The sequence below is a fragment of the Watersipora subatra genome, chromosome 2 (genome assembly GCF_963576615.1).
Source record: "Watersipora subatra chromosome 2, tzWatSuba1.1, whole genome shotgun sequence".
NCBI classification, from domain to species: Eukaryota; Metazoa; Bryozoa; class Gymnolaemata; order Cheilostomatida; family Watersiporidae; genus Watersipora; species Watersipora subatra.
This window is the reverse complement of record NC_088709.1, coordinates 33,020,903-33,165,081: the sequence shown is the minus strand read 5'-3', so window position 1 is coordinate 33,165,081 and position 144,179 is coordinate 33,020,903. Positions and strand designations below refer to the sequence as shown.

General features: G+C 36.1%; 6 protein-coding genes across 10 annotated transcripts; 1 reads left to right on the top strand and 5 right to left on the bottom strand.

Annotated features, from left to right (window-relative positions):
* Positions 1–34,000: 34,000 nt before the first annotated feature.
* LOC137387827 (isoamyl acetate-hydrolyzing esterase 1 homolog) lies at positions 34,001–54,287 on the bottom strand. The gene is made up of 7 exons (XM_068074339.1): positions 54,145–54,287; positions 52,458–52,513; positions 49,259–49,341; positions 44,788–44,921; positions 40,911–40,998; positions 34,539–34,663; positions 34,001–34,405 (listed from the first exon to the last, which is right to left on the bottom strand). The coding sequence occupies exons 1-7, from the start codon at positions 54,202–54,204 to the stop codon at positions 34,235–34,237; spliced, it is 717 nt and encodes a 238-aa protein (XP_067930440.1). The 5' UTR covers positions 54,205–54,287; the 3' UTR covers positions 34,001–34,234.
* Positions 54,288–65,048: 10,761 nt separating this feature from the next.
* On the top strand, positions 65,049–78,068 carry LOC137387338 (E3 ubiquitin-protein ligase RNF25-like). The gene is made up of 9 exons (XM_068073723.1): positions 65,049–65,151; positions 66,919–67,028; positions 68,549–68,620; positions 69,618–69,723; positions 69,967–70,034; positions 70,384–70,453; positions 71,224–71,439; positions 73,686–73,904; positions 76,709–78,068. Exons 2-9 carry the CDS (start codon positions 67,006–67,008, stop codon positions 78,056–78,058), a joined length of 2,124 nt encoding a protein of 707 aa, XP_067929824.1. The 5' UTR covers positions 65,049–65,151; positions 66,919–67,005; the 3' UTR covers positions 78,059–78,068.
* Positions 78,069–78,112: 44 nt separating this feature from the next.
* LOC137387339 (glycosaminoglycan xylosylkinase-like) lies at positions 78,113–96,160 on the bottom strand. Of its 4 annotated transcripts, none has more exons than XM_068073728.1 (3): positions 96,102–96,160; positions 82,376–82,516; positions 78,113–79,586 (listed from the first exon to the last, which is right to left on the bottom strand). In XM_068073728.1, exons 2-3 carry the CDS (start codon positions 82,476–82,478, stop codon positions 78,421–78,423), a joined length of 1,269 nt encoding a protein of 422 aa, XP_067929829.1. In that variant the 5' UTR covers positions 82,479–82,516; positions 96,102–96,160; the 3' UTR covers positions 78,113–78,420. The 4 variants fall into 4 exon arrangements, with proteins under 4 accessions (XP_067929829.1, XP_067929825.1, XP_067929828.1 ...); XM_068073724.1 differs by lacking the exon at positions 96,102–96,160 and adding an exon at positions 86,391–86,496; XM_068073727.1 differs by lacking the exon at positions 96,102–96,160 and adding an exon at positions 86,446–86,478.
* LOC137388143 (uncharacterized) lies at positions 93,268–93,831 on the bottom strand. Its single transcript, XM_068074647.1, has one exon. The coding sequence runs from the start codon at positions 93,829–93,831 to the stop codon at positions 93,268–93,270; it is 564 nt and encodes a 187-aa protein (XP_067930748.1).
* Positions 96,161–97,726: 1,566 nt separating the features above from the next.
* Positions 97,727–103,517, bottom strand: LOC137387340 (uncharacterized). Of its 2 annotated transcripts, XM_068073730.1 has the most exons (7): positions 103,454–103,517; positions 102,311–102,484; positions 101,517–101,663; positions 100,658–100,822; positions 99,756–99,815; positions 99,315–99,478; positions 97,727–98,505 (listed from the first exon to the last, which is right to left on the bottom strand). In XM_068073730.1, exons 3-6 carry the CDS (start codon positions 101,592–101,594, stop codon positions 99,359–99,361), a joined length of 423 nt encoding a protein of 140 aa, XP_067929831.1. In that variant the 5' UTR covers positions 101,595–101,663; positions 102,311–102,484; positions 103,454–103,517; the 3' UTR covers positions 97,727–98,505; positions 99,315–99,358. The 2 variants fall into 2 exon arrangements, with proteins under 2 accessions (XP_067929831.1, XP_067929830.1); XM_068073729.1 differs by having other exon boundaries at positions 102,311–103,512.
* Positions 103,518–122,475: 18,958 nt separating this feature from the next.
* On the bottom strand, positions 122,476–124,458 carry LOC137388142 (uncharacterized). The gene has a single exon (XM_068074646.1). The coding sequence runs from the start codon at positions 124,456–124,458 to the stop codon at positions 122,476–122,478; it is 1,983 nt and encodes a 660-aa protein (XP_067930747.1).
* Between the last annotated feature and the right edge of the window lie 19,721 nt (positions 124,459–144,179).

Sequence of the window (144,179 nt, the reverse complement as noted above, 5' to 3'; positions counted from 1 at the left end):
GTATCATCGGTTTCTTGTCGGAGGTCCAGTCTCATGAAGAAATATGGTGAAGATGTTGCATCTCGGTAGGATTCCTGAAAATATGTAACTTGTCCAGGAAAAACTTGTTTTCCTAAAAATGTGATTGATGTAGAATCCCTGGGGTTTTTTCCTATAAAAAAATAGTGACTATTCAACGAAATTGTTCTAAGTTTACCAAAGAATAAGTTTTGTGTAATAGTAAAAATACTAATATTTAGATGGTGACTTTCTCGAGTATACAAATTGTTAGCCATCTTGATATTTGATGATAATTCCTCCATTAGATCATCAATGATCATCCATCTATTTTCTCCATCTTTGGGAAAAGTACTCGGATCTTTCAATCCTTCATGAAATTCCACTCCTTTCATATCCTCAAAAGCTTCCTGCCATATTCCATAGCAATATATAATTTCGATTGGAGAAGGGGTAGATATTAATTGAGATTGTTCAATCAACCGTTTAACGAGTTGAGTTTTTCCTGATCCTGTTGGTCCTGTTATCATAGATGTGAAAGGAGAATGTAACCTCACATCAATTGATTGTAGTCCGTCTTTCTCCATGTTTTGATAATTACTAACATTGAAGTTTTCATTTCAACTAATTATAATGATGAGGAGATGTTTCAAAAATCACACTTTCATTATTCATAAGATTTTGAAAAAATACTTCTACATAGTTCACAGTAGCATTCATCTTTTCTCCTGTAATCCGAATAAAAAAATATTCAATCAAAGATAAAGCTACAGTTATTGCAAGTAATATTAAAACCACTCCAAAAAATTGAAGCAAACTTTGTCGAAGCGGTTTTGATGTAGATTTAGTGATGTTATCAAAATGTTTATGTAATAATACAGCCTCTTCAACTAATCCATCTGTATTATCTTTTTCTTCTTCACAAGATTTGTAAACTTTAGAATTATCCTTATGAATAGTTTCCATAATTTTATATATTTTTATATTCCTTCTAGTTGAACTTCTCAATGATATATAATGTTCATATATAAAACTCTTAACTTATAAATAGTGAATGGACAGTTAATCGATTCCACGAATAGACACGCCCGAACTCGTCCAACATCAGCGTTTTCTTCATTATTCGGATTATATAATCTTAAGGCTATTGGTACAAATGGGATATTAGTTATATTTTCCTTAAGATTTTCAGATGATGGAAGAGTTGTGATTCCACTTGCTAGAATGATGGTAGCGAGTGTAGTTGTGGTGGTAGTAGGAATTGTACTAGCGAGTGTAGTTGTGGTGGTGGTAGGAATTCTGGATGTGTGTGTAGTTCTGATGGTGGACCGAGTAGTGGAAGTATTAATTGGAGCTGTAAATCTACCATTATTTTCTTCGAATTGTGGATGATGACAAACAAACTTAATAGGCAATGCTCTCAATCCACAAAACCTTGAACGAGCTGAGTTGCCTACACAATATCTCGCTAACCGTGAAGATGGATTAGCCCATTGAACAAGTCGTTCAGTAATTCCCAACCTTTGAATAATTTCATAACTAGCTATACCATAAGTACAATCCGAGGGGTTATGTTCTAATTGAATTATATTTCGTAAAAATTCACCGTTAACCGAAAAAAATCAAAAACTAATAAATAGTATTGGAGAAATTTGAATTATATCATCTAGTTTTCTATAAAGACTCTTCATGTCTTCTCAAAAGAAATTTTTCATAATGAATAAATCATTCGACTTTCCCCTTTCTTATTACTCATCTTTACAGAGTTTTATAACGAAGGGAGACTTAACCGATTCCACGAATAGACACGCCCGAACTCGTCCAACATCAGCGTTCATTCAACCGAAACGACATAACATCGTTCACCCCACCGGTCGCCAACCCAACCCCAACCATTCGACGATCGATCGCTCAACTCGTCGACACCCAAACCCCAAACCCGTCGCATCGAAACCCGAAACCATCGCCCTCTTCACGTCATCCTTCCCACAATTCTTCTCGACCAGCACCGCATCCTTCCCACAATTCCTCTCAAACTTCATAACCTTAGCTCCCAACACTCACACACCTACCCCCCCAAACTTTCCATCAGACAACACCTTCTCCGAGGTTCTCGGGCTAAAATGTACCCAAAATCCAACTTTAAGTGCAAATGTGTGTAGATCTGCTCTCTACATACTACTCTCGGTTGTGGAGCCAACTCAGTAGCCAATCCCTGGCCAACTAGAAGTTCTAGCAAAGACCATGTCATTGGCTAAGTTGGAGCTCAACTCGGCTCGACATGGGTTGCTTTCGTGTCCCCTTTTCTCTTGCTGTCGGCCTTGACCCCAAAGATCGGCTACCACCTATCAAGTTTCTATGATATGAGAACTTGCATCGACCTCTTTGATTTTTTCAAAGACAACAGAAGTGTCCTAATGGATCTAACTTAATCAAACAAAGCTTTTAAGAAAAACCTTTCCGTTACTAAATTTGCATCCAATACAAACACACCTTTAGTTAAATGAAAAACAAAACTATAAAAACAAAATTGTAGGACAAAGTACATCAGATACAAACTACAAGGCGTCTAATGACTAGCTTTATAGCTAGTCATTGGAAAGTCAGATATGGCTTGCCGGCAAAGTAAATGTAGATACTTATAAAATATAAATGTGCTATTTGAAGTGGTTTGTTTCTGGGCAATAAACAAAGAAAATTACAACACAATGCAATCTCTTACAGCACCACTGTCTGCTGGGCTGGAGAGTTTCAACAAAAGGACGGCAATGGAAATGTTTGAATTATTTTTAGATATTACATAAAAACATAGTAACAAGTATTTTTCCTGTACTATATACAGCATATTCTTACATTGACAATAAAATAACTCTTGGTTAAATATTAACGTACACAAAACTGGGGTAGATTTTATCAACAATTATGTATAATTTGCTACCATTTGAAATGGTTTTTGGTGTTTAATGTAATCTAACTGCCAAGATTTTTCAAGGTTACAATCGACAAACTAGATTAAAACAATCAGTTGTAAACTAGCTGCCAAAAAGGCATCACTACTGATGTGTGGCTGAATTTCTCTCTCTTGTTATTAACATTGACTATTACGTTCAAGTTGCAGCGTTACTCACTATATTCTGTCGGTCTCATTGCTGAAGTGCAACTATAACCATTATCATTGCACGTCCGCTTAAATCTGAAGATTTCAAAAACGGATTTCAATCGAACTATTTATTCCAAAACTGGCCCGTTCTACAAAAACAAAGATTTACATTCGATTAAAGCTTGATGTTTACCTTTATTTCAAAATTATTCTTGTTTGCATTACTCTAATGGTATAATGGCACATTTTTGCCTTTGATGTACAACTTGCTATTCGGTGTAAACTATATCTCAGCATTGAGCCATTATAAAACTCAGAACAAAAACACTACTGTGTAAGTCACAAAGTACAAATTTCTTTATTACAAACCACTGGCGATCATGTAAAATCTGTAAATTGCTAAAACTTGTGAGACTGGTGTGTGTCTTTATTACTACTAGAACCTTGGTTGTCTCGTCTGTGGTAAGAAATCATCAGGTGTGCCGATAAAGCACTGATAATATTGATGTGGGTGCCAGCGGGTGTCAGCGGGTGTCAGCAAGTGTCAGTGGGTGTCAGCGAGTGTCAGCAGGTGTCAGCGGGTGTCAGCATGTGTCAGCGGGTGTCAGCATGTGCCATCGGGTGTCAGCGGGTGTCAGCAGGTGTCGGTAGGTGTCAGCATGTTGGTCTACACAAATAAATGTAACGAGTTCAAGTCTTTTTCTAAAGCAAAGTTTTATCCCATCCGTTAAGTCTGGCTTCAGACAGAACGACAGACTGTCAAGGTGTTTACTATATCGAAACTAGGTGAATGCCTTACATTGCACGAGTAATAAAACAATTCTTTAATGAATTTGAGTAATTTAAATTAGTAAAGCTAGTATCTTACTATAATAATAGCCGTGTCCTACATCTTAAGCCAGATGACTGATGACTGATTGTGATTTTAGGTTATGCAAAATGATCCAAAACTCAATCATGAACTTGAAGTAATATTTTTGCAAGTGATACATAAGTGCATGTATGTGCCTAGTTACTTCATAGTATGACACGGTTAGCGATTGTAGTGGGTAAGCTTGACCTAGAGGTTGCAAGTTCAAATATAGCGCAAAGCGGAAATTTTGTTCCTTAAATTTCATCGTTTTATCTGGACAGATGAATGACATAAGACAGACAAACAAACACTGAGATTTATATATCTAAATTAATTTTTATTGTTTTGTTATTTTCAGATTGCCCAGATTGCTTAGAAATGTGTTCCACTGAGACATTAAGAGTTGACTACACTGGACAAGAAATCCGGATTGTTAGCCCTGGCTATCCCAACAGTTCATATATATATACTACCCATGATCATTGTAATGTAGTTATAAATTCACCATACCCAGACATACCCTCAGTTGTGCATCTCAAACATGAGAGTACTCTTCTCACTGGTATGAGTTGTGACAGGTACTATGGAATAGCTAACCAAAATGGTAGAGTGATAGCAAACAGGTACGAAGAAATACAGACGAGGGGCAGGCAGTGCAAGAGAGATGGAACTTTGCTACTCATAGAAGAATCAGCAAATATCTCGGTTTACTTGCTATATGATAGTGAGACGCAACCAGTCTTTACCGCCACATTGGCAAGTAGGCATTGCATTTACGTTTTTACTCTTAACTGACATAATTTGTTTAGGAACTATTTGCGAAAAATCTAGACTTTTGAGGTAGATTGGTCTTAACTTAGAACAGGTTAGCCAATTGGTGAAAAAAAGTAGTTAACTTAATGGTAATTCATAATTGTAGTATGGTTTTTTGGCGGATTACAAACTTGCAACTGCGATATAGTTTTTGCTGCTTCTGGGCATGCTTTCGCAATGCTGCCTACAAGTATGATTCTGCATTGCAATGCCAGACTTGATAAAAACCTAAATTAATTCTTTTACAAGAAGGCATAGGGAGTTTTAAACTAACTTATTTTTAAAAAGTGAAACATTAGAGCAGTCTAGGTTTTGATTATTATTGAGCCAGTTTAATTTACTTTTATGTGTAGAATGTTTTTAAGTGCTAGTGCACTCGGCAGTCCTGCGCACCGTGACAGACCATTATGAGTAATCAGTATGTGCTGATAGGTGTTTGGTGAGGTAACTTCCTGTGCAAGGTAATCAGTGTGCTGTATGTACACTGAAGGTCTGAGGTCACTCCCTGTGCAAGGTAATTAGTGTGCTGAATGTACACTGAAGGTCTGAAGTCACTTCCTGTGCAAGGTAATTAGTGCGCTGTATGTACACTGAAAGTCTGAGGTCACTTCTTGTGCAAGACAATTAGTGTGCTGTATGTAACCCTAAATGTCTGAGGTCACTTCCTGTGCAAGGTAATTAGTGTGCTGAATGTACAATGAAGGTCTGAGGTCACTTCCTGTGCAAAGTAATTAGTATGCTGTATGTACACTGAAAGTCTGAGTTCACTTCTTGTGCAAGATAATTAGTGTGCTGTATGTAACCCTAAATGTCTGAGGTTACTTCCTGTGCAAGGTAATTAGCGTGCTGAATGTACACTGAAGGTCTGAGGTCACTTCCTGTGCAAGGTAATTAGTGCGCTGTATGTACACTGAAAGTCTGAGGTCACTTCCTGCGCAAGGTAATTAGTGGGCTGTATGTACACTGAAGGTCTGAGGTCACTTCCTGTGCAAGGTAGTTAGTATGCTGTATGTACACTGAAGGTCTAAGTTCACTTCCTGTGCAAGGTAATTAGTGTGCTGTATGCATACTGAAGGTCTGAGGTCACTTCTTGCGCAAGGTAATTAGTGCGCTGTATGTACGCTGAAGGTCTGAAGTCACTTCCTGTGCAAGGTAATTATTGTGTTGTATGTAGCCCTAAAGGTCTGAGGTCACTTCCTGAGCAAGGTAGTTAGTATGCTGTATGTACACTGAAGGTCTGAGTTCACTTCCTGTGCAAGGTAATTAGTGTGCTATATGCACACTGAAGGTCTGAGGTCACTTCCTGTGCAGGGTAACCTTTTCCGAACTCTTAGCAGGTCTTCAGACGAATGAGTGGACATTGCTCCAACTGAAGAAACCCAATTATTCTAGTACACCCAGTCTCATAGATAGATGGTGCACTGTAGATAGATGGTGCATTATAGCTAGATGGCGCACTATAGCTAGATGGTGCACTATAAATAGATATATGGTGCACTATAGATATATGGTGCATTATAGCTAGATGGCACACTATAGCTAGATGGTGCACTATAGATAGATGGTGCACTATAGATAGATGGTGCACTATAGATAGATGATGCACTATAGATAGATGGTGCACTATAGATAGATGGTGCACTATAGATAGATAGTGCACTATAGATAGATGGTACACTATAGATAGATGGTACACTATAGATAGATGGTGCACTATAGATAGATGGTGCACTATAGATAGATGGTGCACTATAATAGATAGATGGTGCACTATAGATAGATGGTGCACTATAGATAGATGGTGCACTATAGATAGATAGTGCACTATAGATAGATGGTGCACTATAGATAGATGGTGCACTATAGATAGATAGTGCACTATAGATAGATGGTGCACTATAGATAGATGGTGCACTATAGATAGATAGTGCACTATAGATACATGTAGATGGTACACTATAGATAGATGGTGTGCTATAGATAGAAGGCTAAGCCGTTCTTACCAGTTCATTGCTCTCACCATATACTGTACACCCTTTTTACGATTGCACACGCTAAATCATTAACCGATACAGTGGGCCAACAGATTATGATGTTATAAGATTTTTTTGCCATGCCCTTTAAACCACGATGCTTTTTGTCTCGCCATATTAGAGTGAATTTACTTTCTGTCACCCGGTATCAACAAAGATTTCCCATGAATTTTGCTGTTGGTGATCTGATTACGATGAAATAACGAAAATGTCAACATGCTCTTTGCCGAAGTCGGTCTCACAACGCCTAAAGAGGTATACATTGCTAGCTATTTCAGTTTATAGTCAATTCGAAAACTAATATAAATGATGAAATTTTAGCTAAAAGTTAAAGTTTGGTTTAGTAAAATACATTCTAAAACATCCTTCAAGTATATGTTTAGTAAGATAAATTCATTCAAGTTAGATTCAGGTAAAAACTCCCTTCGAAACAAACTGCATGTAATATATTGTAACATTATATTTTCTTGCAGGTCATAACTACTAAATGCACTAAATTTATTGTAGGTAACTATAGCTACTAAAGTTAACATATTGTTTTGCTATTAATTTTTAATATGTACATTATGTATATAAAATTTTGATGATTTTTAACAGGAGATGTTTGTTTGCATTAGATAACTACTATGGGTTTTTTATACCACTCTATATATGTATCTATACAATATTTTTGCCTTATGATGCCAACAATAAAACCAATTAAAATAATGTAATAAAACCAAAGAATTATTTGTTGTAATCGTAGCAAAACAAACTATATTTAGCCTACTTGCTAATTACTTCACATTTACTATTAAACACATTTACAGATTTTTTTTATTTATTTCAATTGTTTCAGAAATCACTCAAGTGTCGTATAAATTATTATTGTGTCTCAAAATGGTATTTATGACATTAAATGGTGCATTCTGATAAACAGATATTTCATAAACTACAGTTAAAAATGTTTTCTTTTTATATCAAAATATTTTTTTCAATCCTGTTCTTAAGTCATTTAATTATAGTTCATCTACTTCTTAGAAAATTGTTAAAACTAGATATTTTGCAACTTCCTCAATGTTGTTATAGGTGCCATAAAGGTGTCTGTAACATATACCTCCTATATACCTCCGATAACGTAAACTTCCCATAAAGTAAATAATTATTTAAAGTTTTTGCCTACTTCTAGGTGAAAAATTCCATATAGCATTAAGTTTTAAATGTAGACTTGCAACAAAATTCACATGACAGTTATTTGGTATCAAAGGATTCACCATGTCGTACTCTGCTGTTTTGTATGTGCAAAATATGGAGAAATGTTATTACAAGGTCTTAAAAGCTCAAAAATAAACAGTTAATCGCCGCCGTCATGAAACCATCGTAGATTAGAATCTACGGATCTACCAGAAAGCCTGTATCAAATATAGATGCTCATTATGTTATAGTTGTGTTTCGGCTTGATCTAATCATCTAGTCGTAATGTGATCATGTGACCCATACTTCCCGCCAGATGGTGCGAACAATTTCTGCAGGATTTTTCGACTGTCACAGGTGACCAACAGGCTCATAATGTTTATTAAAGGATGATATGCACTCCTTTGAGTTGAGGTTATAAGATTAAATGAATTTTTACGGTAGGTTTTGAGATATCAGTGCTCAAAGTGACAGCATTACAATGATGATGAAATAGGCGCGTAATGACAATAGACATGATTTTATTGAATGCTTGAAGTATATTTGTGAAAATCTTTTGACAAGTGAGGTTGCATAAAAGTGTAAACAGAAGCCATCATGTTCAACTACGTCCCATTTGAGCCATTTTGGAGAGGCCTCCCAACCTACGATGTTTTTGGGATGGCTGCGATTAACTGTTCCTTTTTGAGCTTTTAAGAGCTATTAATCACATTTCCACATATTTTGCACCTACAACACAGCATAGTAAGACACGATGAATCTTTTGATACCAAATAAGTGTAATTTGAATTTTTTTGCGAGTAAATCTTCAAGTCAGGGCGAGTTCTGAAATTTGATTTGAATAACAAGAACATCATAGTTAGCCTTGAAAATGGTTTTGTCTTTTGATGCACTTTGGACCAACTTATATGGGTATTATAAATAGCGTTATCTCTATTATATAATTATACAAGTTCCATGACAGTCTAGTTCGCGGTGGTAGGGTGGTCAGATATATTGAAAAACACAGAGGATAAGCAGCGGCGCAATTGTTCAGAAATACTAAAAAGTGATTGATTCTTGTCAGTGTAACAGCGTCAATCTACTATTCTGAAGGTCACGAGTTAGAGTACGCTCAAAAGCTATATGTTATCTTTACCATTTAAAATCATATATATGGTATCCATCTACATGATTGTAGATGTATAAAATATTTGTTATTAGTTTTTATTTGCAGAATAGACCTTGATGTTTAAAACAATAAAAAATCGTTGCAAATGGATTTATAGTTTTTAGGAACGAATTATTTACGTTGTAGGAGCGTTTACCGTATATCTACGTTGTTGAAGCGTCTACCGTATATTTACGTTGTTGAAGCGTTTACCGTATATCTACGTTGTTGAAGCGTTTACCGTATATCTACGTTGTTGAAGCGTCTACCGTATATCTACGTTGTTGAAGCGTTTACCGTATATCTACGTTGTTGAAGCGTCTACCGTATATCTACGTTGTTGAAGCGTCTGCATATTTTAGCAGTTTTACTTAAAATTTAGTTTTGTGTAGCTGCTAATTTTTGCTATAAAACTTTCTTGCTTTTTCTGATTAATTTTTTTAATAAACAGTTTATATCAGATAAATATTCATGTAGTATATTGTTACTAATAACTCTATGATTCATATAGTATATTGTTACTAATAACTCTATGTTATGCCAGCCATTGAAGTAAAAGCCTGTAACTGCTGTTTTTACCAGTATATCCCCTGATTATAATGGAACACCTAAATGCGTCGAACACCTATTCACACTCAGCAGCCTATGTAATCAGTCATGGAACATTCCAAGCTCTGGTTAATCGTTACAATCCAGGCCTCACCAATGAGTTCTTGCTCAACATTTTTCTTGAAGACCCAGTCTTAGAACTAGAGTTTATTTACTTCCAAACTGGACAGAGACAAACTTGTGGAAGCGACACAGCAGGAGATGTGCTTAGAATCTTTCAGAAGGTCAGCAGTATGTGGAATCAAATTTATATTTGCAGCGATATTTCACTAAAACCACCCACAGAAAATATCCAACTAGATGAGACGGCGAGGCAGCTTCGGTTCAGTTTCGAGACAAACAGCGATGGCTTTAAAGGATTCGGCTTCATACTTAAATATTCAAGTATGTGACTTATTTCTGTTGCAATTGACGTTTCTTAGATGTCTGTTAATTTCGATCATAGATATAGTAAACCCTAGATATGCGAATAATAAAAAAAAGTGAGGCCTATAATTAGCATGACGCAACGTCATGGTGATGTGCAAAGCAATCAGCTGATCTATTAACTCCTATTGACTTAGCACTAAAAACTGCTCAATTTTTCCATAGTTTGTGCATCTGAGACTGCATATTTTATTGAAAATATGTAAAACTTATATGCAGTAATACTTCAACTTACAAGTGCCCTAACGTACGAGAAACTTGAGGTACGAGCCAGCTTTTAAGCAAGTTTTAGCACTAAAATACAAGCCATGTTTGAGATACGAGCACATGAGACAGTTGCCAAGTATGTCGGAGGTGTTTTATGAGAACAGCATCACTCTGTATTTTCAACTGCTCAGATTATACTTTTGTATCATGTTTTTTGTGCGCGATTTTCAGTGCAGAATTATGTGAATTAAAAGTACCGTGCGTAGACCGAAAGTTTGCCGGTAAAAGGATAGATAATGCAAAAAAAAAGCGAATGATAACAATTGATATTAAATGGAAAATTATTGAAAAATATGCAAAAGATGTATGCGTGATTGAGCTTGCTCAACAATATGACAGAAATACATCCACAATTACCAAACACAAGGATTATATTCAAGGCATTTAGTCTGCAAAAAGACTAACCATAGTTTCTAAACGATGCAGCGATCTTCACGACCACTGATGGAGAGACTGCTCAGGTTTTGGATAAAAGACAAACAATTGGCCGGTGACTGCGTAACTGAAACGATGCTACGTAAAATGGCCGGTGCTATCTATCAAGACTATAAAAAATAGACATTCGGACAAGTTGCCTAGCAGTCGTGCATTAACCCTTGGTGACAACACCTGTGTTCGTCCTGATCGCAACACGTTGAAAGGGCGACAAAGGCAAACGTCCTTAGATAGGTTTCTCTTAAAACGGCCGGCTGGTGGTGAGAGCGAAACAAAAGAAAAATTAGCAAACCAGCGAGAAACTTAAAACTATGAACGCCGAAGAAACTTTAATAACGTTGAGTTAAAGATTAAAGTTTGCTTTTAGGTTTCCTTTTAAGTTTGTCTTTTACGACTTGGATAAAATCTAAATTTATCAAAGTCAACTGTTGTAATGAAGGATAACTTATCTCTCCCTCTCTGGCAAATGCTAGCGTTAGCCGCTATTTTATGTATTTAATTTTACATTTTAATTAATCACATTTCCTTGCATTATTTTTATTTGTTGTTTTTTGAAAGCATGTGGTAAGTTAGGACAATAACCAACATGTTCTTTCTGTTACAATATATTGTTTTGAGTGTTTTATATGCATTTCAGAGTATGAAAACCTATCAATATGTATTTAATTGTTCTATATATAAATAAATTGCACCAACATGCGAGTAAATTGACATACGAGCTCAGTCTCTGAACGCATTAAGCTCGTAAGTCGAAGTATGACTGTAATGACTTTGGATGAGAAAGGCAAGAATCTTACACACATGGTAATGAATAATACCAATGATTTAGAAGCTTATATATTATTGATAATACAAAGAGTGACCAAATAGAAATTAAACTAATAACAAACTAATGAATCAAATGAGGTTTAGAAGCAGTTACGCTGGACCACTGTATTAAACACCCATTAGACATGACTGAAAATAACTAGACGAGATAGTTTTTGTCTAAGGTTGGTTGAACTAGATTCCTGCTTTGAAGCGGCATAGTGTTTTCTGATTTTAGTATAGCGATTTACTATAGTTTTGAGTAGACTGTTGGCATGCACTGTACATGTAAAACCTTGATGGAGGTTATGTAATAAGACATATATGTTACTGTCTGTGATGTTACTTGTTTAAAAGCTCTCTGTGTGATACCACAGCTCTCCATGTGTGAACGTAGGCACTTTTCTGCAGCAATTCATATTCGGCCTATCAATCTGGTCACCAATCCTCCTCTGTTTTTAACTGAGATTAGGGTTATGTCATCACTATTTCTACTTCCCACTACTTCGACATCGGTCAAGAACTTGATACACTCATCACATTTGAGTTAGAAAAAAATCCTCATCACCGAACTCCTCATCTTCACCTTCCTCAGCTTTTGTCTCTTCTTTCTTTTTCTTTCTAGCCAGAGAATGTAGCAAGAGTTGGCCAGTTTTTTCAGCCCTGCTCACATCCAGATCAATACAGTTAACATTGGGACATGGTGTGATATCTGCTTTTATGAACAGTGCTCGAAGTGCAGATCTAAAGCACTGCACATCCGGATTATTGTTATAGCCACCCTTAGATCGTATTGTGGAAAACAGAATCTCAATGTGATCCTGGTTGATCTTAAAGGTTAGGAAGTAGCTGATGTAAGGGTAGTTGCTGAAAAAATATTGAGCAATGTCATGTACAGATTTGGCTGCTGACTCAAAACCAATGACGAAATGATGATGATTTTCCTATTATTTTCCACTAGCAGCTTTCAGCTTAGTGTCTTTAATCGGCATAGATAGCTTATGATATTGTTGAGAACTTCTTGTTTTGAGTTGAAGTTCTGTTTTGTTATGGGCAATTCAGGATATACCTGGGGTGTTGTGGTCTCTTCTGATGACATTTCACTAAGAATTTGGTCTTATTGTTATGTTTATGACTTAAAAACTAGCATGTCAAGCGTGCTTCCACTACTAATCTTATTGCTCAATTGAAGGCTTTGATGCTGTGATGCACATCACTACGACGTAACGTCGTGAAAACAACAGCCAATTATAGGCCTCACTTTTGCTCCATTGTATTGATAGCTATTCGCCAATCTAGGGTTTACTATATCTATGATTTCGATATTCCTCCATTTAGTTTATTTTTAAAATTTAATTTAGTTTAATTTGGTGTAATTATTTTCCTGGTCTTTTTGTGTACCGAGTATAACGATGACAAAAACAACTTTAAGCACCCCAGCTGTTACAACCCACTTGACAAATCCAAAGTATAACATAACAGGTTGCTAATGAATTATTCTTTAATTTTAACTTATTATTTGAGTTGAATACAATATAAGTACGATATAAATCATGATATGAGAGCAAATACCCAAAGGCTTTGGGTACTAAGCATCGTGATTGAGTTAAGTAAGTGATTGTCATTAGTTAGCTTACTAAAAATTTCTATTGGCAAGCTGCCAGGCTAATAGCCGGCAACTCTCATTATCTCTCATAGTTTAAAAGCTGATTTTTATTTCCCGGACAACGTCGGGTAGCACAGCTAGTATATTTAGATAATTACAATAGATCATTCTTTGACCAAATCAGCAACTGTGTTAAAAGCAATTGGAAGTTGCCATTGGCAAGCAAATTGCTTATAACAATTGTATTATCTCACAGGTCATAACATGGTTAGATAGTTAGTTTGTGAACAGCACAAAACATTGCAAGTTGTAAACTGTCAAAAATAATTATACTCAAAAATTATCACCTTGTAGTATATCCCAAACAAATTCTGTTCTACTGCCTACTATGAATGGTAACAGAACAGGAAATCCCTCTGGCCAATATGACTGTATTATTAGGTGGTACATGTATATCTATGCAAATGTATCTCTATGGGTATAACTCTATGTATATAACTCTATGGGTACAACTTTATGGGTATAACTTTATAGATATATCAACCATATTCTATGGCTAATCATAATATTATGGCTAACTAGAAATTCCACTGTCATACAGCCCACGACCAAAGTAATATTGGAAAAAAAGAAAGGGTACTGATGGTTGAGAAATGCATTATTAGCAGTTAAATGGCACTGCAGTGCAATAGGATAACTGCAATTGTAGCTGTAATGTACTGGGTTTGGGTGTTTTTATATACAACAAACAGCAATAATGAAAGGAAAAAGATTATATTTATATCTCTCTCCCTGCAATAGGAGAAATGCAATATTGACCAATATTAGAAGTAAAATGCACTGATACTATTAGAATAATTAATATTATTATTATAATAGTACAGTAATAATAGAAAACCAATGCACAATTTTGTTTACATTTCAAAACGTCATAGCTAACAATATCAAGAAGAATATCCAAACTTATAATTGAATATCGTAATCTCATAAGAATCGTTAGAAAAAAATATCATCGTCATTTCCTTTACTTACACTGTGTTGGACATCAGTTAGAACACCAAAGTACTCAAATGTGTCTAAAATGTCAGATACTTTGAAATCAGCAAAAATGAAACAATTTCAGTACTCCTACGTTAATTACAGGAACCTTCGGCAATTTGACAATGCTATAGACTGGTGAAATGTGCACGTTATTATTTCGTGAAATGCGCACGACTTAATCATTCTATTATCTGTCTCTCGGCGTTTCAATTTCCGGTCTTAACTTTGATAAAAGTGAGGCTTAGCAAGTTTTAATAACGATTTTCCTCCAAATTAATCTGTCTATTCGTGTATAATCCGATCAGATGGGTAAGTTTTAAGATAATGCCGACGGTTTACAAAGACTTGGTAACATACTTAAATAGGTTTGTATGTGTTTTGTATCGTTATCATATTTTAACGACTTTACAAAATGATTGTTAAATTTGTTGATGAAATTTTGATACAAGGGTTTATCTCATTGTTAATGAACAATTTTTGGGAGTTGTGTGCACATGCATTTATCATAAATCTCCCAACCAATCGCTTCGCTCTTGTTTGATCATGGGATAACCATTGGTGGTATCCCATGACCAAACAGCTTATTCACTGACCAAAAATAAATGTCTAACAGACTAATTGTACAACATATATGCTGGCTTACGAACAATGTGCAAAAGCCTTGTTTCACAAAATTTTATATTATGCTAATAAAAATATTTTAGGAAATTTTTTTTAGATCAACTACTATTGTAATAATAATATTATTATTGATAATAATATATATTAATATTGAATTATAATAGATATTATAATTGATTTGTCTTTTTACTCGGGCATACAACTGTTGCCATTTGTATAAAGCAGTAACTGCTTTTGAATGTACTAATAGCAAAGTTTTTCTATAAATTTTAATATTTCATGCCATTGTCATGTTCAAAAATTTGTTAGCTTTTGTTAGAATAGAAAAAATTTCAAAAAATATTTTGTGATGCCAACCATCAATTAAGTTAAGACTTTTACAGATATATTATTGCAAAAAAAGTTAAATTGGAAGAAAGGCAAAACACTATATTTTTAAGTTGTGGAACTAGTTTGGCTATTTGAAAAAAAACACAATTTTAGATGAAGAGCATAAGTAAAAAACAAAAAACTGAAGAACATAATATGCTTTCTTGTTTATTAATTTATTATATGTTTGTATATTAAAATACATAGAATATACATAAAGTATTGCATAATACAATATTCTATTATTATCAATATTATAATTTTTTATTTAATTTTTGTTTATCTAAAAACAGCCATAAGCAAGATATTTCAATCACAAATATATTTATGATTGAAATATCTTTCTAATGGCTCTTTTTTAGATAAACAAAGATTAAATAAAAAATCTTCGTTTGTCATCGTATAGACTGCTTTGTTTGCTTTTAAATAAATGTCATAGCTCAGCACGGGTAACATAACCAGAAATCTAGCAATGCTCGCCTTGTGCCTTATTTTGTGATAGTATAGTGGTGCTTGTATTACAATAAATAAGTTTTAAATGTAATTGGTAATTATACTGAGATAATTAATTGAGGAGTTTTGTTTTCATTACTAGTGAGCACGGCTTCAAGAGAACCTCCGACTACTACTTCAGGAGTACCTAAGACTACACAAACAAGTTCAGAATGGTTTACTATGTGCTTCATATTCCTAACTACAATTTGAAGAGCTACATTTTGAAGATTGTATTTTTGAAAAAACTGATTGCTAGAAAAAGTAGCAAAAACTTGAGATTTCTATGAAAACATGACAAAATACAATATATGAAGATTATTCTTTTTGAGTCTCTTCCATACCTTTTCTCTGGAAAAAATTTATTTTGATGAAATTCAAAATAGCTCTCAATCAATTTAAAAGCTATTTAAAAACTGATTATAGTCTGGCAAATGCCATGTACCAGCATACAATCTCAGCATGTGTTGGAATTTGAGCTATTTACAGCAAAAATACCCTGAAGTTATATTTTATTGCTTCTTTGAAACATTTCCTATGCAAATACTTAATATGCTTTATATACTTTCCAACTGTTATTGATACTAATACTCTGGTAGTCCTGTGCACTGTGGATACTAGTACTCTGGTAGTCATGTGCACTGTGAATACTAGTACTCTGGTTGTCCCATGCACTGTGGATACTAGTACTCTGGCAGTGAACTGCACTGTGGATACTAGTACTCTGGTAGTCATGTTTACTGTGGATACTAGCACTCCGGTAGTCCTGTACACTGTGGATACTAGTACTTTGGTAATCCTGTGCACTGTGGATACTAGTACTCTGGTAGTTCTGTTCACTGTGGATACTAGTACTCTGGTAGTGTTGCGCACTGTGAGTACTAGTACTCTGGTAGTCCTGTACACTGTGGATACTAGTACTTTGGTAATCCTGTGCACTGTGGATACTAGTACTCTGGTAGTTCTGTTCACTGTGGATACTAGTACTCTGGTAGTGTTGCGCACTGTGAGTACTAGTACTCTGGTAGTCCTGTGCACTGTGAATACTAGTACTCTGGTAGTCATGTGCTCCGCGGATACTAGTATTCTGGTAGTCCCATGCACTGTGGATACTAGTACTCTGGTAGTCCTGTGCACTGTGAATACTAGTATTCTGGTGGTCCTGTGCACTGTTAATACTAGTACTCTGGTAGTCCTGTGCACTGTGAACACTAGTACCCTGGTAGTCATGTGCACTGTGAATACTAGTACTCTGGTAGTCCTGTGCACTGTGAATACTAGTACTCTGGTAGTCCTGTGCACTGTGAATACTAGTACTCTGGTAGTCATGTGCTCCGCGGATACTAGTATTCTGGTAGTCCCATGCACTGTGGATACTAGTACTCTGGTAGTCCTGTGCACTGTGAATACTAGTATTCTGGTGGTCCTGTGCACTGTTAATACTAGTACTCTGGTAGTCCTGTGCACTGTGAACACTAGTACCCTGGTAGTCCCATGCACTGTGGATACTAGTATTCTGGTAGTCCTGTGCACTGTTAATACTAGTACTCGGGTAGTCCTGTGCACTGTGAACACTAGTACCCTGGTAGTCATGTGCACTGTGAATACTAGTACTCTGGTAGTCCTGTGCACTGTGAATACTAGTACTCTGGTAGTCCTGTGTCGTGTGGATACTAGTACTCTGGTAGTCCTGTGCACCATGAGAGATCAAAATGCATAATCAATATGTGCAGACAAGGTGGTCTATTAGCACAGTTGGTAGTGCGTTTGGCTGCAAAACTGGATATGCAAATTCCGTTCCTGTAAATGCCTCTCTTTAATTTTGTGTTTGTTTGCTTTGTACAAACAAATAAAAGGACACGACAGGTAATTTAGTAAAAGTATAGTAAAGATTGGTACCCTTACATTCTGATTCACCGTGAAAATTTGTCATGGCCAATAAGTATCTGCCCTATTATACTGCACCGAAGCGAAACAATTGATTGGAGCAGATGGTAGCGCCACTGGTTGCTGAGCAGAATTCTTGAGTGTTATTCCAGTGTCATGCAGCTTTACTCTCAACATACAACTGTGGCTTCAATTATTCTTAATATAGTAAACGTTATTTGCTTTTGCTTGGGTCCAGTTTTGCAATCAATAACAACTAGCTGATATTCTCATTGGAGATCTGAGTGACAGTATTTCAGCAAATCACTTTGTTTACTGGAATATGCGCCTAACCTCTGCAGATAACAGTTAGCATGGCTACCTTACCGAGAGAAACATTGTCTGTGCTTGTTATGAGGGAAAATTTTTTTGATATACATGTAGTAGTTGCTAGTAGCCATAAAAATCTTGACATTTTATTTTGATTTAATAGAATTAATAAGCATATTTTTGTAGTTTGGGGTTGTATAAATTTATCTGCTAAATTAATTACAAATGAAATAAAAATTCAAATTCAGAGGTATTTCTAGGCACTTATAGTAAAAAACTTCAAGATTTGGTAAAGGCAGACTCAGATGCAATTCCTGATACTGTTGCTGAGAGGATTTCCTGTAGAATTACTGGTGCCTCTTAGCATATGGAAGGGGCACCAGTATGCTATAAATATGTGTTGTTTTTATTAAACACCTCCGAAAGTCTAATAATAACAACACATACTTTTAAAACTTCTCTAATTGGATTTCAAATTGGTTTGGATTTGTTCAACAAATTGCCTGTACTTTAAAATATAAGGAACAGATTTCATGTTCTAAATAAGAAACATGTATGTTTACAATAATTGTATAATCATTGGTGCCATCATAGATCTGTCGCAGATCTGTCACAGAGCTTTTGAGTAAAGGAACCAAACTTTTAAGTTACTGTCAAAAATTGGTGTTAAACAAGTTATCTCAAGCAAATTTCAGTTGAGGATGAACTGGCACAAAACTGGTAGATTTTATCAAAAATTATAGGTATTTTTTATCAATTGCAAATGTGTTGATGTTTGAGTTGATCTGACAGTCAAGATGTTTCGAGGTTAAAATCAACCAAACTTGAGCGAGGTTAAAATGCTCAGATCAAGCAAAAGTGTGATTATGTCTATAGTTCTAAAGAGACCAACAGAATGCAACTTGAAAGCAATAGCCAATATCAACTGACGATGTCATACTTGCAGTTCTTTTTGGTCTGAGCCTTCTAATAATGGTTAAGTTTCATCGATTTTAATCTTGAAATATCATAGCAATCAGATCCCTTTAAAATTAAAAAACAATCGCAAATGATAGAACATGCCAATATTTCTGATAAAATCTACAAAACATGTTATGCAAGTTCATCTTTTACACCTTCATGTACAATTTACTTAACAAATAATGCAAGCTTTTATGGTGGCACTCAGGAAGGAGATAGGTTTTGAGTTATCAGAACATTGGCCATACTAAAGTCTACTGGTTAGATAGTGGAATGTTAGGTACTTAATTGACTAATCTCTAGCAATATTAGATTGTCTGAATTGCCTGTTCTCTTTAGAGTTCTTGTTTGGGCAGAGTCACCTTTACATTTACACTTCCGTGCATATTGCAATCTTACATGTTTTCAGCACAGAAATGTTCACAAGCATTTTAAAAACCTCAAAAAACTTCAGAATCTCCATCACCTTTAGTCAAACAAGAAATCTCTGATGAAACCAAAACTCGCAATTCAGTTTAAATAAATGCTACAAAGATATTAAAACGATGGCATCTACTGATTTGATTCTTCTTGATAAATGTACTTGTGTATAATATAATCGACTTGCTGTAACTCCGCCCTTGACCGGAAGGAGATGGAAAAGTGAGATTAAAAAGCGAGATCTTTCATTCTCTTTCTTACAGCTTGTATAGCTCGATGAGTACAGACATATATATTGTCTCCTGATAGTAACGACTTGTAAAGAAGCCACTAAACTAAAAGTTCATTAGTTCACAGTGTCAGCCATGGTAACATTATAGTTTATTTGACTTGCCATCTTTTGCAAGCTCAGCGCTCTATCTCATAACTATCCTAACTATCTCACAAATGCATTGTGAGATGTAACTTATAGCATACAGCATATAACTTGTTTGTGAGGCTATTTAAATGCAATATATACTTCAGTAGCAACTAAAATTGAGGTAAAAATAACTGGAAAGAGTTTTAAAAAATATTTTTAATTTGCTCAAATCATTGTTCCAATAAACTTCGTGAAAATAACATCAGTTAGGTCTTTGCTACATTGTTATCCACTAGTACCCTATCAGATTAGTGTGTCATGAGAGATCATCAGGTGCACAGATATTCTACAGTGCTAGTTGGAGCTGGTTTATGCAGTTTTTATTGCGTAATTATAATGTGCTGATAGTGGCTGGTTCAAATCGTATGCAATGCCCTTGACCTTCAACAATGGCTCTCTGACAGACAGACAGGTGAATTGATACTATTCTTATTATAGTGAAGACCAGTATATTGGCAGTTCAGTGTGCTGTGTGAGATCTTGAGGGATGCTAATGAAGCACAAAGAATAAGTATGTTTACAAAAATTCTAAAATATTTAGTGCCGCCGGAGTGTGTCAGTCTACCAAGCTGAATGTAACAAGTTCAACTCCAGTGCCACGTAATCCTTTTTCCAACGAACACCCTTGACTTTGGACAGACACGGCTTTTATTACATGTATAGTAATAATTGCTACCACAGACTCATATGAAACTTGCTTATGACAGTTTGGAGGTGTTTCACCTTTTTATGTACTGTTCAACAAGACCAGCTAAATTTTATTTTATTGGTTGTGAATTAGTGGGGTTTCAACTGTTGTCCTTGTCAAATGGATATTTTACTCTCAGCTAGTCTTTTGTTAAATAAATGCACATGATATTGAATAGTATAAACATGTTTGAAGTGTAAACAGACTTGATGTGAACTAAAAAATTTTAACCACTATGTTAACTTGTTTTGGCTGCTAAAAACTTATTCTATTAAATTAGTTTTGCTTATATAGTACTCTGAAGGCCATCAAAAATGTTATCTTTAAACATTTTGTCAAAAAATTGAGTTCAATTTTTTCTTTAGTTATAGATTTCTAGATGAGTAATACTTTTGCGTAAATTGAATTAGTATAATAATTCCTTATTGTCTTTAGGATCTAAGATATGAATTAAATAGACCAAGCATTTTATTTAATAGTAGAATTGAAACTAGAAAAAATTTAATTAAAATACTGAATCTCACAAATTGCACCTGTCTAATAGTAGGTTAAATGTTACCATTACTATTACACTGATAGTCCCATGTGCCATGAGTGGTTAACGTATGTAATAAGTATGCGAATAAGTTTTCTGCAATGTGGTAAGGTGGCTGAGTGACACAGTGGTTAGCGTGTTGGTCTGTCAAAATAAATATCGGAGTTTAATTCCAGTGTGCTTTAAGGCTCTTCCTAACATTCTTAGCGTGGCTTTGGACAGGCGGACAGACAAACAGACAGACTGGTGGACAGACAAACTTGGCTATTCTTATAGTAAATAAATATATAAAAATCAAAAAATAATTTGTATATATATGGAGGTGAAAAAGATACAAAAATTAAATAGATATTTGAACGATTTAATGCACTGTGTTATCATGATGATGTTGTCAAAGAAAGAAAAATTATTTAGTTGAAGGTGTGGAAAGGTGGTCTTGAATGAAAAAGAATCCTTGATTGAAAAATAGATGCCAGTGTTCCACTAGGATTTCCTATTAATCCAATATTATTTTTAATGTGCATATATCTATATGTATATATTTATATATACATTGTATATATTATACATATTATATACCACTATTGTGATATATATTATATATATATTACATATCTTTATATATATTTCTCAAAGTTTGTCGTCTGTCATCTGTCCTTTAGTATGTTCAGCTATAGATATTAAAGTCTTGGAACTAACACTCCCCGTTTTGATGAATTTGAAATCATGGAGTTGCAACCGCAAGTTTTTTTTATTTACGCGCTCTACCACTGAGCTAGACAAGGCATATTGATAAAAGACATTATTATATACCATATAGCATATCCACACGTTAAATGATGCATTATTTTGAAAATCTATTAATTCTATTAACTCTATGAAACACGTTGCTTTACCGCATTTTGTGAACTTCTAATTCCTGCTTGTCAAAAGGGTCAATTGCTAAATTGCGGTGAAGGTCAATACTTTGCCCGTGGACAATTATCTCGAGTAAGAATAGCCTCTACATTCTCTCACTGTTTGATCATTTCGTTATTTTTTCTAAAAGAAAAATTTTTTCTTCTTCAGAATATCAACAATAATTTCTCTCGAAGTTAAAATTTGGCGATTGTAGTGCTGATTATATATGTTATTAAGAGATATGATACTCGGGAATAATGTTAATTACTCTTATATAATGTTACTAAGGGATATATAGTCATTGCTTGTCAAGGCGAGTTCATTGGTATCCGTTATGGTAAAAATAAATTTGCAAACAGATAAATGATAAATTTTAGTTAAAAGTTAGAAGTTTACTAAAACTACTTTCAAGTATGTGTTTAGTCAACAAAATTTCTGCAAGTTAGATTCACCGTTTATAGGAAACAATTTTTTTTTATATATACATGTATATACATATATATATGAAAAAATTGTTTCCTCACCCCGGACACCCCGTATGGGCGGTAAATTCTGCTCTAACTCGGGTCTCCTACCAGAGATCTGGGAGTTTGAGCACTCGCCTCAAGATCTTAGCTGTTCCCAATAGCGCACTTTTCTGCAACTCACCTGAGTTGATTGTTGTTGGTATTTGGGCAAGCCACATTTTATGCACCGGTGTTATTGCGCCCAGTGCCCCAATGACTACTGGGATTACAGTTGTTCTTACATTCCAGCATTTTTCAATTTCTTCTCCAAGAGGGAGATAATTCTCTACCTTTTCTTTTTCTTTGCTGGCTATATTGTAGTCATTGGGTACTGCTATATCTATTATAGTAGCCCTCTTGTTTTCCTTGTCTACCACCACTATATCTGGTTGGTTTGCTAGGACATGCTTATCAGTTTTGATGTAGAAGTCCCAGAGGATCTTAGCGCGGTCATTTTCATTGACCTTACCAGGAGCTTCCCACCAGTGTTGTGGTTTATTAAGGCCATACTCATCCTATAGACCTCTATACACAACACTTGCGACATGATTATGCTGCTCAGTGTATGCGTTCCCTGCTAGCTGCTTGCATCCACTGATGATGTGTTGGATGGTCTCAGGTGCATCTTTGCACAGTCTGCATCTAGGATCGTCTCTAGTGTGATAGATTTTCGTTTGGAGTTGCCTTGTTGGAAACACTTGCTCCTGGGCTGCCATGATTAGCAACTCTGTATTGGCCGTTAGGTTTCCTTTGTTCAGCCACATATATTTCTGGTGAAGATCGCCAACCTTAGATATTTGTTGGTGGTAAACACCATGAAGAGGTTTCGTGTGCCAGTCAATTTCTTCATCATCAGGGCGTAGGTCCGTTGTGAGAGCAGCCGATTAAAATTCAGCTAGCAACTTAATCTGAGATGGCCATGGAGGCTGCATATGCTTTGATGCTTTGCTCCTCTTTCACTGTCTGCTGTACACTTTTGAGTCCCCTACCGCCATCTTTCCTATCAAGATACAATCTCGTAGTATCAGATTTTGGGTGGAGTGCTCCATGCATGGTCAGCAGTTTACGAGTTGCTATATCTGTTTCTTTGATGGCTTCCTCAGTCCACTTTATGATGCCTGCTGGATATCTTATTACTGGCAGTGCGTAGGTATCTATTGCCATGACTTGGTTATTGGCATTGAGCTGGCTCCGTAAGACCTGCCGAAGGCGTTTCTTGTATTCGGTAATGGCTTTGTGACGTACCTCGGCTTCATAGTTGATGTTGCTTTGCATAATCCCCAAGAACTTGTACCCTTCTTCTATATCTTTGATGGTACCATTTGGCATTCTTAGGCCATCTGTGAGCATAGAATGGCCTTTCTTAAGAATTAGCCTTCCACATTTCTCAATACCGAAGGTCATTCGGATGTCCTTGATGTATACACCTGAGTGAGGTGTATTAGCGAATCAATGTCCCTTTCTTTGTTAGCGTACAGCTTGATGTCATCCATGTAGAAGAGGTGGTTTGTCTTGGTGCCACTCTTAAACTGGTACCCATATTGAGTCTCCTCCAGCATTTTGCTTAGAGGGTTTAGGCATATACAGAAGAGCAGCGGTGATAAGGAGTCACCTTGATAGATGCCTCACTTAATTTGTACACTTGCCAGCTTTTTGCCATTAGCCTCCAGTTCCGTCTTCCATTTGGTCATTGACATCTTGATGAATGCCACAAGAGCAGGGTGAACATTGTACATACTGAGGCACTCAAGTATCCAACTATGGGGAATTGAGTCATATGCCTTTTTGTAGTCAATCCAAGCCATGGCAAGATTGGTTTGCCTTCTCCTGCTGTCTTGACAGACTGTCCGATCCACCAGTAACTGATGTTTAGCTCCTCGGGTGTTGCGCCCAATTCCTTTCTGAGCACTGGTCATATATTGACTCATGTGCTCTTCCAGTTTGTCTGCAACTATTCCTGTGTGAGGGGGTGCTGTCCTCACACTTATGGGTTCGGCGTGAAACAAGACGTTCACTCTAAGCATTAAGCGAGATATTATATTTGAGTCAGATACAGTGTGTACATAGCAATCACTTGTAAAATAACTCCTGATATAAAGCTAAAAACCGTTCTTATATACAAAAACTGTGACAGCATGATTGACATCAAAGTAAAAACATTGCCAAACACAACTTGGTATATGTGGCGCACAACATTAGACAAAATATACATTGTATGTTTTAGACACTGATGGCACGACAAAGGTTCACCGCAGAATATATCATTAGGTATGATGAAATGTATCAAGAATAAATCTTGAAGGCAGAGACAGGATGAGATATTTGGCTTTAGACATTGTTCATAGTAATTAGGGTCAGCAATGACTGTCAGTATAAATAAAACAGTAAACATTGCATAGTTTGTGTAAATGAGTGTAGTTCTTGGAATGTTACAGCGATGTTATTATAATAAGATAACGCATGTCGTATAAGGCTGACATATTCAGGTCAACTCTGGCGGTCTTCTTTGCTGAGATATAATATCTTACACCTGAGAGCAGTTTCCAAGTGGTGGGCAAGCACATTATTGGTCGATAGTTTTTGGGAATCGGCCCCTGCTTTGGATCTTTTATCAGAAGTACAGTTCATCCTTTGGTCAGCCATTCTGGATGGTCACCTTGTTCTATTAGGCATTCCATCTGCTTAGCCATTCTAGTGTGAAGTGATGTCAATTTCTTTAACCAGAAGGCTTGAATCATGTCATGGCCAGGTGCTGCCCAGTTCTTCATACGCTGCACTCTGCACTTGATGTCCTCTTTGCTGATGGTGAGTCCTTGCTGAGCCACAGTGTGTTGATGGCAGTCTTTAAGCCTCTTCAGCCAATTTGCAGTGGTGTTATGAGTAGTCTCTTTTTCCCAGATGTCCTTCCAGAACTTTGAAGTGCTAGATCGGGGAGGCTCAGACATTGGCCTCTGCAGTTCACTTTTGAACTGGGAATACACTCTAGATGGATTATTGATGAACATTTTGTTAATTCTCTTGTTATCCCGCTCTTTGGTGTACCGCCTCAGTCGTACCGAGAGTGCTACTAGCTGCTGTTTGGCAGATTCTAGAGCTTCTATTGTGGCTTCCCTTTTTGGACGCTCCAAACTGTGGTTAGATCTCTCACTGAGCCTACTAACTTTCTTGCGCAAGTCCTTGATCTTATTTTGTAGCCTCAACTGCCAGGATGGAATGGCTTAAAGCCTTGTTGGCATTGGCTTAATATCCATCTCCTCCAAGATGATGGTTGCTGTACTGTAGATTAAGACATTAGTCTCACTGATTGATCCAGTTGAGATCAACTCCAGTGCCATGTTAATGTCTTCTAACAGCTTCTTAGGTATGGCCTTGCTAACTCTTCGTAGTGGTACCCTGCTTCCATAATCATTTGCGGCTGACATCTTGTTGATGATATTTTCCGCAAGCTCTCTCACCCTTGGGTCAAGGTTCAAGTGCATGTCTTCTTCAACCCGTGAGTCAACACATGATCGTGTATGCGTGACAGTGTGTGTTGATATGCACTCCTCATTGGTTGAGGTTACTTGGGTGAACTGTTCCCTAATTTCATCTACCTCAAGTTCCGATATGAGGTACCTAGATATGTTACTCCTCTGAGCTACAAGTTGCTTAGCAGTTAGTGGCAATTCAGGGCGCATGTTTATCCACAATTGCCGCATCCTTCCAATATAGCCCCACTTTTGAGGTTCACTCATAAAGTAGCACTGCATGAGGTCCGTGTTATCAGTCCGAGTCCATTTCATCCGTTTTGAACCAGTAGCTCATTTTTCACTGCCTTGTAATGGTTCAGCTACAGGCAGTGCGGACCTTGTTTGACCGGGCGACGTCCGAGCCGGCATGGCTTATTGCACTCATCATAGAGGTTGTAGACATTATACAAGCAAGGGTCTTGTCCAAGGACCACTAGAAAAGTGCAGTTGTTGGGGTTTAAACCGAGGACCTAATGATCACGGTCCCGATACCTTACCAACTGCGCTATCTGTCTTGTCTATATGTATATATATAAATGTATATATATATAAATATATATATATACATATATATATATATGTATATATATAAATATATATATATATATATATTTATATATATACATGTATATACATATATATATGTATATATATAAATATATATATATTCCATCAAGAAAAGCTTATAAATATATATATATACATGTATATATATATAAATATATATAAATATAAATATATATATATATATATATAAATATATATATATATATATATATATATATATATATATATATATATATATATATATATATATATATATATATGTATGTGTATGTACGTGTGTAGGCCTATGTATGTATGTGGTGATACTAAAGGTTATGAACAACCTCGTGCAAGAGTGGCTAGATGCAATGCCAGTTCCATTATATTTATAGGTGAAGTTGAGCTGAAAGATAGTTAATTACAGATTGCGCCTACAAAAAACTTTTTATATGATAGAGTATCACCTAAATTGCTTATAATTAATTTTAAATCTATAAATTGTGAGTTTGTAATGCGTATCCAAGTAGCAGAGTTTTTTGAAGAATAACATTTTAATATGTTGAAAAATGTAGAATTTCAATATAGATATACAACTAAATCAATTGAATACATATATCTAATTTGTATATTATTTTTGATCTGATTATTACACATAACTGGTAGACATTTAAGCTAATATTTCTTAACGATGAAAGCCTTACTTATACCAAAATATTCTACTTTTTTCAAAATTTCTAGAACTGTTGGTGTTAGCCCTAAATTGTACTAGAATAAAAAACATATAGACATTTAATTATGTTTTTGTTTAATATGATGAACCTTCAGACTACAAGATTAATATAGGTATGCTGCTTGTTGGTAAGTTAAATACATGTATTTATGTGTATCTTAAGATCATACTTTTGGTCTAAACTATGAAATAACGCCTTAGAATTAGATCTTTTAAAATTAGTGCATTATTTACTAGTTTATTGATGCTAACTCAAATTTATGTGTTACATACTAATGAAATATGCTTGAGCTTTCAATATTTTAATTTTATACTTTGATAGCTTTCAATCGTCAGCCTATCTGAAGAAGAAAGACATATGCTTTGTTATATAAGTCTTTTGCCTGAGTCAAGTGATGTAATCTAAATATGCAGACAGAAATTTTCCTCTAATGGTATGAATTTATTACACTTGATTAGAGTAAGATGTACCAAATGGTTTAACGACATTGTCATTAATAGCAAGACTGTAATGACAATGTCTGTAACCATAACCATCTGTAACGGTAGCCATCTAACCTTACAAAATACAGATCTATATATACATGTATATCACTAAATAGACATCTAATGTGCTTGCTACACTAATAGTTAGAAGCGTGTGTTTACAGTAACTGTATGAGTAAGCACTCATTCAAAGGTGGAGTATGATGCATGCAGTTTACTGCAAGCAGAGGCTGTAGGTGTGTTCTGGATGGTTTTAGCATCCAGTTATGCGGAAATGTTGCAACTAGTAATAGTCAATGGATAACCGTGTGGCAAAGCAGGTTTAGCCAACGCGGTGTAGTCAGGACAGAACTTTCAGTAGTATCCTCTAAAATCTATTGAAGTATGTAGTTCTGACGAGCAGCCGGAAGTTTTCCAATCCTTGACTGTTCATACCTTATCTGAGTTAGTGGAGAGGCCTTTCTTGCTAGCCTCTTGACTCAAGAACTTGACAAGCCTTTGGATTAGCTTGCACTTAGTAGAATATCGTGGTATAGGAGTAATGTTTTTCGGTGCAAACGTTTGAGAGCCATTTCTTTCAGTATTTCAAAAATAGCTGGAGATTAAGTAAAACTAAAGGTCAAAACATTCCATCTACACAACCTGCCTTTTGTCACAAAGGTGGATTTTCTTTGAGCTTCTTTATCCAGGTGCACCCTCCAGTACCCGTTGAGGGAGTCTAAAGCACTCACCCAGTTGCTTTTTGCCAATACATGCAAGCTATAATCCCATTTGGTCGGTGTATGCATTCCTGCATGGCTTGTGTATGCATTTCTACATGGCTGGGGTATGCATCCACACATGGCTGGGGTATCCATCCACACATGGCTAGAGTATGCATCCACACCACACATGGCTGGAGTATGCATCCACACATGGCTGTAGTATGCATCCACACATGGCTAGAGTATGCATCCACACATGGCTGGGATATGCAGCTACACATGGCTAGGGTATGAATCCACACATGGCTCGGGTATGCAACCACACATGGCTGAGGTATGCATCCCCATATGGCTGGCTTATGCATCTCTTCATGGCTGGGGTATGGCTCGACACATGGCTGGGGTATGTATCATTGCGGGTCACTGCACTCAGGTTCCAAATTATAGTCAACAAGCAGCCTCCAACTGGTGTCTTTTTTCTAACCAATACTGACCAATGTGAGCTCCAGGCACTACTTGCTGGTTTCACTAAACCTTTTTTCACCAATCCATGCTATTTGCCTCTCGACCTATTAATCTTTAATGAAAAAAGTTAAATTCTGTGTAAGTTTCTTGCAGCCACATTAAAATGAAAGCATACAAACTTGTTTACTGCCAGACCAGGTAGTCTAGTAGAACTAAGGTGCCAAGAAAGTCAATCTAAAATGTTACATGACTCATATAAGGTTTTATCATACCAGCCTAAAAACCGTCTGGCCTAATAAAAGTGCATGAAAAAATGCTTCAACTCTGGATTTCAGTAAAAAAGAAAATTGGAAACAGACAACATTGTAAGACTACTTGAAACGGCAGAATAAACTTTGAAAACATTCCTATGTGGATAAAACTTAAATCAGTTGGAGCAATAAACTACACTGGGAAAGTGAGATAAAAAATCAGTGTTTTTTTACTGTCTAAGCCTATCTAAAACTTTCAGACACCTTTTTAGACGGCTGTTACATGTATTTTTAATGTACAAAAATCAATCACAAATAAGGAAAGACTGGAGTTGCTCGTTATGAAAGCCTCTATAATTTTTCTTACGCTAACCTCAACTATCATTGGCTGGTTGTGTCTGTATGTGGTTAATTTAAGCTGATGCGGCTGATGTTGGAATTCCCATAAGGTTGCTCACAAAATAGTTGAAGTTGGAATTAATTTTGCCAAAATTATCAAAACTCAAAATTAATAACCCTATCATTGAGAAAATACATGTATTTCTGTTGTTCTCTTCAACCTACAGTAAAAGCAACTATATAAGTCATGCTTGTCAAGCAATTTGTTTATTGTTTTAGGCTATTTAATGAAAGGTTTCCTATCGTGTAAATTATCTATTTTTTGTGAATAATCATACTACGCCTATCCAGGGTTTGTACAAAATGCTATTCTTGATATCAAACAATAATCTACATGTAGATATAAATAACACTTATTAAGTAAAGTATCATAAATTTTGTTCTTCCTGATGAATGCTTGACGATTTCATATATATATAGCATTCACTCACTTCACTTTCAATTCAGAATAATCATAGAAAGGTATGTTCGTTGTTATGAGGCTATGATAAAACAAGTAAGTTCTGTTGAGTTGGTAGTTAGTTTGTTTCCCGTAGTTTCTTACCACGTGAACCGATGGTGTAGTTTGCAAAGGTTAGGTTTACCAAGTATTTAAAATTTTTATTGTGGGTTCACATACCTGGGGTGTTGTAGTCTCCTCTGATGATATTTCACCGAGTATTTGGTCTTATTGTAACGTTTATGACTTTCAAACTAGTAGAACGAGCGTGCTTCCACTACTAAACTCATTGCTAAGCTGAAGGCTCTGTTGCCTTGATATGCTGCGCATCACTGTGACGTAACGTCGTGAGAACAACAGCCAATTATAGGCCGCACTTTTGCTCCATTGTAATGATAGCTATTCGCCAATCTAGGGTTTACTATATCTATGGACCAAGCTAGTTTCTGTTGTACAACATTATTGTTCTAAATTTGCTGATATAAACTTGTATTAGTTTTAACTAGCGATGATAATATCTACCAGAGTGGTACTTTGTCTATTGTTACTCTCTATCATCTCTGTCATTTTATTTAACTCCTCAAACAGTTCATCAAGTATCACAACTATTAAGGATTTCTGCTAGTTGTTTCAGTATGTCACCAAAATTAACAATGAATGAGTTGGTGTTCTATATTATATATATATTATAATATATTATGGTGTATATATATTATATATTGTATATATAATATATTTACAATATATAATATATATATATTATATATTGCTGCGTTGGCTCTACAATTCTTGGACACTATGCATGAAGCTCAAATTATAAACCAAAAACTGGCTATAGTTAGTAAGCTGAGAGAAGTGATCTATTGTACTGAGTAGTTGTCCTCTCTTGTTACTCGATGCTTTGCTAGTTACATTATAGCGTCTATTACAGTTGTCATTGGAAAGGTAATAGAAATAGTTGTTCAGCGTGCCTTCAATATAAATCTTGCAAGGAAATACCTTCTTATCATACTCATTTAGCCTTTGTTCCTATCATGCTAAACTATACTGCCCTAAGCAAGCAAAATGCCCTATCTGACACATTTTTCAAAGTTCCCTTTTCCGTGCTTATATGTAAGTTAGGTTGAGATCTAACACGTTCTGAAATTTCATACATCTGAGATCACCAGAAATAGCACTTTTCATTATGTGCAAAACGTCGTATCCACATTTACCACGCATAAAGTGGCAATCAAAACACCCTATCTGCAGATAGGGCGTTTTTATATGCCTGAACATACCCCAAGTTGGGCATGATGAGCAGCATTATCTAATCGCATAGTATACAAACAATGGGAAGCAAATCCGAAGCAGATATAATTGGTTGTTTCTAAAGAAGCTGTTACAAGCTAGTGCACTTTTAAGTGCTCAATGCTTTTGCTATCTACTTCATCATAATATATTTATTATGATCGAACGATTTCTAGGTGATATAAGTCTAGATCCTAAATTCTGACTCTGAGATTTAATGAGAAGTTTGTTTTAATTGCATGTCCATGGAAAGGTTTTGCTTTCTTAAAATACTGACATTATTGCATTCAATTGTTCGTTTTAAATTGTTTTCAATAAAAGCATTTGATCGTAATAAAACCACCATTTCACTTCCTCCTTTCATTTCATAATATCAGGTTTGAATGAGACTTAGATCTTTGATCATGTCTTAACTTTTGAGCTGAATAATGGTTATCGAATGGCTTTCATCCTTGTGTTGACTTAATTAGTAAAAAGAATTCCAACATTTATCTTATTGCTGACTGGATTAATATCAGGATTGAACCTTGTAATCCATTGATAATCCAGTCATAGCAAATTGCCTTGTGACAAACTAACAATGAGAAACCAGTCCAATTAAGCAATCAAAACGCCCCATCATCTGTGATAGGGCGTTTTGATTGCCTAGTGCCAGCATAGTAAATTGTCAATTTAGGCAATCTAAACGCCCCAAGTGAAATAACTCCTTTGATTTTGAATTTTCACATGAAAAAATTCTGGTAAAAATTTTTGGATATCTCACCATAACAAATCAGAAAAGATAATTGAAATACTGCTAATACTGATGCCAGGCTCAACTAAAACGCGTTTTTGCTTGTACTGAACAATTTACAAAGATCAAGATAGGGCGTTTTGCTTGCTCAGGGCAGTATACGCCAGACCATAAATGAACCATTAGCCTTAATTTTATTCATCAATAAAATTACCACAGCAGATTTCTACTATGCAGATTTTTTGTAGCGCGAAGTGCAAAAAATTTCAACTACTAAAACCATACATTTAGGAAGTTTTTATACAACGATACCATAGCGACTCATACCCACATAGTACTGCAATTTCATCATGGAAACAGCCATGACGCTCTCTGTGGTCATTCAGTATCGAAACGATACTTCTGTTTCGAATCGAAACACTGTGTGAAGCATTCTTTGTGCCATGAAAACGGCCTTAGCGACCAATGGTGTCGCACTTGTGTGCGCATGGGTCTTGATGTTCTGGTTGCTTCGTATGCTGAAATTTTTGTTGATGAAACTCTCTAATCTCTCCGTTTTACTTAAAACTGAAAATGGCAAAAGAGAAGGCTGTATGAACCAACCGCAAAATCGAAACATTCCTTGACTAATTGATATGATTAATAAATATAATTGATGATTATTGCACTATTATTATAACTAGTACCATAGCGGTGTAGTGTGCCGTGAGAGATCATCAGGAGTGTGTGGGAAATTATTAATACATGATCATTGTTCCAACTTAACCTATATGATTTCTGTTCATTTTTTCTATCATAAAGCACAGAAAATAGCTATATGCATAGATATTTTGAGATGTTAGAAGGTGGTTGGTTAGTGCAGGTGTTAGAGTGCATGTCTACTAGGTGGGTTATGAGTTCAAATCCTGTACATTACAGTTTTTTATTCAGTCCTCCAACTCAAGCTAAAGATTACTTATTAAAGGTTGACTTGCAACAAAATTCACATCACCGTTGTTTAGTATCAAAAGGTTCACTATGTCTTACGTTGCTGTGTTGTAGGTGCAAAATGTGTGGAAATGTGATTACAAGCTCTTAAAAACGAACAGTTAACTGCAGTCATCACGAAAACACCATAAATAGGATATCTAAAACGCCGTTTTAGAAATCCCTTTTTAAAACGGCTCCAACTGGACGAAAGCTGAACAAGATGGCTTCTGTTTGCACTTTTATGCAGCCTTATTCGTCGAAATATTTTCACAAATATACTTCACGCATTCAATAAAACCATATCTTTTGTCCTTACGCGTCTATTTCATCATCATTGTAATGCTGTCACGTTGAGCACTGATATCTCAAAACCTATCGTAAAAATTCATTTAATATTTTAACCTTACCTCGAAGGAGTGCATATCATCCTCTGATAAACATGACGGGCCTGTTGGTCACCTGTGATAGTCAAAAAATCCTGCAGAAATTGTTCGCACCATCTGGCAGAAAGTATGGGTCACATGATCAGATTACGACTAGATTAGATCAAGCCGAAACAAAACTATAACGTAATGAGCATCTATATTTGATACAGGCTTTCCGGTAGAACCCGGTGTTTGTCATAAATTAGTGCTACGAGACGATTTATATCGTGTCTTTTATTTCAAATGATCAAAAACAATAACCACAATGTTTGAGTACATTGTCGAAATAAAAAGATTCCAATCTAGGGCATTTTCGTGAAGGCTGAAATTAACTGTTCGTTTTTGAGCTTTTAGGAGTTTGTAATCACATTTCCACATAATTTACACTTACAACAAAGCAGAGTAAGACATAGTGAATCTTTTGATACCAAATAACTGTAATGTGAATTTTGTTGCAAGTCAACCTTCAAAGATATCTACCAGACTAAATCAGGTAGTAAAACATCTACAATATGCAATGTAGCGATGGTCAACTTCTGTTCTAAATATAATAAACTACATCTATAGATACAGGATTTGTACAAGCACCCTTGAAAGGTAAATATATAAAAATGGTTGTAAGAATCTGTAATTTTTATTGAAATATTTGGCCTTTTTATATGCAGATGACGATTCACTGCTATGCAAATCAATTCTTAAAAGCTGCCTACAAATTTTTATTATTTTAGAAAATTGGTCTATAAGAAACATCTTAAACCAAGAGCTTAGTTTATAAAAGTGCACTAAAGTTTATATATTTTAAAGCAATGGAAATATATTGCTGTATTTCAGAAGTCGGAGACTGATGCTGGAGACGGGCTGATAAGAGCGCTAGCTGAAGTTACTAGACAAGTTCTCATAGTCAAGCTCTTTCCAATCAGGAAATATTACTTCACAATCGGAAGTTATCTTCTCCAGCTTTCTAATTACCAACTCACTTAGGAGTTGCGAACCCTCTTTGGCAAGATGTAAACCATCAAAACTCACATATTTCCTCCACTCCTACAGAAAGAATCAAATGAGGGAAATAAACAGAGGTTTAAATTAATATTGTCGTCTAAAACTGTTTGCAAGAAAGCATTGTAACTTGTTTTTCAATTGATGAAAGCTTGAAAAGTATAAATAAATGGCTAACCTCAGATTTCATCATCTCTGTATAGAGGTCAATGCTCCCGACACCGAGCTCTTGCGCTACATCACATAATGCAGCAGCGTATGTACAGGTACGTTCATTGCTCAAACCATGTTTGGGAGGAACTCCTAGGATTGAAAATAATATTAATCAACACAAAAAAATAGTTTGATACACGTACAGGCACTTTCCATCAGAGGTCTAACAGGCTGTTAATCTATGTCCAATCATACCTCAACAAACACGTGTCGCAACATACAAGAAACATGTGAAGCGTGGAGAAATCTGAGCAGTATTTTGCCTTGAAATGCGAGACAAATTTGAGATAGAAACATATTAGACAATTCTGGATGCGGCAGCTAGGTAAGTGGCCGAGTATGTTAGAGTGTTTGGTAACAGCATCGCTTGGTCTTTTTCATCGGACAGGTTTGAACGAGTTTTAAAATAGCTGGCTAAATGTGAAGGTGAAAGTGAGTCCAAAAGTGAGGCAAAAAGAGGCGAACCGAAAGAATAAATGTAAAAAATGAAAATGAAAAGCAAGGTACAATTAAATTAGGGTAACACAAGATTAAAACTTATATTCCTTAGTGTGTGTAGAGTAAGCTAAGTGCATTTAAATTAATGTTACGCATGGTCACAAAAGTGTAGTGTATCGAGCATATTGCTATGAAATCTCTCCCACCATATGAAATCAACATATGAAATCTCTCTGCTATGAAATCTCTCCCACCGCTGTTAGCCACTATCGTCTATCTCTACGGTGAGAGCTTCATACAGTACTGTATACAATAGTGTTACATTTTATTGCAGATAATAACCACTAAATAAGTATTTGTCACTTTGTGGGCGTAGGTGGGAAATTAAAAAGGTGTTTTTCCATTGTAATGTCCTGTTTTAGGTGGTTTTGATAAAAGAGCTCGGTCCTGTGATGCATTAAGTTCATATGTCGGGGTATTACTGAAGGTCTACGAGGAAAATTGAGAATCATGGCAATTTGCATGCGAGCCAAACCCTACACAGAAAGGCTGACAACATAAAGTAAAGGCCGGAATGAATGACGTTTGAAGAACAACTAACAATACAATGAGAGTTCAACAGCGCAAGATGAGGGAAGTTGTTCCTTTCTGTAAGCATTACAAATCAGATTATACATTGAAGGTCCTAGACAACTTACCAAATAGGAAAGAAGCCGTTAAAGCACATTTAGATTCACCAGGCGTGGTCAAGTTCAATTTAAAAAAAAATTAACGACGCTGTTCAGATCCTGCATCATTTACAGAAAGGAGAAATAACTTGGTTTTATTCACGAATATTTTACTAGCCATGAAAAAGGTAGAAACAACTGTCATGGTGAGTTGTTGTTCGGATAATATCAGCTGACAGGAAACTTCAGACAAGCATAAAGTTATAACCACTGCCGAAGCTACTAGCATTTCAGTTTCAGCCAACGATACAAGAAAAGGAGATAAGGGTCAATAGATTCACCCTTGTTATAAAAGGGTGTGTGTTTATAGTGTCAATTTTATCATATGTGGTTTTAGTGTATCTACAAACATTTCTGAACTCCGGTAAATATTTTATTATTATAACAAAGAGTTTGCTAAAAACTATTCAAATTTTATAAGACAAAATAATTGCAACAGAGATTTTAATAGGAACCAATTTCCAAGTGTCGAATATTTCTGCACTGAATCAATAATATTGTAAGCGTGTCAACACTTGGGAAATCTACCAGCTCTAAAATGGTGTCTTTCAGAAAATGGTTTAGATAACACGCAAGGCTACACGATATGAACGTCGTACCACGAGTACAAGTCGACTCTTTTTCCATGGCAAGAGATAGTGCCCTGAGTAGTTGATAATAATCATGAATAATCATGGATGAATCTAGAGAAAGTTAAATTTAATTCAAAACAATCATTATAGGTAGTTTTACTAGCAGTACGCTTTGTTACTACTAGTACTCTCTGTTACTACTAGTACTCTCTGTTACTACTAGTACTCTTTGTTACTACCAGTACTCTCTGTTACTACTAGTACTCTCTGTTACTACTAGTCCTCTTTGTTACTACTAGTACTCTCTGTTACTACTAGTACTCTCTGTAACTACCAGTACTCTCTGTTACTACTAGTACTCTCTGTTACTACCAGTACTCTCTGTTACTACTAGTATTCTCTGTTACTACCAGTACTCTCTGTTACTACTAGTACTCTCTGTTACTACTAGTACTCTCTGTTAACTACTACTACTCTCTGTTACTACTAGCACTTTCTGCTACTACTAGTACTCTCTGTTACTACTAGTACTCTCTGTTACTACTAGTACTCTCTGTTACTACTAGTACTCTCTGTTACTACTAGTACTCTCTGTTACTACCAGTACTCTCTGTTACTACTAGTACTTTCTGTTACTACTAGTACTCTTTATTACTACTAGTACTCTCTGTTACTACTAGTACTCTCTGTTACTACCAGTACTCTCTGTTACTACTAGTACTCTCTGTTACTACCAGTACTCTCTGTTACTACTAGTACTCTCTGTTACTACCAGTACTCTCTGTTACTACTAGTACTCTCTGTTACTACTAGTACTCCCTGTTACTACTAGTACTCTCTGTTATTACCAGTACTCTCTGTTACTACTAGTATTCTCTGTTACTGCCAGTACTCTCTGTTACTACCAGTACTTTCTGTTACTACTAGTACTCTCTGTTACTACTAGTACTCTCTGTTACTACCAGTACTCTCTGTAACTACTACTACTCTCTGTAACTACTACTACTCTCTGTTACTACTATTACTCTCTGTTACTACCAGTACTCTCTGTTACTACCAGTACTCTCTGTTACTGCTAGTACTCTCTGTTACTACTAGTACTCTCTGGGACTACTAGTACTTTCTGTTACTACTAGTACTCTCTGTTACTACTAGTACTCTCTGTTACTACCAGTACTCTCTGTTACTACTAGTACTCTCTGTTACTACCAGTACTCTCTGTTACAACTAGTACTCCCTGTTACTACCAGTACTCTCTGTTACTACTATTACTCTCTGTTACTACTAGTACTCTCTGTTACTACCATAATCCCTTCTTATTACAGCAAGAAACATCCTTCATTTGTGACAGAGATTATGATCAGACAACCTCGAGCCAACTATTACCGGTAGTATGAATAATGCTTAGTCAGTCATTTCAGTTTTAACTAGGCATATCTCACTAAGGAACTAACAGTTATCAGGGTCATATCTAGGAATAAGTAGACAGAATTTGTCATACCCAACACCTTCACAGAACCCATGAAATATTAGATATCCTGAGAGAATAAACTGGTAATACTCAATACAAAGGAGATTTACTACTGAACTGTAAATTATTTTGATTGCATATTTCTGAGAATTGAGCCTGCAGTGCCTGCTAAATCTATATACAGTAGACGCTCCTATACAATATACCTCCTATAAAGTACACTTCCTATAACGTACACTTCATAGTCCAAATAATGTAAAAAGTTTATGTGAAGTTCTTGCTTCCTACTACATAACAAATTCCCTATAACGTGAAGTGTCAAGTCGGGTGAGTTTTCAAATTTGATTTGAACGTTAATTTATCTCGTCGCACTTACAAAAGAAAAAACAATGTGCGTGTAGCGTTATATTTATTATATATATAATTTTCGCACCAATTTAATTCGGCTTGATAGATCGTCAGATGTGTCAACCAAACAGAGAATAGGTAGCTGTGCAATTGTTCATAAATACAACGGAGATCGGTTGGCGCATGTTTTACATCGTCAGTCTACCAATCCCAATGTCACGAGTTGGAGAATCATAACAAGTCCTCTTCTACCTTAACCTTGCCGCTGGATACAGAGAGACGACAAACAGGTAGCACTGTACCACTTTCTATGAATTATTTTGTTTTGCTTTCTTGTATACGTATAAAATATTTGTTATTAGTTTTACTTTGCCGAGTCGACTTGACGGACTGTCTGTCATGAAGGTAGGAATTCCCCGCGATACGTATTGCACATAGCACATTGTAATGCTACATTTTCTTGCAGATCATAAAAACTTAATACCCTAAAGTTATTGTAGGTAATTGTAGTTACCATGGTTAATATATTGTTTTGTTACTAATTTTTAATGATTATGGTTTTGATGATTTTTACCAAGACATGGTTTGCAATGAATAATTACTATGGGTTCCTATACTACTCTAAACGACAATTTCGCCTTATTATGCCGACCCTGAAATGAATTAAAATCATCTAATTGTATCCCAAATAATTTTTCCTTGTAATCATAGCAAAACAGACTATATTTAGCCATAACTTGCTAATAATTTCACATTTGCATTTAAACACCTTTATAGTTATATTTTTGATCTCAATTTATTTCAACAAAACACTTATTTCATGATATGGAATTTAAAGGTTACAGCTGCTTGAACAAGTTTGAAAACCTTTACAGTTATTTTATTTATTCTCTTAATTCATTTTAACTGCACAAAAACACTTTTCATGATATGAAGTTTAAAAATTAAAATGGTAAATGCTATATGTTAAATAAAAATCAATTTTCTGTCCAAAGATATTTTATTACCCGGGCAATGCCGGGCCTTCATCTAGTTCATCATAAAGCATCTTGTCATTATTGTGGCCTTTCAAAGGCTGCAAGCGCTCATAACAGACCTGTTATTCAGTGTGCTTCCAAGCTTAGAATGAGTTTGGAGTTGCTTCCTCTACAAATTATAGAAGCAGTAAAATCTGAATGTATTCCACATCGGTTTGGTTTGTTGAATTTGTGTGAAGGCCTTCGCTGTAAGAGTACTATTCGACATCATAGAAACGCTCTCTGCTCTCAATACTCGGCTAAGCTGTTCCCAGTAGAGATGAAAAATTTCAGCACATATCCATGTGGGTCACTGCTATAAAAATGTTTTATTGTTAGTCTCTACTGTTTCTGCTTGGCTTTTTGCTTTTACATTAACACTAGTACCTTGGTAGTCCCACGCCGTGAGAGATAATCAGGTGTAATAATTATGTGCACAGTTATTCCGGAATGTAGTAAGGTGCTCAAGTGACGCTGTTAGTAGAATTCTGCCTTGGTAGAATGATGCATTATTTCTTCTTTAAGCTTTAAGCATAGCTGCTGACAAATATGGCACATGTTACAGTAGAAATTTACAGAAGGATGGGCTGCTCGTTTGAGGATGACAAAATAATTAATGTTAGTGCAACTAATTGACTATACATGAATTGAAAAGTGATAATGGTCACCTGAAAGTGAGTGTACATCGACCAGTTTCGTTTGAAGTAATACATCACCAATTTAGGAAATATCTATAAAGCACAACTCTGAATTGTTAAAAAAGTAGTGTATAAATTTGTCAGCAGCGGACCACTCTGAACCAATTCAAAGAACGGAAACACAGTGATTGATTGCTTTTGTAACGACACACGTTCAAATAATGTATAGAACAGAGTTTGATTCTACACGCAGCTGGTGTACAAATACTAGCGGCATAACTTCCCACTATATTAGATCGACTGTTTTAGAATCTACTAAAAGCTAGTGCCTAAAAGAAAATTACAATTTTAGTTCCAGAACGGACAAAAGATAAAATTTGCACAACTGTAATACCGTAGCAAGCTTAAAGATGAACTTACACAGAATCTTAGTAGATTTTATCAGAAAGTACCAGTATTTTTCTATCAATTATAATAGTTTTGATGTTTGAGGTGATCTGACTGTCAGGATTTTTCAAGATTAAAACGGACAAAACTTGATGGTGGTCTAAATGCATAGATCAAAGAAAATTGCTAATATGATGTCTATAGTTGCAAAAAGACCAATAGAATAGAGACACGTAACGCTGCAACTTTAATAAAATAGCTGATAGCAACTAAAGCAACGATAGTAACTAGTGACATGATTTCACACATCTTTTTTGGGGAGCATTTTAACCATGAGCTAGCTTCGCCAATTTTAATCTTGAAACATCCTAGCAGCCAGATCACCTCAAACATAAACAATCTCAAATTATAGAAACATACTGATACTTTCTGATAGAATCTACTAAAGTTTTGGGCAAGTTCATTATTAAAGAAGTAAACGATGTCATCTGATATGCGTATTATTATTAATAGCGTACAAATCCGTTAATAACTCTCATCTCGAAGTCTGATCAGACAGAGTGCACAAAACGGCAATAATTAAAAGGCAGGTATATATCTGGAATGAACTTTCTAAACCTTCTGAGAGAAATTGCTCAGGGAACATCTTCAACTTTGCACAACCTCTACTCGCTTGTTAAGGGGTCAGAATAGAACCAGAAAATCAAAACTAGATATGATATTAAAGTGAGACACCAACCTTTCTTGGTGAGACTCACAGACCAAAGGTCTGCATCCACCGGCGGGGGAGATATTAGAATAATCTTTTCTCTCGAAACATTCAGGTCCTACAAGAAGCAGATGAAAGGCTTTATGCTGACTCAAGGTAAAAAACTCAGCCTAGGGATGACCTAACATACGAACCAATCGATGAGCAAAACAAAGGGAAGTTTAAAGAATCAAGGTTCCAAATGTGATGTTTTACATAATATCAAATATATCCCTGCAGTCAATTGGTGAATGACTGAAGCATGAGTTCGATTCAGTTCAACTTTCGGCCGATAGTCAGGGCTAGTCGATAGATCGATTTTTAGTTGGTTTCCAAACTTGTAAAACTTTACAATGATTATTCAGTTTCATTTAAAAATACGCAAAATAAATATAATATGTTAGAAAGTCATTTGTGTTAAAATACTTGAATAGGCTATAGAACAATGACGTACACTGTGTTTCCATGCTTAAAATAAGTTTGGAGTTGCCCGCTGCCAATGAATTCTCACCCTACTGTTTTAACTATTCCGAGTTGCGCTATAGATCTTTCCAAGATTCGTGATGTATCTTCAAAACAAAACAAGTAGACTCGTTGTCGGGTCACGACCACTATTAAACTCATGCGTAGTCAACTACCAGATCTAAAAGGCAATTATTTCGCCCTCAAATGAGCAACCGACCCTTGACGTGTAAATGTTAATATAAAGGTGAAAAGACCAGCAGGAACAGTGGTGAATAGCAGTAGAATGTATCTGTAGCAGATACCCATGTAGCTGCATGCTATAATTTTATTAACAATCACTGGGAAAGGCTTAGCCAAGTACATTATTATTGATTTGGGTTCATCAGCAGCGTTTCTATAATATCAAACTCTGACAGCGAATGCCTTCATGATTCTATGTTTTATATGAGTGGAGGCAAGTCCGAACCTAGTCCCAGCAGAGAAATGCAGTGAATTTGTTGATTGAGGATGGCAGGTTTTCATAAACCTTTATGAGATAATTAGAGCAATCTCGTCCATTGGAAGCCTCACTAAGAGCATTAGGAGAAAATATTGCTTTGCACGGGAATCAAACTAAGGGCAACAGATTCATAGACCAGCACACTACCCCTACACCACTCTGGCTCATTAGTACTTCATAAGATAATCCTCCATAGAGTACTCCATAGTACTGCATGGTGCTCATGATAATCTCTCACCGTGCACAGGCTTGGTGAACATACTAGTTTCTATTATATGATGTAAAACCCAGTCTTATGTTTGGATGAATACATGCAACCACATCCTTGGAATAGAATTATCTCCCTTGCCTAACTGCTGAATGAAGTTTCCATACTCCCAATGCTCATTGATATCTGTTAATACCAATAACGATGTTCAACTCATGAAACATTCAGTGATTTAAACCATACGGAAGAAGCATTCAGTGATTTAGACCATACGGTAGAACCCTGGGATACAGTATTTTCAGGTTACTATGTGAAATGAGATGTTTACCACCTCTGATTATGGTATTTACTATAACAAGATGGTAATGAAGCTGCTAATATGTAGCTTTGAAAATGCTAATACGCTGATGCTTTGTAGATGCTAATACATGTAGGCTATTGGTTGAAGTCCTTCCTCACAACATGAAAGTGATATGAGACACTACCTGTTGTCTATAGTGAGCTAAGGAACCGACTAAATGAAGGCTGCATTATGTTTACCTCTTGTGAGTTCTTACGATATCGCATTTACATTCTGCTTTTACAATGGTTACTATGGAAACGGATCTGGAAGTAAGAAAAACATGAAAAAGGGTGAGATGAAACGAATATCATTGGCCGAAATGAGGAAAGCTATCGGTTGGTTTGAGAACCATGCTAGATTTATTGCACACAACACCCAGAAACAATTCTCACAAGCCATTTTATGAACGATGCTCATGACAGGTGCTTGGGTCATTTCATAAATATGGGTCGCGGTCACAGAAACCATGGTTAAGTCGCAAATCACGAAGTTTAGTTATTCGACTTTAAAGTTGCACTAACTGAATTTATAATTTTGGTAAGGATTTTTGTAACACGTGCTTCTGGACCAATCAAAGAGTGATCTTTCTGAATCTGAAGTCAGTTTAGATAATAAATGTCTTAAAACCTCAGAAAAAACCCTTAAAACCGTTGCTATGCTAAACAGGAAGTACTAAAAAATGGCGTCTGAAAAACGTAATCGTTTCTTTTTTGCCGATTTGAAGGATAATTCTGACATTTTGGACACTTATAATGAGTACTTTGGTATTCCAACTGATGCCAAAAGCAGTGTAAGTAAAGGGAATGACCATGATATATTCCTAACCTTTCTTATAAGATTTTTACAATATTTAATTATAAGAATAATTATTCGATTTTATAAGATTTGATTATAAGAAAAATTATTCGAATTTGCAAGATCAAAGTATAGAGTGACCGATGATGTGCAATATGTTACTGTTATTATTTTTTTAAATATTTTGTTGATCATACTACGGTTGTGCTCAATATCGATGCACTGCCAAGCCGTTTTTAATATCTGCAAAATTAGGTAATACATTTTCTTATAGCTATACAGCCATTTCTATGACAACCAGCCAAAATCTGTTTAGATTTTTAAATTCAGCATAATGTTTTTGTTATAAAGACAGAAATCTAGATAAATATCACAACTTCTTAATATTGGTTGCTATGACGTTTTGAAATGTAAACAAAACTGTGCATCGGTTTTCGTTTCTCAGACTTTAACACCAGTTTTCTCGGAACTATGTTTTCGCACTGATGGTAAACATGCATTCAGTTTATTGACCATAAAATCTGCTGTACTTAAGCTAGAATCAAAATTTTTTTTGCAAAATAACTGTGAGAATTTTCTCCTTCTGTTAATGCAGATAACTCTAAATCTTATAATCCCGACTTGACCATGGTTTCTGTGATCATGACACATATGACAAAACCTCTATTTGTGTGCCAAGGCGCTGCGTTTTTCAACCCCTTCCCATATTGGCGTTTTATTAGAGGTGATGTTCAAATAGAGAGTCCGCGCTTTAAGTTTTGCTCGTCAAAATTTTGAGAAGATAAAATCTTAATGGAAAAGAAGCGAAGCGATGATAATGTCACCTTTATGGTGCACTTTTCCATGGGTGGAGAGATATTAAGGCCGTTGACCCCAGCATTTTGCTAAACCAATGTTTCATATACATCAAGCTATCAGACGAAGTTAAACAGGAAACTTTGAGTAAAAGAATATTAGCTGGATACAGTTAATTATTATTACGATAGTTTCGCTTTCAAAGTTTTAATGAAGGCACCGTAAAGCTTTGGAGTTAAAAAACGGAATATGGTACACAATAAAAATGGATGCTACTACGTACAGCGTTCCTCAAAAGTATTCTCATCATTCATAAAAATGCTTAGTCTTCAGGCTGGATTGTAAACTACATTTTGTAGACACTTTTCTACCGATCACTTTCTATTATGAGTTCATAAATATCAAAGAATGCCAAAGTGGTGGTCAAATAGAGGGGTGTTCAAATAAAGGGTGAAGTTCAAATAAAAGTGGTGTTCAACTAGAGGTTTTATGGTATATAAATAAACAGGCTTCTTTGCAAAGGTATTTCTCCAATACAAAAGCTTCAAAAAGGTGTTAAGAAGCCCCCACTATACAGCAATACCTTCCTATGATCCAAACTCAGAATGAATTAACGCCATATCCTGGGGTTCGACTGTATATTACTGATAACGCTTATCACTCAGTAATGTACATAAAATGACATTTCACTCTTGTCCTCATGAGGCAGCATAACTCTGACCTTCATTCAGAGACAATAGGAAACCATAAATGTTGAGCTCACCAACAAATATTGCACAATATCCTTCACCGTCTGTTTGTATTCAGGCAAAGGTACACCTTGAGGAGACTCAGGAAGAGCGACAGCATCATTGCTGCCGATAAACAATGTAATTGCTGCACAGGTCTTGGCTAATTCTACAATAAGAACCAAACTATTAGTTTCAAGTGACCAAAAATAAAAATTTCGCTTTTAAATTTTTGTTTAATTCCAAGTTAAGTTCTTAAAAGATGTTCTGAAAGAACACACTGCCAGCAGATGTAAGAATCATAAGTGCTGCCAGCAGACGTAAGAATCATAAGTGCCAGCAGGTGTAACAATTTTACGTGCTTCCAGCAGGTGTAACAATTATAAATGCTGCCAGCAGACACAATGTTCAATTATAAGTGTTGTCAGCAGGTGTGACAATTGTACGTGCTGCCAGCAGGTGCAACAATTATTCATCTATGCTCTACCACTCTTCGTTGGATAACTTTTTTCAAGTTGAATGGTTGTCAGTCTTGCTGTCTCACTGTCATTTTAAGCATGCTGTAAAAATTTTGGTACCAGAAGCGCAGAAACTCATTCCTTTGTAATTTTCTACGGCACTTTTACTTAGTGACATTTGTCGATTAGTTGACGACATCTAAAAATAACGTTTGACAAAAGCGAGTTGTCATTACAGACAGGATTCTTTAGCTTTAATGTAACAAGAGTTATGAAAGGTGCACTCGATGTCTACACTGATCAGCCATTGTGCTGTCACAGACACAGCTTATCATAGTCACTACGCTATGTTTATAGGTTTGCTGGTAAGGCATACTGAGTCATAGAGAGGTCAACACATGAAAGTACCATGAAATGCACCATGTTACACATTAATTGATTTTACACACTGGCTGATGTTGAAGATGTATCTACACAAAATGCATAAAAAACCTCTACCATGGCTGCACACGATGCCACACCTTAATAACACGTTGTTTGACAAGTAAATTGACCAATGGGTGATAACCATGACACCAATTTATCGCCAATTAAAACTAACTCAACTATCGTGTTATGGGTCCTTAACAGTAGGACTTGTTCAAATATCTACTCTGTTATATTCCCACGACCAAACACGAGCGAAGCGAGTGCTTGGGAGCTTTATGATAAATGCATATACGCACAAAACACATATAAACCTATTTAAACATGATACCAAGTCTTTGAAAAGTGCAGACAATATCTGAAAAGTGCAGACAATATCCTAAAACTTACCCATCTGATCGAATTATACATAACTAGAAAGATTAATTTGGCCTAAAATTGCCATTAAAACCTGACAAGCCTCTTTAATCAAAATTAAGACCGGCCAACAAAACGCCCATAAAGCCCTGCGACAGATAATAGAACCATAAAACCGTGCGCATTTCACGAAAAAAACGTGCACATTTCACCAGTCAATGGCATTATCCAATTGCCGAAGGTTTCTGTAATAAACGTAGAAAAACTGAAAAGTAATCGATTCTTTTTTGCCGATTTAAAAGATAACTCTGACATTTTGGACACTTATAATGAGAACTTTGGTATTCCTAAGTATTCCTATATAAGTATATCCTATAACATAAGTATATCCTATCCTAAGTATTCCTATAACATATTCGATTTTATAAGATTATTATAAGGTTTAATCATAAGAATAATCATTCGAATTTACAATATCGAAGTACGAGTGACCGATGGTGTGCAATATGTTACCGCTATTTTTCTAAAGATTTTGTTGATGATACTACGGCTGTGCTCAATATCGTGGTACTGCCAAGCCATTTTTAATATCTGCAAAATTAAGTAATAGGCCTACATTTTCTTATAGATATACAGTTATTTCTATGACTAGAAATTCCCCTGTCATACAGCCCACGACCAAAGTGATAATGGAAAAAAGAAAGGTTACTGTTGGTTGTTGAAAAAATAGTTACAAAAGATTAGAATTCTACAAAAGTAGAATTCTTTAGTAGATGTTGTAGGCTTCGCCTTAAGTAGATGTTGTAGGCTTCGCCTACAACATCTACTTAAGAATTCTCTGAATCAGATGAGTTGTTATTATTTTGAGTAGCGTGTTGTTGAACATTAGCATTTGATGTTGATGGTTGCTGTGAGGACCTTCTATTTCTCCTCCTCCGTAATAATTGGGAGACACGTGGACGGCCAGTGAGATAACGTGGTGTTCTGGGAGGTTGCATGTCCATGGTAGTTGTCAAGTTGTTTTGAAATGAAATTCAAAAGGTCAATTATGCAAAACAAAAGGTTGTATAAAAATCAGACCTAATCTACTACTATCTCAAACCTATGTTTTACAACAATAAAATAAATATTAATTCAAGCTGTAGGCCTAACCTACTGTACGTAATTTAACCACCAACAGCAATAATGAAATATGTTTATTACAACATATTTCATAGAGAAATTATTGTATATCTCTGAAATGCAATTTTAAAAGTAAAATGGCAAGCTGCCGTGTAATATACACAGTTTGAAAGTTGTGTTGGAAAGTTGAAAGTTGGTTGTGTTGAATGTAGAATGGTTTTGACAGCGATATGTAACAGAAAACAAGCACTAGCATTAACGCGTCTGGAAGTTTTCTGCAAACTGGAGTAAAATAAAGAAATATTTGTCACAAAGGGGCATTGTAGTTCAGCCCTAGCTTGTAGATAAGATGTAAAGAAATCTGGCTATGTTCTAGATAATTTAATGAAACTTTTGGTAATTGGACAAAAAAACATAGGCTGATAAGCTGTGTACCACATTTTCATACTTGTAAATCGGTCTACACCTCAAACTGTCTACGTTAATTAAAGAAACCTTTGGCAATTAGACAATGCAATCATTATATACTTCGATGTTGTAAATTCTAACGATTATTCTTATAATAAAATATTATAATAATTTTTTTATAAAATCAAATAATTAATTCGAATAATAAAATCAGCAAAAAAGAAACGATAACTTTTCAGTACTTTTACGTTAATTACAGAAACCTTCGGCAATTAGACAATGCTATAGACTGGTGAAATGTGCACGTTTTTCTCGTGAAATGCACACGACTTGATAGTTTTACTATTTGTCGCACGGCCTTATTGGCGTTTCGTTGGCCGGTCTTTAATTTTGATTAGAACAAGTTTGTCAAATTTTGATCGCGCTTTTTGACCAAATTAATCTGTCTATTTATGTATAATCCAATCATATGGGTTAGTTTTAGGGTCTTGCTGTAACCTTTCAAAGACTTGGTAACATATTTAAATAGGTTTATATGTGTTTTGTATCGTTATTATATTTAAACGACTCTACGCAAAAATGGTTAAATTTGTTGATGAGATTTCGGTACAAGGGTTTGCGACAGCCATTAATGAATAACTTTCGGTAGTTGTGTGCACATGTGCATTTATCATAAATCTCCCAAACCAATCGCTTCGCTTGTGTTTGGTCGTGGGACAAACAACTAAAATCTGTTTAGATTTTTAAATTCAGCATAATCTTTTGCATATAAATACTGAAATCTAGATAAATATAACAACTTCTTGATATTGGTTGCTATGATGCTTTGAAATGTAAACAAAATTGTGCATTGGTTTTCGTTTCTCAAACTTTAACACCAGTTTTCTCAGAAATATGTTTTCGCACTAATGGTAAACATGCATTCAGTTTGTTGACCATAAAATCTGCTGTAATCAAATTTTTTGTTGCAAAATAACGGAGGAATTTCTCCTTCTGCTAGTGTAGATAACTCTGAATCTCACACACCCGACTTAACCATGGTTTCTGTGATCATGACCCATTTCTTCACTTTGGTTACAGATAGCTGTAAAGAACCTTCCTACATTCAACACAACCAACTTTCAAACTGTATATTACACAGTAGCTTGCTATTTTTCTTCTAATATTGTATTTCTCCTATTGCAGGGGAGAGATATAAACGTAGAATCTTTTCCTTTCATTATTGCTGTTTGTTGTATATAATAACACCCACACCCAGTACATTGCAGCTACCATTGCAACTACCATTGCAGCTCTCCTATTGCACTGCAGTGCCATTTGACTGCTAATAGCGCATTTCCCAACCAGCAGTACCCTTCCTTTTTTCCAATATCACTTTGGTCGTGGGCTGTATGACAGGAGAATTTCTAGTTTTACAAAGGATGGTAAAAGGCAACAATGATAAATTCTGTTGAGACTACAGCCAAATATGCTTGCGTTTCAACTAAAAGCATATAATACAGATCTCAAAGTGGCCCTTCTGGTCAAACAAGGTTACCATAGTGTTAATATGTTTCAATGATTTATTCATAATAATGAGCCGCCTCCATATTATTGACTATTGATACGAGGGCAGATAGTAAACAGAGCTTATCATATCAACAAACCCCCAAATTATCACGAGTGACTCAACACCAACTTCTATTAACAATGAATCACTGTTAGAGTATTGTAATAGCTGAGAGGCTCAACAGACCTGCATCTATGAGTCGGGGCAGCATCAGCTTGAGCCATCTGGTGTTATAACCGGAGAAACCTCGAGACAGCACATCACACCTCCTATAGCGGCAGCACAAAATGATTCAAGTGCAGCTAGAAAATTAATTTAAATTAGTGTAAAAAATAACCAAATAATGGCTTACAGTTATATGAAAACTAGCTGTGCTACCCGGCGTTGTTCGGGTAATAAAAAGTCTTTATATCATGAGATACGTGTTTTGTGTAGTTGAAGTAAATTAAGAGAGAAAATAAAAACAATTGTGAAGGTTTTCAAGCTTTGTCAAACAACTGTAACTTTCAAACTTCATATTATGAAGAAAATGTTTTGTGCAGGACAACTGAATTAAAAATAAATAAAACGACTGTAAATTTAAAATTTCATAACTTTCAGCGATGTAGCCTATATATTTTAATAACGTAGAGTGGAACCTCAGTTCTCGAATATAATCCGTTCCAGAAGGTTGTTCGAAAACCGAGTTGTTCGAGATCCGAAACAATTTTTCCCATTAGAATAAATGTATGTAAATTTTAATCCGTTCCAAGGTGAGATAACAACTTCCGTAAAGTGCTTTTATCCACATTCTACACCATAAACTGTACTGTATACTGCATACTATAAACAAAAAAGGTAGATATAGATCTTGTTTAATTTTAATAAAAGGCTTTCTATTTATGACGATGGAAAAAGAAAACAAAATTAAAGATTTCGTATGTGTTGCTCTTAAAACATCACAAACATTAAAGGTTAAACCATAACTGTCACATACAACTTTTAACGTATTTTCTAGGTAAATCAGCCACGCTGATTCCGATTTTGTACTCAAAATAAAGATTGGTCCTCTAACCTTCAAAGCCATTCAGGCTTTTTTAAAGCGTTCCAATATCCGTTTCGAAAACAACACAATGGGCATTACAAGCTCCGCCCATAAATATGTGACGAAACCTAGCTTTTTCAGGAGCGAAAGTTAGGAATGTTTAGTCTGATTCAGAATAATAAAGATGGGTGTCTTAAGACCCATTATTATATAAATACAGCCTGTAAAATAATCTCAGTCTTTTTATAAAAGGTATATAATCTATTTAAAACTGCTTGTAGCTTGTTACATGAAGTTTAAATAGGCTGAACACCGAGAAAAATGAGCTCAAAAAATGCGGTTTTATCACAAGCAAGCGTTGTTATCGCGCTTTTTTAAATATGCAATGTTGAATAGCTTATCTACCTTTCAGAAAAAACAGATTATTTTAAAGGCTGAATTTAGATATTAATGGACTTTAAAACACCCATCTCTATTATTCGAAATCGGTCTAAACATCCCTACGTAACCTCTGTTCCTAAAAAGCTAGGTTACGTCACGTATTTATGGGCGGAGCTTGTGGTGCCGATCGTGATGTTTTCGAGACCCATATTAAAACACTGTAAAAAAGCCTTCATTACTCTGAAAGTTAGTGGACTAATCTTTATTTTGAGTACAAAATCGGAATCAGTGTGTCTGATTTACCTAGTAAATACGATAAAAGTTGTACGTGACAGTTATGGTTTAAGATACAACACCAAAAATTGCTGAAGTTTATAATGAAACAGCAAAACAATGCAACAGATCAGTTACATTAGAAATCATACGAAAAGGAAAATATAAGCCGCAATGGCACGTTTATTTCACATCTTTGAAGGAGAATCCTCCTCCAAAACAATTTAACCCCTTTAACAAAGATTTAAGCCTAAGGGTTAAGATTTAACCCAATTTAACAAAGATAACCCTCGCCTAGAGGGGTTATCTCCCTAACAAATCTCTTCGGTACAAAAGGGAGGAACCATCATCCCAGATGGTTCCTCCCTTTTGTAAAGAATTTATGAAGCGTAAATTGCTTCTCCGTTTGTTAACGAATGTTTCCATGTTGTTTCCAGAGCTGTTTCAGTTCCAATGTGCATGCTAGGGTTTGGCCGATAACCAAACTTATCTTCGCGATCTGAGACGAACAAATCTCAAAATCTTTGATCGAAAACAAATTTGGTCGAGAACCGAAGCATTCGAGAACCGAGGTTCCACTGTATATAATCAGTACACAAATCGCGAAATTTTAAGTTCGAGATAAATTATTGTCGGTATCATGGGGCTGAATAAATGATCCCTAACGAAAAAAAATTGAAGAAGCATCATGTTGCATAAACTTAGGCTTCAAAATATTTCTTAGCAGAGGCATTGTAACGTGATGGCGCATTGCTAAAATAATTAGCGTGTGGTTACGGTATATCAAATATGATAACGCCTTAGATCAAAATTTCCTAACAGATGCATCATAACGTGTGGACGTAATGCTAAACTAATAGCTGGACAATCAAAAGGACAAATACATGAATACACATACAATCGATTTTGTGAAATGCACATATAGATTGAGTAAATCACTTTCAACGCTTACATTGGTTGAGAATTCTCATGGGTACCACGATTAGCATGTCATTATACCAATCAAGCTGCCTCGCAGTTCGTGCAATAGAAATGGTGCTTATTTAAGCCTCACAATTAGGGTTCGTCCCCCACGTCACTCTACACTCCACTGATAGCAATGATAAGAATGATACAGCTGGCTGTCTGAGGAAGAGCTCACATACATATTTATTTTTCATGGTTAAACCTTTGAAAAAAAGTTCCGCATGCAATGAATCAAAAAAAATATTTGCATCCAGTTTTAATTGATTTATTGAACTTTTAATACAAACAGAAGGGAAAGGACCGTGAATTATTGACTGCCGATGCAGTCATGAGTATCAATAAGTGAGTGGCTACCACTAAATGCCATCACTGTTGTCGCAATAAGAGGAGCTAAGGCTACTACTACACTAAATAGCCTTAGGTCCACTCACCTTATTATAATATAAAGTAGAAGCTGAAATACAGTATTAACAATAAAAACTATCTGGTTTATATTATCATTAGTAAAAATGCTAGCTAACCTCAGATAGCACTGTATCTTTGGGGTACAGCATCTCTGAAGTACATTCCCTTTATCTCCCTTTATAATTCTCTTGGAGGGCCATTAACAACAAGCTGTTGGACTAAAGACAATTTAATTATCTATAACCAAATAGTATTATTTAGTGAAAGCTCTTGATGAAACATCACTTTTACAGTATACCAGTTTATAGAACAATTGAATAGACACGAACCACTGACCTTTGGAAATGATTCGCAACGATGGAGAGCCAGCACCCTGAGTCACTGAATCCCAACTAAAAAGAAGGCAGTAAAAACAAATTAGAGTTATCCATTCCTGCTGTTCACAAAGCTACTAGCAGTAATTTGCTAAGTTACTAGTCCCACACTATAATACTTTTGCTATGTTTTTCGTGTTTGGACAAACATTTATAAAGATGGAAACACAGTTTAGCCTTAATTTATTACATTCTTTTCTAGTTTATCATAACCCTGGATTTCACTGGATTAAAGGCAATAGTATAACAGAGAACCTCTACAAAACGAACACTCAAGCATGTGATCACAAATGTCACCATTCTGATGAAATAAACATTAGATTTAACGGAGGAACAGGAACAGTAAATATAACACAAGCAAAGAAATGAGATAATAGATAAAGTTTTCCAATAAGAAAAATCACTAAGGCTATTATAGAAATGAGTGAAGAATTCTAGTATGACAGGAAATAGTTGCTTTTGCAAAGTCTGAGCTAAAGTAAGGAATCGAACAAACTTAATTAACTGAGTATCAGAGGTTACTATAAACCTTAAAGGTTTACTTGCAACAAAATTCAAATTACAGTTATTTGGTATCAAAAAATTCACCATGTCTTACGCTGCTGTGTTGGAGGTGCAAAATATGTGGCAATGTGAAAACAAACTTTTAAAAGCTAAAAAATGAACAGTTAATCGCAACCATCACGACACTGCCGTAGTTTGGAATATCGTTATTTCAATGACGCACTCAAACATTGTGGTTATTGTTTTGACACGTGATGTTATCACTAGAAATTAAAGGCCAATAAAAGGCTCAATATAAAACATCTCATAGCACTAGTTTATGACAAACACTTCGGTTTCTACCGGAAAGCCCGTATCAATAGTCGTAATCTGATCATGTGACCCATGATACTTCCTGTCAAATGGCGCGAACAATTTCTACAACATTTTTCGACTATCACTGGTGACCAACAGGCTCGTCATGTTTAAAAGAAGATGATATGCACTCCTTCGAGCTAAGGTTAAAAAATTAAACAAATTTTTAGGTAGGTTTTGAGATATCAGTGCTGAAAGTGACAGCATTACAATGATGACGAAATAGAAGCGTAAGGACAACAGACATGGTTTTATTGAATGCGTGAAGTATATTTGTGAAAATATTTCGACGAATGAGGTTGCATGAATGTTTAAACAGAAGCCATCATGTTCAGCTACGTCCCATTTGAGCCGTTTTGGAAAGGAATTCCAATCTATGGCGTTTTCGTGCCATCAACTGTTCGTTTTTGAGCTTTAAAGAGCTGGTAATCACATTTCCACCTATTTTGCACCTTCATCACAGCAGAGTAAAACATGGTGAATTTTTTGATACCAAATAACTGTAATGTGAATTTTGTTGCAAGTCGACCTTTAAAAGACAATAAGCATATTTTTATGTATACACAAGGTGATAAAATAACTATTCATTCGAAAGTAACTCGCACTTGTGAAAGGAGATACAAATAATGTGATAGCTTGCAGAAATTTGGTAGTCAATGAATATCTGAAATTGTACTGAAAGTATCGAAACTTCACGAAGATCAACTAGAGACCTACAAAGTAACTACAGTCAAAGCAAACTATAGCTATATTTCATGAGTGATGTCACGATCATGTGTAATGGTGTTTACCTGTGTCTGTGAGTCTCCCAATAAAAATAACTTAGGCCAGGTCACCAATCCACCAGCCATTTTCAGTGGTAAGTAAAACAGTGGATTGAGTGGAGCAACTGTTTACACTCTGAATGCAGTGATACCCTTCTTTCTTGCGCACAGATATCTAAGAAGGACACATAAATGTTAAAAGAAACTCCATTGAGTAAAAAAAACTACTCAGGAGTTCAAAAGGTACTATTGTGAAGCAAGTTTACCATGTAATGAAAATGCAACATAACAGATCTGAGAAAATAAGATGGAAAACAAACTAAAATGAAAAATCCTGAATTTTTATCAAAGCTACTTCTGGCTCTGATTTGGTATCTTTACAAACCATTTACAATATAGAGATATATAAATCGTTATGAAGCATATAAAAACTAACTACGATGAAAAAATGATGATATTTTATAGCCTGAAATGGATTTAAGGAAAAAAAGAACTTTGGCTCCTATAATTGGGCTATATTTTAAGCATGTACATGTGATACACAGTTGTTTTGAGGAAAAGTAACATTGAGGACTAACAATTTTTTTATACATGTATATTTATATATATGGGTCCAGCAGCACTGAAAAAGAGTTTGAAGTCAAGCATTAAATGCAGCACAGAAACAGTAGTGTCATTGTCATTAACTGTAGTAAGTCAATTAAAGCCTGTTGCAGAATTATCCGTTACAATTGTTGGTACAACCAGAATAACTCCTCAGAAATGGCCTACTTAAGCAGCCAATCAGAGAGGAATAAACAGTTTACTAAGACTCAGAGCAATTTGCAGAACTCCTGTAGTCTGAGACAAGTTACAGCATCTCCGACTACATGATTCCTCACCAACTTGTGCTGCTAAGGATAGTATGAAGCTAATTATCTACCAGATTTTGAAGCTAGTTGACATAGTTGTGAGGCAGGAAGTGGCCCTTGCGCTAGTATGGGATGACAAGTGTATTTTGTAGGAGGTACTATGCATTTAAGATGCTGACTGTAAAAAACTGCCCACAGGTTTTCTTACAACCATTCAGACCCTACAGTTATAGGCGCTTGAGCATGTGAACAGCGACACGATTTGTTAGATAGGATAAAAAGGTCTATCCCTTCATATGGCACTTTGCATTCCATTCCTTCAACACCCCAGGCTTTCTATAGCCCTAGAGGCAATTGACATGACGCTGATTCCCAGAGTAGCTCCACCCACTCGTCACATGACCAAGCAACTAGTCGACCTCCGACAAGCATAAACCAAAATGCCGGCGGCTACACAAAGCTTACCGAGTGATTTTGGTGAAAGCTTTTTACCGTATATTCCAACTCTTAGGCAGCGAATTCAAGGAAGAAAGTATGCAAATGAAAGCTTCTTTGCATCAGTGAATGTGTTTGTTGAAAAAAAATGATGAAGAAAGTACTGTAAAGGCGACAACGTACCGGTCACAGCGAAAGAATGAGAAGCCACTGAAGGTCACTGATGCACACTGTTCTTGTAAAGCGGGGTAAATTAACTCTTTAATTCTTACAAAAATAAGTGTATGTTTTAGTAATATTCACCATGACTGCCTCATTTTCGTTCCATGAGTCTAATCTATACCAGGTACAGCACCTGTCAAGATTAGACCAAATAATTTGTACGTTGACAGTTTTTTTTACGATTTTTGATATGGCAAATGGGAGATTGGAAGAATTCTGTGCAACACATCTATTGATATTATTTTAGACACATTACTGTCAAGATGTGCATTAATTGATACATTTAATTTTTGTCTTACAGTATTCTAGCACTTAATGGTTTCTGTTTTGACCTTTATTGCAAGATACACACCATTGAGGCCCAGTATTTCATAATAAGACATTTAAATTTCAGAGCTGGAGGAGAATTTGCCCATGCCCTGAGGACTAGTTCTCAAGTTGACGGACTGGCTGACCAGTGGCCTGCAAGAAGTTCCCAGTGAACCAGCCTGCACATCAAAACCGCAGGAATGGGACAGGCCAAGGGGGAGAAAAATCATTGCAGAGCCAGTTTCCTCCATGATCATCAGTCGGCCGGTAAATGAAGACCAAAAGAAACGCCCACTGACTGCAGACATAACTGACAATAGGTATAAAATTGAAAAAAAGTAGTGAGTTTCAGCACTTCATTGAAGACACTGTGTTTATAAAAAAAACACATGTGTTTTAGTTACAATGCTATGAATAAATAGTCAACAATTCTTTAAGGATGAATTGAAAAAAGTGTTCCTTATAATAATAAAATTTTAATGTTAAATCTCTAAAATATATACAAAGTGTGATAATACATTCTGTTTCATTTTATTTCAGAAAAGTTCAGCTGTTGGACAAGGACATTGAGCTTCTCGTCACTATGAGGGGTATACCACTTGGGTACTTAGCATCCAAGCCATACAAGTCAGTGGGCACCAGCAGTGGTGAACAGAATGCTGGCTCAACGCTAAAGCTAAATATATTGGATATATATATATATAGCTGAAATATATCGGCAATATTTATTTCTCTTTAATGTACTTGTGTCCAATTATTTATATGTGTGTTTCAAGGGACCAGCTATTTTTCTAATTCGGATAAAAAAATGACTGTTGGAATAATGATTAATTCTGCCCTTGGCATAATGTACATGTATGTATGTTAATGTTTGTTCTGTTTATTGTATGAAGTCAATGTTGTGTATAAATTATCTTTATTGAAATTCAAATAAAGTCACAAAGTCAAAAACGATGTCAACGGAGTCACAAAGATCCTATTGACATCGTTTCACCATTTTAAATCGTCAAATAAACAATAAAAATAGAAGCAAAATTAACGTTCTAAACAACGTTCACTATTGCTGCGTTGTCGGAGTTTGTCGGAGGTCATGGCGGATAGCAACATCGGTTGCTAAGCCTCGTCATATCTGAACGCTGATTGGTCAATAGTTTGGTTTGATTGACAGGTCGCGTCATGTCAATTGAGGCCCATTATTTCATAATAAGACATTTAAATTTCAGAGCTGGAGGAGAATGTGCCCATGCCCTGAGGACTAGTTCTCAAGTTGACGGACTGGCTGACCAGTGGCCTGCAAGAAGTTCCCAGTGAACCAGCCTGCACATCAAAACCACAGGAATGGGACATGCCAAGGGGGCGAAAAATCATTGCAGAGCAAGTGTCCTCCATGATCATCAGTCGGCTAGTAAATGAAAACCGAAAGAAACGCCCACTGATTGCAGACATAACTGACAATAGGTATAAAATTGAAAAAAAGTAGTGAGTTTCAACACTTTATTGAAGACACGGTGTTTATAAATAAAACACATGTGTTTTAGTTGCAGTGCTATGAATAAATAGTCAACAATTCTTGAAGTATGAATTGAAAAAGTGTTCCGTATAATAATAAAATTTTAATGTTAAATCTCTAAATATATACAAAGTGTGATAATACATTCTGTTTCACTTTATTTCAGACAAGTTCAGCTGTTGAACAGGGACATTGAGCTTCTCGCCGCTATGAGGGGTACACCACTTGGGTACTTAGCATCCAAGCCATACAAGACAGTGGCCACCAGCAGCGGTGAACAGAATGCTGGCTCAACGCTAGAGCTAAATATAATTATTGGACATATATATACATGTATATCCGAAATATATTGGCAATATTTATTTCTCTTTAATGTACTTGTGTCCAATTATTATATGTGTGTTTCAGGTGACCAGCTATTTTTCTCATTCGGATAAAAAAATGACTGTTGGAATAATGATTAATTCTGCCCTTAGCATAATGTACATGTATGTATGTTAATGTTTGTTCTGTTTATTGTATGAAGTCAATATTTTGTAGAAACTATCGTTATTGAAATTCAAATAAAGTCACAAAGTCAAAAACGATGTCAACGGAGTCACAAAGACCCCATTGACATCGTTTCACCATTCTAAATCGTCAAATAAACGGTAAAAATAGAAACAAAATTAACGTTCAAAACAACATTCACTACTGTTGCTTGTCGGAGGTCATGGCGGATAGCAACATCGGTTGCTAAGCCTCGTCGTATCTGGACGCTGATTGGTCAATAGTTTTGTTTGATTGACAGGTCGCGTCATGTCAATTGCTGGTTATAGCTCTTATGATCTTGTAACAGACATTAATTATTTGGGTAGCTAAGGCCCTGCAAACCAAGTCTCACGGTTATGGAGTTGGTACTTGTGGTGGAAGGATCCAGATAAATAGCGCACCCAATATCTTGCTACTGGTGATCTAGCCAGATATTGGACTTTGTTAGTGAAGAAGAACTGCAACTAGATAGCTAAGATTAATGCTTTAAAAAATCGCTGAAAAATACTGCTAAAGTTGTTATGCAACTATCCCAAAAAGCACAGGATTAGTAAGCTTCAATAAAATTATCTATTCATTGAAAAACCTTCATCACTTGAGCATAGTCGAGGAGGTGATAATACCAACGCAGACCATTGTAAAAACCAGTAGGGGAGAATGCAAGAATTTGAACAGTAGGGTAATATGGACACCTTCAGGATTTGACTGTATATTGCATGAATCCACTTAATTTTTTTGTTAAATTGCTTCATTTCCTGTTTTAGCAAGCAAATTGTGTTGTAGACAACATCTATACATGTTCAAGCTAAATGGTAAGTAAAACATCATTTGACTCTCTTAAAGCAAATATTTTGCATGACACGGAACTGTTGATTCTTCTGATATAACACACACTGATGATGTAAAACTTTTTATTCCTATAATAATGCATATGCACAATTACTAATAGCAAGGTAGGAGGACAAATCTTCATATTTTGAAATACATTTACTAAATTATTTTGAAGAACATTGTAGGGTAATATGGACAGCAGGAAATGGGGAAATTGGATAGCTGTACATATTACCTCATCCTTGTTGAAATATATTGACAAACTAACTTTAATGAATAAAGCTAAGAAATTTTTAAGGTAATGATTTGAAGTAGCTATTATGATTACATTAGGTGCAACTTTAGCATATGACTGTTATTTCTAGAACAATGATGCCTAAGACTTATGAAAGGAAAAGTCGAAGAGGGAGTTACAACACAGAGTTACTCTAGCGAACCTATTACTGTTGTGAAATGCTTTGTTTAATATCGCACAAATACACATCACATGAAAAAGCATATTAGCAGCATATAATACGAACATATTGCGCGACAACACTGTGCGTTAATACTACCCTACTTGGGTGGGTAACATGGACATGTTGCACAATGCAAATAATGAGCAATAACTACATGTAATTTGTGCATCAATGCATCTTGCTCATATTCCATGAGCATAAGGTAAATTATGACACTGTTCTAAGATAAAAAATCTGACATTGTATCTCCAACGCAAATGAAATAAGGGGCACTTTAACAACTGGTGCCCAGATTCTCTCGTTCTTCCCTCGACGTGAATAAAAACATTACTCTAGCATAGACTCAAGTCTAGAAGGTGATATTACATAGAGGACAGAGTACAATGCCCTCTGCTAAATTCAGCAGAGCAAAAATTTTAGATTTAACTCCTTCTTGATGGGAAAACAACAATCATTTGTGGCTTTATTGAATGCGCCTGTATATAGGCTCTTGTGCTGCATAGGTATGTTGGGCTGTCAGTTTTTGCTGCGAATTTGCTGTATTAGTAGTTAACTTTGGAATTTATTTAACGCAGTTTCAATATTTGTATATTTGGTAAACTAACTAGTAAAGCATTAGCAACAGTTAAACCTATCTTGTTCTCTCTTTATAAACCATGGCAGTCACACAAAGTTTCAGGAGGCGATTAGTGGGTTTGACAAGTTCGTGACCCTAGGTAGCATACGAGTGATATTAAACTGCAAACCATTGATACATCTACTCAAGCTTACTAATCTAGTTGAGCTGGTGTTTTGTAGTCACATAGTAGTTATTTCCAGGGGTAGAAAGATTTAAATACACTGGGCATCTGAGCAAATCAGAGGGACACATTCCCATGTCTAAATGACCCTGCATCCTGTAGCCGACCAGCGAGCTAGCTGTGTGCTAATGTAGACATGACTAGTACAGGGTAATTCAGCCAACTAGTCTTCAGTCCAACTCTATGTGACCAGCTTACGGTCCTATTGAGCCAGGCCAGTTTTTGTTTTGCAGGGCAAGTTTTTGTTTTGCCGGGCCAGTTTTTGTTTTGCCGGGCCAGTCTTCGGTTCAACTCAGCAGACCCCTGTTCTGTCAGAATCAACTCTGATAAAACTTATAAGGGGTTGTGATCATACCTTTACTAGAATTATATATTTTTACTTCAGTAGTATACTTGAGTAGGCCTTCCTATCAAACAGCTAAACATAGTTTGGCTACCAATTCCTCACACGGTGAAGCATCGGTGTTGGTGAGGTGTAAATATTTATTACGTGTTCGGAGGTGACAATTACATTAAACGTATACGAGTGGGGTAGAGTGAATTTGTGGCGAGAGATATATTGTGTTGGGTAGAGATGGAGATCGGTTTTCCGAAGCTGGTGTTTGGTGAGCACGGTGATGGTTCGTGGGAGAGATTTATAGAGGAGATGAATTTGTGTATTGAGAGTGCTGTCGAGAAGAGAGGTTATGTAGCTAATGAGGATGACAATAGACGCCCTATTATGAGCGGTAGAGCTAGGTTGTATTATGGGATTTGTTAGGCTCAGGCTATATTGGTGTCTGAGCTCAAGGCAGTACAGGTGGCCTTGGTAATTACGGTGAGTGCATAAAGCTGGATAAAGCTAGTGGGTAAAGCTAGTAGATAAGCTAGTGTAAGGCAGTATGGGGGAGGATATAAGGAAGTGTAACGAAAGACAGAGGCTCTTCTTCATCTTCACATCAGTACATGTGAGTACATTGATTTATACAACATGGCGCAGTTGACAAAATTCTGATTTTTTTTCTTTTTGTGTTATCATTAGCGAACATTTTTCTGGTTACGGGGTTAAGTTTAAACGGTTGGTTAGACCCTTTTACGGGCGTGCAGGTGAGGTGACGTGAGGTAGGGTGGTGTTGTGAGGTGTTGTAGCGGTGAAGCATCGGTGTTGGTGAGGTGTAAATATTTATTACGTGTTCGGAGGTGACAATTACATTAAACTTATACGAGTGGGGTAAAGTGAATTTGTGGCGAGAGATATATTGTGTTGGGTAGAGATGGAGATCGGTTTTCCGAAGCTGGTGTTTGGTGAGCACGGTAATGGTTCGTGGGAGAGATTTATAGAGGAGATGAATTTGTGTATTGAGAGCGCTGTTGCGAAGAGAGGTTATGTAGCTAATGAGGATGACAATAGACGCCCTATTATGAGCGGTAGAGCTAGGTTAGTGCCACTATTGAGAGCTATTGGGCACAGTGGTAGAGAGGTATTGAGGAGTGCAGGGTTTAACGTAGATGGCGTTAATTCTACTTATGAAGAGGCAGTGGAGGTTTTGCAGGATTATTATGGTAGACAAGAGAGTATGTTCGTAAAAGGGCATAAGTTTCTTACGGCTAGGCAGGCACTTGGAGAAAGTGATAGAGAATATTTACAACGGGTAGAGAGTTTGAGCAGATATGCAGAGGTGGCTAACAATAATGATAGGGTAAGGTTTGCCCTTATAGTGGCAGTTAACGGGTTGAGAGATAGAGAAGTAAGCAGAGATTTAATGAAGAATGCCAATCTTACTTGGGCGTTATTGCATGAGGCATTGAGGGCTCGTGAAATGGCCAACAGCTCGGATAGATTTTTGAGAAATGAGGGTAGAAGTACCGATTTAAAGAGTGAGGTTAAGAGAGAAGTAGCAAAGGTATCAGAGTTTGATAGCCGAGTGCAGTATAGGAGTAATGATAGAGATAGAAGTTATGATTCAGCAGGTAGATCTTCCCCTAGGGGTAGCCCTAGGAGTAGTAGAGAGGATATTATGGTAGTGAGGAGCACGATACTAGTAGATATGGGACAAGAGGCCGGGAGTATAACAAGGACAGTGACAGTAGGAAGTATAGAGATAATAGCAGGGAGAGGCATGACTCTAGATATAGAGCAAACAGTAGGGAAAGTAGAGATAGAGTTTGCTATAATTGCAGAGGTAGTGGCCATGAGATGCGGAGTTGTCCCCACATTAAATGTTTTTCTTGTGGACGGCGAGGACATGTATCCCGTTATTGTAGGGATAAGGGAGGAGATGTAGGTTACGACAGACAAGGTAGCAGCAGGTGGTCAGGAGGTAGCCATGATAATAGCTATGAGCGATATGGTAGTCGAGATAGTAGTAGGGAGAGGTACAGGGGCCGAGAAAGCCCCCGCGAGACAAGAGACAAGTTGAGTAGATACTGGGACAATAGTATAGATAGGCTTGAGGGGGAGAGTTATAAGGAGAGGCACGAGAGGAGTCGGTATGATGAAAGGTACCGGGATAATAGTAAGGGCAGAAGTGTTAGATTCTCTGGTTCGAGGGATAAATATGATGATGACAGTTGACTAGGCCAGAGAATTGTGCAGTATTTAGAAGTTAATGGAGTAAATGTAGAGTTTACGTTTGATACTGGGGCTGAGGTGTCTATGGTCACCGAGGCAACAGCCAATAAGTTGAACCTACGGTTAAAGAAACCGTCAAGTTTTAAAAACTGCTGATGGTAGTGAGTTAAAAGTGGTTGGAAGTGTAATAGTTCATTTGGAAAGTAAAGACAGGCATATGGATGCTGAAGTTCATGTGGTGAAAGGATTGAGAACGAACTTCTTGGGCATAACTGAGTTGAGGCAGCTTAAATTATTTGCTGTTGTAAATGCGTTATGCGAAAGTAAGTTTGAGGCTGTTAAGGAGTGTAGAAGTATTAAGCCAGTTAAGCCGTTTCCGTCGAGAACCATTATTGCTGGGTCAAGTTATGTTTCAGATGATGTCGAGTTGCAAAACCTGACAAATAAGTCCGACAGAGAGAGTGAAGTTAAGAAAGGTCACACAGGTCAAGATTGGTGGACTTGTACATGTAAAACCAAGGGAGTGAAGAGTAGCGAATACGTAGAAGTTGGTAGTCAACAGGGGACAGCCAAAGGCATCAGAGATGTGCAAGTGTCTATGGAGTATTATAGAGAACACAGTCACGATGAGGTAAGGGAAGGTGCTGAGAAAGTAGCTGAACCAGTGTCTGTAATGGAAAAGGTTTGCTCTTTTTTAACCGAGGTATCCAGCAATGGAATGTTAGACAGAGAAGGTCATGAGAAAAAGCTAGCAGAGATTGAAAGAGAGGAAAGGGAGGTGTGGAGAAAGTCGAAGGAGAAATTGGCTAAGCTGAAAGTCAAACGGGAGACAGCAGTCATGGAGTTGGAAATTGTCAAGGCATTCAGAGTAGTGGTGCAGAAGTTAGCCGAGGTTCAGAGGAGAATTGCTGGTAGCAGACCTGCACTGGTTGCAGGTGAGGTCGAGCTAGATAGGTCTGGGCCTATGCCAACTCCCAGCTCTGTGGTGCCATCCCCTGTGCAGCCGGTTACGGCCCAGGTGGAGACCTCCCACAGGAAGCCTGTCGAGCCTGCCTCTTACTGGAGAGAGCGAGGTAAAGACGGAAGAGACGGAGATGAGGTTGAGGAGTCATTACTGACCCAACCAAAAGACTCCGGGCTAGTCAGGGTTGGTGGAAGTAGTGTTGGAGATGTTGGTGGAAGTAGTGTTGGTAGTGACAGTGGTCACGGTAAAAGTATTGGTAGCGGCGGAGGTCAGGGTGATAGAAAAGCCAGTGCAGACTGGCAATGGAGCTGGCAGTAGCAAGAAGAGTACTTTAGACAGTGGCACAGGGTCACGCAAGCCAGAGGCATAGCCTATGGAGACTGCCCTAACGGAGTCAGGTAACGAGCAACACAAGTAAGGTAAGTTACCATGTCTGCTTGTTGGTAGTGATGGAGTGGCCCAAAACAAAAAGAAAAAAAGAAAGGTCATGTTGTATTATGGGATTTGTTAGGCTCAGGCTATATTGGTGTCTGAGCTCAAGGCAGTAGCCTACAGGTGGCCTTGGTAATTACGGTGAGTGCATAAAGCTGGATAAAGCTAGTGGGTAAAGCTAGTAGATAAGCTAGTGTAAGGCAGTATGGGGGAGAATATAAGGAGCAGACCTGCCAACCTAAGAGTGGGGCAATGCGTGCGATTTGATTTTGGGGCAATTGATGTATCAATGATAGTATATATAAAATTGTGGAAATTGGGGCAAAAATCTCACGCATTTTCGTTTTTTCTTTGGGGTGATTGCGTGAGTCTCACGCCCAATGCGTGAGAGTTGGCAGGTATGATAAGGAAGTGTGACGAAAGACATGCTCTTCTTCATCTTCACATCAGTACATGTGAGTACATTGATTTATACAACACAATACACTAACACAATCATAAATAGTTAATGCAATCAATCCCTTTTAAAAAAACTATGATTTGGAGTGTAATTAACACGATGTCCGAATAAGCTGAGGGTATGCAAAAAGCTTCTACGCGATGTCCGCATAAGCTGGTGGTATGCAAAAAGCTTCCAGGAAACTTTCCAGGCCGAGGAACTTTCAAGACTTGCCAAATCATGCTCAGCTGATGTTGCTTAGCTACTTGACAAATGTGATTATAAATCAATGAATTCGCAAAATCTAAAAAATAAAAACTACCTTAATAAAAGTAAAATACATGTATCCAAAACTGAACGTAACTCCGGGCGGCAATAGATGCTCACCAATGCGGCACTTTATTTCGCAAGTTATTAATTTAGCATTGACCTAGCCAGTGTTCTCAGTCAACAAAAACTAAGGTAGCAGTGTTATCAATTACGGCATACGCGTAGTACATATTGTATTGCAGAAATTGGTAGCCGTTGACATTTGAACATCCAATTTAGACATTTTATGTACTTATTGCTCTTTTAAACGCAGATAATTTTGAGGTTATAAACATAGCCAAACATTAATCGCTCGCGAGTCAAGTAAAATTATTTGAGTTGGTTTCCTACATTGTAGATGCTTCGTGAAACCATAAATTTGTATAGTTGTAGTCAGTCATTGGTCTTTTCAATTATTAGTAATATCTACTACTCTGCTAGTTTAGGTATGAAATTTGATGATGTAATTACAGACTTTTAATTTGTTTATAAGACGAAACATCAAATATAAGGAACCCATACACCGTAAAGCTTCCTTACATAACTGCAGCAACCGATTTTGCACTGATTCAAGTTTTTTTAATTTCAGTATTGCTTGTGCTCGATACGTTTTTTACCCTGTTTATAATCTCAATTTTCTATGTTTTATTGTCTTTAGTTGTGTTCCATTAGAATTGCTTTATAAGATTGTTAACTCGGTCTTGTTGTAGCTTATATCTCAATTTCTCTGGCTTAGATTAAGGCTAAAATTAGCCATCTAAAATTATGGAAACTGCACCATGAGTAACGAAATGGTATCTCAATTACGAAGTCCTTTTTGGCATATACTTTACCATAAAATAACTGTTTCACAACAAGTATTTATCGATCTATCAATCTTAAGCAATTGCATTATGATCAACCTTTCAATGAGTATGTTTGACTGGTGTTTTTATGTATGGCTATTGCCAAGGCATAAATGGGCCTATTGTGTGCAGTAGTATCATATCTGGACAAAAAGAGCTGTTCGACTTTTCCCAAGCTGTTGTATTTAATCTTTTTTGAGGCTCTAAATGTGTTTTAGTTGTTGACTTAAAATCGAGCTGCATTAGGGATTATTTAGTCGTTTATCTAGCATTTGCTTTATCCGCATTAGTAATATGGCCCAAACGTGTTACGGCATACGACCAGATCTTAAACTTAGTGATTTTAAAGGTTGACTTGCAACAAAATTCACATTACAGTTATTTGATATGAAAAAATTCACCATGTCTTACTCTGTTGTGTTGTAGGTGCAAAATATGTGGAAATGTGATTACAAGCTTTTAAAAGCTCAAAAAGTAACAGTTAATCGCAGCCACTTGAGACCGCCGTAGTTTGGATTCTCTTTCCAAAACGGCTCAAATGTGACGTAGCTGTGTTAGATGGTTTCTGTTTACACTTTCATGCAACCTTATTCGTTGAAATATTTCACAAATATACTTCACACATTCAATAAAACCATGTCTACTGTTCTTATGCATCTGTTTTATCGTCATTTTAGTGCTGTCACTTTTAGCAGTGATATCTTATAACTTACCGTAAAAATTCGTTTAATTTTTTAGCCTTAGCTTGAAGGAGTCCATATCATTGTCTAATGATTATGACGAGCCTGTTGGTCATTTGTGATAATCGAAAAGTGCTGCAGAAATTATTTACGAAGTATTGGGTCACATGATCAGATTACGACTTGACGATTAGACCGAAACAAAACTGTAAAGTAGCGCGCTGTATATTTGATACGGGGTCTTCGGTAAAACCCAAAGTGTTTGTCATAAACTATTGCTACGATAAGTTTTATATTGCCTTTTTAGTTCACATGAGAACATCATGTGACAAGACGATAATGAAATTTCATGACTACGTCAGAGAAATAAAGAAATTCCAATATATGGCGGCTTTTCGTTTTTGAGCTTTTAAGAGCTTGTAATTACATTTCTACATATGTGGCACCACACAACAGAGTAAGACATGGTGAATCTTTTGATACCAAATAACTGTAATGTGAATTTTGTTGCAAGTCAACTTTTAACACTATTAACGTCTAAAAATATATATGACAGCAGATTTGGTCAAAACAATGTATTCACTTGTTTTAGCCATTGAATATGTTTAAGACATTAGCAATTTTCTTTTTTTAGAGTTGTCTACCTGATAATCTTTCAGCTCATTTGGAAATTTTTACTCTTACTTCTCAAAAGCTTGTCATTTAAATCTCAAGTTCAACAATGGCTGACACTACAAATGAAAGGTAGGGAGAACAAAATTATTGCCCATATCGTTACTGTGATTGCAGCTTCATGATGTTTGACTAATATCTTTCTGTGTGTTTTAATGAGTCAACCGGATGTAGTTTTTAGGAAACAGCTTGGCTTGAGTTTAATATAAATATAAAGTTATTGGTGTCTTTTTGAAGCACATCTAAACATCATTCTTGCTGTCATTCAACATGTTATTTTACCAATGAAAGGAACTGCCGTGACCAATGCTTGGCTAATACTTTAGGATAATAGGTTTTGAGTCTTGAAAATAGCTGTCTTATCTACCCTTTTTACACCGACCAAATGAGCAAGAGCTCCATTTCTAATCTTCATTCTATTATGTGAAAGAATTTCTGCTGATTTATTTATCAATGAGATTTACTTCAATTTGAATAAGCTTTCAAGTAAATATAAAAATTTATCATTCTATATGAGGCTCTTGTTGCTTATAGATGCAATCTATATCAATGTAATCATTATATCTAGTATAATCATAATATATTAATATATAATCATGATCTATTAATAAATCTCACTTTGTCACTGTCTGTCTGTTAGTCCACGCAAATACTATGCATTTCCACTTTTTTTCGATTTAATCCAAACTTCACATGCATATGCTTCGTCCGTGCCTTCCGTCAGATCACTAAAATATTTGGTTTAAAAGCTTCATCCAGTTCCAGAGAATCAGCCTATTAAACACCCACCTGCGAGCTGTCTGATTGAAAATGAAAGGTCTCCTGGGATTGTCAGGCTCAATGCTAGTGAGAGATAAACAAAAATGCTATCAGAGTTTTTTTATAGGGAAAGTGAATACTTTGTTGCTCTTCATAGATTGGTATCACAAAAGACAGTCACATGTTCATATGTGAAAACTCGTAAAACTAAGAAGCATTTAGTGTGAAGAATGCCTGCAGGGCTTCGTTACCAACACCACGTCTAAACTACCGTATATATCCTGACTCTTTTCAGTGACAGGATAAATATTTGCTTAGCTTAATATATTGCACAAAGCACAACAAGATATAAGCAGACGCAAACTAGCTCTGGTCTTCTCATCACTTGCGCTGCTTTATATATCAGTTTGGTTGTAGGCTCCGTCCTCATTCTAAACCAAGTTGTGCTGGGCTAAATAGATTTGAGTCAGCTCGGCTAGGTGCCAACTTAGACCCAAGGCTGGCTGGTGTCCATCACATTATTAAAAATGTGATCAGGCTAACTAAATAATGTGCCCTAGTAGTTTAGCAAGCTCTTGATAAACCTAGTCACTATCACAGCAAAAAATATTTCACTCTTTTTGTATCATTCTCATGCCTTCTCTGGAACCATGATTGTGGCAGATTATTGCTTATCATTCATAACATAGGATAATTCTAGGCCACCTGTTCATCTAGTCAGTGATGAAGATGGTTCTGCATCATCAGACATGTTGGTTCATTGAGCAGTTACATTCTCTTTTTTGTTGAAAGTCATCTTGAACTTCGTATTTTTGTCATACATTTTGTTGTAGGTTTGATGCAGAGTTGGCCATGCTAGAGAATATCTTCACAGCTGAGGAGGTGTCCGTTTGTGAAAAGAAAGGGTAAGTTTTATGAAAATTGATTATAAATCTTTAGTTCCTTTGCATAACACAAATTGAGTCTTGGTGAAACCTTGCAATAGCTTTTCTTGTGCTCCAAATATTGATTGGCAGTTGGCAGTGTTAAATTCTACAGATACTCCATGAATAGATACATTGGATAAATATCATTATGATATATGGTTTTCTAATATACTTCAGGTTGATATTCATGCCATTGCACAAAGCCGCTACCTCCATGATGACAATAATGATTTAATTCACAGTATTGGTATTGTGAATAAAACCATTATTGTCATCATGGAAGTATGGGCTTGTGATGCAGTACAGTACATTGTACACCAGTACTAGTGCTGATGCACTAAGTAATGGTGTACAATTCACTAAGCTTGACATCTGGCCTGATGCTTTAACAAGTTTGGGCCGTATTAGTAATGCACATAAAATGAATGCTAGAAACAACTAAAAATTTCGAATGCAGCTCAATTTTGAATCAATAACTGAAACACGTCTAAAGCTACAAAAAAGATTAAATACAACAGGTGGAGAAAATTGGACAGTTCTTGGCCAGATATGATGTCACTACACACAGAAAGCCCATTTATGCCTTGGCAACAGTAATTAATAAAAGCATCAGTCAAACAGACTCAACAGATTCGAAGTGTTGGTAATAATGCAATTGCTTAAGAAGGATAGATTGATAAATAGTTGTTGTAAGGCAGTTATTTTATGGTAAAGTATATGCTAAAATGACTTCGCAATTGAGATATCATTTTGTTACTGATAGTTCAATTTTCATAGCTTTTAGATGGCCAATTGTTTGTTTTTAACATTCTAAACCGTTGTTTAGTGAGCAATTTAACAGTTAGCCTCTACATTTAAGAATGTTACTTGTTCCTATCACTTTGTTAATTTTAATATTTGGTTGTTTTGCAATCCTCAAAGAGTTAGGTTACATAGTTTTATTATAATTATTGTTTTATTATTTTGCTAATTTTAGAACTGATGGTGAAACAATGATTCTGATGACAGTGCATCCTGCTACTGCTGGGGAAGCGCAACTCCAATATGTCTGTCTCAAGCTCCACATAACACTTCCTGCATCGGTAGTTAACTTTATTTTCACCGATACTCTGGTCCTTTCTGTGTCGTGTTTTTAAGTTTTGGTATTTTAAACATTTTATTAATTGACCTTTTCTTAAGCTCACATTTTTGTCTCACGTTTTGTTATTTGGCTTCTCTTGTTACTCGCCCTCTACCACCATCCAGTTTGTCATTTATATCATTCCTTCCTGTCACTCACTCATTCCTTTCTCCGACTTTCACTCATTCTGTTTTCTCCCTTGCAGTACCCTGATGAGTCACCCTACATTGAGGTTAGAAATCCGAGAGGATTATCAGAACCGGAAGTGGAAAAGTGAGAATTTTAATAAATTCTATCTGTATCTCTAATGTGGCTGTTGTCAGACAGAATACTCAGCATTTCTTGTACGGTTGTGCTATAATTGTTCTGATTGGCTGACGATATGTTATTTTCAATTGTTTGTATGTCCATGGTTTCTCGCTATTTGCAATTATATAAGCAAATTATTTTCACCATTATTTAGAATAATTTTATTTGCTGTGGAAGGTTGGTTTCTGTTAATCAGTAGACACGCTACTTCACTCGACTACAGCAGCCTTGTTACACGGTTTGTGCTCAGATGCCAAGTGCGTAACCTCTTGCCCAATTTTAAGTCTTTAAAATCTTTCCATTGTGTGTTTAGCCTAAAGAAAGACCTGCTAGACTATATCGTAGAGGAAAGAGGAGCCCCCGTACTTATGCAAATATTTCAGGTTAGATTACCGACTAATTTCTTGCTTTGATCAAGTCAAAGCCTAACAAGAGTAACAGGTAGAGCTCATTTATAGAGCATTTGAAGATCTAATAAAACACAATTAATGTATAACATGTGGAATACAGTGATATGTCTCTTTATATCTGTTTATGTGTAGATGCTATGATTTTAATAAATTCGAAGAACAATATTATTAAAGGTGGATGTCTCAACTAGCTCCCTCCCTACTCATCTAAAATACACATATTGTGTTTGAGCTGCGATATACCATAATTGATTCAGAAGTTCTTCTAGACATAGAGCTTTGATTTGAATAAGTGAACCATTAGCAATCCTTTACTATATTAAGTGCCGTTTTCGCCTTTCTATCTGAAGTCACGCTTAGAGGTCATTCAAACTTGACATTATTACCATATATGGTAGCACGAGTGAAAAGCTGTTGTGAAGCTCGTCCTCCTCTGATGAACATTTTCTCTTGTTATTCTCTACTAGTACACTGGCAGTCCCATGCACTGTGAGAAACCATTGGGTGTAATAAGTAGGCACACAAATATTCTTGAGTATGGTCAAGTGGTGCAGATGGTAGCACGCTTGGTTGGAAATCTGAATGTCAGGGATTTGGTTCCTGTTTGGTGCAATCTTTTGTCTTAACTCTCTTAGCATGGCTCTGAACAGATAGGCAAACACGGCTCTTATTATAGTAAATATTACCCTAGGCCTTTGATTTTGTGAATAGTTTGATAAAATATTTGAAATTTACAATTTCAGATAGCCCAAGATGCGCTCACTGAAACTAACATACCTCATGGAGTGTGCAGCATCTGTTTATGTGACTTTAAGGAGGCTAGCAATGACCTCTTCAAGACCAACTGTTACCATTATTTTCACTTGCGGTGTATTGTAACGTACAAAGATCATTGGCAAAGTGAGACAGCGAAAGATCCCCAGGATGTGCCAGCATACATGGAGGCTCCTCAAGAACAGGTATGAATTCATAAATTTTGTACGTTGTGGATTTATGGCAAAAGTTTGGTACTTTGCACATACTCTTAGCAAAATCTTCATACACTTAGCCAATTGTACGTACATTTAGCCGATTGCGCTTATATTCAGCCAATTGTATGTACACTTAATCTATTGTACTTACACAGCTAATTGTACATACAGTTAACCAATTGTATTTAGCTAATTGTACATACATTTAGCGAATTGCACTTACATTTAACCAATTGTAGATACATTTAGCCAGTTGTACATATTCTTAGCAGAATGTACGTACATTTAGCCAATTGCACTTACACTCAGCCCATTGTACATACATTTAGCTAATTGCACTTAAATTTAGCCAGTTGTACTTACATTTAGCCAATTGTACTTACATTCAGCCAACTGTACATACACTTAGCCAGTTGTAGGTGTACACTTAGCCAGTTGTACGCGCACCTAGCCAATTTTACTAGAACTTCAATTTAAAGTTCTTTCAAATCGACAGAGAATTCTGTGTAAGAATCCATGCATTTCAAGTACTGAAGTTATTCATTTTTAGCTGAGTAAAACTGGCTACATAATAAAACACTCTCATTCATACAGGTTGACTAAAAGGCAGACTCCATTCTCTAATATAGAAATATTGTAGCTGTAAAAAATATCTGAGGCCTTACGTTGAAGAATTTCACTAGTTTTAGCTGCTGAAATATGTTTAGGTCGCTGCTTGACAAGTTTTTTATTTCATCCTAAACTACTAGAAATTAAAATATTTTGAAACCGTAATTTTACGCTTAGAATTCTGAGGGAAAAGGAAACTAAATACTTCATTTTGTTTTGGCGAAATAATTACGTAGTATCTTGAACGTACTGTGGCCAAATTTCGGGCCTGCTAATTCTATGATCTGTGATTAATGTACTGGTACTTACTGTACAAATGAACACTACAGGCTAAAAGGTTTAGCAGTCTAAATAAAAGATTGAAATAATGATTAGTATAAATATAAACCAAAATATAGTATTCTCTAATTAATAAATTGTTGAAATTAGTGTCATCAAAATGTCAATGGAAATATGGTGCTTTGTCTAGTTTTAATAAATACCAATAATAAATTGTCTGTAGATGTTCCAGGATTCATTGTGTTCAGTTTGTGTAGAGGTGGACCTAAATGGTGGAACAAATAGTGTTACATTGTGTTCAGTTTGTTTGGAGGTGGACCTAAATGGTGAAACAAATAATGTTACATTGTGTTCAGTTGGTGTGGAGGTTGCTATGCTAACCTCTCATTGTAGGTCACTGCTTGGATAATGGAGGGTTAACATGAAACTATTCATAAACATTGTGCCATCTACGAATTTCTGCATTTACTGAATTAGCCGCTAACAAAATGGAATAATAGCCCATGAATTGCGACTCTGAGATTTTCCTGTTGTGATTAGATCCTCAGAATAACAGCTGAACCGAACTTTCCGATGACGAATGATTTGTCTAGGAGAGGCAAAAGTAATCGAATTTTGGCAGTTTCCAACTGAATGGCTTGGGGAATGCTCAACTAGGGCTGACCGTTTGTAGCTGAAGCAAACGATTGGTTGGACAACTCACTGTTTACAAACGATTGATTGGACAACTCACTGTTTACAAACGATTGATTGGACAACTCACTGTTTACAAACAATTGATTGGACATCTTACTGTTTACAAACAATTGCTTGAACAATTTACTGTTTATAAACGATTGATTGGACAACTCACTGTTTACAAACTTTTGATTGGACAACTCACTGTTTACAACCCTTTGATTGGACAACTCACTGTTTACAAACGATTGATGCAATGGTGATTAAGAATGTAACAAATGGTAATAAGATGGATTGAGATGAAAATTGTTGGAATGATGGTAATTGTTGGTAGCTGTTAGTTGCTTTAACTGAGATACATGTATGTATTTCAAAAACTTCGCTTATTGTGGCCCCTTGATCCGACTCTTTTCAGAAATTGTCTGTAGAAACAACTTCAAGACATGCTAGATCACCTAATCTAGGCAGTGAATGCGTCTATTGAAAAAGCATGTCCAAAGAGTTTATGATAGCTAAACTTTCCTGGTGCCAGCTCTAACCCAAAAACAAATCGTGTAGTATTTAGTGTTGACAAAGAATCGTGTTGGCAGAGGTAGACAACACTTAATGTAAAACCTTTATATTAGTATTATGTGCGCCATCCAATACATAGTATGTATCATTTATAGTTTAGGTGTCCAGAATGTAGAGAGCCAGTACATGTGCCGGATACAAAGTTAGACGAACTTCCGAAAGAAGACTTTGTATATGTAATTAGCGAAGAGATGAAATCGCTGCAAGAGATATGGAAGGATCGCTATGAGAGGCAGCTGGCAGCAGGTGGCATCATCGACCTTGAAAAAGAAAAAGTAAAGCATAGGCTACCCTCTACACCTCCCCCACCAGAGGTTTGTTTATTATTCAAAGTGTTTGGGTTTTGAATCTAACCCATGAAAACTGTAAATACAAAACCAAAGCAAAAACTAATTAATGACCGCCACATAAATCAGATATATGGATTAAAGTATGCGATTCAAATGCTAGCTAAAGTAGCTTGCATTTGACGATAGTATTCTTCTCAAAGCTTAAAGGTTGACTTGCAACAAAATTCACATTACAGTAATTTGGTATCAAAAGATTCACCATGTCTTACTCTGTTGTGTTGTAGGTTCAAAATATGTGGAAATGTGATTGCCAGCTCTTAAAAGCTCAAAAGCGAAAAGCCGTCGTAGATTGGAATCTGTTTATTTCTCGGACATAGTCATTACATTTGGTTATTGTCTTGTCACGTGATGTTCTCACGTGAATTGAAAGGCCAATAAAAAGCTCCATATAAAAGTTATCGTAGTGCTACTTTATGACCAACACTTCTGATTTTACCGAAGACCCCGTATCAAATATAGATGCTCGGTACTTTACAGTTTTGTTTCGGCTTGATTTAATCGTCAAGTCGTAGTCTGATCGTGTGACCCAATACTTCGCAAATAATTTCTGCAGCACTTTTCGATTATCACAGGTGACCAACAGGCTCATCATGATTATCAGACAATGATATGTACTCCTTCGAGCTAAGGTTAAAAAATTAAATGAATTTTTACGGTAAGTTGTAAGGTATCAGTGCTAAAAGTGGCAGCATTACAATGACGATAAAACAGATGCGTAAGAACAATAGACATGGTTTTATTGAATGCGTGAAACATATTTGTAAAAATACTTCGACGAATGAGGTTGCGTGAAAGTGTAAACCGAAACCATCTTGTAACAACGACGTCCCATTTGAGCCGTTTTGGAAAGAGAATCCAAACTAAGGCAGTCTCGTGTGGCTGCGATTAACTGTTCGTTTTTTTAGCTTTAAAGAGCTTGTCATCACATTCCCACGTATTTTGCACCTACAACAGAGTAAGACAGGGTGAATCTTTTGATGCCAAATAGCTGCAATGTGAATTTGGTTGCAAGTCAATCTGTAACATATGTTTGCTAGCAGAGAATCCATAAGTGTGACCAACATCTGCGTGTAATTAGACAAGCAAGTGAGTTACAGTAGAGAGGCCCCTATAACGTAAATGTCCTTTTATGTAAATTCCCCTGAGCCTAAAGAATCTATGTTAAATTTACACTTAGTATTATGTAAGAAATCTCATATAAGGTAAAGTGTAAAGTCAGTGCAAGTTCTCAAATTGGAGTTAAATAACGAGCGTCCTATAGTTAGCCCTAATCTATTGTTTTCATCTCAGACTAGTCTGTGATGATACTAGTACCCTGGCAGCCTAGTCTGTGATGATACTAGTACCCTGGTAGCCTAGTCTGTCATGGTAATTATAGTACCCTGGCAGCCTAGTCTGTCTTGGTACTAGTACCCTGGTAGCCTAGTCTGTCTTGGTACTAGTACCCTGGCAGCCTAGTCTGTATTGGTACTAGTACCCTGGCAGCCTAGTCTGTCTTGGTACTAGTACCCTGGCAGCCTAGTCTGTCTTGGTACTAGTACTCTGGCAGCCTAGTCTGTCATAGTACTAGTACCCTGGCAGCCTAGTCTGTCATGGTACTAGAACCCTGGCAGCCTAGTCTGTCATGGTAATAGTACCCTGGCAGCCTAGTCTGTCTTGGAACTAGTACTCTGGCAGCCTAGTCTGTCTTGGTACTAGCACCCTGGCAGCCTAGTCTGTCATAGTACTAGTACCCTGGCAGCCTAGTCTGTCATGGTAATCGTACCCTGGCAGCCTAGTCTGTCATGGTACTAGTACCCTGGCAGCCTAGTCTGTCATGGTAATAGTACCCTGGCAGCCTAGTCTGTCATGAGAGATCATAAGACATGCCAACAAAAACAAAGAATAAATAGTTGTACAATTATTCAGAAATTCCGCAAAATGGTCGATTGGTGTGGTTCTTAGAGTATCAGTCTACCAAGCTGGATGTCACGAGTTTGAGGCTCATTGAAAGCAATATTTTATCCTGATATCTAACCCTGTCTTCGGGCGGACAGACATACGCGGCCTTTATTGTAGGAAACATGTATTTTTTTACTCTTCTTTCCCCCATAGACCTTGTAGAGAAAAATTTACAAATAAATTTGCTTAAACTGACTCAAGGTGTGTGCTCTCCTTTGCTTGACATAAAATCACCGTAATCATGGACCCTAAACCAAGTGTAAATAATTAAAAGAGAAAGGAAAAGTTGTTGTTACGAACCAATATTCCCATTGTTTCTCAAAATTTACTTTTCTGTTTATTTTGAACGACGAAAGGTAAGTTCGAAAAGATCTTGGAATGCATTAGACAATTTGCACATGTTTTACTGTTTGTATGAAGTAAAATCCCTATAACGTAAATGTTCTCAGAACAGATTATTTATGTTGTAAGAGCGTCTATAACTGTATTCTGTAGCCAACAATCTAAAGTAGACACAAAATACTTGCACTTTCTTAATAGTCTAAACTAGTTAATACTCAAGATTTTTTAACATTTGATTAAAATTTTGATCATAGGTATGTACTATACCTATATACTGTATTATAGCTATGCTCAAAATATTAGAGAAAGTTCACAATATTTTACTCTACGAAACAATCTCCAGCATAAGACTGGAAGCTTTATGAAAAACTTTCCTAGGTGAAAGCAAAGATGCTGGTGAAATTAGTCTGAATGGAACACAAGTGACAACAATAGTTCAAAAATACTTTGAAGCTATTTTATGTTTTTTAACTAATACTTGGTAGGTGACAGAGGAAGTGGATGCTGAAATAACAGGAGAGCGTCCAGTTTCTCAGGTAGATGTGACAGGTTCAAAGACTAATCAAGACAGCCATAAACTTGATTCTTCCGTTTCTGCTTTACACGGACATCATAGAAGAGGTGGCAGTCATAATAAGCACTCCAGAGGTTCCTACTCTAGGAATAGATATCACCATCCGATCCATTCTAGTTACAACCATCACAGAGCTAATCATCATGACACTGCAGAGGTTCCTACTGATCAACAACCGAATCACAGACCATCTAGGAGATATAGCTCTGGAATCCATGTCAAGTCAAACGTTGAAAGCGGTGCAGAGAACCCCAAGAGTGCTAGTAATACATCCGATTTCACAGAGCTGCACAGTGGATCTGAGACTAACGATGTATCACCTCCGACATCTGCTAAGAGTTCTGGTATGGCTGGAGGTAGACAAGGTGACAACCCTCGACCAACGTATCGAAGACCGACTCACCAGCCCATTAATAGACAAAATTATGGTAGGAATTATGTCAACTCCAACCATTCTGCTAAGACAGTAATAGCTAATACCACTCGGCAGGAGACTGCAACTCCAACTGTCAGTGCAGAAATGAAATCAACACAAGAGGGCACGCTGAACTTGCATCATCAGCGACACTCTTCTCATCAGCTTTCCAACAATTACAAGAAACAAAACCATAAACACAGACCAGACCCAGCAAATTATAGAAGAACACCTGATGACACTGATAGACCGCAATCAACAGATCTTGACATAGTGGGTGGCAAGCAAACAGTACCTGAAGACAATGCTAGATCACATTCTAGAAATCTTGCTACAAAGGGTAGTAAGAAAACAATGCCCAATGGCTACAACAGACCCCACAGGCAAAATGTTGCCAATGACAGACCACATTTTGAAAATCTTGCTACAAAGGGTAAGGGAACAGTGCCCAATGACAACGACAGACCCCACAGGCAAACAGTTCCCGAAGACAATGACAGACCACATGCTAAAAATCTTGCTACACATGGAACCAGGAAAACAGCGCCCGATGATACCGAAAGAGCCCAGCCTATGAATCATAGCACAGAATGTGGTGACAGAACAGCATCTGGCAATGATACACTACAGTCTACAAATATTGGCCAAGCAAAATGCTCCAACAATGCCTCAAGTCATCGAGGAACATACCACAGCTACCATCGAAGCAATAGAGGAAGAACACATAATAACAGGAGTAGAGGTGGGCCACACAGTGGTAAGACAGACGCCGTACCTACCCTTACAATTTGTGCTAAGCTAGAAACTCAGTCTACCACTGCAATTAATATAAATGCTGAACAGTAACAGGTTACATCATTGTTATACGATTTGTAACTTTTGTTACAATAAAGAATGAATGAGAGTAATTAATTTTATATAAGCTGGTTCAAGATGTTGTTTATTAATTTTTTACTGCTTTTAAGAGTCAAAGATTTACTGCAGCTTACTGCATGAACTGTAAATTACAGTTCTAGACTATAGCAATTGCCCACCTAATACATGGAGAAAACAATTCCCATCATTAACAATTCCCATTTATGCAACAGGCAGCTGTATGAACTGATATAACAATATAACAAGGCTAGCGTATATATGACAATAAACAATGCAATAAATTACTGTAAACGTATAAAATCAACAGCATCTTCAGTGTTAGAAGTTGAATGTCAAACATATCCATCATCTACCAGTACATCGGCCTCTATACCCTTCTTCTTTGTTATACAATCACTAACAGTGCGAATGATTATTTGGAGTCGTCTATCTACGGCTAAGAAATGCTGGGGTGTGAGCAGAGGAGCCAGTGGCTCTGTTTGAAGCACCTGAAAAAATACCTGTCCCAAAACACCTTCCGACAGATCTGACAGTTTATCATATGTTGACCGACGAATTGTGCAACACTGCAACAGCGGCATGAGAATTGTTATCTCATCTGTATATGGATTTCCAAATGATTTACCGTTATCCAATGCCACCACAATCGAGTCTTTGCTGTATTCAAATGTCTCATAATGATGTCGATCGGCATTGGATATGATGAAGTCGAATATCGATAAATCTATAAGGTCGAGTAGGCGAGGCGGCGTTTCATAAGGGCGAGTATTTTTCACTGTCGTACAATAGCTGCCATCCTTTTCCCATACGGCAGGTTTATTAGGTCGATAGGTGCGACGCCATGGATGAGGCAAAGGCTTGCTCAGAATATATGAATTTGGGAACCAAAGTGAAAGTGAACCCTCCATGTTGGTACGCTCTGCACATACTCCTGTCTCTGGTCCCTTGCAATAGTGACATTTACCATAAAAACAACTATTACCGTCCTGGTAGTAATATGTATTCAAAAGATTTTTATGAGCAACTGGTCGAAGCTCAGACTCAAGATCGACCTTACGACCTACGATTATTGGTGCTCGATTTAGACCAATGATCCTGTTGAGGTGGAATGCTGCTATCTCAGCATTATGCCTATCCTTTCCTGCATAGGCTGTCCCTACCATCACGTAATCACCGCTGTATGCCTTTGGTTTCATTACCAGCATTTGGCCACTTTCTACAGTTAATGTAACCTTTAGTTGCGTTCCCTTTGCACTTGTATCAGCGTGAGTTATCCGCTCATTGCGCATGGCTGCCAAAACGCAACCAAGTTTGTTGGATTCACTAGGGTCTGTGATATGGCGAGACGTGATCCATGACTCAGCGAGCTGCCAAGCTGTCATGCCTTGAGGGAGTTTACAGTACCAGTTAATTGCAAACTTTTTTGTATAGTTGGCTATTTTGTCTTCCAGCTGATTTCTTTTGCCAGACTGAAAGGGTTGTGATTCATCAGCTAAATCTGAAAGAAAAGAAAACATTACAATCGTTACCAAACTCATCTACTGATCAAATCGACCAATAAAAAGCCAATCAGGAACTTTTGCCTCTACTACTAATCCATATAGCTAAAATACATTTTTACAAAACTACAGGTACTGCAATGTTCACCACAGAATGAGGATCTTAGAGAGGAATTAACCTCGGATAAAAATTAATTTAGCTTCGTAAAACATATTTCTATGTTTACGTAGACACACAGATAGTACATTACAGATATAATGGGGAAAGGTTATTGGCTTGACAAAATGAATTGAAATCACAGACCGAATGAGCCCATTCAAAGTATTATTTTTGTGCTCCCAATCTAACAAAAAAAGGATTTAAATGCCAGCAAACTTTAGCAATCATGCTATATGGTACAATGAAGACATGACAATATGTATATCCAGATGTATATCAGATGAATGCCTGGTGCTGCACTGGTAATAAAAGCAGCTTTTCAAGAGTGGCAGGTAACGCAGTTGCTATTGGCTAAGTTGACTAGTTAGCTGACAGCAAAATTAACAAATCAGCTGATCTGAGCAGCTTAAGCTAGTAAGCTTCACAATCTCTAACACAATCAATCATGATCATCAAACAGGTTAGTAGTAACTAGTGCTGGGATGATATTACGATATTTCGGTATACCGTTGATATCACTTTCTGATACCGACTGTACCGAGTGCTTTCTGCCCATATCGAAATATCGGATATGGTCGATATGTGACGATATCAACGATAATATAGCTCCATCGGTTTTTTGACGTCATCGCCCTGTTTGCACATGCACTCGTCTACGAAAAAGCCGCCATTTTTGTAAAAAACGATCGTCATTCTCTTGATTAATAGTATGATAGTTAGTAATATTTAATTTTGCTGATAACAAAAAGCCTCTATTTGCAGGCATATTATCAAATAAAATGGAAACTGTTAAAGTATCTTAAAAGCAAGATAGTAGTGAACAATTCATGTTTAGTTTGAGATTAATTGTGTAAAAATTAAAAGAAAATTTACATGAAATGATGACTTCAAATAAGTAATGCAGGACAACTTATACAAAAATAAATTGATTGATACTATATACGTACAAGAGTTCAGGTCTGAAGAATAGATCTTCTATGAGTATTGATTGTGGCAAGATTGATTGTTATTAATAATTGGATGACTATAATATGGTCTGTACCATCTGTCTGTGTAAGTACCGTTGATGTTTACATGATTAATAGTTTTTTTCGGTGTTGTTTTGATACTAAAATAAAAAAATTGCAAACAAAAGCATTGTTTGCAATAATTAATTGCAGAAGCTTCGTGTTTTTAACGATAAAAGTTGTCCATAAAGATGACAGACAACGATAGAATGACGTCACGAAAAGAACGAAGGATATTCTACTCGATTTGATACACGATTCTTCAAAGAATTATACTGGTACATGGATTATTAAGGAATGGTTCTCCCATGGCAGCTTTTCCTGACAGGTAAGACAACTCCGAATAACATAACTGATATTTCGATATATCGGTTGACAACGCCATCATATCGTACCGAAAATAATTTTTGATATCGTCCCAGCACTATTAGTAACCAATAGTATTTTCAAAAGTGCTTCAAGCATGCATATTTTAAACAATGTAATGAGCGTTTACAACTTTTCCGTTGTGTGGCAATGTAGCTGCTAGCTCCTAGAGGATAGAACGCCTGTCTGCAGATATGGAGGTTTCGAGTTCAAATCCAGTGCGAAGCGGATTTTTCGTATTTAAAACTTTAGCCCTATAACTGAACATACAGAATCAAACGACTAACGACAAGTATATATAGATACTAGCTGAAAACTCGACACTGCACGGTTAATAAAAAGGTTTTTTTGCAAAGAAAATTTATTTTCATTTTAACATACCACATTTATTATTCTAAATATTAAATGAAAATCTTTTGTTTTCTGTCATCCCTGTGTCCAGTTACAGCGATTAAATGTAACAATGAAAAATCATTTGGTACTGGAATTGATCTTGAAATCTCCAGTTCTGCAGACAGGTATTTATCTAATACGCTACAATCTCCAACTGGCTATACCATAGAATAAATTGAGCGCATGCTTAGCCAATGCCAACACATGCTAGATCCATAGATGATATACCCGCCACTTTATTTAGTTCGAAATCATAATAGCTGCTCTAGAGCAGCTATTATGATTTCAAAGTTCAAAATTCTCCTTTCGCATTAGGTTTCCATCATTTGGCTTAGCCTCTTTAGCCATGGTACTTCTGAGATACTTAGAATTATTCCGCTGAAAAAATGAGCACCTAGAAATAGGTTCTTATTTTTGCAGTAGCTCTCCATTGATGGTGTTTGTACATTCTTCGAATACATCTCCTAAACACTTTGGCAGCTAATAAGGTCACTGAGCACTTGTAATAATAGTTTTCAGGTTGAATCGCTTTACAGCAGTGATGATTTGATTTGCTACGGCTTGGATTTTATTGCGTCTGTTTGTTGTTAGTGTCACAATAGGTCGGTTTCATGGCAGAGCACTCTTCAAGTATTATATGTCTGTAAGTCAACTAATGAGTGCATGAGCAGAAACTGGCCTGCTGTGACACAAGCAAAAAAATAACTTGAGATAAGTATAAGTTATCGCATCTAAAAAGTCGTCTGTAAAATTTAGATATTCTCACAACTTCTCACAGCTTCAAATTAGAATGTGGCACCTAAAATAAGACCAGGCCAATAAACTGTACCACTTTAGTTTAGTGTGGAAAAAATTTACTCACCCGAGAGCTTATCCTGAAAGATCTCTGCTGCCAGAAAGCACACCGTCGTCAAGACAAGACCCACTACTAAAAGGGATCTCTTTTTTAAAAGCTTTCTCGACATTTTCAATGCTGCCTTTTTCTACTTTGGCCATTCGTTTCCTGTAATGCAACATGGGCTGACTCATTGGTGAGTTATCACATCACTACACCATCCCCGCTAACACCATCCCCGCTAACACCATCCCCCGCTAACACATCCCCGCTAACACAACCCCGCTAACACATTCCCGCTAACACATCACTGCTAACACATCACCGCTAACGCATCCCGCTGACGACATCCCCGCTAACACATCCCCGCTAACACCTCTCCGCTAACATATTCCAGCTAACGCATCCCTGCTAACACATCTCTGCTAACTTCTGACACACATCTATACTAAGTCAAACAGTAACATAATTATATACTTTCACAACTACCAGATATAATATGTTATAACTCACACTTACTAGTAAGTTCATGCTCAAATAATGGTTCCAGCCAAGTTTTGTTTTTAAAATGCTGACTATGCAAAATATTTGAAAATTTTTAAATAGGTATTGCTTTTTTGTGAAACCAAATTACTATTATTGTACCACAAAAAACTATACAATTTGACCAAATGTAGAATTTGCCAATTTATTTAGTATGTTATAAAACTCTGATCTTGTAATCTTGCTTAAAACCATCGCACTGAAGAGATAATATATATACTGTAAAACCTCTATTTGAACGCCACCTTTATTTGAAAGCCACCTCTATTTGAGTGCCACTATGGGAGAAGGGTTGAACAATAGAGCACCACCTTTTAATTGAACGGCACTTCTATTCGAACGCTACTTCTATTTGACCGCCTCTATTTGACATTCATAATCTTTACATTCCTGTAATAGCAAGTGATCAGTAGAAAAGTGTCCCTAAAACCTACAAAACTAATAATGCCTTGATTACATTAATTAACAACAATTAATTTGTTAGTTGTTTCTGCTCGTATCGAAGTCCTTTTTCCAACTCAAGTCTTTAGGTGTTTTTGTTAAAAACTGATTGCAACACCGCACAAATATTTAGTACTTGTATCAAAAATAGTAGTTTCTTTTTAATGTGGTCTTGATACTTTGATGTATGTGGAAAAAAAGTTTTCGCATTCACGATGGAAAATGTGCTATTATGTATGTTGAGGCTATTTTGATTACACACGATTTTTCTTTATTTGTGCTAGAAGTTTTTATTCAAAATGGCATCGCGAAAATTTTGCCCTGCTAAAAAATTGTTTGGACGATAATAACGACTAGCTCGACTGCACAAAAGACAAGTTGAGATCAGAAGATGTTGTGGAAGGTATTAAGCAGCCAGAAGAAAATGAAATGGTTCCAAACAGTCTAAGCAACAATCAGAACGCAACTGGCCGAGCAAACGAAGCTAATAGTTTTCTTTTAAATGTTAATATTTGTTTTGAAATGTTAATTTTGGTTGCTGCATGTATTATAATTACGATTTATGTCTCCTGTTCTTAAATATATGTTTGTAGCGTTTGATAAATTAGTATTATTATTATTATAAAACCTATAAAATTTGCAGATTTATAGTATTATTTGATAGCATGTTTGCGGTAATCTGAACTCAGCTTACAATGGATCGACGCTCGTAACCCATGTTTTATTGCACATAAAAAGCGCATTATGGCTGCAAACTGTAGAAAACATCGATGAGTGCAATGAGCTTTTATGCAACCTTGTTAAATATAGTTATAAAATCAAAATACGTCTTCAAAATTAAAACGAAACAAAAAACTTTAGGGCTCCAACAAATTGCAACCCAAGTTATAAGATCATCGTTGGTTAAATGCAAGCAACAGATATCAACTGGTAGGAACATGTATCAGCGTCCTCATGCATATTTATTTAAAGATCTACAACAAGCTAGAGGCAAGTAAGTAAATTTATTGCATTCGAAAGGGTTAATATCGAAGGGTTGTGCAAATTATGGGTGACATTCGATTCGCCTGTAAAATGGTTAAATTTAACTTCTCAACATTTTGACGAAGTGTTTGAAAAATACAATGCCACCCTTTATTTGAACGTCACCTCTAACACAGCACCCTTCTAGTGGAAAAGTTGAAAACTAGAGCCCATGGCGATCAAATAAAGGTCTTACGGGATGTGATAACTACTGAATGCCCGGCATTTTACAGGTAATAAAAGACGGCGTATAAGCAGTGGTAGGTAATGTAGTTGCCACTGGTTAAGTTTTTTTACCCAATGCACTTGGGAACTTAAGGTAGTCAAAATATTTACTATAATAAAAGCCGTGCTTATAATTGTGCTTATGATCGTTACGCATCCTGATGTATCACACAATCATAATCTTCAAGCGTGATAGTAGTAACTAGTGATCTTAAAATAGCTGAGCTACACGAGACAAGAAGCAGAATGCGAGCCGAGATCGAGACAACACTGACATACCAAACACATGTAGATTATTACCGAGCTACAAAACTGTTGCTACAAACTGTTGGTCTACAGCTCATATACAATACAACCTCAGAAAGCTGCTTTCCATGTTGGCAAGGAAAGTATCTCGCTTAAGAAAAAATAAGTTGCACTACTTTGTTTTTAAGGCTAGTGTAGTATAGCTTGGAATCACAAATGGGTAGGCCTAAACATAATATTAAGCATTTGATCTGGTGCAAGCACTATCTATCAGCTCACTCTTGCTCTATCAATGAAAAATTCTTGCTTAGGAATATGATCATAGTGACAATATCTTCCTCAATGTGCTTTTTAGATCTAATGTATCCAGCCTTTCTCTATTTATCACAATCAATGCCATGCCACCATTTCATGTGACGTTTTAATCCAGTTGTGTTCGATTCAGTGCATTTTGGCACAACTTTACCTTGCGTGCATATAGCCTCGTAGTTCATCTGCCTTTCACAGTGTTTTCACAATTCTAATATCGTTTCGCTAGCATGAACTTCGTAAACAACTGAACACAACTAGATGTAGACTAGACACAGTTCGTAGAAGACTAAAACTGAAACTGGCCTTGAACTGTAGCAAAAAATCAATAATCACGAAATATTGTCTACAAAAGATGTGTATAGTCTCGAACTAACACTAGGGTATAACCTAAGAACTGAATTCGCAAGAAGAACTTGAAGAGGCTTACAAAGAATGTGCAGGTAATAAACATGGAGTTGTCCAACCGGGAAAAAAGATAACTACTGTAGTATCTCGATTTATTGTTTAGACCAGATTTCAACGTGATGTGTCTCGACTAAAGCGTTCTAAAAAATTCGAGACAACAGTCTTGTAGTAGTAAAAACCTGTAGTAACCAATAGTGGTTTCACAAGCATTTTAGCAGTGCGTATCTTAGCCGGCATAATAGGTACACTGTATGTGCACAATTATTCCATAGTATGGCAAGTGGGTCGTGTGGTGTAGTAGCTGAACAAACCAGGGTTCCAAGTTCAATTCAAGCATGAAAGGGTTTTTTCACTCCCAAAATTATCACTATAACGGAACATATGAGCGATAGACAATCACACATATATATATATATATATATATATATATATATACCTATAATATACACAATAGATTACACTGCTTAATAAAGAATTGTACAGCTCTTGATTTCATGACATTCACCTCAGCAGACCAACACACTATGACCCGTGCAAATCAACCACCTTCAACATTTGGAATAATCTTTACTGTAATGGGGACGGTGTTTCATGGTGTTAAAAGATTTTTGCATGAAGAAAGAGTTATAAGAACAGAGTGCAAGAGCTCCATGCGTTACCCACATCATACTTTGTCATTTATGTTATTTTATGACTCTGAAGGATTAAGATTAAATGACTGAATATGAACCATTTTGTAGAAAGGGTTAAACAGAGAAATTTGGTGAAAAAAACTCGTGTTTCACTTTGGACACTCAGCAGGTGTCTGAACTATTAGTCTTCATGTGTAGAAAGGGTATCTACTCACACATAATCAGCAGGTGTCACAACTATTAGTCTCCTTGTGTAGAAAGGGCACCTACTCACTTATAATCAGCAGGTGTCTGAACTATTAGTCTCCCTCTGTAAAAAGGAGAAAGGATATCTACTCACTCATAATCAGCAGGTGTCTGAACTATTAGTCTCCCTCTGTAGAAAGGGTACCCACTTACTCATAAGCAACTCACTTCTAATACCTCGACATGTGCTGATTAGTCAGTTTTTTAATATCAGCAAGACATCCCATTAATTAATTAAAACAAATATAAATCCTTGGGCTAGTTTCCGCTCAACCTTACACCTTTGACATTGCTACGAATATTTTTGATTTGTTGAGTGTTTGTTATTATTTTATATTCCATTTGATCGAAAGATATAGAAGTCTGTCTATAGAGTTTACTAAACGATACATTTAAAAGCAGAGCCCATTAATCTCATCAATCATTGTACCAAAGAGATTAATAGATGTATAAATCAGTAAAACTGTGGGCTACGGGTTGGAATTGGCGACAATTCAATGAGAAAACAAGTATAAGGTGTAAAACAGTACAACCATTAGCTATGGCCTGGAATTGGTAGCCAACTCGATGAGAAATGTGTATAAGGTAAAAATCGGTTGAACAGATAGATCATACACAACTCAAATTGAATGGTTTGATATCAGTATAGAGGCCAGGTTTACCAGGTTAGAATACTTAACCGGACATGGTTATGAGCAGATGAGTCAACAACAACAAACATAACAAACAAAAAAAGTTCAACTAAGAATTCTAAATACTATTGTTGTGGGCTAGTAGGACTTTGGGCGAAGACAAAGTCATGCAAAGGCAGCAAGATAAGGGCAGAAGAACTGGTGTGTGATAATATGAATAGATTGTTTCTTGAAGACTATGGATGACTAGAAGTTGCTCAATCAAGTCACGGAAACTTAAAAAGCCTGCCAAATGGCAAACCTGTATCATTTAAGATTCATACGGGAGCAGCTGTTACTGCTCTGCATATCTATTTTAGAAACTATGTGGACACTTTGCAATCTACAACAAAGCAGTTGAGGAGAGCAGAAAAAACAAGTCGTAGGTCAAGCTGAAGTTGTGGAGAGCAGAAAATCATGTTGTAAGAGTATGTCAAGCTAAAGTTGTGAAGAGCAGAAAATCATGTTCTATGAGTATATCAAGCTGAAGTCATTTTAGCAGCAATGGACCAGTCTGTGAAACAGAAAGTCTACTATGTTGATGGTTTGATCACTACATTATTGGAAAAGCCAGCTATTGCTAATTTAGATACTATCAGGTTCGTAAATTAACTAGAGGTAGAGTCCAAAACGAGCTGGAAAGCAAAGTTTCTCAAGCTGTTCACTGGGTTAGGTTCTATGTCAACACAAGCAAAGATAGAACTTCACAATTCAATTGAGTCCGATGTTCGGGCTATTCATAGTCGAATTGTAAAAGCTCATAAAAGCCTTTAAAAATTAACCGGATAGGATTGAAAAACTGGGAGTCCTTAACAAGTTTTCTTGATCTACTGATCGAGTGACTTCGTGAATAGTCGTTCAAAAAAAGGGTAAAATTAGAGTATGTATAGATTTTACGAAATCAAACTAGGCAGTCAAAAGACGTTTTTTCCTATTCCAACATCAGAACAAACTCGGAGTTATGAAATGCCAAATTTTTTAATAAACTTGACCCCATTTGTGGTTTCTGATAAATGAAGCCAGCCTCCACTATTGTCTTTCTGGCAATTCTGGCAATAAAGGCTGACCCATAGAAAAACTAAAGCTATCCTAAACTTCCCTGCTTCACCAAATAGAAAAGAGTTTTGTAGATTTTTTGGCATCGTCAATTACTTAAGAATGCTTCCCCTTTTGATTGCTAATAATTTTGCCATACTGCATCAGTTGTTAAGCAAGATTGTGATTGGCACTGGTGTGAGAACCATGAAAAAAAATTTAGGGCTTTGAAGAGGGTTATGCCTTCGACAGCAACACGTTATCTCCATTTTCATTAGGGAATGAGACTATTCTTAGCGCTGATGCTTCATCTTATGGCCTACAGGCTTTTTATTACAGAAAACAGATGGGGCTTGGCGACTAGTAGCATTCGCTTTAAGAGCATTGACTTCTACAGAGAAAATATATACTCATTTTGACAAGGAAGCTCTTGCAATCTTTTGGGCTTGTGAAAAGTTTAACTATTATTTGCCTGAATTTAACTACTATTTGCTATAATCTGTGGTAGGAATGGACCATAAACCCTTGATTTCAGTTTTGGGTGAAAAGAACAGGCGAAGTTACCTATTAGGGTCTAGCGTTTTAGACGACGAATGATGGCATATAGCTATACTGTGATTTATACACCTGAACATAAACTTGTTATAGTGAATGCTTTGTCTAAATCACCTGTAGCTGACTCCGCAGGTTAGGCTGGAGATGAAGAGTTGGTGGTTTTGGAGATGGCTCACTCAATGCCCATATCTCCTTAAAAGCTCAAAAAGATTGACAGCTGCAATGCTAGAGGCCAGTGAAGGTGTTCTTCTAATTAAGTATATTGCTGGAATGTGGCCAATAAAAAGTTGGAGGTGTGTATGAGGCCATATTACGCGTTCAAAGACTATTCACCAATAGTTAACAGCTTGATATACTTCAATAACAGAAATTATATTCCCAACGCAAAAAGAGAAAGGGTGTTGAAAGATGTACACATGGGTCATCAAAGAGATGCCATAAGCATAAGGCAAGCTTCTGAAGTGGTACGGTGGCCAGGGTGTCAGCTCAGACACGTCGTATAGTTCGAAACTGTCTTATTTGTAAAGAATTTAGGAAGAAACTTAAAGAACCATTGTTGTGTACACCATTACCAGAAAGCCCATGGTGGGGTTGGCTACTGACATGTTTGAGTTTGAAGGGCGGCACTATCTATTAGTTGTGGACTACTACAGCTGTTATATAACAGTCCATGAACTCAAAAGATTCAACATAGGCACAATCTGGAGATATAAACTTCTATAAAATATTGGTTTAATATGAAAAACTTTCTTGTTGGAAACTCCTTGACAAGAGGATCCTGTGTGGAACATTGTACGTCTACCTGTAGCTGACTGGCAAAAAATAATAGTACATTACGCCAAGGAAAGAGTATTTCTTTAATTCCTTTCTGTATTTTACGAAAGATTCTTGGAGATTCAGAAATAAGCATTAAACAGAGGGCAGGAGGGAATGCGTTCTCAAATAAACTAATATAGGTTCACAACAGTTCTTATTTCATGATTGGCTCAGTGGTATGAAAAGATACAACATGATCCCTATATTATGTACTGTATATCCAGCTGAAATTAAACCGTATAATCTATATATATATATATATATATTACTCAAAGTATGTGTGGATATTTTATCTATCATGCTGATTATTTTACCAATGCGGCCACCCATTACCACGCCCCTGTTAAGAAATATTTTTTGTAAGGTTTAATTACTATATCTGAGGTCAAGGCCAATTCTTATCACGCGGACAATTATGTTGTCTCCGTGGGAAGAGTCTCGACATTATCTCTCCGTTCGGTCAGACGAAGACAGTACAATATCTCATTTTTACATTTGTCCCGGTATCGAGAGGTACCAGTATCGTTGTATTCAAAGTTTTGATAGGTAGCTTCTGATGGAACAGTAACATTTTTTATACACACACTTACATGCAAGAATTGTTATTATTTATTTTACATACTCATGATTTTTATTTTGTTTTCTCAATTCGTATTAATTGTATCATTACTGAATCATCTTTTATTGTAGACTAATCATAGCACAACCGACTTAATTTAGCTATTATTTGCTAATTATTTCACATTCACATCTATACCTTTTTATAGTCGTTTTATTTCCTTCTATTTATTTGATCCGCTTAGAACATTTTTCTCATGATATGAAGTTTAAAAGTTGTTTAACAAAGTTTGAAAACCTTTACAGTTGTTTTTATTTTCTCTCTTACTTTATTTCAATTACGCAAAAACTTTTCTCATGATATGTAGTTTAAAAGTTAGGACGAAAGATGTTGTTATATGTTAAATACAAATCAATTTTCTGTCCGAAGACTTACCTGGGAAACGCCGGGTTTTACAGCTAGTTTTTAGATAAAATAGACAGGTTGTTAATGCAGTCCAGATATGGGAAATGGAAGGAACAGATCAAAGGCATGTCGGTCGTGGAAAATCTAAAGGTAGTTTTAATTTGGCATCATGAATGGCTACTCCTTAATTACATGAAAAGATTTTCCACTATCAGAAAAAAATATATCGATTTAGAAAACAATATCTAAGAGATGGACTATATGCTACTCAACTATGGTGTCTTACAGTGCCTCGCGTTGCGTGTTCGCAACTCGAGTTGTTCAACTCGAGTTGCCGAGTTGTACAACTCGGCCTGGGTTTTTGATGAACTCGAGTTGTGTTACGCAAGACTAACACGGGTTTGTAAAAAAAGCAAAGTGAGTAATTGGGGTGTCTCATTTACAGAACATTTACAGAAATTTAATAATAATAATTTAAATATACATATACATTTAAATTATATATATTGACGATATTTGCGCATATTTATTTTTATAAATATAACGAGACAAAAACAATTGCAGAATGTAAGAAGCAAACTAAAAAACAATCTATGTGGGAGCTGGGCCACTTCTTTTTCAAATAAACAAAGAGTTATCTCTTTAGAACGAGACAAGAAACTGAATAAACACCGAAAATGAACATATAAATTATTTCAACGGCGTTTAATGATGCACCAAAATAAATTCCATATATAGAAATTATAGCTAGAGAAAATGAAATGATGAGATGTTCTCAAGCCGAGTTGTTGAACTCGAGTTGCTGTTAAAAGAACTCGGCCTGGAGTTTTGATGAATCCGAGTTGTACAACTCGAGTTATATTTACAAACTCAAGTTGGTAAATATAACACGAGTTATACAACTCGAGTTGCAAACTCGGCACAGTATAAGTCGCCATTAGCTCTAGTTTTACAGTACACACATAGATAGTTTAATTTCTATTAGCTAACGGGTGCCTATTGATGTAGGGTCAAGTGGGGTAAGTACACCATCGAAAAAGGGTAATTCAACTTCGCAGTCTTGCTGCTTTGTTTTAACTAAATATTTGAGTATAATATTGGTCATTGTGAAACTACAGAATGTTCTGAGCAAGAATATCAACACTAGAAGACTGTTAATTAAATATCATTGCTTGATACGAAGCGCTAAAAATGTGTGTCTAGGTGGTGCTTTTACCCCATATAGAGGTGCACCACCTAGCCTTCTTTGCCATTGTTGCGCATTGGTTGATAAACAGGGGCAAATGCACCAAATTGCTGATATTGAAATTATAGAAAATTCAATGAAATTAGAAAAAAAAAGTTTTTGTGATCGTATCACACCACTGAAATATTCATCTTATTGAACATTAAAATTTTAAAAATTAGCAATTTTATACCATTGCACTTCAAGTGATCAGTTTTACTCAAGTGAACCAAAAGTTTGACATAGACTAACTCAAAAGTATAACAAGAAAGACTATAGAGATTGGGAGAACTTGAAATGAGATTGAACTGTCTCTTTTGATGAGGAACTAGGTGTGTGCCGGGTGGTGCACTTGCCCTGCCCCTATTATATGTTAATACCTATTAAAATTTGTTATTTTAAACTTTGCAATTATAAGTAACTGCAAGTATAATTTACTTGCATCTTTGCAAGTTATACAAAACAGACTATGGAAAATGTTGCATGAATTTAAAAATTTATTGTATTAAATAAAACAACTGAGATTATAAAGTATAATATTACAGCATGATAGTATTTACTAAAATAAACAAATAACTTGGTTCGGTGAAATATTATAAGTACAATAGTGACTATATAACTGATTGGACGAATGAGTTTACCAAATGCAGTTTCAAATGTTAAACATTAAATTTGCTATAACCGAGCTGTTGCACATTGAAGGTGGAGAGGTCAACTTGGAAAGTGACTATATCCCGGCGGCCAATGATCGGTGTAGGTAGAGTCATCATTACAGTATCAGCATCTATCAGTGAAATATCTTCTTGTTCTGACCAGGCGAATGCTCCCTTCTGTGCATTTTGACACCTCATGTACTTAACAGAGTACTCTGAAGCATTCGGCTTGTCGATTACTTGTCCAACAAAATGACGAACCGAACGTTTTCCAGCAAAGCGAACCAGAATAAAATATCCGATAGCATTAATTTAGGTTTGGGGGTGCCTCATCATCTTCAGCTTCACTAAGTGAATCTGTGCTATCATGCAATACCATTTCTCTGTCGTCAGCCTCATCAGATGACAATTGAGGGCTTGGGACTTTTCTTCTCTTTTTTTACGTTGGTTTTTTTTACTTTGGGTGCCAATAGTTTCACTATTCTGGTATCAACCTCTTGACGGATAAGGACTTCTGCACTGCTAGCAACTTTGCGGCGTTTCACGGTAATGTTGGCACGTTGATTTTTGACTGTATTTAGAAGAAGTTTCTCAAATGAAACTGTAGCTGATACATTTTCAGTTGAAGTTGATATATTCTCGAGCGGAATATAGGTTTCAGATACTTTAGGTGTTTTTTTAACATGACTGGTAGTTTTAGGCGTTGCTTCCACATGACTGATGGTTTTAGACATGGTTTTAACTTGACTGGAAGCGATAGGCAGTTCACCAATTGTTACTTCATTATGAGATGTGCTAGACTGCTCAATAATATTTTCTTTACCATGACTCGAACTAGGCTGGTCATTAGCTTTTGAAGAAACTCCTTGGACCGATGAAGACTGGCTAGACACAATGTGCTGGTTGTAGCTCTCTAAATGTTTTTTGTCAGACTTTTTGAGACACAGCAAAACGATTGACTTTGAGGTCACCAACGATTGTTCCATCATAAATTCCAGTTCCTCTAAAACCACTTATCATGTTACTTGCAGTTAAATCGGCCCACACATTGCCTAGAAGCTTTGCAAATTCAGCTTTTCCAGGTCGCGAGCCAACATGTAGTCTTTGCCACACTGTCAGTTTTTGATCCCATTTTGCCTTGAGACCGCGGAAGCATGCCACATTCAAAGGTTGTAGGATATGTGAGGTGTGAGCTAGAAGCTTGATGATGGTAATTCCATTCATTTGGGCGGCTTTTATCAGATGAACTGTAACATGACTGCCATGTCCATCAAATATCAGCAGGCAAGGGGTTTCACCTTTGACATGGGGAACAAAGCTTTTCGTAAACCAGTTAAGAAAAAGTTCGCTTGTCATCCATCCATTAGCAGAGGCAGCATAGGATTTATTTGGCCAATCTCCCGATTTTGGAATCCAGTTATCCCAAAGATCTTTTCCTTTGAATATAACAAATGGTGGCATCTTGTCACCATTAGCATTCACACAAGCCATTACCGAAGTATTTTCTCTGCCAGTTGCAGCGGTAATACGACATGCTTTTGCTCCTTTAGCGACTACAACCTTAGTTTGTGTTGGATCATGGCTAAAACTTGTCTCATCACAGTTCCATATGCGCTTTGGTTAATTCTCCAATCCTAATTTTTTTAGGGTTTTTTCCAGGAGATCATAGAACTCATAAACTATGTACGGAGATGTCTGGCGCTTCCTGGCATCCTCCAGGGCCTGCGGTTTCAAGATAAGAGAGTGTATGGCGCATCTTGAACTCTAGCCACCAGTCTTCACCAGGTCTATTGTTTTTAAAGGGAGTTTTAATGTCATTTTTGATAACATATTTTTGAACAACATCTAAGATCTCCCACCGGCTCAAACCAAAACCATTTGTGCTCATAACCTTTATTGCATCGGCGAGCTCCTTCTCCTGATCAATTGATAATGCCGGTGGCTTTCCACCTTCTCCAACAACAGCAACTCTACCTCGTCTCCCGCTAATGTAGTCTCTCAATGTTTCTTGGAGTATTTTATAAACTTCTGAACATCTCTTTGTGGATAACTGCTTTGTTCGTATTTTGTCAAGCGCTGTTTCCAAATCTTCAGCAGAATAAGACCGTCTATTAGTCTTTCGAACATAGTTGCGGACCATTTCTGACTCTGAAATTAAAACAATTTCAAATTACTATTTAAGCCAGCATAATAATAATGTTTAACAGTTTTGATAGTGACTATCTATCAATACTAAATTGCCTTTTATAAAATATTATTGAGCTGGGGCAAGTGCACCATGGTGGTGCACTTTCCCATACACATAGGTGCACTTGCCCCTGTCTCTAAAATTATCAGGGGCAAGTGCACCACACCAGTTAAAATAATACAAAATTATTTGTTTGGATTAAAACAATAAACAAAGTATTCTATGAATAGACACCAGTTACACTAAATAGTTAGCCAAAACAAATATTCACTAAAATGAAAGTTATAAAATTATCAGTGCACAGCTCTAAATTTAAAACCAACTACTTAAATAGTGCATTTACCTTTTGGTTGCTCACTTCACAAAAATTTTGAAATCCAGCATGGAGGAACTATAGCTTCCTGTAAAGGATCATGGGTAATAGTCCTGCAACTCAGAGACAGCTATGCAGTGATTGGCTGATGAACTATCAACAGCTGGTGCACTTGCCCCAATGGTGCACTTACCCCACTTGACTATACCCATTGTTAATATAACCAAATCTACGGTTATGCTATCGTAATACCAATATATTGCACCTTACTTTTACAAAGTCGCGTTGTGTGTTCACAACTGGAGTTGTGCAACTCGAGTAGTACAACTCGAGTTGTGAACACGCAACGCGAGTCACTGTAAGGCGCCATAACTCAACAAACAAGGAAAAAATGGAAGACTGAGTTAAAAAGAGTCATCGAGATTAGCACTCGAGGTCTAGCGAGATCGCAACAGTAGGATTGATTTGTGTAAATAACATTTATACATGCTTTTTTCGTATTATTTGTTCAACTAACAAGGACATTTGACTTTGGTGCAATTGCACCTAATCCGTAATAAGTTGCAAGTGTAGATGCACTTGATAAATAATTTATGTTTAACTTGGATTATTTCTTAAAGTGTGACTGCACTTGACATTAACATATTAGCACTATGTGAATTTAACTTGTTTGTTCAGTTGGTGCGATTGCACTTACAAGAATATGATCATTTTGACTCGGTAAACGGTAATGACTATAGCTTTTTTAATCAAGATGCACATACATCATGGATTTTTTGTGCACATCAGGTGTTGATGATGAAATCTGTGCCGTCGCACCAATAGCAGTAGCTTAGAAACCCCGATGCTGCTGGTTTGTGTGTATGTCACCGTGTGTGTTGTAGTGGGGAGTGTAAATGCACTCTGTTGAACGTGACTGAAAATGTGAAACTAAGACTGCGCAGGCGTGATAGGACAGGGTGTTACTAAAAAGGAGCGAATTTTTCTTGAGAACGAGCTGGTTCAAGCAGGAGGTACTAGGAGAAACACATAGCTTAAAAAGGTAATATTAGCACTACACTAGCATTAATATTGAGCAAGGCAAATTTGCGATACCGAACAACCATTTATAGGCACATCAAAAATAAAGAGCAAGTATTCTTAAAAAATAACTCTCACCCAAACCTCATGCTAACGTTTAGACTACAAACGATTACAGTAAGAGCTAAAATGAATACTACCATACTATTAGCTACCATTTTGTGGAGCGGCAAAGCGTACTTGATCTGAAGACAAACAACTTACGGCTACTAACACCCAAAAAATTTAAGCAGTTTTTTAATAACTGTTTTATACTTCGCTGCGCTACTCTGAAGAAAAACTTTCAAGAAAAACTATTTTGAACTAATGGAGTCGCTATGCAGGCAAACCGCTAACTTCTGATGATTTAGCACACGGCGACGTACTTTTATATAGAGCAAGTCCGCAAATTGTCAGATCTGTACGTGACACCGTTAAATGTATAACTGATTAATCTAGCTTTTATGCTACAGTAGACGCTCTTATAACGTATACTTCTTACAACTTAAGTTTCAGATAACTTAAAATGATTATGTGAAATTTTTGCTTTCCTGCTATGTAAGAATTCCCTATAACACCAAGTGCCAAGTCGGGCAAGTTATCAAATTTGATTTGAACGTTAATCTATTTTGCCGCACTTTAGAAAGAAAAACCGTGTGCGTATAGCATCATTGTTACTCATAATACTGTGTACGTGTACAACGCTCGCAACACTCCAGTTCGTCGTGATAGATCTTCAGATGCGTCGACAAAACATAGAATAGGGTAGCTGCGGATCGCTCATACCATTGAACTTAAAACTTAAAGGGGTTTTAAGTTCAATGGCTCATACATACAAAGGCGATCGATCAGCGCAGGTGTTACAGCGATAGTCAACCGATCCGAATGTCACGAGTTGGAGTATCGTCGAAAGTTCTTGTTTATCTTAACCTTGACCTCTAAGTGCAGATAGATGAGGTCAGGTATAATTGCAGTGGCTCAAAACCTGGTCAGTTTCTGGGTCGTTTTGTAGAGGTGGAGCTTAATCCAGAAATGCAAATGTTTTGTCGGCACTAAACGACGAGGTTTTAAGCAAGTGCCAATGTTTAGTCGGTTAGAAATTGAGTCTGTAATCTTTTTATTTTTTGTAACAAAATAAAGCATAAACATCGTTTTAGGCAAATCCTTAATCAAAAACATGAGATCTTTCATCAAACTAGCATAACGTATTCCCATAGTTGTTTATCGTAGTTTTGTCGTGTTAAGATGAAATAGTAACATGCTCACGAAACGGAAAAAAATCTTCTCAAAAATACATCATTGATTATTCTGTATTCGTTTATACAGTGTGTATGAAAAATATCTTACATACGTTGTAATATGATTGCACTTACATGTATGTAACGCAGTATTACATAAGTTATTGAATATTTGTGATTATGTTCTAACCAACTAAAATGCACATTGAAACAATTGTCTACTTTGCAACAATTCTGAGAGCTAAAGAAGATTCTATTTCATTTTAGTGTAATTATTTATGTTAGCGTATCATAAGACAAAGATTGTGAAAAGGCAACAGAAGACATTAGTCTATCTTATCTTTACTGCAAACACCGACTTCTCCAACAACTAACTTTGTTTAGATTTTGAACATGACCGCACTCTGTAGGTATTCATTTGTCAATTTGCTTATATATTTATTATTTATGCATAGCATTGTGTGACCAAAAAATTTTTCTTGATTTGTTGGGCAAAAAATATTTTCTTACTGTTGGCATGATGATGTATTTTCTTGCTCTAATATAAATAATGCATGTGGCAATTGTTGTGCATCATTGTTAGCAGCTTTCCCGTTACCTCCACAAGCACAATGTAGCCAATTCTGGAAAATCAAAGGGCAGCACACACAAAACCTTTAGCATGATGTATGTCTATTGGCATTGCTGACGTTGTACAACATACATTGTTTGAAAAGTCGATGCGCAATGACAAAATGTCTGGTGATGGACCACTGGAACAATGATGGGAAGTAGGTTGTTTCAGTTATCGGACGAATCTATCATGATAAATTGTAAAGTTTAATAATTTTACTTTATTTGATATAAAAAGAAAATGTTGCACATAACTTAATTACTACCACATCAGCACCAAAGCCATAAAAGTCCTTTAACAAGCACAAATGAGAACAGAATAACACAGTAGAAAAGGGCTACATATACTACATGTAGATATGTGAAAATAAGTGAATATAAGGCTGGGTTATTTAAAAAAAAATCAGTGTCGAAAATCCGGAATGTTTTATGTATGCAGGTATGTTTTAATTTGATCAATATATTCACTCAAAATTGAGCACTGTGTAAGCTGAAACAGTTCGAGTTTTTGCATATAAAAGTATTCCTATCTAGAACAAGTTTGTTCTCTATGGCTGCAGATGAATTGGCAATGAGGTGGAGGGCACGCCAGATGCCCTCTGGCCTGCCCTCCCTTCATCGCCAGTTCACCCACAGCTATAGGGAACAAACTTGTTCTATGCCTATCTAGATATTGCATGTATTAGAAAGCCTCAGGAAGCATTTATGCTCTGTCATTTCTTACTCCCTGCAAAATCCTCTTGGAGATCCTTGATCTAAAATAAAAACAATCATAGCATGTGTATTTACATCTCCTTGAACTTGTAAAGTACTGTGAATGCAGTATACAAGTGGCATTATTTGTGACAATTTTTGACTTTGACAGGAATATTATTTGTTAATTTAATGAAGTAGATTGGAAAGTTACATTGGACATTGTGATTAGCTGGAAGTTAATTTGGCGATCTCAAAAAACCGGGCAAATCTGCTTTTGCTAGTTCCTGACTTTATTACTGTTTTTACAGTAGTTTTATTTCACAATCAGTTCCTGGCTTCATATATCTTCTCCGATCCTACATTGCTCAACCGACTTAGCCCATAGAGTTGACTTGTAGAAGACAACAGCGACATTAGTCCAAGTACTCAGTCTACGAATCGGATGGTGTTGTGGCACCTTGTTATCAATTTCTCAAAGAGTTGATAACAACTCCAGAGATGCTCCCAAATCCTGATTAGAGATTTGCAAATCACATTAAATCGTCAATCATGAGATTGGCATCAAAGCACCATAAAAATGGATTACCCAGCTTGTAAATTAAATCAAAACCATCAATTACATAGTGGATGATGGTTTTAATTTCATTTTATTTGAAAGCTGAGCAGTCACCCTTTTAAGTGATTTGATTTGGAGCAAAACGCATGCCAGCGATTTGATATGCTTTACAAATCTGGAATCAAAGATTTGGGAGCATCGCTGCACAACTCTCTCCAATTCAGACACTGAGCACTTACACTAAAGTGACACGAAAGCATCATGCAACAGGGTTCTAATTTTAAAACTGAGTTACTGAATATTACCACTCACCGGACTGTTAGGTATGAAAGTAACATCAGGTGTCTGAGTTACATCTATAATGCTGTCGTTTGTGGCGTTTCGTAGATGCTCCCCACATCTATGGAAGCTCGCATAGCCTCTGCTCTTACTCCTACCCGTCCTGAGCAAGCACTGCGTTTCCTCCTTATCTTGAGCTATAAATCAGAATGCTCGAGGCATTGAACGTTTGGCTGGGTGTGAACAGGCAACTTAACAAATATCGCAGTTGGCAGCAAATAATTTGTTTCTAAAACCTAATCCTGCCTACACAAGGGGTTCTTCTGCATTATCCTACTATAACTTCACGTTTTTCTAGCTACTAATCTAGGGCTATAAATGGCTTGAAGATCCGCCTACCAATGAAATTTCACATTTAACCATAATTAATATTGCATGATTTGCCTAAAATTTTATTGCTGGTTATGTGAGTACCTCCGTGTTACTATCAGATGTATCGTCTTGAGGATGCGGTCTCTTTGTTGGATTCTGTGACTAAAAATGTAAACAACACGTAAATTATGTATATCGACTCCATGTGACAACATATATGAATTTATGCACATGCATAGCATAGTTATATTTGTGGGCACAATCTAATTAAATTCAAATTGGCAAAAGAGTCCAAACAAAGGCCTTGTTGCCAGAGCTCCAAAATAAGCATTCATTTTATCTTGCTTTTAATGATTGTTTTTGCAAATTTTAGGTGTGAAATATTAAATGTAAGATAAAATATTATGTCCAAGTTTAACCAAAGGTGTGAACTGCGATATAATACTATCTGGCGCATGTGTGAGGCCTCGGGATGAGAAATTCTCAAGAAAAATGAGACAGATTGCCGTAAACTTTACTGACTATTGGGTCAAGGATATGGTATCTGAGCATTCCAATCCAGTCCTTGTTTCTTTGCAATTCTACCAAATTTCTATGAGAGTGTAGATGAATTAAAATAAGAGAAAATGTTTTTGAACTTTGATGTACTGTGAGACCAGAAGCAAAGTAACGAATACAGCTTAGACATGTCACAACCCTCACAGTAGTGTAGACTTAGATTTACTGCATTCTCTGATTTCAGGCTTACAAGAATATAAATGTGCACGCGTGCTTTTATTACAAGATAGCTATTTCAGAAATAAGACAAATTAAAATCCATAAAAGTAATAAATATTATTTATCATCTTTATGTAAAATCCATACTATACTATCTGTGCATTTGCAAAGACATGGAAGGATAGCCCTGTCTAAATATATTGGACATACAATGACCGAGTTTTGCTGTCCAAAAATATCCCTGATAATAGGCTGAGTAAAATATTCTTGGTGTACCGGTAACTTACCCTCCGCTGTTCTTTGTACTTTTCCTTCTGGGTTTGCTGTCTTTCAGGGCCGTACATGCAACCATACTCTTTTTCTTCGCCATACTCTTTTTCTTCGCCATACATACATAAATAGCCTTGACTGTCATGAATGACGTTCTTACCTCTCCAAATATCTTCACCTTGCTAAATTAGAGCAGATAAAATTTTAAAATTAAGAAACATGGTACAGATTTTTTAGATTCATTGGCAGAAGACATTGTAGGTTTTTAGCCTTACTTGATTGCTAACACTCAATTGAGAACTAACTGCTGCATGTATATGATGCTTGATACATTTATTGCTTGCTTGATTGTAGTTATTAATATATACAATGATTTTTAATATCATTTCAATTGCATGCCAATGCTTGTACATTTAAGCCCATGTATATCTTTTAATCAAGGCTGCACTATAAGCTTGATTGTAATCCACTGCATGTCTGTATATACACGAATATCCACTTCGTTAAATTAAGCTTAAGAGTTGAGTGTCTATAGAGAGTAATCCTTTATTGCTGAGAGGTAGATGGTGTGTATCCAGTGTGAGTTGCTAGTGAACTGATGAAAATTGTGTCAACTCTGCTTCAAGTAGGGCCTGTGACGTCATAGATCACATGGTACAAAAACAAACCAAAAAGGGCCTCATAAAACTGCAGCATAAAAACATATAAGCTACTATTGACATGTACTTCTATTGCACAACAACCAAGCATAAGCCTACATTTTACAATCAAGGTTACACTTCACAATCAAGGTTACACTAAAATATCCCAGGTATAAAATGTTCATTTTCAACACAAGATCACAAATTAGGCAGTGGAGAAAAAGTGCGAGATTACCTTCAAAAAGTCTTTCATGCTTGTTGAATATGCCGTCCTTATGGTATGTGTAAAACTTGTTGCCATATTCGATTTCATGAGCTTTGATGGCTTGCTCAGCCTCGTCTAACGATGAGGCAAGAACAAGTGGTATAATGCTTAAATGCACTGCAATTAAAAAATATATTTGGTAGGCCCTCAGGCTCTTCGTAGAAGTTGACTGTCGTCAGCAATCATGTCATTCAGCTATCGAGGCTTCGATAATCTACCGACACGATTGCCGACTACAGGCACGGGAGACCTGTAAGAAGGCCTATATAGAAGATGAAATGACAAATACAAGAAGTCAGTTATGAATACATGATGACCCACTGAGGTCTTCTTTTAGGGTTGAAGCAATATGAATATGTAGTGCATTTCAATTAATTTTTTTAAGACAAATTGCAAGCAGTGACCGACTATGACTACTGAGGACTACTGATCACAGGCAGGCTGTTTAGTCCAAAAATATAACTGCCCTGCATTGCAGGAGACTACAAAAATTTGCTTTACCTTGCCTCCTCTCCTACATTTCTTGTGAACCAAACAGATGAGATACAGCCTAGGCCTGGCAGTGCTACTTACAACGCACCATTGTAGAAAGAAGTTCAAATAAAATTTGAGATGCACAATTAAATGGTTGTTCCTTAGTTAGCTACATACTGTCGTTGTTTCAAAAGGTGCTACAGTTGAGACTTAGGAGTAATACAAAGTTAGTTGTTAAAGTGTGTGCTTGCAGCTGTTGTAGGTTATTTTGTTGTAAATGAGCTATCTACCTTCAGTATTAGTATGAGTCCAAATCTCCTTATATATGGATAGTCTTCACTTCAGTTGTGTTTGTCGTTAGGGCAGAGGGCTCTGGTTAGCTGGTGCTATAGTGTTATTCACCGTCTATGTGAGTGTCAATGCCGATAGGTGGGAGGTAGTCTAGTGATGGTCAGGTTACGGTTCTACAACAAGGCTAATCCAATGCTATAGTTCATGTAACGATGCCTCATATATACGCTACTGTATGTACACCTCCAACCAACCCTCTGAAGACTGGGTTGGGGTTAGATTAGCAGTCTAGACGTAAGATATTATGATACAATATACATGTTGATCGATCAACTATTAGTATACAATTAAATGATGTTGCTTCCTTAGTTGCTAGACATGGAATGAATATAACTATAAAGCTACTTCTATATAAATGGATAGACTGAATAGGAGTTGTGTTCCTACTATAGTGTTGCTATGGACTGAGTAAGTAATTCCCAACTCCACAATCAAATGGTAAGAATATTGTACACGTATGCAGCATGTAAACAATGGTTGTTGATGCATACTTGTTTCCGTTAGTGGGAGATAATATATGCTGTAGGAATGTATTGTAACTGCTAAGTTTCCTACCTATTAACTAATCTCTTGACATTTACGTTTGTGAGAACATTGCTAATATACAGCTATTTCAAAAACATGATTTTCAGCTATAACACAGCAAATACAGTAAAGAAAAGAAACTATTGTCTTCTGTTGTTTTCATTTTTACAATCAATGCCTAACGAGATGCTAATATTAATATTTACAGTGAAATTAAATAGAATCATTTTAGGCTCTCAGAATGGTAACAAAGTGGACAATCGTTTTAATGTGCATTTTATTTGTTCAGAACATAATCGTAACTTTTCAATATTTCATGTAATACCGCTTTACAAAAGTGTATTTATATTAAAAAACATAAACTACTTTTCAAATATAAACAAATACAGAATAATTAATGGTGTATTTTTGAGAAGATTTTTTTCCGTTTCGTGAGCATGTTACCATTTATTATTAACAAGAAAAAACTACGATAAACCGCTATGTAAATACTTTATGTTAATTTGCTAAAATAACTCATATTTGTAATTAAAAATTTGCTTGAAAAAGATGCTTACGTGATATTTTGTTAAACAAAAAGATAACTACTCGATTTCTCAACAACTAAACGTTTGCAGCGGCTGAAAACGACTAACTGCGGCTCAGTACGACTAACTTTAAAGCGTTTGTATTTCCGGATTAAGCTCCACCCCTACAAAACGACCCAGAAACTGACCAGGTTTTGAGCCACTGCAATTATACCTGACCGATAGATGACGGACGGGTATACATGTAACTGGAGTGTCTCAGAACCTGCATGCAACCTCAGAACCTCTATGCATCCATGCATGTATGCATACATGTATGGATGCATAGAGGTTCTGAGGTTGCATGCAGGTTCTGAGACACTCCAGTTATACCCGTCCATAGATGACGGACAGGGTGAGTTATAAAGGCCGGGCAGTGACTTTAAACTTCGCCAGTTTCTTGGTCATTTTCATATGGGTGGGGCTTAATCCGAAAGTGGGAGGGTTTGGTAGATACTGGGTGACGGTTAGTTGTTGAGAAATTAGGTTAGTAATATTTTTAGTCTGTTTGACAAAAAATAAACATAAGTATTTTTAGGTAAATATTTAATTAGAAATATTAGATATTTTACCAAAATAACATAATTTGTTTACATAGCTGTTCATTGTAGTTTTTTTCGTATTAAGAAGAAATGTTAACATGCTCATGAAACGAAAAAAATCTCAAAAATACATCATTAATTATTCTGTATTCGTTTATACATGAAAAATATTTGTGATACGTTATAATATGATTGCACTTTTGTAACAAGGTATTACATAAAATATTGAATAGTTGCAATTATGTTCTGTACAAATAAAATGCACATTAAAACAGTTGTCCTCTTTGTTACCATTCTGAGAGTTTAAAAAGATTCTATTTCATTTCACTGTAACTATTTATAGCAGTGTCTCGTGAAGCATTGATTGTGGAAAGAAGGCAACAGAGGACATGAGTCTATTTTAGCTTTGCTGCAATTTCTGGAATCGCACACTTTTCCAACAACTAACTTTATATTACCACTAAGTCTCAATTGTAGCACCCTCTGAAACAACGACAGCATGTAGCTTACCTAAAGAACATCAATCTGATTGTGTATCTCAAATTTTATTTAACCTTGTTGCCACAATAGTGCAATGTCAGTAGCACAGCCAGGCCCAGGCCGTATTTCATCAGTTTGGTTCACAAAAAGTGTAGGAGACTAGGCAAGGTAAAGCAAATGTGACAACAGTCTTCTGCTATGCAGGGCAAATAAATTTTTGAATCAGCCAGCCTATCTGTGGTCAGTAGTCAAAGTCGCTTGGCTTGAAATATATTTGGTGCCAGTTTTGGTGTCTAATCTTTTTAATGTCCTAACCCCGTCATGGAGTTCTAGAGCTCGATAGAAAAATTGAGTTGTAGTAAGTTCACCAGTTTGTGATTTTTTCAATCCATCTGGCTGAATCATCTTGGAAAACTGAGACGAGCCTCTACATATTCATATTGCTTCAACTCTAAACTCGGGAATTTCCTTCATCGAAATATCGCATATCGCAGCTTTGGACCATCGTCGTCATCACAATATTCTCAATATCATACATCCTTATTTTGGACCCCACTGCATAGTTTTTTCAACCCACACTACGCTAAAAAACCATCTTCACCAGCATGAAACTCATTTTATGCACTAGAAATTCCCTGGTCATACAGCCCACGACCTGATAATGAAATAAGTGATAATGGAAAAAAGAAAGGGTAGTGCTGGTTGTTGAAAAAGTAGTTGTCAGCAGGAACTGACAGAGTATAGTGTAAATAAGAGGTGTTCGAGATGATATAAAATAAATTTGTGGGAGCACGACTTCAAAAAGGAAATTCTAGGAATTTGACAGGGGAACTTGTTGGCACGCCTGACATAGTTGTATTTGAGCATTGTATGTAATGAAATGTTTCTCATTACACCCAGTACACGTGAGCTGTGATATGTTGTTGTCAAGTCTGCCTAGAAAGTTGTTACGCAGTTCTTGAAAATCAGGACAATCTAAAGATTGAAAATGAGGAATATGATGAAGGGGGCAGCATTGGGAGGAGCAATATTTTTTTGTGCAATGATTTCATGGTCAATGATGTCCATAAAATCATGATCATCATCTGGAAAAAAGGGGCTGCCAAGTCCATTTCATTTACATCGCCGACAACATCTACTAAAGAATTCTCTGAATCATATGAGTTGTTATTAATTTGAGTAGCGTGTTGTTGAACATTAGCATTTGATGTTGACGGTTGCTGTGAGGACCTTCTATTTATCCTCCTATTGAGCTGTAATAATTGACAGACACGTGGTTGGCCACTGCGTCTGCCACGAGGTTGTGTTCTGGGAAGTTGTATGTCCATGGTAGTTGTCAAGTTGTTTTGAAATTAAATTCAAAAAGTCAATTATGCAAAACAAAAGGTTGTAAAAAATTCACACCTAATCTACTACTATCTCAAACCTATGTTTTACAAGAATAAAATGAATATTAATTAACGCGGTAGGCCTAGTGCTGGGACGATATCAAAAATTCGATACGATATGATGGCGTAGTGAACCGATATATCGAAATATCGGTTATGTTATTTGGAGTTGTCTTGTCTGCTAGAAAAAGCTGCCATGGGAGGACAACTCCCTAATGAACCATTGTACCAGTATAATTCTTTGAAGAATCGAGTATCAAATAGAGTGGAATCATAGAGTTATCTCCCCCTAGAGTGATAACTGTGCATTCAACAACACGAGCGTTTCCGGTGCCAACAAGGAGCGTTTAAGCCACGCCCCTTTTTTGTGCTAGTCAATCGTAGTGATCGACAGGACAATAACGTCAGCCATGAGAATGATCATGAATTTCCAGTTAAGACAGTAATTATTGCTCATATTAAAGAAATGATGATTACAGTTTATTACTCTAATATATGCTTATTATTTAAAGCAATTCAATACCTACATGCATTGCAAAGGCACTGAATAGGTGGTGTTAAGTAAGTGAGTTAATGCAATCAGTTACTCCAATGATATACAGCCCCACACATGAGGGGCTGTATATCATTGGTTATTCATAGTCTCATAGATAAGATAGATAGTCATACTGGGGTTGTATTACATTGGTGTGATGGGAAGCTAATCGACTGCCATCAACTGAAAGTATTGACATTGTATGGTGATAGAGTGATTCATTGTCACCTCAGTTCACAAACAGCCCTTGCATGTAATATTACATTTCAATACATATCAATCAAATACATAGACTAGCTTGAAGCAAAGATGTCCACTAGTTAGTGGACATTTTTGCTTGATGTAAGCAAGCAAAAAGTTTGAAAGTTAGAGTGGCAAATGTTGTTATATGTTAGATAAAAATAAATTATACTTAATTATACTAAATTAAAATTATTTAAAAATAAAATATACTTTTTATTACTTTATTTATTAAATAAAGTAATAAAAAAGTAGTTGTGAATTACTTTATTTATTAAATAAAGTTATAAAAATTAGCTATGATTACAATAATTTTTTATTTTACATGTAATCATAGCTAAACAGATTATATTTAGCATTACTTGCTAATTATTTTACATTTAAACACATTTGCAGTTTCATTTTTCTTCTTAATTCATTTTAACAACAAAATTCTCTCATGATATGAAGTTTAAATGTGGTAGTTGTTTGAAAAATCTTGAAAACATTTACTGTTGTTTTTATTTTCTCTCTTCTCTTCATTTATTTCAATTACACAAAACACTTTTCATAATATGTAGTTTGAAAGTTAAAGTGGTAAATGTTGTTATATGTTAAATAAAAATAAATTATACTTAATTCTACTAACTATAATTATATAAAAATAAAATAGACTTTTTTATTACCTTATTTATTAAATAATTTTTCATTGTAATCATAGCTAAACAGGTTATATTTAGCCATTACTCGCTAATTATTTTACATTTAAACACATTTACATTTTTATTTTTTTTCCTAATTTATTTCAACAAAACACTTCTTTCATGATATAAAATTTAAAAGTTGTAGTTTGAAAAAGCTTGCAAACCTTTAGAGTTGTTTTCTTTTTCCTCTTAATTCATTTAAACTGCTTAAAAATATTTTCTCATGATATGAAGTTTAAAAGTTAGAATAGGAAATGTTATATAAAAATAAATTTTCTGTCCAAATACTTTTTTATTACTCGGGCAACACCGGGTAGTACAGCTCATAGTTGATGGCAGTTGATTAGCTTCCCATCACACCAATGTAATACAACCCCAGTATGACTATATATGTTATCTATGAGTAACTGCTTGCATTACCTTCACTTTCACTCACTATCTATTCAGTACCTTGGCAAGTCATGTAGGTATCAGGGATTGCGTGTATGTCACAATTTCCATTTTCATAATTCATTTCCATATTATTTCCATTTCCATAAAAGTTCCATAATTCATTTCCATATTAATTCCATTTCCATAATTCATTTCCATATTATTTCCATTTCCATATTATTTCCATTTCCATAATTCATTTCCATATTAATTCCATTTCCATAATTCATTTCCATATTAATTCCATTTCCATAATTCATTTCCATATTATTTCCATTTCCATAGCATTTCCATAATTCATTTCCATATTATTTCCATTTTCATACCATTTCCATACTTGTAAAATAAAATGTCCATATCCATTTCCCTAAAATTATGGAAATATTTATGTTTATGGAAATGAAAAAGTAAACATTTCCATAATATGTTTAGCGATCCCTGGTAGGTATTGAATTGCTTTAAATAATAAGCATATATTAGAGTAACAAACTATAATCATCTTTTCTTTAATATGAGCATTAATTACTATCTCAACTGGAAATTCATGATCCTTGTTTAACCCTTCTCATGGCTGATGTTATTATCTAGTCAATCACTACGACTGACTAGCACAAAAAAGAGGCGTGGCCTAAACGCTCCTTGTTGGCACCGGAAACACTCGTGTAGTTATCACTCTAGGGGGAGATAACTCTATGAGTGGAATATCCTTCGTTTTTCGTGACGTCATTCTATCGCTGTCCGCCATCTTTATGGAGAACTTTTATCGTTAAAAACACGAAGCTCCTGCAATTAATTATTGCAAACAATGCTTTTGTTTGCAAATTTTTTATTTTAGTATCAAAACAACATCGAAAAATACTATTAATTATGTAAACATGAACGATACTTACACAGTCAGATGGTACAGACCATATTATAGTCATCCAATTATTAATAATAATCAATCTTGCCACAATCAATACTCATAGAAAATCTATTCTTCAGACCTGAACTCTTGTATATAGTATCAATCAATTTATTTTTGTAAAAGTTATCCTGCATTACTTACTTGAAGTCATCATCTCATATAAATTTTCTTTTAATTTTTACAATAATTATCTCAAACTGAACATGAATTGTTCACTACTATTTTGCATTCAGGATACTTTCACAGTTTCCATTTTATTTGATTTGCTTGCAAGTAGAAGCTTTTTGTTATTTTGTTATCAGCAATTAAATATTACAACTAACATACTATTATTCAAGAGAATGAAGATAGTTTTCTACAAAGATGGCAGCTTTTTTGTAGACTAGCGCATTGCAAACAGGGCGATGACATCAAAAAACCGATGGATCTATATTATCGTCGATATTGTCAAATATCGACGATATCCGATATTTCGATATGGGCAGAAAGCACTCGGTACGGTCGGTATCAGAAAGTGATATCGACGATATACCGAAATATCGTAATATCGTCCCAGCACTAGGTAGGCCTAACCTACTGTAATGTATGTAATTTAACAACAGCAATAAGGAAATATGTTTATTATATCTCTGAAATGCAATATTAGAAATACAATGGCAAGCTGCTGTGTAATATACACAGTTTGAAAGTTGGTTGTGTTTAATGTAGAATGGTTTTGATAGCGATCTAGCAGAAAGCAAGTATGAGCGTTCATACGTCTGGAAGTTTTCTGCAAACTGGAGCAAAATAAAAAAATGTTTTCGTCATAAAGGGGTGTTGTAGTTCGGCCCTAGCTTGTACATAAGATGTAAAGAATTTTGGCTAACATTTTAAATAATTTAATTAAATATTCAGTAATTGGGAAAAAACATAGGCTGATAGACTGTGTACCACAGTTTCGTACCTGTAAATCGATCTACGCCTCGAACGGTCTACGTTTATTACAGAAACCTTCGGACAAATAAATTCGAATAATTATTTTTATGATAATTTTATAAAATCAAATAATTATTCTTATAATTAAATATTTTTGCAAGATATTAAAAATGAAAAAATATTAGAAACCGTCGGCAATTCGACAATGCTATAGACTGGCGAAATGCGCACGTTTTTTTTGTGTGAAATGCGCACGACCTAATCGTTGTATTCTCTGTCGCTCGGCAGTCCGTTTGCCGGTCTTAATTTTGATAAAAATAAGGCTTGTCAAGTTTTAAAAACGATTTCAGGCCTAATTAATCTGTCATTTGTGTATAATCCGATCTGATGAGTAAGTTTTAGGATATTGTCGACAATTTTCAAAGACTTGGTAACACATTTAAATAGGTATATATGTGTTTTGTATCGTTATTATACTTGAATGACTCCATTGAAAAATGATTAAATTTGTTGATGCGATTTCGGTACAAGGGTTTGCGACGGTGTTGATGATTAATTTTCAAGAGTTGTGTGCACATGCATTTATCATAAATCTCTCAAACATTCGCTCCGCTCGCGTTTGGTCGTGGGATCATATTATCACAATTCTGTTCTTATTCTTTCAAAGATCATCAAAGGGGCTAAGTGGGCGAAGGAACAGCTATCGAAACGCCTTAGATCCATATTAAATCTCTCATATGGAACCGTATATAAAGCCTGCTTACCCGATATCTCGGTCCATGAAAAACACCTTCTGAGAGAGATATGTTGTGATATGATAATCGATGTTCTCTCATATTAGAAAAAATTTGTTGATTGCACAATCTGAGCTACCCATATTGGTCTGACGCCTGTGGCCTATACAAGCCGAAAGAACTCACATGTAGCATCTCTCCCACACCCATTTGGGTGTAGAGCAGTCATCTGACAGTTTATTATTAAGGGGAGAATGTTTTCAGCCCTTCATGCTTAGTAGTCTAATGTATATGACATGTTTTGTTTTAGGCCACTGAACTTGTAGCATCAGTGGATCAATGCGTTACAAAGAAAATTCGTCAACTAGTAATTCGAGGAGTTTATACACTTCCAGAGATGAGGAATCATCTTTATGACTATGAATAAAGCAACTTCCTTCCAGCATGAACAAGCCTTTTTTCCCCCTGATGACCGCATCTTAAAGAGTCACATTCAAATAGCTTTTTCAGAAACATTGTGAGTGTTTCAATCTTCACTTTTTCATGCCTTCTGTTGCATACATGACATTTGCATGTACTGTTGAAACGCTCAGCAAACTCAATCTAATATGTTGTGTATGTTCAATTTGTAACTTGAAATTTGTAGGAAACACTGACAGAAGAATCACCAAGGTTATTAGAATTTCAATTCATAAGACATATGTTTGGTGTTGGGGTCTCTTCTTGTTGAAAAAAGGTTTATGTTTCATTTTGTTCAACAACAAAAAAAGGGTGACTATCAGTGTCTCAATTTTCCCACCAACTGAACATTTGCACCTCCTAATTAAGCTTGCCCTTACAAAAATGACCCAGAAACTGGCGAAGATTTGAGCCACTGCCATTATAATTGATCCTCCTTGTGTTCAAGATTGCTTTATTGCTTTTCAATAAAAAACTATTTTGCCATCATCTAGTTGAAAGGCACAGACTGATGTTAGCATGAAGATCGGCTTATACTCTAAAACTAGCCACAATCACGCTTGAAAATGTTTGCACAGACCCATCAAAATTTTTTGAGCTGTTATGTTTGCTCATCATATATAGATAATCATATTCAGACTAAAAAAAGTCTGCAGATCACTAAAGAAAAGGAGTTGCACGGGCAAGGAACAGCTGAATTTCACTTTCAGAAGTCCTTGAATTCACATAAATTTCTCTTGGTTACCCAGACCGATCATCCAAAATGAATGCTATGCGGGTACGGCGACAACATAATTTTAATGGATGCGACTCATCGAACTACTAAGTATGCTCCGCCTCTTTTCTTTGTGGTGATGAAGACTAACATCGATTATCAGATAAGCCATGTATGAAATAAAAATTTGCTGCCTAGTGTTAAATATCGCAAAGGCTATATATAAAATTGTGCTCCTACCCTGTCTTTTCAGTTTACTATTAATAAGTAGCACGCTTTAAAAGTCAGCCTTATCAACGCACATTTTGGTCCGTGGTCAATCACTTCCATTTAGCCAGTCTGCATTTCCTCGAAGGTATGGTAAAGGTAATGACCATTGCCATATTACCTTATGGTGAAGTGATAGATAGAAGCAACCTCTTTATTGGTACTTTGACTTGTGACATGCGAAATGTGCTTGTTATCACAGGTGGTGGGTACATTTGTCCTGGAGCAGTAAATGAAGAAGCATATATGTACGGCTCTGACTAAAATAAAGGAATGGAAACCATTGTGGAAGCCGAAGTTTTTCATAACGAACTACTCCCAGGCTGAAATAGCCACACTAGAGGAATCATTCCCAGGTAAAAACATTATTTTCTTCCATTCTAATTTAATAAACAAACCATCAACAATGCAACATCAACGGTGTGAGGCTAGCAATTTTGCTTTACTATTGGCAAAGTGCAAGTGATATGTAAGGGGGCATAACCCCGCATTTTGAGACAATCGTTTTGTAGCAAGTCATGAAGACATTCAATTTGTTTGACCGTGGAATACATTGTGTACATACATTACACATTGCTTAGTTTATGGCTGTAAAAGTGTTGTTAAAGTGAGTCATTCTGAGTAGTAGATGGTTGAATCTTTGCAGCGTTCTCTAGCTTGAGTTCGTATATGGGATTTCTGCTGCAGGTTCATCCACATTAATCTGTTCTTCCATTGCCCTTTGATATGAAGCATGTTTCTCTTCATCTAAGATGTGCAAGTATCGTTCTGTGACTTTCATCGCGAACAGGCATGGCTGAGAAATGTCAAAAATACCAAGATGGGCCTTAGCGATGCCGAATATGACATAGTCTTATCGCATATGAGACAAATCATCACAGGCTAGGTGCATAATCTATGATTGTATCTATTGTAGCCACACAGAGGGGCGTGTTTGTGACAGTCCCCAATGCACCCATTTTCACACTGCATGTCCATGTCTTGGTACAAGTAGCCTTAATTGCAGGTATTTGAATAGAAAACAACATTCCGTAACAGACTAACTACAGCCTGGAAGGTCTGTCTCCCAAGTTTTTTTGCCCGTGTCTAATCTTTAGCCAATGCAAACTTTCACAACCTGACTGCACATTTAGCTCACAGTCAGTTTTTATATTTGAAGTTTGATTTTTTGCAAACCTTTAGAAAAGTCGTTAACGAAAATATTTTGCCGATGATGGTAATAATGACGCCTAAGAACTACTAAAAGTTGATGCTTATCTCTATGGCTTGGAATAAAGTGATATTCTGAAGTGATAACAACCGTCTCGGTAGCCATTGGGCAAAAAACTGTTGAGTTAATGATGCTAAGTTCGAGTTATCTAAAGCAATTTATCATTGCGTGGGAACGGACCAAACAAATCCGTTCGAGTTAACAATGTGTTCGAGTTATATATGGGCGAGTTATCCATGTTTGACTGTATTTGTACAACAGATATTGGAGACTCCTATTGGTCCATTCTAGTTGATCAAGTGTTGTTCTGCAAACATATAGCAAGGCCTTCATTGAAAATACTTACATGTACCTTCAGTTACAGGAGACCATTTGGCTTACTGTGTGTTAAACATTAGTTTTGCTTTTTTCAGAAATGGACAAGCTGTTATCAAAAAAATCAAGTGCTTAGAGCAGACTCCAGGAACAATAGTGTGGAGCGATTGAACGGAGTATTCAAGAAGTTTCCTGAGCAATCACACTAAAAATGTGCTGTCTATGACAGTTCGGATTCTTCTGGAAAAGTTCTTTCCATTCTTACAAAAAAGTGAGTACTATTTGCTGTATTCAAAGATGTTCTTGTAAATAAAACTGTTAGTTGCGTCCAACAGTCGATAAATTTTCAAATGGGCAGAAGAATGTTTTGCATTTGAAGGTACCATCGAGGATTGTGGCACTATGAGGATTCCTCTTAGGTTTTTATTTCCTGTCTGATGTTCCATCTGAAAGATTAGGCAGCTCTACACTGTCTACGTCATTAAGTATGTGTATTGTTTCTGATAATTTGCTGGAAGATTATTGCTACATTAAGTGCATTCAGGCAATACATTGTTTAAATCGATGTTGAGAAAATAACAAATGCTTATGTTGGTAAAATATATCATTGCGATGCATCGTTTTTGTTTATATATCCTTTTAGGCAGTGTAAACTGGAACGATGTATACGTGTGCCTCAATGTGGGAATTAGTTTCTCTCACCAATCAATAGGCTCATTTAGGCTGGCTAATATTTTTTCTCGAAATCGTGTCATTTTTTGTTCGATATTTTTCCTATCGATTTTTTTATATACAGTCATACTTCAACTTACGAGCTTAATGCGTTTCGAGACTGAGCTCATTTGTCAATTTACTCGCATGTTGGTGCAATTCATTTATATATAGAACAATTAAATATATATTGATTGGTTTCCATACTCTAAAAAAGCAAATAAAACACTCAAAACAAGATATTGTAACAGAAAAAACATATTGGTTATTGTCCTTACGTACTATATGCTTTCAAAAAGCAACAAATAATAAATAATGCAAGGAAATGTGATTAATTAAAATGTAAAATTGAATACATACAATAGCAGTTAACACTCGCATTTGCCAGGGAAGGAGATATAAGTTATCCTTTGTTACAGCAGTTGTCCTTGATAAATTTGGATTTTATCAAAGTGTTAAAAGACAAACTTAGAAGCAAACCTAAAAGCAAACTTTCATTTTCAACTAAACGTAATTAAAATTTCTTCGGCATTCATAGTTTGAAATTTCTCGCTGGTTAGCGAGAAAATTTTCCTTTTTTTTGCTTTCACGACTAGCCGGCCGTTTTAAGATAAACCTATCTAAGGACGTTTGCCTTTGTCGCCCTTGCAACATGTTGCGATTAGGACGAACACAGGTGTCGTCACAAATGGTTAACGCACGACCACTAGCCAACTTGTCCGAATGTCTATTAAACAGTTTGGATAGATAGCGCCGGCCTTTTCACATAGCATCGTTTCAGTTACGCTGTCACCGGCCAATTGTTTGTCCAATGCTATCAGCGGTCGTGAAGATCGCTGCACCGTTTAGAAACTATGGTTAGTCCTTTTGCGAACTAAATGCCCTGAATATAATCCTTCTGTTTGATAATTATGAATGTATTTCTGTCATATTGCCGAGCTAGCTGAATCACGCATACACATTTCGCATATTTTTCAATATTTTTCTGTTTAATATCGACTGTTATCATTTGCTTTCTCTTTGTATTATCTTTCATTTTACTGGCAAACTTTCGGTCTACGCACAGTACTTTTAATTCACATAATTCTGCACAGAAAATCGTGCACAAAAAAAACACGGTACAACAGTATAACCTGATCAGTTGAAAAATACAGAGTGATGCTGTTCTCATAGAACACCTCCGGCATACTTGGCAACTGACTCAAGTGCTCGTATCTCAAACATGGCTCGTATGTTAGTGCTAAAACTTGCTTGAAAGCTGGCTCGTATCTCAAGTTTCTCGTACGTTGGAGCACTCGTAAGTTGAAGTATTACTGTATATATAAGTGTGAAGATGGGTTGAAATTTCTGTGTATGGACACTCGGACTGCGGGTATCTTGGGACCCCACATGGCCCATGAGCGCACATGAGTGTTGTCATACATTACCCATACAAGGCTATGTACAAGCTGCTGTTTCACCCATACAACACTTGTACAAGGCTCTTAAGTTTGTAGCGTGCTCCTATATGAGAAGCATTGTCCTACCCCTTGTATGAGCTTTGCAGGTCGCAGTATCACCGCAACAAGGTTTGTATTTCTAAGGTCTTTGACAGTACCAGTAACATTGGCGACTGTGGTAGATGACTGAGTTGTTGGAAGGAATTATTATAAGGATATGATGTATGCGCCGTAAACCCAGATATGCTACTAACCAGTAAAATATCATACTCAAACTACAGTGATCTGACTTTAAAATTAAATATTTTCCACCTGTTTTCACAGGAAGTGGCTGGACCAACAAATGTTGATGTTTGACTAGCTTTCATTTTTAATCTCATTCCTTATCATTAATTAGGACTTTGTTCATAAAGTAGGAAAGTTTGTCAAGTTCTTGGGCTAAAACACGATTTTGTTAATGTGCAGATTTGTCTATGTGCACATATCTCCTTAGGCGGTATCATCCGTATGGGATATTCATCATTGGGGTAGGAAAGACTACTCAGGTGTTTTGATAATGGTTTTGGTACAGATTTACAAATCATATCAAATCACTGGCATGCGATTTGCTCCAAATCAAATCACTCAGAAGAATGGCTGATCATATTGTAAATAAAATAAAATTAAAACCATCATCCACTATGTAATTGATGATTTTAATTTGATTCGATTTACAAGCTGAGTAATCAATTTTTTCGGGGATTTGATGCAAATCTCATGATTGGTGATTTGATCTGATTTGCAAATCTCTAATCAGGGTTTTGGAATCTAATTTGGTTTCTAATCTGTGGAGGAGTTGTTATCAACTATTTGACAAGTTGGTAACAAGGTGCCACAACACCATCTGATTTGGAGACTGAGTACTTGTACTAATTTCGCTGTTGTTTTCTACAAGTCAACTCTTTGGGCTAAATCGGTTGAGCAATGTTGGATCGAAGGAGATTTATGAAACCAGGAAATAATCGTGAAATAAAAATACTGTAAAACAGTAATAAAGTCAGGAACTAGCAAAAAGCAGATTCATCCGGTACATTGAGTTGGCCAAAGTAGCTTCCTGCTCATTACAATGCCCAATGTAAATTTTTGATCTACTCCATAAAGTTAACAAATAATATTCCTGTCAAAGTCAAAAATTGTCACAATTAATGCCACTTAGATACTGCATTCACAATACTTTGCAAGTTCATGAAGATGTAAATACATGTGCCATGATTGGTTTTTATTTTAGATCAAGGATCTCTGAGAGGAGTTTGTAGGCAGTAAGAAATGGCTATCCACAAAACGGCTAAATGTTGCATTATCATCATCTTTGAATCGCCAGCGGCGGATATAAAAACACAACCTATTGAATATGTTCAGCGACCAAACCATTTTGATGCGGCAGTCTAGTGCAATGTGCAGATAATACACATGGAAAGCACCAAACACTGGATAGCAGTCACCAAAATTGATGGAAAGGGGAAAGTGCGTGTATTTGACAGCCTCAACCTTAGTATTCCACATTATGTGCGGAAAGCCATATTGAGTAAACTAAAACATTTGCACATTTTTCCTCGTTTCCTTTGATCTGAAAATGATTTGCCGGCAATCCAAATACATGTACATGTATACCTACATAAATCATAGTACATGCTTGTTGTGCCCAGGGCTATATATTGCGTGCCTGAGAAGTTAATTCAGGTAATCGATGAGGCTGCAATGTGTAAAATATCTTGAAAATAAATATTTTGGTGTCATAGACTGGCTCTATATGAAACCCAGTTTCTGTTTCTGATCCATATGTATATACCATCTAATGCCTCGAACAACTTTCTTAGATTGTTGACAATTATAGGAATAGGGAAGACCAAATAGATAATCAGAAGCTGACCCCCAGACCATGTGAGATGATGCCTTGGAGTTTGGCCTTGATAATTTTTATACAGGCAAAAGTCCAACCAACTAGTCCCCCAAATAAAAGTCTTTTTTTGAACAGGAACCCTATTTGGACTGGTGATTGGATAATATGAGCAGATTAATCCAGGAGTACAGATTTACTCGTCCTTGATCTATGATTTTAGTACAATTACATGTGATTGATTTCATCCTCTAAGTCTGGTAAAAAGTCCAAACTCAACGTTGAGTTATACATTGGAGGCTGCGCAGTTGCAGCAGGGAATGAGTACTGGTGGCTTCTTTGCATTCTCATGCATTGTTGAAGTGCTGCAGGGTGGCATTCCTAGCAAACTAGCCTATGACCAGTCCAAGATGAGAGAACATTTTGTTTCCTGCCTCAGCACTTAAGTGTGGACCAAATTCCTGCCAACTATAGACTCTGTTAATAGAAGAAAGCGATCAACTAAGACCATAGAGGTAATCAAAGTCCAGCTTCCCTTTCCCCAGTATCAAATATTTTAATATGTGGATGGTTTGGAATCAAATCTGACTGGAGTCGATTGATGCCGAGGCCATAGGTCTTACAATAAAGTTTGATATTCAAATGTAATAAGAAATTGAAGACTGTTGAAGCTTCCAAGCTTGCTGGGATTTCCCTTGTAAAGAATAGCTTATCAGAAAGCTATATGATACATTTTTTCATATTTTTCTAGCTTTACTGCGTATGCAGGATGCCATATAACCCCTCCGAGCTAAGTGCAGCAGGCTTGGAGATGATAATGTACTCGCACTGTAGAGAATAGTGTCATCGGAAATGTATCAAGCTAGAAGCTATAATTGATGTAGATCCCTTCGCAATGAAGGTGGATGACAATTATTATTGTAACACTTGCAAGAGAAATGGAAAGTATGGCTTTTAGCTATCCACATATTATAAAACCTCAGGAAACATTATTACTCAATGGTCATCAATGTCAAAGTATGATTTTGGGTACACAAAAAGCGCACTTTAAAAGTTAACATTTGAGGAGTTGCTCTACTATGCACAATATGTCCGACATATTTTTTAGTCCTGCTGTACGCTTTGTTGTATTTGAAGTTTCATCTTCAGACCATCTTGAAATTGATCAGAATTCCAAGATTGTTCCAAAAATAGTAACACAACGGGTTTCGGATACCTATTTTGGTCACAATAATGTTGTGATTGCCTTCCAGATAAATCACAACATTGCCCAAACTAGCTATTCAAGACCTTTTATGCTGCTATTTTGGAACAAATTTTTTTTTAAATTTGTTGGCAAATTTTCATTCAGTGAGAATGTTTTAAAAAATTACTCCTTAAAAAGGAAGAATAATCAGTCAAGATGATTAAAAAGATAATTAGAAAAAAAAACATTTGAATGATTTACATGTTGGCTGTGTTTGAGATTAAACGTAATCGAACTGGCATATTGTTATAATACTGCTGTAATATTATAAAAGAAACTACTTTGAAGATAGATGTTGCTTATGACTCTCGAAATGAAATTGTGCTGAAAGTTGAAGTCCTGGAATTCTTATCAATTTGAAGATCAAACTCGGAATAAAACAAAGAGTACAATAGGACTGAAAAGATTATAAGTAGGCCATACTGTGCAAAGTAGAGCAACTCCTCAAAATTTTAGCTCTATTGGGTGTTTGAAAAACGATGACGGCAAAGCAAAAACTCTTCCTGGGACTTTGTAATACATGCAATATTTAGGTAGGTGTAAAACAAGTTTGTTTCTTCTATTTGTGGGTGAACTGACAATAAGGGAAGGGTGCCTATAGTACCCCTCCACCTCATTGCTAGTTTGTTTGCAGTCATAGATAGTCTAGATAGGAATACTTTCATATGCTAAAAGTGTTCACCATAAAAATTAGCCGGAATTGTCATTTCAGCTTGGTATTGTGCTCAATTTTGAGTGAATATATTGATCTAGTAAAAACATACCTGCATACATATAACATTCACGATTTTCAACACTGACTTTTTCTAATTGACCCAGACTTACATTAATATTTTTCACATATCTACATGTATATGTGGCCCTTTTTTAGTGTGTTATTCTGTTCTCATTTGTGCTTGCCAAAGCCTCTTTATGGTTTTGGTGCTGACGTGGTAGGAATAAAGTTATGTGCAATATTTTCTTTTTATATAAAGTAAAATTATTCAACTTAACAATTTATCACGATTGATTCGTCTGACGACTGAAACAACCTACTTCTTTCTTATCATTGTTCCAGTGGTCCATCACCAGACATTTTATTATTGTGCATCAACTTTTCAAAGGATGTTTGCTGTATAACGTCATTAAGTAATAATATTATAAAAATTCAAATAGTAAAATTTGTCACTTCACCCTTTCTTAGGCTGACTTGTGGAAATTTGAGATGGCGGTTGATGTTGCCAATAGACATACATCTTGCTAAAGATTTTGTGTGCGCTGTCTTTTGATTTTCAAGAATTGGCTACACTGTACGTACTTGTGGAGGTAGGGAGAGAGCTGCTAACAATGACGGATAACAATTGCCACATGCATTATTTATATTGGAGCAAAAAAGGCATCATCATGCCAAAAGCAGGAAAATATTTTTTGGCCAACAGACCAAGAAAATGTTTTTGGTCACACATTTTTGTGCTTAAATAATAAATGCATCTGCAAAGTGACAGCTGAATACCTACAGAGTGTCGTCATGCTCAAAACTGCATCCTGCTCAAAGTCATTGGTTGGGGATATAGAGGTGATAAATATTCACTACCCCTATAGCTGGGGACATATTGTATATCCAGGTACACCTAGCAATCGTAGAATTAAAAACTCATCCGATTTTGTGCAAAATAAAAATTTGATTATATGTAACTAGGAAACAGTTTTATTACTCACCATGCAAACACAAATGTAATAAGTGCTTTTATCCTTGTATAGTGCACCAGCTAACTTGACACCAAGACCGCTTGTATTCCAATGACACAATAATAGGTATAACATAACGAATGACGTAACGAATGGCGCAACCACTAGGTAGAAAACACAGAGACAGCAATCCATGAGACAGTAATTACTTGTACACAGAATAAGTAATAGTATTACATGCAGTAGCAAGAGTAAATGATATAGGCTTATAAAATAATACATGCACGCATAGGTTACTATATATGCATAGACTACACTTCCCCCTGATCTCCAAGATCAATTAAAACCAGCTACATAAAAATCTGGGGGTTTCCTAGCCCTAGCTGGTCTAGTGGCATTGTTAGCTGCAGTTGAATAATTGTTGTGACTGTCTTTAGTTACAGGTGGAGTTTCAACGTTTATTAAACCCTCAGTTGACTCGTTAGTATTAGTATTAGCTATGTCTAGCTCACAGTTTAAAGTAGCTGGCTGTTTATCAACCAGAGCTGTGCTACTCGAGTACAAATTCGAGTACAAGTACTATACTCAAGTACCGATTTCAACTACTCTCTACTCTACTCGAAGGAGCCATAATATGGGATAAATATACTCTACTTGTACTCCCTTGGGAAGAAAGTACTCGGAATCTACTTGCAAACTTAAATACTCTACTCTACTTTACTCTACATCATATATACTCTACTCGACTTTACTCTACATCAAAATACTCTACTCTACTTTACTCTACATCAAATATACTCGATCTTACTTGCACCAGGGAGTTGTCAACTCCCTGGTGACACATAATATTTCTCGTTACTTTACCTAGACTGCGATCCAATTTGTATTGTGTACTACCTGCTTTGTTCAGCACCACAATTTCTCTGTTTGTACTCTGTACGTGTGTAATGTATGTTGGAACAAGGGCTTTTTCTTATTGAAATGTCAATCCAAGGTCACATAGACTACTGAAATGTTGTGCAAGTAACATGGTATGATAATTAAGTGTCTGTGAGAATTCAGAAAAATAAAATGTGAGGAAAGATTTATTTTAACAATGGCAGAAGCAGGACCAGTGACAGTAATAGAGCCAGTAACAGATAGGAATACCAAGTCTTCCCTACAATAATACAATTTAGATATACTGACTATAAGGTTATTTGTTACATTTGCTTTTTCCTTCATTATATGTGGTTTAGTAGCTCTTTTCTCTACCACAGCTATGAGTTTCTGTTCTTGTTTTACAAAAACAGACTCATAATTCAACAGACTGAGCAGCAGCAGGCTGATGGCACATCCACACTTGCTATATATTATTGATTAATTGAGTGGCAATTGTAAAAGGTGGCAAAAAGTACTTGATATTTGATTAATGTACTCTATACTTGTACTTGAAATTCAGAAGGAAAACTCTACTTGAACTTGAAATTTGAGAGATAACTCTACTTGCACTCGGAACCAAGTTGTGATACTCTACTTGTACTCGGAATCAAGTTGTGATACTCTACTTGTACTCGGAATCAAGTTGTGATACTCTTCTTGTACTCGGAAGGCAGAAACATGTGTATACTTGTACTTGTACTCGATTTTGTTTTGAGTACTCACTTACTCTACTTGAACTGAAAAAAAGTACTTGAGCACAGCTCTGTTATCAACTCTCCAACAAAATCTTAGGTCTCCTATATGGCGAGTCATGTCATCCACTTTAACCGCTGTGTTGGAGACCAAGGAAGTAACCTTACCAGTTTTCCACACTGATGTACACTTGGCGTTACCTGGTTTTACATACGCCTGCCTGGTCACCCACTTTGTAAGGGTTTAAACTAATATTCGCCGATATTCTAGTAGTTTCTTGTTTCTGAGGATTGTAATTAAACAATCTCCTAATTGGCACAACACCATCGGCATTAGGAGAATTGTTGTACCAATATAGCATGTCATTGACAGTACCACCGGAGCGGGCAAGCATGCGTTTAATAGTACGATGATTGCGTTCTATCATTCCATTGCCAGAAGCTCTATAAGCACAGCTGTAGATATGATTTACACCCCGTTTGTCAAGAAGAGGCTTGAACGATCTATAGCAAGGTCCATTATCTGACAATATTTCTACTGGAGACCCGCGCTTACAAAATATGTGGTCTAACTGTTCCATGACAGCGGGAGAAGTTTCGTTTCTTAACTTTCTCCAAATTGCAAACCTGCTCGGTCCTCAGTCAATAATAGTCAAGTACGGGATTCCCTGGTAGTGTGTTATATCAGTTGCTAAACGATACCAATCACTTTCCACGTCTACTTGACCAGTTTCCCAATGAGCTGGTGCAGGATCGACTCGTTTGCACACATGACAGTGCTTCACTACTTCTTCAATGTCTTTCTTTTTTACAGTAGGCCCCCACCTTTCTGTGGCTAGATACCATGTACGATCAACGCCTAGGTGATGAGCTTCATGTAGATTACGCAGTTTCCCTTCTACACTGTCAGAAGTCGTTAGATTGACAGCACATACTCGTTTCTCCAACCATTTGCGGGGAACTCTAGTCAGTTCATCAGCTTTATAGTCTTCAGACTTTACAAGAGTTATTTGTAAGACCAACTGATACTCACTGATTAAATCATTTAGTAGATTGAGGCGTCGTTTCACCAGCATTTCACTGAGGCCGCTCACCTTTGGTCTTTTACAGTCCTGTAATACAGATTTCACCCATCCAAATACTGTGGCAGAGTCTGTCAAAATTGTCACATTTTTAAGATTCCATTTCATAGCCATATTGATTGCTTTGATAACTCCTTCTAACTCTGCCATATTGATATGGGCCCCATCATTGACACCTCTCAACCAACTTGCATCCTCTACTATCTGATTATCAATCTCGACACATGCTCCTATTGCCAAGCTGCTAGCATCGCACCACACTTTACCACTCTCAGATGCAGGTACTTTCCATTGACCAGTTACAGGGTCATGGCGGTGTATGCTGTTATCAATCTCATCTAATTTTTTCTTGACATTACCGGGTACCTCATCGTCCCACCCATAAGCGTTAATTTCTCTTTTGAGATAGCTACATGCTACTCGCAACCACCTTGCAACTGGATAGTGACCAATATACTTGCCACATATTGAGTACAGTTCTCGTTTGGTCACAGTGGAATGCACTTCTGGCAGCTCAGAGTCTCTACTCCACTTGAGAGTACCGCTGTTGGAAGCCTTTACTCTCAAACCCAGTACTCGTGCGCTTGACAAACTTTCTGGTTCTTTTGACAGTAAGCCGTACTTCTGCAGATGATCCTTCACTTTCAACGCTGACACAACATCTTCATTTACCACAATATCATCTATGTAATGATCTGTGCCTTTGGCTATCTTCTCATCCATTGACAGAACCTTCGCTAAGATACGAGACATTATCTTAGGTGCCACATTCAAGCCAAACCCTAACCTTGTCATCACATATAACTGACCATTAAATCGAACAGCTTGAAACCGCTGTAGTGAACTGTCCACAAGTTGTAGGTATGCCTTTGTCAGATCTAACATACACACATTGTTCCCTAATGTTCTCCACTGCCTCAGTTTTTCTTGACATATAGCTACGTCATTTCCAGGATTGCTGTTCACATGCTTGTTTAACTCCCTGCTATAGTCCATCACTGGTCTCACCTTTCTACCTTTATTTGGCTGAAAAACTGCCATCAGTGGAATTATGCCACTTACGTTGCCATGAATCTTCACATCATGTGGCTCCAGCCAGCCATTAGAGATCCACTGCTCAATCTCACAGCTGTATTGTTCTTTATAGTCGGAGTTTATAGCATACTCAGCGCATTGATTTTTCAACTCTGGTTCGTAGCTTTTCCATTTCCATACTACAGTCCACTTAGTTCCATCAAATACAGCTTTGAAGTCAGTATCTTCGATAGTCAAACAGTCTGTCTCAGGCTTTTTCAACTCGGAGTTATCTTCATATAACATAGCAACCACAGGTTGTGATGCACATCCAAATGTTACCCTGTCTCTTGCACGTATTGTCACACCTTTAAGTTTGTAGATTCCGTCTACACCAAGAATCAACCCGCACCCACATACTAACTCAGGTACTACCAAGCAACGTAACTGAATAGTGTCACAATGGTCTATAGCTACATTGATGTCAGCTTCTCCACAGCATTGCGTGCTATTTCCATTTAACATCTTTACTGTCCTTTGTTGCCCTCTTATGCCAAGACCTAATTTACGAACAACACTAACTGAGATTACCGACTGCTCACATCCACTATCAATTAGAGTTTTTATGGACAGCCTATGAAGCCTCACAAATATAATTGGCAGCGTCGTCTCTAGTGTTGGTTGTTGGGAAGAGCATGCGACGCTGAGGCTCCCCCATTCTCGTTTCCCTGCTGCTCCTTAGCTGTCCAGTTTCTGCTTATATAACCGATGTTATTGCGGTTGTAACCACAAATTGGCTTACTAGAAAAACTTTTCGTTTTTCTTCCTGTACGACAATGTCTTGAAATATGTCCAAAACCTGAGCAAGCATAGCATTGAAAACCCTTTGCTGGTTGATTACGTGTGTCATGTGTAGCAGCCCCGCATACATAAGATGACGCACCTGAATTTGAAGAAAGAATTGCTCGAGCTCTAGTTACAATTTCCCTTAACTCCATCTCCTCTACGGCAGCCGTAGCTTTAAGCTGGCATGCTACCTCGGATGGGAGCCCTGACATAAAAGCACATTTGAGAAGCGGTTCTGGATTAGTCTGTCCCATAGATTCTACAAGCCTTCTCAAATCTGCTAGGTAAACGTCTACTGTTTCGTTATCTTGCAAAGCTCGCTCACGTAGTTGACTGTAGGCACTGTATATATTTATGCTGAATGCCGTCAGTAGTTCTTTCTTCAGCTTAACATAGTCACCCTTCACATCCTCAGACAGCTGCTCATTCAAAGCAAATGCTGAGCCATTTAAGAATAGCGGTACAAATGTTTTAAGATCCTCTATTTTTTGTAGTTTAGCCACCAGTTCTAGTTTGCTGATCCAAGTGCCGAACTCTCCACTGATATTATTGTCCTCGTAAGATTTGATTAAATCAGATAGTTTTACTGCCATTGCTTCTTATAGCCGAAATAGCTTGTAATAAGTGCTTTTATCCTTGTATAGTTCACCAGCTAACTTGACACCAAGACCGCTTGTATTCCAATGACACAATAATAGGTATAACATAACGAATGACGTAACGAATGGCGCAACCACTAGGTAGAAAACACAGAGACAGCAATCCATGAGACAGTAATTACTTGTAGACAGAATAGGTAATAGTATTACATGCAGTAGCAAGAGTAAATGATATAGGCTTATAAAATAATACATGCACGCATAGGTTACTATATATACATAGACTACAACAAACAGCATGGTATTCCTCACATTGGGCTGCTTTGTTTACAATTATAACTACAAAAATGACCTAGAAACTGACGAGGTTTTGAGTCACTTCCATTATACCTGACCCAAAACAAAAAAGGGCCTAATAAAACTCAGGATAAAAACATACAAGTTACTATTGACTACTAATTCTTCTATTGTGCATCAAGTATGCATTTTCAATCAAGGTTACACTAAAATATCTGAGTCATAGAATATGCATTCTCAACAGAAGATCACAAATTGGGCCAAGCAAAAAAGTGCTTTGAGAATATGAGATTACCTTCAGGAGGTTTTGTATGCTTGTTGAATGCCACACCCTCATGGTATGTGTAGAACTTGTTGCCATACTCGAGTTCATGGGCTTTGTTGGCTTACTCAGGCTCGTCTAACGATGTGCAAGCATGAGTGGCGTACCACCTAAATTCACTGTAAATGAAAAAATATATTTGGTAAGCCCTCAGGCTTCTCATAGTAGTCGTCTGTTTCTGGCTATCAAGTCCATTGGCTTTCGAGGCTTAGATAACTTTGATAGCCTACTGATGAGATCGGCAACCAAAGTCATGGGAGACCTGGAGGCAGGCCTATATAGACGATAAAATGGCGATGACAAAAAGTCAGTTGTGAATACACGATGACCCACTGAGATCATAATTTAGAGTTGAAGCAATACGAATATGTAGAACCCTCATCTCAGTTCTCCACAATAAGCCAGCGGGATGGAAACAATCACAAAGTGGTAGAACTTACTACGACTCATTATTTCTATCCCACTCTAGAAATCCTAGACTGTGTTAGGACATTAAAAAGATTGGACACCAAAACTGGTCCCAGGCATATTGCAAGCCCTAAGCAACTCTGACTGCTGAGGGCTGCTGACCACAGGCAGTTTGTCTGGTCTGAAAATACATCTGCCCTGCATAGCAGGGGACTGTACAAAAAATTTGCTTTACCTTGCCTTGTCTCTTACACTTTTTGTGAACCAAGCAGACGAGCTACAGCCTGGGCCTGGCTGTAGCTTACTTGACACTTACAAACCTCTGCTTTTATTTCATGTGTATTAGAATAGGCTTAGCATAATGGATAACACATGTCAGTAGAACAGGAAGTTTTTGGTTCAAATCCAGTGCGAAGCGAATTTTTCTTTCCTAGGCTTTAATCGCTATAACTGGATGAACCGCCAAAATGCTCATACTAACATTTTTAGATTTAAAAAAATGCATAGTAGTATAATAAAACAACCATGATTAAAATTTGATACAGTATTTTTTCTGATAGAAACACAATATTCTTTTTATGTCAATTAGCTTTGCTAGACAACAACATTTATATCATTGTTGAAATAGCTTGCATTCTACTACCTGATTGTATCAGGGAACACACATCTAACTTCTTTGCTGAGCTAATCCATTTCACAGGACAGTCTTTGGACCATAACAAAACCAGCTGGGGTAATAATTCTAAATACAAGATAATTTTTATAAATTATGGTTTTTTAAGTGTTACTAATAGCGATAAGAGAAAACATGGTACATGGTGGCCACTCAGCTGTACTAAAGTTTGTATAGAACTGTAAATAGCTTTTGTACCTAGTAGCTGAACTAGTCATACGTCAGGATAAACCAAAGACTGGCTGGAGATAGATAGGTCCTCCATATGGTTTTCTGGCTATGGTTGTCTCCTGTTTATTTGTGCTCCAGATGCAGCATGTTATTATCATATGAGACAAACTGAGTATAATATTTTGATTAGCAGTACATTTGATTTTCATATTAGTCTGTATTAAAGTAAGCTAGTACAAAGAGTTACTTTTCCTTATATGTTTGATACACCAAATTGTAATACTTGATATACTTAACTCTAAGTTCTGTGTCAACTCAAATTACTCCAGTTTCTTTCTAATGACTTATTCAACTAAGTTTGAAACTTTAGTATACAAGCAAGTGCATACATGGAAGTATAAGCCATTACAAGTTTTGATGATCTACTGCACACACATTACCCTAGTATTCCCATGGTAGTCACACACTAATCTCTTATAGTAGAAAAGTATCACTGCTTATTAGTCAGCATATTCATTCCAGAGAAAACATACTAAAGGTACTTGTATTCATTGACATTCAAAACTTTACTCAGCTTGTTTCTACGCCTTCAGAATCAGCTTGTTTCTATGTCTAGGTTTGACTGAGGACTCTTCAAATGATGGTACCTTTATGGAAGGCTTTCTGGTTGCTGCATGCTCTGTCAATTTGTGCTCCTGCTACTGCTGCTGAAGGTGAATTAAATAAACTACTTTGGAGTCATCCTACATTGATCATTAGTGATTCATTGTAAAGATTAGGGAAGGAATGTAACTTTGAAATCGATTCCAAGGGTTTGATGCTACTAGGATACATAATAAAAGCTTTTTTGCCAATAAATTAATTACTTTACCGGGATATAATTATATATTCAGTAAAACCTAATATTTACAAGGGCATATATAAAATTTCCTAACTTTTAAACCACAGCCTATAAAAAAATTTATGCCAAATTATTCAGCATAAAATTTTACATCAGCTGGTGTCATAAAATTGCCACAATATTTTTGCAAAATGAGTTTGCGCACTTTCGAACGATTTACAAATTTTAATACAGCTTACAACATTATTATCGCAGCTAATAACATAATAATAACTCTCAGCATTATTGTTCAATAACACAGGTACCGGAAGTCAATAGATTTAAAATTGAGAAAACCTTTAAAGTCGTTGCATGGCTGACAGGACTGGCCGTTTCCAAGAAAAAGTTGCAATAAAAAGAAAGTTTTTGTAAAACGAAGCTGGGTTCTGGATGGATTGTAAATAACTTTCCTATTGGCTCAACACATGTAAAAAACTGTTTCCTTTTACCTACATGTAAGTACATATACGATAGGGTAACTAATCAACTACTCACTAATCAGAAACGGTTTAAACGCAACCTGCTGAAGCCGTATCATGCTGCTTTTTGCCATAAACAAACACTCTGCTGAGCCATACGACGTGGAATAGTGGAGGAGCATCACTTTATACTTAAAAAAATAAAAATGTGGTTGTGAAATTTTTTGTATTTCTGTAGATTCAACCGGTCTTGCAGTACTATTAATCCTAAAACTTGACTGACAGCATTTTAAATTATATTATTTATACCAATATAATAATAATTCATTTTTCAGCAAGGATTTTGGCGGTAGAAAAACAAAAGACCAGTTTTGGAGACACAAACATTTATGATGTGAGCTCTAAAATGTGTCATATAAAGATCATTTTTGGCCAATTGTAGTAGACGTAAGATATGACCTCGATGACGACATGAATGATGACTCTTGACCCAATATGTGAGCGTACAATAAAAGCATTTCCAGTAGCTATCATTCTAATAAATTTTCCAATGTAATTTTCATACTACATGCTTTTTGCAAAACCTCATGCATAATGATAATGCATGGTCAAAGAAAATTTCACAAATAATAAAAAATCTCAATTGTAATTGTATAAGTATGTTCCGTATTACTTTTACGAGGAATTACACTGATTGGCTTTTTCATACGCTGCATCTTGTAAAAGAAGTAAGCAAGAAACTCTTTCCTAACTTAAACCAAAAATTTATTTAGTTGTTTATAAAAGCTAGCTATTCTCAAAAGCCTATGGTTTAATACTTCTCTATAAATGATCTTCTTTCTTGAATATGGTTTTTAAATCTACACTTTTTAAATAATCTCATTAAAATTTTGCGATTGTAGTATAATTTTATTGATCCCAAATATTTTTTTGCCAGTATTCTGCTATGAACCCGTTTTTCTCCACTTTTGCAACTTTAAAATAAAATCAAAGTTATTTGGTAAAAATTACACCAAAATATTATTCTAACAGCAAACCATAATAGTTGCTGTTAATACACTAGGATTTTGTGCTGTCGGTTAACTTTTACCTTATAAAATATCAAAATTATATATACTGATATAATCAGGATAATAAATTTTCAGTAATTGATTTTGGTGTTAGAAATACAAAATATCAGTTTGGAAGACCAAACGCATGCGATGCAAGATCCAACCTAAGATATTATGAATGTAACAAATAACATCCCTGTTGCATGAATATGCAACAGGGAGGTTATTTGTTGAAAAACTATGAACCTACATGTTCGTTTTAAGTTTTAAAAAAGTGTAATACTTATTAAATAGAAACACAATCTTCATCAGCTGCCATTTCGAATTCCCACAAGTCAGCCTAAGAAAAGGTGATGTGGCAAATTTTACTGTTTGAATTTTGATAATATTACTACTTTATTGGCAATAAGGTCATTTCAAGCAGAAATATTTTTCAAATTATACCATAAAACAATAACAAAGACAAAAAGAGCAAAATAAGGGCTACAATTAGCTGTTGCAATTAAATAAATCGTTTGACATATAGGGTTTAACTTAGTTTAAATTATTAGTTGGAAAATTCTTAAAGCAGGTGTTTTAAAAATAATTGTTAGAGGTTGTATGCAATTTTTTTATATTACGTGAGTTGAAATGAGTTGAAAACCTGTAAATGTTTTTTGAAAATGACAAAACAAACCATGAAAAATTTTGAAACTTTCAATTGAAGTAAAATAAACACTTAGCATAGGTGAAGGTAGAAAGTGCAAAAACTTGAAAAGATCATTCATTGGAAGAAAAAATGCTGGAAAATGATGATGATGTAAATTTGTAATTAGTCAAAATGCTTTTTTTGTAACAAAAATAGATCATTTGTGACATATCTTAGAAGTATATGATATCAAATGTGTAAACCATGAATGTTATGGCAAAAGATAAACTGATAATAAAATCCAATTGAAAATTTTGAGTTAATTTATGGCCTGCAAAACTGGAGCAGAGTCAATTACTTTGTGATTTTATTACAAATAGTGTAATTGTGAATTCTCCAAGAGAGTCGATCTTTCAAAACAATTCCTAGCAATTTTGTTGCCCAACTACTAATCATAGATTAGCTGTTAAAATTAACATTAAAGCCACTTTGAAGGTTTTCTTTGTTGTTATAAAGAACAAAGCATGGTTTTTATTAACTAGTTTGCACGTGGTTTGAAGTACACACTGAAGTACAAGTTGCTGATAATTTGTGTGATGATATCGCAGTTTGCTTCAAAAATGTGCACACCATTGTGATGACTCACAAAGACAGTCATCGTAAATTTTTTTTTATGATCATTTTTATAATTTTCTCAAAGTTTGTTAAGTTTTAGATTCTTTTTAGAAATTTGTACGCTAAATTTTGTTCTTTACTTTTGATTTTCTGTGTAATTGTAAGTGTTTCACTTTTATTAGGAATTTTGAAATTCTTCTTTTTTTTAGTTTACTACTTTATAATTAGCCTTTGCTCACACGGTTGTGTCTACTTAATTGTGATGTATTTTCCTTTTTATTGATCACCTTTGTCTCTTGGTTATTTAAAGATCATTGAGCATACAGGAATATGCAACCAAAATAGTTATTTGTTGGGCTCTAAAATTAAAACTAACCCTATTAATTGATGCCTGGAAAATATGAGCCAGCGTTCAAAATTTTTTTCTTATTTTCTTAAAAAGGATCTCGACAGGAGGTAAAATTTTGCTGTCAATTTGTTTATTTAATGCAATAAAATTAATTTAACCATTCGTCGTTGGTTATCGGTCTTTTTCTTTATGGTATTCTTCTCTATAAAAAAAGCATATAACTTCAGATTTTTACACAGATATTTGTTTTTTTCTCCCATTACATTTTTCCATAACTCCTGACTAATGTGGTAACTTTATATTTAGAGCACTAGGGTTAGGCAAAGTAATATGAGATAGAATCCTTAGCCTATATACATAATATAAGTTAGAGTTCTCACTAATATATAAACAGGGTAAAACATATATTGAATAAAGTTAAGACAAATCCCACTTAGGCCATGATTGGGCTCTCATCTAGTACTTTATAATGAAGCAACGATTGCAGCTAAAATTAAACAAAAAATCTCTGGCTTGCACAAATTGATATGAAAAAGTGAAAGCTGAAAGCAGTAAACTGATCAACATATCATTGAAGCTTATTTGTACCTTGTGATGTTTTTACAATATCGACAAGAGTGAAACTAAGCAATTCATTTCATTATTATGTGATTTTTACAGAGTGCCAAAGTTGTATAGAATTCTGTTCTTCTGATGAGCAGACAGTTAATTACACAGATAAAGCTGTTTGGATGGTTAGCCCAAATTACCCCACGAGTCAGTACAGCGTCAACAAATTTTGCCAAATATCTATTAACTTATCTAACCCAGTACAACCATCAGCACTTCATATTGAACATGAGAGCTCAGAATGTGAACAAAACTATTTAATTGCTGATGATTCCTTCAATGAGCTAACTAGCCTATCAGAGGAGTTGACGGCAAGTGGTAGCTCATGTACTATTATCATAGATATTCTACTACAGGATGGACTACCAGCCATCGTTCTCTATTTAAATAAAAAGGGTACTCGACCCAGTTTCAAGATCACACTTACAGGTAATTAAGTACTTTGAGCAATATAGACAATGTTTACCGAAAAAGCTTTGTAACTTTTAATAGCAGTGAAATAAAGTAATATCTTATCATTGTTTTTAATTTATGTAAGAACTGAGGAACGCTCACAGTATTTGAAGCTGACAGCTGTTCTAGCTATAAAATGTAGTATCATGTCCGCGGCTATTCACTTCATTGTCACTTTCTACATATTGATCATTCCAAAGAGAATTTATAACCATGCTGAGTTTGAAAGTTTGTTTTATGGCATTCACTGGCAGGAAGCATTCACATTCACACCAAAAATTCTGATAATGCTTTACTAATTTTTTATTCACTCTAAATTATGCTATAGAATCTGTAGCATCTATAGCATTCTATATTATCTATAGAATCGTGGGGAAATGCTTCTTGGGTTCACCTTGACAAATTAAGTTTCAAAAGAAAATATTGCGTACTACATACAAAAAGCCTTTTGGTTACCCAACTTTTGATTTATTTCACGACTCTAAGATTTTGACTGCTGATAGAATGTATCATTACAAATTACTTATTAGAGCACACAAACTGTATCATTCACAAACCTTTCAAAAAACCTTCACATTATAATACCCGATTTCAATCATCCTCACTTCCTACTCCTTTTTTGTTCTTCATCTGCTGGTCAATGAACATCTAACTTTGTGATGTCTGCACTGTGTAATAAATTGCCAGCGTCGTTGAAATTAATAAAACCTATTGGTGAGTTTAAAACGGAGATAAGGCTCCACCTTAGCTTGGCCTGGTGAGTATTAGTGTCTACGCCTTATGCTGTCAACTAGGGCCTGCGACCGATTAGCTCGGCTATTTTGCGCTGGCCCTATCATCTCTACTTTGGTTTGATTCTTGATATACAATTGTTTGAAACTTTTCTTTGTTTTCTTGTTCGTATGTATGCAATTCCATGTATATGTACTATATATTTGATGAAATAAATCACGCACACCCACACACACGCACGCACGCAGACACACACACACACAAACATTTAGACATGTATAGTACAAGCAGAATGCGAACATCAACGTCTGGTAGAATGTTTGGATAAGTGTTCAAGTTATAAAACATGAAATGGTTCTTTCGCTGTCCTTAATTGTTCATAAAAACCAAAAGCATCATAGACTAGTTTTATGGTAGTCACTTTACCTTAAAAATACTAACAGCTATTACCATATATGGGAATAAATGTGGATATCTACTCAGTTTTACCAGCATACTTAGGGGTAAATAAGTATGTAAATACTTACATCAGTAAAAACGTATATGGCTTTCTTTCTGCATATTAGTTTCTGACAAGATCAAAGCTAATATAGAACAAAATATTTTTGACAGTAACAAGCTTTTTAACATTATATATTTTTGGTATTACAGGTTAGCATGCTATTTCATTGAAGCTTTTCAGCTCTTTTGCATGGCATAATTTTCAAAAAGTACAAAAGCCAATGCATACTGAAAAAAGCTCTCTGAGTTATCTAAACTATTTAAACAAAACTAACTATCTATGTTCGGTTAATTTTTAAAATAATTCTAGTCATACCACGTAATGTTTACATTGTGTAAAAGGGTGTGTAATATACAGCTAGTATAAATATTATAAACACATTTACCATGGTAAAAATAACAAAACTTATAAAGAGCGTTAATCCTTCTTAGTGCAATCAATGTTTCTATACAATTGAAAAACTCACTATCTAATTTTGTGTGCAAAGGAAACCTTACCTCACCCAATCTGGTTTGTTTAATTATTGCATATTACTCAGCTTACTTGAGTACTTTAGTGAACAAATTATATATTATAATGTGTCACCTTACATGTACATAAAGAATTTCAATTAGTTTTAAGTTATAGTATAAGTATTAATGGTAAAAAGATTGTTTTTTCTCCATTTTCCAGTGTATGACTTGATAACCATGAAGAACCAGAGCGAGTCAGCTGTTTCCTCTCTACCGACAGCTTATATAATGAGTCATGAATATTTCAACTTTGACAAGAGCTCGTACGATGCGAATATGAATAATGAAATAAAACTGATTGTGAATCAATTACCTGGCAAAGTGGTGCTGAAAATTGAATTCCTTTTCCTGAACATCGGGGAAGATGAAAGTTGCGGAAGAAATACAACAGGAGACGTGTTGAGAGTCTTCCGAGACGTTAATGGCAAAAGAAGCAAACTTTTTATTTGTAGTGATGCGGGCTCATCCCAAGCCATAGAAGATATTCAACTAGATGACAATACTGACTCTCCTATCATCAGTTTCATATCAAATGATGACAGCTTCCATGGAACAGGTTTTCTCTTAAAATATTCAGGTGAATATATAATTACTGTCATTTACGGATGATGAAATATTTGTTGATATCTAGCTCAATTTACTTACTAAGTTTTCTGAGTTCTTTGTTAAAATTTTGGGCATTTTATTGCCAATTGGACTTTTAAATGCAAAATTAAAAATTCAATTAGAAAGATTTCTACATGAATGCAGCAGCTGAGTAAAAGGGTAACCTTATGAAATACATGTGTCATGATGTTTTCACCTAAAACACTCAAAACTTACCACAAGCAAAATTTTTTACAGATTAGGCTAAGAGTAGCAAAAACAAAAACCTTATGCTAAAACCAAGCAATTACCTTTAAATGAACAGAACTGTTATTAAAATACAGAAATGGAATTTTCCCATGTAAATTTATATACAACCGTATTGATGTTTGTTTCTTGCTTTTAGCGATGAGAGCTAACAATCCTCATGTGAAGATTTTTAGCAACTTATCAAGAGCAACCAGAATTACTACAGCAGGTCCAAAATGGATTTCGATTTCAGCGTGCTTTCTCATCATAAGATATTACTTTGAATAGACAAAATAAAGAACATCTCTATTTTTATTTAAAAGTAAAGATGACTTTGAAGGAAGACAGAAACAAATATTTAAAAGCTTTCAATTTTCTATTTGGCCTGCCATTTGAACTGCACCAACTACCCAATAATAACTAACCAATTACCTTCACATTTAACACAGGGAGTGGCAGCCACAATTGGTTGATTTAGTTTAAGGTAATAACACTTTATTGATGACTCAAAATTACTTTTCAAGTTCACTAGCAAAAATAAAGTATGTAGATTGTTACATTTGTCTTATTTGGTCAGTCTTAACATTGTCAGCTCTTAGATATCAGACAACTCCAAAAACAATAGGTCGAGACAACTTCAAACACACTATGTCGAGACAAAATACAATAGCATGTATGGTCGCTGTGTGTCACACTGTTCAACCACAATTTTGTTTTGCGTCCAGTTTTCCATAAGCAGTATTTGAACTTCCACTTTTCAGGACGGCAGCCCAAGGCACCACCGCAATGTCATTCAAACTTAGCATCTGCTGAGTCAGTATGCCTTACAAGTGCAGCTGATGCTGATTTGTGTGTGTGGGCGTGTGGATGTGTGGATGTGTGGGTGTGGGTGTGTGTGAGTGTGTGGATGTGTGGGATGTGGGCGTGTAGGAGTGTGTGTGTGCTTGTGCGCGTGCGCGTGTGCTTGTGCGTGTGCGTGTTTGTGTGTGCCTGTGTGTGCCTGTGTGTGCGCGTGTGTGTGTGCCTGCATGTGTTAGTTTGCCATGTGCCATGCTCATCAGTGATTACCAAAAAATAAGTTGTGATGGAATAGATACAAAGTCTCAATAATGTTTCACCAAAATCTTCTTAATTTTTTTGCCTGCAACAATCTTTCATTTCTTTTGCTGATCAAAAATACTTAAAGAACAATATTCAGCAAAGCTTAAAATTCTATGCAAATAAAAAGTTGATCATTTTGAGTCCTTAATTATTTGCCTCCAACATGGACAAACAAAGAGAGTCAACTTGAGAATTACAAAGAAGGAGATGGGAACAGCTCAAATTGGATGAATGACAGCACTAATGAAATAAAAACAGAAAAAACGCTAAAAATGAAAAATGAAGGAAGAGGATAGCGTTATAATAATATATAACAATATAATAGAAATTGATAACATAAAAAGAATTCAACCATTGGCTAGTTTGTCATTAAGCTCATTGTAGACAGCGGATAGTATCTTTTACCGCCTTCCGACTGTGTGGAATAATCTTAGCAAATAATATATTAGCATCTCAGTAATCTTTGGTCTCACTTTAGAGCAGATAAAATACCAAAACCAGGGACTGCAAAAGCATCATGTTGCACATGATAATATAAAAAGGCGTATCCTAGCAACTTATATTGATTTTGGTCACTCGATGTTTATGTAATTTTTCTAATATTTATTTGCAAATTTATATTTTAAGCACTTTCTGTTAAATCTTTTATTATGATATACAATTGCTTGTAACAGTATTCATGAACTATAGGGCATATCATGTATATAGCAAATGACAGCATGTCATAACTGTTTGACTCAGTACAGAATATTTGACTCATAGTGACTCCTTACTAGTGACTCCTTCTTACTAGTGACTCATGCTTCATAGTGACTCAAAATTTTTTGAGCTGTTATGTTTGCTCATCATATATAGATAATCATATTCAGACTAAAAAAAGTCTGCAGATCACTAAACAAAATGAGTTGCACGCGCAAGGATCAGCTGAATTTCACTTTCAGAAGTCCTTGAATTCACATAACTTTCTCTTTGTTACCCAGACCGATCATCCAAAATGAATGCTACGCAGGTATGGCGACAACATAATTTTAATGGATGCGACTCATCGAACTACTAAGTATGCTCTGCCTCTTTTCTTTGTGGTGATGAAGACTAACATCGATTATCAGATAAGCCATGTATGAAATAAAAATTTGCTGCATAGTGTTAAATATCGCATAGGCTATATATAAAATTCTGCTCGTATCCGGTATTTTCAGTTTACTATTAATAAGTAGCACGCTTTTAACAGTCAGTCTTATCAACACACATCTTTGGTCCATGGTCAATCACTCCCTTTTAGCCAGTCTGAATTTTTTCGAAGTTATGGTAAAGGTGATGACCATTGCCATATTACCTTATGGTGAAGTGATAGATAGAAGCAACCTCTTTATTGGTACATGTACTTTGACTTGTGACATGCGAAATGTGCTTGTTATCACAGGTGGTGGGTACATTTGTCCTGGAGCAGTAAATGAAGAAGCATACATGTATATGTACGGTTCTGAATAAAATAAAAGAATGGAAACCATTGTGGAAGCTGAAGTTTTTTATAACGAACTACTTACAGGCCAAAATAGCCACACTAGAAGAATCTTTCCCAGGTAGAAAGATTATTTTCTTTCATTCTAATTATCCCATCAACAATACAGCATCAACTGTATAAGGTTAGCATTTTTGCTTTACTATTGGTAAACTGCAAGTGATACGTAAGGGGCCATAACCCCGCATTCTCAGACGATCAATTTGTAGCAAATCATGGAGCCATTTAATTTGTCAGACTGTGGAATACATTGTGTACATACATTACACGTTGCTTTGTTTATGGGTGTAAAAATGTTATTAAAGTGAGTCGGTCTGAGTAGTAGATGGTTGAATCTTTGCACCATTCTCTAGCTTGAGTTCGTATATGGGATTTATGCTGCAAGTTCATCCCCATTAACCTGTTCTTCCATTGCCCTTTGATATGAAGCATATTTCTCTTAATTTCATATGTGCAAGTATTGATCTGTGACTTTCATCGCGGACAGGCGCGGTGGAGAAATTTCAAAAAGACCAAGATGGGCCTTGCGATGCCGAATATGACAGCCTTATCGAATCTAAGACAAATCGCTCAGGCTAGGTGCATAATCTATGATTGTATCTGGGGTATTCACACAAAGGGGCGTGTTTGTGACAATCCCCCAATGCACCCATTTTTACACTGCCTATCCATGTCTTGGTACAAGTAGCCTTAATTTCAGGTGTTTGAATAGAAAACATAACATTCCGTAACAGATTAACTACAACCTGAAAAGTCTGTCTCCCCAGTTTTCTTGTCCGTGTGTAAATTCTAACCAATGCAAACTCTCACACCCTGACTTCATATTCACCTCACAGTCAGTTTTCATATTTGCCATTTCATCTTCAAACTTATTTACACTTGCTTACATAGTAAGAGAGCCTTAACCTTCTGAGGTGAAGCCATGTCTTGCGGTTTCCATTGCCTTTTTTTTCTTACATTATGTTCCATTGCAACTATCTATGACCAGTCACCCCTCCCCCTCTTTGTTTCTTGGTTTTGCCTATTCTGGTTCCCAGATGGCTGCTCTTGTAAACAGATTCTGATACAACAAGGATGCCTATGAACAAAACTATTACCTTCCTTCACTCATTCATTATTCTGTACGCGCTGCCACACAACATTCTCTTCAGCCGCCATCAGAGTCAAATTGTCCTACCATGTGTAATTACCCAAGGGGAAATTTTCAATGCGAGACGTGGATGTAACATACGCATTAGAGCAAAAATGTAATAATTAATGATTTCTCAGACTACTGGATTTTGCCATTTCTCTGTGAATTGATGCTCTTGAATTCCTGTTGTGACAATGAAACATGTATTATACTTATGTCAAGTCATTGCATTTTACAGCACTTTTGAATTTCAGATGAAAGCTATACAAGCACTTCAGGGGCATAATGCTTGGTTTGGTGAAAAGCACAGGGAACTTAGAGAGTATATATGCAATGTCTGGTTTGAGAATAGTGTATTCAAGGTACTGGTTTCTATTCTGCACGTACATGAAGTGATGCTGTTTTCTGCATTTGTATGATGTCGGCACACTTTACAGGCCGGAAAATGCTCTTATTATCAAAATACAGTCAAACATGGATAACTCAGACTTCACGGGACCGAGCGAAAGTGTTCGAGTTATCAGAGCGTTCGAGTTATCAGAGCACTGTCACAAGTGCATGTATTTATTAGTATATACAGGTACATGTACAAACTATATATAAATCAAAACCATAGATTGCTTGTTGCAAGTTAAAGGGCCTCTCATGTAAAGTTTAAAAAAGTTTATCAGAAAGTAGAAATATTTTTCTACCACTTGAGATTTGTTTGTTGTTTTAGGTGATGAGACTACCATTACATTTTTAGATTAAAATTGGCAAAACTTGATCACTATTAAAATGCTCAGAAAAAAAACTCATTTTTTTCTGAGTGTTTTAACAAAGATCAATTTTGCTGATTTTACTTTAGGTTTATATAAAGATTAACTCGCTTTTCGTTGTTTACGAAGGGCCATCGCAAGGCGGATGTTTAGTAAAATTTGATTTTTTGCAAACCTTCAGAAAAGTCGTTAACGAAAATATTTTGCCGATGATGGTAATAATGACGCCTAAGAGCTACTAAAAGTTGATGTTTATCTCTATGGCTTGAAATAAATTGATATTCTAAAGTGATAACAACCGTCTTGGTAGCCGCTGGGCAGAAAACTGTTCGAGTTAATGATGCTAATTTCGAGTGATTTAAAGCAATTTATCATTGCGTGGGAATGAACCCAACAAATCTGTTGGAGCTATCCGGGGATGAGTTATTCATGTTTGACTGTATTTGTAAAACATTGAAGACTCCTATTAATACATTGTATTTGATCAAGTGTAGTTCTGCAAACATATTGCAAGGCCTTCATTAGAAATAGTTACATGTACCTTCAGTTACAGGAGACCGTTTGGCTTACTGTGTGTGAAACATTAGTTTTGCTTTTTTCAGAAATAGACAAGCTGTTATCGCAAAAACTGAGTGCTTAGAGAGGAGTCCACGAACAATGGTGGGGAGCGATTGGACGGAGTATTCAAGAACAGTTTCCTGAGCAATCGCACTACAAATATGCTGTCTATGACAGTTCGGATTCTTGTGGAAAAGTTCTTTCCATTCTTACAAAAAAGTGAGTTCTATTTGCTGCTTTCAAATATGTTCTTGTAAATAAAACTGTTAGTTGCGTCCAACAGTCAAAACATTTTCAAATGGGCAGAAAAATGTTTTGCATTTGAAGGTACCATCGACGATTATGGCACCATGAGGGTTCCTCTTAGGTTTTCTTTTCCTGTCTGATGTTCCATCCAAAAGATTAGGCAGCTCTACATTGTCTATGTCATTAAGTATGTGTATTGTTTCTGATTATTTGCTGGAAGATTATTGCTACATTAAGTTCATTCAGGTAATACACTGTTTAAATCGATGTTGAGAAAATAACAAATGTTTATGTTGGCAAAGTCTATCATTGCGATGTATCGTTTTTGTCTATATAACCTTTTAGGCAATGTGAACTGGAACGATGTAAATGTGTGCCTCAATGTGAGAGCTAGTTTCTCTCACAAATCAATTGGCTCTTTTAGGCTGGCTAATATTTTTTCTCGAAATCGTGTTGTTTTTCCTTCGATATTTTTCCTATTGATTTTTTATGTATGTAAGTGTGAGGATGGGTTGAAATTACTGCGTATGGATAATCAAAATGTAGGTATCTTGGGACCCCACATGGCCCATTAGCGCACATGAGTGCTGTCATGCATTGCCCATGCAAGGCCCTATACAAGCTCCTGTTTCACCCATACAACGCTCGTACAAGGCTCTTATGTTTGGAGTGCGCTCCTATTGGATGAGTATTGTCTGACCGCTTGTATGAGCGTTGCAGGGGGCAATATCAGCACAGCAAGTTTTGTATTTCTAAGGCCTATGACGGTGCCAGTAATGTTGGCAACTGTGGTGAATGACTGAGTAGTTGGAAGGAATTATTATAAGGTTATGATGTATGCTCTTTCACCCAGATATACTACTCACCAGTAAAAAAATCCTACCCAAACTACATGTACAAAGATCTGTCTTTAAGATTAAATATTTCCCACTTATTTTCACAGGAAGTGGCTGGACCAACAAATGTTGATGTTTGACTAGCTTTCGTTTTTCCAACTTTTAGCCCTTATAGATAAAATATTATTAATTAGGACTTTGCTCATAAAATAAGAAAGTTTTTCAAATTCTTGGGCTAAAACAAGATGCCGTTGATGTGTGGATTCGTCTATGCTCACATATCTCCTTGAGCGATATCCTCCGTATGTGGTAGGCTATTCATCATTGTGGTATCCACTATGTAGAAAAGACAGCTCTCGTGTTTTGATAATGATTTTGATACACATTTGCAAATCATATCAAATCACTAGCATGCGATTTGCTTCAAATCAAATCACTCAGAAGAATGGCTGCTCAGCTTTCAAATGAAATAAAATTAAAACCATTATTCACTAATGTATAATTGATGATTTTAATTTGATTCAATTTATTAGCTGAGTAATCATGTTTTTTGGCGATTTGATGCAAATCTCATGATTGGTGATTTGATTTGCAAATCTCTAACCAAGGATTTGGGAGCATCTCTGAAGTTGTTTGAGAAGTTGAGCAACTCTTTGAGAAGTTCATGCCACAATACCATCTAATTTGGAGACTGAGTACTTGTACTAATGTCGCTGTTGTCTTCTACAAGTCAATTCTTTGGGCTAAATCGGGTGAGCCATGTTGGATCGAAGGAGATTTATGAAACCAGGAAATAATCGTGAAATAAAAATACTGTAAAACAGTAGAAAGTCAGGAACTAGCAAAAAGCAGATTCGTCCGGTACATTGAATTGACCAAAGTAGCTTCCTGCACATCACAATGTCCAATGTAACTTTTTGATCTACTTCATAAAATTAACAAATAATATTCCTGTCAAAGTTGAAAATTGTCACAATTAATGCCATTTGGATACTGCATTTGCAGTACTTTGCAAGTTCATGAAAATTTAAATACATGTGCCATGGTTGGCTTTTATTTTAGATCAAGGATCTCCGAGAGAAGTTTGTAGGCAGTAAGAAATGGCTATTTGTAAAACAGCTAAATGTTGCATTATTATCTCTGAATCTGAATTTTTTGCCTCAGCACTCGAGTGTGGACAAAGTTCCTGCAAACTATGGACTCTGTTAAGAGAGGAAAGCGGTCAACTAAGACCGTATAGGTAATCAAAGTCCAGCTTCTTTTTTCCCAGTATTGATATGATAGGGAAAGAGGCAAACTGTTTGCATCTTAGAAAGATACAGACATTAAATGGTTTTGAAGGGTTTTAAGGAATCAAATATTTTAATGTGTGGATGGTTTGAAAGCCATAAGTCTTATAATAAAGCTTGATATTCAAATGTGATAAGAACTAGAAGACTGTTGAAAGCTTTCAAGCTGGGAATTCCCTTGTAAAGGATAGCTTATCAGAAAGCTTTATGATATATTTTTCATATTTTTCTAGCTTTACTGTGTATGCAGGATGCCATATAGCCACTCCTAGCTAAGCACAGAAGGCTTGGAGATGATAATGTGCTCATACTGTAGAGAATGGTGTCATCGGAAGTGTATCAAGCTGGCAGCTCCTTTCACAATGAAGGTGGATGACAATTATTATTGTGACACTTGCAAGAGAAATGGAAAGTATGGTTTTTAGCTATCCACATATTATAAAACCTCAGTAAACACTATTGCTCAACGGTCATCAAGGTCAAAGTATGATTTTGGATACACTTCGAAAGTTAGCATTTGAGGAGTTGCTCTACTATGCACAATATGGCCGACTTATCTTTTTAGTCCTGACATACTCTTTGTTCTATTTGAAGTTTCATCTTCAACCCATTTTGAAATTGATCAGAATTTCAAGATTGTTCCAAAAATAGTAACACAAAAGGTTTCGGATACCTATTTTGGTCACAATGTTGTTGTGATTACCTAACAGATATATCACAACATTGCCCAAACTAGCTATTCAAGACTTTTTATGTTACTATTTTGGAACAATTGTTTTTTAAATTTGTTGGCAAATTTTCATGTGGTGGGAATGTTTTACAAAATCGGTCATTAAAAGGAACAATAAGCAGTCACGATGGTTAAAATAAAAAAACATTTGAATGATTTACATGTTGGCTGTGTTTGAGATTAAACGTAATCGAACCGGCATATTGTTATAATGTTGCTGTAATATTATAAAAGAAACTACTTTGAAGATAGATGTAGTTTATGTATCTCGAAATGAGATTGTGCGAAAAGTTAAAATCCTGGAGTTCTGATCAATTTGAAGATCAAACTCGGAATAAAACAAAGAGTACAATAGGACTGAAAAGATTATAAGTAGGCCATATTGTGCAAAGTAGAGCAACTCCTCAAAATGCTAGCTCTTTGGATGAATAGAAAATGAAGACGGCAGAGCAAAAGCTCTTCCTGAGACTTTGTAATACATGGGAATATCTAGGTAGGCGTAGAACAAGTTTGTTTCTTCTAGTTGTGGGTGAACTGACAATGAGGGGAGGTTGCCTATAGTACCCAATCTACCTCATTGCCAGTTCGTCTGCAGCCATAGATACCGGTAGTCTAGATAGGAATACTTTTATATGCTAAAAGTGTTCGCCATAAAAATTAGCCGGAATTGTCATTTCAGCTTGGTATTGTGCTCAATTTTGCGTGAATATATTAATCAAGTAAAAACATACCTGCATACATATAACATGATTTTCAACACTGATTGTTTTTAAATGACCCAGACTTACATTAATATTTTTCACATATCTACATGTATATGCGGCCTTTTTCTACTGTGTTATTCTGTTCTCATTTGTGCCAAAGCCTTTTTATGGCTTTAGTGCTGAGGTGGTAGTAATCAAGTTATGTGCAATATTTTCTTTTTATATCAAATAAAGTAAAATTATTCAACTTAACAATTTATTGCGATTGATTCATCTGACGACTGAAACAACCTACTTTTTTCTTATCATTGTTTCAGTGGTCCATCACCAGATATTTTATCATTGTGCATCGACTTTTTAAAGAATGTTTGCTGTATAACGTCATTAAAGATGTAGTTGCGTCAAAAAAGTCGATTTAATGAAATTAGGACCCATAAAAGGCTAAAACATCAGCTACAATTTGATGCCA

Bases quoted from the DNA above. Each gene is read 5' to 3' on its own strand.
- LOC137387827 (XM_068074339.1), bottom strand. From the start codon at position 54,204: ATGGCTGGTGGATTGGTGACCTGGCCTAAGTTATTTTTATTGGGAGAC. The intron at 49,342-52,457 runs GTCAGTGGTTCG...CTGCCGCTATAG, and splicing joins GTTGCGAATCATTTCCAAAG to GAGGTGTGATGTGCTGTCTC. The intron at 40,999-44,787 runs GTGAGCTCAACA...TGCTTCTTGTAG, and splicing joins ATATTGTGCAATATTTGTTG to GACCTGAATGTTTCGAGAGA.
- LOC137387338 (XM_068073723.1), top strand. From the start codon at position 67,006: ATGGCTGACACTACAAATGAAAG. The intron at 68,621-69,617 runs GTAAGTTTTATG...TGCTAATTTTAG, and splicing joins TCCGTTTGTGAAAAGAAAGG to AACTGATGGTGAAACAATGA. The intron at 69,724-69,966 runs GTAGTTAACTTT...TCTCCCTTGCAG, and splicing joins ACATAACACTTCCTGCATCG to TACCCTGATGAGTCACCCTA.
- LOC137387339 (XM_068073728.1), bottom strand. From the start codon at position 82,478: ATGTCGAGAAAGCTTTTAAAAAAGAGATCCCTTTTAGTAGTGGGTCTT. The intron at 79,587-82,375 runs GTGAGTAAATTT...CTTTTCTTTCAG, and splicing joins CTTTCAGGATAAGCTCTCGG to ATTTAGCTGATGAATCACAA.
- LOC137388143 (XM_068074647.1), bottom strand. From the start codon at position 93,831: ATGGCTTGTGTGAATGCTAATGGTGACAAGATGCCACCATTTGTTATA.
- LOC137387340 (XM_068073730.1), bottom strand. From the start codon at position 101,594: ATGAAATCGAATATGGCAACAAGTTTTACACATACCATAAGGACGGCA. The intron at 100,823-101,516 runs GTAATCTCGCAC...GCTCTAATTTAG, and splicing joins GCATGAAAGACTTTTTGAAG to CAAGGTGAAGATATTTGGAG. The intron at 99,816-100,657 runs GTAAGTTACCGG...TTACATTTTTAG, and splicing joins AGTACAAAGAACAGCGGAGG to TCACAGAATCCAACAAAGAG.
- LOC137388142 (XM_068074646.1), bottom strand. From the start codon at position 124,458: ATGTTAAATGGAAATAGCACGCAATGCTGTGGAGAAGCTGACATCAAT.